The sequence below is a fragment of the Leucopleurus acutus genome (genome assembly GCF_964270905.1).
Source record: "Leucopleurus acutus genome assembly, chromosome: 1".
In the NCBI taxonomy this organism is placed as follows: Eukaryota; Metazoa; Chordata; class Mammalia; order Artiodactyla; family Delphinidae; genus Leucopleurus; species Leucopleurus acutus.
Window position 1 is genome coordinate 27,487,048 of NC_139142.1, and position 119,510 is coordinate 27,606,557.

Sequence of the window (119,510 nt, forward strand, 5' to 3'; positions counted from 1 at the left end):
CAGATCTTCACCTCTCATAGGAGGTGGATGTGAGCGGAAAGTGGGGCAGCTAAGTTTCCTTTGGAAGAAAAAGCTTTTCATTCTCAAATAGGAATTTAGCTGTGTTTCTTTTAGCTTTTATTGAAATATAAAGTATATACATAAAATTAGAAATCATAGTGGACAGCTTAGTGAATTTTCACAAACCAATCACACTTGTGTACAGATCAAGAAACAGAACATTACCCAACTCAGAAATCCCACTTGTAATTTTAATATTTTCAATTGAAATTCTCTTTGAAAATTATAAAAATAAATGTAATTTACTATAGAACAGACAAGGAGAAAATCAGATGATCATCTCATTAGATGCAGAAAAAGAATGTTTTCTTTCATTTCATAAATTTCAATATCCATTTATGATTTTTAAAAAGATTTGCAAGCCAGAAATAAAAGGAAACTTCCTTAATCTTATACAGAGTATTTACTAAGAAAACTACAGCAAACATCACAGTTAATGCTGAAAAGTTGAAAGTTTTCCCACTGAGATCAAGAAGAGATGTCCACTGCTATCATGTCTGTTATGGGTTGAACTGTGTCCCCCACACACCCCGCAAAAAAAGATGTTTAAATCCTAACCCCCCAGCACCTCAGAATGTGACCTTATTTGGAAATAATGTTGTCCCAGGTGTAATTAATTAAGATGAAGTCATACTGGAGTAGGATGGGCCCAAGTGGTCTCCTTATAAGATGGCCATTTGAAGACAGCACACAGAGAGAATGCCATGTGATGGTGAAGGCAGAAATGGAGTTATGCAGCTGCAAGCCAAAGAATGGAATAAATGGAATTCTCATATGCTGCTGGTGGGAGTGTAAATTGGGATGACTACTCTGAAATACTATTTGGCACTATCTACTAAAGCTGAACAGCCCCAGAGCCTATGACCCAGGAATCCCACTCCTAAACATATAACCAACAGAAATGCATATATATGTTCACCAGAAGGCATGTACAAGAATGTTCACAGCAACATTATTTGTAATGGCTGAAAACTGGAAAACAACACAAATGTCTACCTACACTAGAATAGATCATCAAATTGTGGTATATTTGTACAATGGAATACAAAACACCCAAGAGAATGAATGATCTATAACTACATGAAACCACTCAGATGAATCTCACAATGTTGAGCAAAAGAAGCTAGACAGAAAAGAATATATACTATATGTTTTCACATATATAAGTTCAAAAATAGACAGAATTTATATATAGTGTTAGAATTCAAGACAGTGGAGGGATAGTGACTGAAAGGGAGCTGCTAATGCTGTTTCTCGATCTGGGTGCTTGTTACATAGGTATGGTCAGTTTATGAGAAGTTCATCAAGCTGAACCACTTTTGATTTGTGCACTTTTCTGTTTGTATAATTCAATAATAATGTACCTCCAAGAAAATTGTGAAAGATGGAAGTTCAAAAGAATAGTTACTGTAAAATTGACTTTACATATAGTTCAAAAATAGACAAAATTAAATCATAATGTTAAAAGTGAAGGTAAGGACTACCCTGGCTGTCCAGTGGTTAGAGCTCTGCACTCCCATTGTAGGGGGCATGGGTTCAATCCCTGGTTGGGGAACTAAGATCCCACATGCCACACAGTGAGGCCAAAAAAAAAAAAAAAAGGAAGGTAGTGGTTGCCTTTGGGGAGAAGGAAAAGTGTAGTGACCAAGAGGGGTCACAAGTAGGGTTTTAGGTGCTAACAATGTTCTGTTTCTTGAACCAAGTGGTAATTACATAAATATTTGCTTTGTTAAAACTTACTGAGCTGTAAATTTATCCTTTGTGGTTTCCTGTTTGTTTTGTACCTCACAATTTTTTTTAAAGTTTTTAAGAGTGGGAAGGAGAAGAAAAGTGATGGTAGTGGAAGACAAAGAAAGATGAGATTAGGTTGAGGAAGGCAGGAAGCTTTCTCTTTGCCTTTTCCTTTCCTACCTGGCATGGTAGGTTCTAGCTGTCAGGCCCCAGGCCCTGTATCCAGAAACCCTCCCTCAGCAAGGCACCTAATAGGGAAACAGCAACGCTGTTTAAAACAGGCCCTTCCACGTTCCCCTCATTGTTTCAAGATAGATATCAGCATTGTTCTAGATCCTATAGGAAATCCTATCTGCTACGTTCTTTTTTTAAAAAAATAAATTTATTTATTTATTTATTTTATTTTTGGCTGCGTTGGGTCTTTGTTGCCGTGCGGGCTTTCTTTAATTGTGGCAAGCAGGGCCTTCTCATTGCAGTGGCTTCTCTTGTTGTGGAGCACCGGCTCTAGGCGTGCGGGCTTCAGTAGTTGTGGCATGCGGGCTCAGTAGCTGTGGCTCGCGGGCTCTAGAGCACAGGCTCAGTAGTTGTGGCACACGGGCTTAGTTGCTCCGCAGTATGTGGGATCTTCCCAGACCAGAGCTCGAACCTGTGTCCCCTGCATTGGCAGGTGGATTCTTAACCACTGCATCACCAGGGAAGCCTCTATCTGCTACATTCTTACACTTAAGGAACTAACATATAGTTGGCCATTCAAATTTTGTAGCCTGCACAATTAATTTTCAAAAGTCACAGCCATCTTCGTTATACAGAACCCATCTCCAGAAAATTATTTAAAAGAAAACTCATTGTTGTGTAATACTCTCCTCATGACATTTTAGTAACATTAATTTCAAGTTATATGATCAACCCCAAGCCCATTTTTTAGAGACTAATTTTACTAATCTAGAATGTAAAAAGTAAAGTTACAATGAAAACGTAAAGTGCTCTTATTCAAAATGAAATAAGGGATGAATTAAATCACACGGAAGGTTTTGTGTGGGAAACTCTGGGGGGGTCAGCTGTTAATTGTCAATGCTGTCAGAATCAACTCAGCATGAGCCTTCTCTGGGTTAGGTTTATAATCCAGCTGCCCGGGACTTTCCTGGTGGTCCAGTGGATAAGACTCTGTGCTCCCAGTGCAGGGGGGGCCAGGGTTCGACCCATGGTCAGGGAACTAGATTCCACATGCCACAACTTAAAGGGTTCGCATACTGCAACTAAGACCCGGTGCAGCCAAATAAATATATAAATATTAAAAAAAAAAAATCTAGCTGCCCTTCTTTCCTTATGTTTCATTCTTGCTGTTACTAGGGAGACTTGGGTGAGGGCGGGGACAAGGGGGTGACATTTGATTGGTTAGTGGTTTGAAGCCATATTCTGATTGGCTGGTGGCTTGCGTATTATTTTGTGGAATAAAATCCCTGCTACCTCTTGCAGTTTGTACCATTCTAAACAACAGGATCTAGAGGCAGATTATCTGCTATTGGACCCCTTAAGATTTGGGATGGATAGTGTCTAGGCTCAGGGTAACCTGGTCATATATAACCTTGGCAGTGTGAGTACTTCTTTCCCTTCTTATCACCATGGAGTTACGCTTTCATTTTATCCTAAAAATAAACTCCATAGGTGTTAATAAGTAATCTCAATTGAATGTGGTCAGTCCTTCATTCCCAGTGGATCTGCACAGTTTAGGAGAGCCTGTAACTTGAGAGTAGTTGATCCCTTACAGTTCTTTGGATGTTATCCATAGCAGCAGCTAAAACTTTAAAAGAAATATATTTGGAAAGATATTATGGAAGTCACAAAACAGACAAGAAGGCCATATAACTAGGTCTAGGAGCAGGAAAAAGCCAATCCAGGAGCTATTCTACTATCAAAGCTCTGGATGCTGTATGAAACAAAGTTAAACTCTTTTTTTTTTTCCTTTAGCCACTCAATACCTTCTCAGATATAGGGGGTGGTGAGAGTGTTGCAGGAAGGGGAACCTGTTCCAGGGCTAAGAGTGGGCTCTTGTCTAACACTCGGAAATGAATTGTCTGAGGAGACACACGTGCTGACAAAACAAGACTTTATTGGGAAGCGGCACTCAGGTGGAGAGCAGGAGGGTAAGGGAACCTGGGAGGACTCTCTGCCACGTGGCTTGCAGTCTTGGGTTTTATGGGAATGGGGTTAGTTTTCGGGTTGTCTCTGGCCAATCTTTCTGACTCAGGCTCCCTCCTGGTGGCTCTCGCAGTGCCAGGCCAAAATGGGTTCCAGCAAGGATTCTGGGAGGTTGGAAGGACATATGGATTGGCATCTCCTCTCTCCTTTTGACCTTTCCCGAATTCTTCCGGTTGGTGGTTGCTTACCAGGACCTCCTGTTTAAGATAACTCATGCAAGTGGTCACTATGTTGCCTGGCCAGGGCTGGCAGTTTCAGTCAGTGTTTCCCCTAACAAGAGGAAGGATTCTCCAGTTCTCCCCTTCAACATCTATAGTGAAAAGGCTGGGCACTCTGATCTAAATCCTAATACAACTGCATATAATTTGAGTGTAACATGCCAAGAAAAAAGTCTGGGTACGGTTAGAAAGGAGGAGAGGATGTGAGCAAACAAAAGCAACAAATACCCACTCCCCTGGGGGAAGGGCCTCCATTTTCAGGCAAATGCATTCAAAGACCTGGGCATAAAAAGGAGATTAGCATTATCAATCAAATGCAAAAAGAATACCACCACAAAGATTTTGAGAGAGAATAAACAGAGGCTTTCTGAGCAAGGAAAAATTGGGAATGATTTTAAAATCAAAGAATAAATGTATTAATTAGGAAGTAGTCCAAGCTGCTATAGCAATGAGACACAGAAGTACAGTGGATTAAGCAAAACAAAAGTTCATTTTCACTCATAGAACAATTCAGAGGTAAGCAGTCCAAAGTCGTCATCTTCAACCTAAAGCTTCCATCTCTGGGTTCAAGGTGGCTGCTCTGCCTCCTGCCATCAAATCTGTATCTAGTCAGTAGGGAGGCAGAATGGGTTAGGGGAGCATACCTTTAAAAAAATTTTTTTTTTAATTAATTAATTTATTTATTTTTGGCCATGTCAGGTCTTAGTTGCGACGCACAGGATCTTCGTTATGGTGCACAGTCTCTGTAGTTGTGGTGTGCGTGCTCAGCAGTTGCGGCATGCGGACTTAGTTGCCCCCCAGCATGTGCGATCTTAGTTCCCTGTCCAGGGGTCGAAGGCCCCCTGCAGTGCAAGCACGGAGTCTTAACCACTGGAAGGCCAGGGAAGTCCCAAGGAGCATGCCTTTTAAGGTCATAACCCAGAAGAGATACTTATCATTTTCAGTTACACCCTGTTGTCTACAACTTAAATGGTAGGCCATGCCTAACTGCAAGGAAGGCTGGGAAATAAAATTTCTACTTGGGCAACCCAAATAAAACTCATAAGACCTATTATTAAAGGAAGAAGGGAAGAGTGAATGCTGGGACAACTGGCAATATCTGTTACACTGACAATGACAAGTTCTAATATGGCTGTGGAGCAACAGAAACTCCCACACTGTTTATGGGAGTACGAATGTGTACAGTACTTAAAGAATAATTTGAGAATATATTATCTTCAATAATTTGAAGACATACAATGCCTTATGACGCAATTTCACTTCTAAGTATATTATCTTGGATTACAAATACTTTTTTACATATATACAAGGAGGCATGTAAAAGAATAAAGCTCTGTTTCTAATATTAAAAACTGCAAAAACTTAAATGATCATCTATACGAGCATGAATAAACAAATTGTTTAATATTCACACAGTGAAATATCATATGGCAATTAAGGTGAGTGAACTAAAGCTAAAACTAACATGGATGAATCTCACAAACATAACTCAGAAAAAAAGAGAAAGTTGCAAAAAACTATATACTGGATATATACTCCAAAGAATTGAAAGCAGAAACTTGAACAGGTATTTGTACACCCATATTCATAGCAGTATTAGGCACAATGGCCAAAAGGTGGAAGCAACCCAAGTGCCCCATCCACAGATGAATGGATAAACAAAATGTGGCTTATACATACAATGGAATATTATTCAACCTTAAAAGGAAGGAAATTCTGATACATGTTACAACATGAATGAATCTTGAACATTATGCTAAGTGAAATAAGCCAGTCACAAAAGGACAAATACTATATGATTCCAATTATATGAGGTAACTAGAGTAGTCGAATTCATGAAGACAAAAAATAGAATCAGGATTGATAGGGGTTGGGGGAAGGGAAGAATTGGAAGTTTTTGTTTAATGGGTACAGAGTTTCAGTTTTAGAAAACAAAAAAATTTGGAGTTGGACGGTGGTGATGGTTGCACAACAGTGTGAATGTACTTAATGCCACTGAACTGTACACTTGAAAATGGTTAGCATGGTGAATTTTATGTTATGTATATTCTACCACAAAAATTACTATATACAGCATGTTTTCATTTATAGGCAACTCAAAAGCATACACATTACAAACATATTGTTAAGGTATACAAGTAATGGGTAAGTAATACAAGTAAGGTATACAAGTAAGGTATACAAGTAATTGGTATAAAGTAAACCAAAAGGATGACAATTACAAAATCCAGGAGAGTGGTTACCTAAGAGGTGGGGTGGAGGTGAGAGAAGGAGGGAACGTAATCAGAGAGGATTATATAGAAAGTGTCAAAGTTATAGGTAATATTCTTTTTCTTAAATTAGGTTATATATACAAGGGTGTTCATTTTAGTAATATTCTTAATCCCTTAAATATACTCTATGTATGTAATATTTTATAGTATCTATATATGTTATACAGTATTTCATACAAAGGTATACATTTAAATACACATATCATATATACTTAATATAAATGTATGCTTTTGAAGGTATGAAGTATTACATATTTTTACGTGGGAAAATTAAAGGACAATTAAGAAACATTAAAGTGGGTTACTTGAGGAAAACTTCGAAAAACTAATGTTCAGAAACTCTCTCTAGGCTGAAACAGTTCCAACTTGTATAGTTCCACCTCAAACAACAGGTTTGTTTGAGAATGAGGTGTAGTGAATACTATTGTCTGCCTTCAGGACATCCATTTCCTTCTTTCTTCCTTCTTGATAAAATCCTAGTTTTGTTCAGGAGTCCACATCTCCCCTTACATATCCCATGTCACTGAGAAAAAGATGACTATCTTCAGCTCCAAGAGTAGGTCGCTGCAGTTAAAGTCAGTCATGCCCATATCATCCCCTTGCCTTTTATTGGTTCAGAGATTCTGGCTTAACCTAATCAGCCTGTGGCATTTCTTTTTTATTTTGTTTTGTTTTGGCTTGGTTTTTTGGCCCTGCTGCGCAGCTTGTGGGATTTTAGTTCCCCGACCAGGTATTGAACCCTGGGCCCTCAGCTATGAGAGTGCAGAGTCCTAACCACTGGACCGCCAGGGAATTCCTTGCATGTGGCATTTCTTAGGCCATTCAAAGATTGGCATCTGTCCAAAGTTGGCACAATTATGCTGACGAGCAGGATTTTTATTACATGGTTTGGGGAAGAGACCCTATTTCTTTCTAACCCGTACACTAACACTAACCCGTACCCTAACCCTAACCCCAAACCTTACCCTAACCCGTACCCTAAACCTAACCCGTACACTAACACTAACCTGTACCCTAACACGTAACCTAACCCTAACCCGTTGTCGTACCCTAACCTGTACCCTAAACCGTACCGGTTCCCTAACTCTGACCCGAAACCTAACCCTTACACTAACCCGTACCCTAATCCTAACCCGTACACTAACACTAACCTGTACCCTAACACGTACCCTAACCCTAACCCTAACCCGTTGTCGTACCCTAAACGGTACCCGTTCCCTAACCCTAACCCTTACACTAACCCGTACCCTAATCCTAAGCCGTACACTAACACTAACCCATACCCTAACACGTACCCTAACCCTAACCCGTTGTCGTACCCTAACCTGTATATGAACAAGGAACATGTTGTTCCTACTGCTGTTTACAGCCAACTGGGGGGGGGGGGAAGGTCAGAACTGAGAGATACGGAGCTTCAGCCCTGATAGTGCTGTTTATAGAGCTCACTACCTTTGAAGCTCCTGTTATTTGAGATGTATTTCCTTAGTGTTTAAGGTAGACTGAGTTAGGATTCCCGCTACTTGAACTGGAACCACCCTAACTGAAACCTGGAGATACATTTTAAGAATACATAGAGAAACAGGAACCTCAGACACACAGTTGGGCCCCATGGAAGTTCAGGAACCCTACTTGTCACTACAAGAAGGGCTGAATATGTAGCTCTCACAGAGAGTGGAACGTAGCTCAGAAACTGGGTGGCCCTTAGGACCCAGTGTAGACCTGGCTGTCACTCCCTCAGCATTAGTAAGTTTTTGATCAGTTCTTATCCCAGGACTCTGCCATCTTGGTACTCTTGTTTTAGGTGCACCCCTACTTTTCTTTATGTATGATTTCTTTTTTTTTTTTTTTTTTTTTTTTGCGGTACACGGGCCTCTCACTGTTGTGGCCTCTCCCGTTGCGGAGCACAGGCTCCGGACGCGCAGGCTCAGCGGCCGTGGCTCACGGGCCCAGCCGCTCCGCGGCATGTGGGATCTTCCCGGACCGGGGCACGAACCCGTGTCCCTTGCATCGGCAGGCGGACTCTAAACCACTGCGCCACCAGGGAAGCCCGTATGTATGATTTCTAATCTTGCTATAGCTGTTCAACTCTTCATGTCTTGAGATCTAAATTCCCCAAAGAGAGGATCGATTTCCTTAAGACAGTCCATCTCATGAACCCCCTGCCAATCTATAGATAAGATGTTTGTGGGTAAGATGCCCTACCCTTGACTCATTTAACAGTAGTCGAGGGACTTCCCTGGTGGCACAGTGGTTAAGAATCCGCCTGCCAGAACACTCTATGACATAAATCACAGCAGGATCCTTTTTGACCCACCTCCTAGAGAAATGGAAATAAAAACAAAAATAAACAAATGGGGCCTAATGAAACTTCACAGCTTTTGAACAGCAAAGGAAACCATAAACAAGACCAAAAGACAAGCCTCAGAATGGGAGAAAATATTTGCAAATGAAGCAACTGACAAAGGATTAATCTCCAAAATTTATAAGCATCTCAATCAGCTCAATAACAAAATAACAAACAACCCAATCCAAAATTGGGCAGAAGACCTAAACAGACATTTCTCCAAAGAAGATATACAGACTGCCAACAAACACATGAAAGAATGCTCAACATCATTAATCATTAGAGAAATGAAAATCAAAACTACAATGAGATATCATCTCACAGCGGTCAGAATGGCCACCATCAAAAAATCTAGAAACAATAAATGCTGGAGAGGGTGTGGAGAAAAGGGAACACTCTTGCACTGCTGGTGGGAATGTGAATTGGTACAGCCACTATGGAGAACAGTATGGAGGTTCCTTAAAAAACTAAAAATAGAACTACCATATGACCCAGCAATCCCACTCCTGGGCATATACCCTGAGAAAACCATAATTCAGAAAGAGTCATGTACCAAAATGTTCATTGCAGCTCTATTTACAATAGCCCGGAGATGGAAACAACCTAAGTGTCCATCATCGGATGAATGGATAAAGAAGATGTGGCACATATATACAATGGAATATTACTCAGCCATAAAAAGAAACGAAATTGAGCTATTTGTAATGAGGTGGATGGACCCAGAGTCTGTCATACAGAGTGAAGTCAGTCAGAAAGAGAAAGACAAATACCGTATGCTAACACATATATATGAAATTTAAGAAAAAATGTCATGAAGAACCTAGGGGTAAGACAGGAATAATGACACAGACCTACTAGAGAATGGACTTGAGGATATGGGGAGGGGGAAGGGTAAGCTGTGACAAAGCGAGAGAGTGGCATGGACATATATACACTACCAAACGTAAAATAGATAGTTAGTGGGAAGCAGCCGCATAGCACAGGGAGATCAGCTCGGTGCTTTGTGACCACCTAGAGGGGTGGAATAGGGAGGGTGGGGGGGAGGGAGACGCAAGAGGGAAGAGATATGGGAACATGTATATGTATATGTATACGTAAATGTATATGTATAACTGATTCACTTTGTTATAAAGCAGAAACTAACACACCATTCTAAAGCAATTATACTCCAATAAAGATGTAAAAAAGAAAAAGCCACTTGTAAAGGATTATTGAGATAGGCCTTCTCACACCCTGGTGGTAAAAGTATAAATTAATACAATTTATCTAGAATGCAACTTATTAACCTATGTCTGAGTTTTAAAAATATGTATTGTGACTTCAGGAACTTGAGTCTGTAAATATACTGTAAAATATAAACAAACACGAAAATAGATGTATAGTTCACTGTTATTTCTAGAAAAAATAGGAAATAATCTAAAATCTAACAATAGAAGAAATAGAAGAGTCTACAATAATTAAGAGTTTCCATTTATTGAGTTTTCATAACAAGTCCAATTTTGTCAAGGGCTTTGCAGATGTGATCTTATTTTGTCTTTATAATGACACAGGGAAGTAGGGACTCTTCACATTTTATATTTGAGAGATTTCTATCAGAGAGAGTAGGGACATAGTGGACATTACCAAACTCACACGTGGTAAGGTTTGTATTCATGTGATTAAAAAGTGAATGTTCTTCAATATTACGTACTTCTTTCCTCTATAGTAATACTATGCATCCTTTTAAATGAGCTGTTCATTTTGTTGAATCACCACTGAATTGATCTAGAAATAATGCTGGTGAAGCATAAATGTTATTTCATTAAAGTTTGGTCATTGATATCAAAAAAAAAAAAAAAAGTATCCGCCTGCCAATGCAGAGTGCACGGGTTCAATCCCTGGTCAGGGAAACTGCAAGTTGCAGGATGCAGCCAAAAGAAAAATAAGTAAATAAACACCCTATACACTTCATTTAGGCATATCATTTGTTGATGTTTTGCTACATTCTCTCTCTCCCTCCCTCTTCTATCTATCTATCTATCTATCTATCTATCTATCTATCTATCTATCTATCTATCTGTTTTTCCCCAGTCCATTAAACAGTTACTTGAAGCTATTGTGACCCTTCACACCTAAACATTCAGCGGGTATTTCCTAGGAACAAAGCTATCCTTACATGCAAGTACTATATACTAGTCACTCTAAGGAAACTTAACATAAATACAATTACAATCGGCCCATTATTTAAATTTCCTCAATTGTCCCAATAATATCCTTTACAGTTTCTTTTTTTTGGTGTGTGTGTACACATTTAGTTTTATTGTAACAAAGTAACTTGTACACTTTTAACGTTTAAAACTGAACATCATCTTTCCTTTCCAGTGAAACAAAAAGAAAAATTTAAAAATAAACAGGAACAAAATTACAAAAGAGAATGTCAATTGCAAATAAGATCCTACAGGTTCTGCAGATTCTCCCATCGAGTGGTAGGGCTCAAGTCATCATTAGGAGAGAATTGTATTTTAAAAGTGTCATCTTAAATTGCAAAGATGTCCGTTAAACATCACAATTAAACATGCCAGAGGAGAAGCCATGTTGTCAAAATGCCCACTTAACCCACCCAAACATCTCAAACCCACCCTTTGCTGACCTTCTATAACCCCATTTTTTAAAGTTTTTTTTTCTTTTTTTAAACAAGAGAAAGTAGACAGATACATGTTGGAAAACGCTAACTGTCCATACTCACATAGAGACACAGTGTAATCTCTGAGCCCAATATACAGAGAAGGGAGGAAAAAAGCTAGAATTCTATGTATTACTGCACAGGGGCCTAGCACCCTCCAGCTTCCAGCAGAGCTAAGGGAGCAGAAGGTTTTTCTTTTTTCCCACAGAGAATGGTGGTGTTGATTCCATAAAGTTTTTGTTGAGACAGGAAAGGATAAAAATGAATTTGGAACAGAAAGGGGTAGAGATTCTTTTCCCACTGAATTCTGCTCAAGGTATTTTCCCCCAAAATAAGTTGTGAGCCATGGTATAAAGGAGAAAAGAGACCTCAAAAACAGGGCGCCTGAACACAAGAGGAGGAGAAAAGAAAAAGACTGCAACTTGCTCCCAGAGACTGGACAAAATTAAAAAAGGAAGGTTGGAATCCATCAGTGTTCCATTAGTCATCTTCTCCTTCATCTTTCTCTCCTCCCTCCCCCTCATCATCATCTTCATCTTCTTCACCTTCATCCGCATCCCCTTCTTCATCAGTATCTTCCAATCCTTCTTCCTCTTCATCATCATCTTCTTCTCCTTCCCCTTCCTCATCATCCACGTCCAGAACCAAGTAGTACTGTAATGGATTTGGCCAAATATCATCTTTGATGACCTCTCCTAACTCATCTGCACCTGCATCAGAATGATCAGTAAACCAGGTGAAGCAGCTTTCTGGTTCCTCATGCTGTCTCTTCCTGCTGGCTTTATTCTGCGTTTGATTTGAACGTTTTGTCAAATCCTTTCTGGATTTCCATTTGAGTGGACTTTGAAGATGGATCACCACTCTCATTCAGATGAAGTTCTTTGGAGAGAACTTTATTTTCGAAGTCAGGGTTTTCATCAAAATAAAAATCTATTCTGTAACCTGAGTTAGTATCTTCAAATTCTGTCACTTCACTCTTGTCAAATAATGCAGTGCCTCTTCATCCTTCTCCCTAAGCAGTGCAGACACTTGTGGATGGTTAACAAATGTTACCCCAAAATTTGGGATTTTGGCCATCAATTCCGACCTCTTCTGAAAAAATGGTTGGCGGAGTTTGTTATATTTCTGTTCTACTTTCAAAATCTCCTCACTGGCTTGTTCGTTAAGTCTGTCTGTTTCATTTTGTACTTCATCAATATGTTCAATTGCTTCTTGCTGTTCTTTTTCTTCATTGGTCAAGTTCGGAGAAGCAGACGTTTCCTCTGGCCTGGAGGCAGAAGTCAGTCTCGGTTTCTTTGGTTTCTTTGCTTGGGGTGGAAGTGAAGACTGGTGTTTGGGGGCCATGCTGGGAGAAAAGCCAAGAATCCACCCAAGGGAAGACGCTCGTACCAGGAGCTCTGAGAACTCTACAGTTTCTTATTTTTTTAATTCAGGGTACAATCAAGGATCACACATTGCATTTAGTTTTCATGCCTAGTCTCCTTTAATATAAAAACAGGTCTGTAGCCTTTTTTTTTCTTTCATGACTGACATTTTTTAAGACTCCAAACAGACTGTTTTGCAGAATGTCTCTAATCTTTGGATTTCAGTTTCCTCATAATTAGATTTAGGTTTTTTTTTTAATCTGGGGGGACAAAAATACTAGATAATTAATGTATCCTTATATACCCCACACCATGATGTACATTATGTCATTTTGTCCCATCAGTAGTGACATCAAGTTTGATCATTTGGGCAAGGCAGTGTTTGCCAAATTTCTCTATTGTAAACGTATGTATAGTAATCTATGGGATAATACTTTGAGGTTCTGAAAGTATCTTGTTCCCTACAGCTTTTTAGCAATGCTTCTGACATCCACTGATGATTCTTGCCCAAATCAGTTATTACAATGGTGATTGTAAATGATTTTATATTTCTATCCTTCCTTCTACATTTATTAGTTGTAATATTCCTATACAAAAAAGCTCCCCCATCTCTCCCATTTTCTTTGTTTACTCTTAATATCTTATGGACACATGGATTCTTTATTAAAAATGAACATGTTGTACACCTTACATTTATACAATGTTATACATCAAATATATATCAATAAAAATTAAAAATAATCATGTGATAATCCACTACTGTCATTACTAATTTTGGTCCTTAAACTGTGTCAAATTTGACCAACATGAAACTTTTCAAGCTGGTTCCTGTTTCTTTTGGCAAGTCCCCATCAATTTTTGAGCACTTCCTTGCATTTTTCTATAAGTAAAAAATTTCCTTATTATGAAGAGGGACCAAGATGGTGACATAGAAGGCTCATGAACTTCCTTCCTCCCATGGACACACAGAATGTACAGCCACGTACAGAGCAATTCCTCTGGGAGAAACAGAAACTAGCTTAGCGACTTCTACACATCGAGTAGATGAGAAAATACTCACCTCGAAATGGGTAGGAAAGGCTGAGACACACTCTCACCATGAACCTCACCCTCAGTACAGGGCCATACAATTGGGCAGGGAACCCCCAATTCCCACCTTCTCCCTGAGGAGTGAAAGGTTTGGACCCACATCTTGTGCCCCAACTTTTAAGGTTCTCACATCAGGGATGGGTCCCTAAAACACCTAGCTCTGAAAGCCAACAGGGCTTGTGTCCATGAGTCCCACAGGACTACAGCAAACAGAGGAGCAATTCTTAATGGGTCTGTGACTTCCTTTGATCATTAAACTTTCATTTCTCACTGTGCCATCGCTTGGATCTTGTAATATGTTTTTTTAATTGTAGTAAAACACACATCACATTACACTTGCCATCTTTATCATTTTTAAGTGGATATTTGGGTTTCTTCCAACTCTTGGTTATTGTGAATAACGCTGCAATGAACATGGGTGTGCACATCTCTCTTACAGACTCTGCTTTGAATTCTATTGTATATATAACCAGAAGTAAGATTGCCAGATCATATGGTAATTCTATAATTTTTTTGAGGAACCACTTCAAAAACTACTATTTTCCATATCAGCTGTACCATTTTACATTCCTACCTATAGTGCACAAGTGTTCCAATTAATAGGATGTTGGTCACATCCTCACCAACCCTTGTTCATTTACTGTTCTTTTGATAGTGGCTACCCTAACGGGAGAGATGTAATACCTCATTGTGGTTTTGATTTGCCTTTCTCATATTAGTGATGTCGAGCTTTTTCATGTGCTTGTTGGCTATTTGTATATCTTCTTCAGAGAACTGTCTGTTCAAGTCTTTTGCCCGTTTTTAAAATCAGACATTTTTGTTGAGTTGAAGTTCCTTATAAATTTTGGATATTAATCCCTAATCAGATATATGATTTCCAAATATTTTCTCCAATTCCATAGATTGCCTTCCACTCTCTTGATTGTTTCTTTTGCTACACAAAAGGTTTTAAGTTTCATGTAGTCCCATTTGTCTAGTTTTGCTTTTGCTGTCAATGCTTTTGGTGTCACACCCAATAAATCATTGTGAAATCCAAAGTCCTAAAGTTTCCTCCTAGTTTTATAGTTTAGGTCATGTGTGTAGGTCTTTAATCCACCTTGAGTTAACTTTTGTATATGGTGTAAGAGTCTAACTTCATTCTTTTGCATGTGGATATCCAGTTTTCTGAGAACCATTTGTCGAAGAGACTGTCCTTTTCCTATGTGTGGTCTTGTACCCTTGTAGAGAATCATTTGGCAATATGGTCAGCCCAACATATCCGAAGGTATTGCACCGGTGGATTCAAGCAGCTGGGGATAGAAAATATTTGGGGGAAAAAGTTCCAGAAAATTCCAAAAAGCAAAATTTGAATTTGCTGTGCACTGGTAACTATTTACATTGCATTAGGTATTATAAGTAATCTAGAGATGGTTTAAAGTATATGGGAGGATGTGCATAGGTTATACGCAAATACTTCACCATTTTATATAAGGGACTTGAGCATCCACAGATTTTGGCATCTGTGAGGGTCCTGGAACCAAGCCCCTGCTAATATAAAGGAACGGCTGTATGTGTATGGGTTTATTTCTGGGCTCTCTATCGTTGCATTTGGTCTATATATCTGTCTTTATATCAGTACAACACTGTCTTGATTACTACTCTGCTTTGTAGTATGTTTTGAAATCAGGAAGCATGAGGCCTCCAACTTTGTTCTTCCTTTCCAAGATTGTTTTGGCTATTCGGGATCCCTTGAGATTCCATACCAGTATTGGCTTTTTTTCCTTTCCATTTCTACAAACGTTGTTGGTATTTCGATAAGAGATTGTATTGAATCCATAGATCAGTTGGGGTAGCATGGACATTTTATTGCTATTGAGTCTTCCAATCCACGAGCACAGAATGTCTTCCCATTCTCTTGTATCTTCTCTGATTACTTTTAGCAACATTTTGTAATTTAGTGTACAAGTCTTTCACCTCCTTAGTTAGGTTTACTCCTAGGTATTTTATTCTTTTTGATGCTATAGCAAATTGGATTGTTTCCTTAGTTTCTTTTTTGATTGGTCACTGTTAGCGTACTGAAATGCAACTGATTTTTCCATGTTGATTTTGTATCCTGAAACTTTGCTGAAATCATTAATTAGTTGTAACAGATTTTACAAATGGATTCTTTAGGATTTTCTACGTAAGATCATGTCATGTGTGAACAGAGATAATTTCACTTCTTCTTTTCCAATTTGGATACCTTTTCTTTTTCTTGTCCAACTGCTCTAACCCAGACTTTTAAACATGTGCTTTATCAGTCGGTATAGGCTAAGTTATGCTCTTGTAAAAAACAAACAAACAAACAAAAAAACCAACCCAAATCTCAGTGGCTAAAACAACAAATGTCTATTTTTCATTTACCCTAGTGTTGGGATGTTCTGTGGGATCCAGGCAAAGCAAGGTTCCATCTCTATGTTTTCATGATTTGAAAGGCAGGCCAAAGGGAGCATAGTTCATCACATAATGACTTTTAAAACTTCTGCCTAGAAATGATATATGTCATCTTCACTCACATTGCCACACCTCACTTCAAAGGTGGTGGAAAAGAGCCATCCTACCCTGGCTCCATAAACAAGAGAGCCAGAAATATTTGGTAAACAGCACCAACAACTGCTACACTCTACCCTTCTAGTTGCCAAACGTTGACTTCGCTTTCTCTACCACAGGCCACGTATACACTACACAACCCCCTCCTCCACACAGACATTCTCCAAGTCCTGTCCAATCATGACATCATGCTCAAAGTCCAAGAGATCTAGGTGGAGCACAGCTGTCTCTACAGCAAGGGGTATATGTAGTAGTATCAGTATCAGGAGGTGTGGCTTTTTTTGATCTAGAGACCTATGCACCAAGAGGGCAAATTATCTGCCCTTATAACACCAAATATACAATTGGTGGAATAGGAACAGGACAACTACAGTGAACACTCCTATTCAGAAAAGGAAACAAAACAAAACACATAGAAGTGACTAGTCTCTAGCAATTCTGTCTACAAGATGAACTGTGCAAGGGCACCTTACTTTGGGGGTAAGGAATTCAGAAAAGCTAAAAATAAAAGGACAGGCAAAAGTAGATAAGGCAAATGCATTACAGAAAAGAAAAAGAAAGCAAAGATCCTGTTCTTAATATAAGAAAAAGTAGAATTCAGGCTAAAGAGCATTAAATGAGACAAAAAGAATACACTATAATGCTAAAGGCTACAGTTCACCAAAAAAAATATCAGTTATGAGTATCCATGCACAAAACAACACAGTAGCAACTTTCGTCAAGTGGAAACTCTAAGAAATGCAAGGAGAAATAGACAAAATATACTAAGATTAGAAAACTCTATTTCTCTCAGTGTGAGACAGATCAAAGAGTCAAAAATAAATGTAAGGATACAGAATACCTAAACAATCAGGTAGATCTTATGCATAAATATCAAACCTTTTATCCTGATAATACCAGATAATACAGAATGTACCTCCTTTTCAGGTGTACATGGAACTTTCATGAAATTGACCATGTTAGGCTACAAAGAAAACCTCAATATTTTCCATATTGCATATTCAAACAGCATATTATTTCTGCATGCCTTTTCCCATCTTTTAACTTACTGAGGTGTAATTTACAAATAATAAAATGTACCCATCTTGTGCACATTTCAATGCTTTTTGACAAATCAATATATCCAAGTAGCCATCACAGCAATCAAAATACAGAAAATTTCCATCATCCCCCCAAACTCCCTTGTACCTCTACAAGAGCCAATCTTCTCTCTCCACATCAGGCAATCAATTTACTTTCCATCACTATAGATTGGGTTTGTGCTTCCTAGAGTTTCATATGTACGGAATCATACAGTATACATTCTTTTGTGTCTGGCTTCTTTTGCTCAGCTTAACAGTTTTAAGATTCATCTATGTTATTGTATTAGTAGTTCATTCTTTTTTTTTTTTTTTTTGGCGGTACGCGGGCCTCTCACTGTTGTGGCCTCTTCCGTTGCGGAGCAACAGGCTCCAGACGCGCAGGCTCAGCGGCCATGGCTCACAGGCCCAGCCGCTCCGCCGCATGTGGGATCTTCCCGGCCTGGTCACGAACCCGTGTCCCCTGCATCGGCAGGCGGACTCTCAACCACTGCGCCACCAGGGAAGCCCAGTAGTTCATTCTTTTTATTGCCAAATAGTATTCCATTGTATGAATGCACAGTTTGTTTATCCATTTACTTGTTGACGGATACTTTGGTTGTTTCCAGTTCCTATCTATTATGAATAAAGATAATATGAACATTGATGTACAAGTCTCTGTGTAGACATGTTTTCATTTCTCTCGGTTAGACTTCCTAGGAGTGGAGTTACTGGGTTGTGTGGAAAGTGTATTTTCCCATTATTTCCAACAGTTTTGTGTCATCCTGATTTAGGCACATCTTGTAAATACCATATAGCCACAAGATTTTAAAAATAGCCAATCTGAGCATTTGTCTTTTAATAAGGGAACTTAACCTAGTCTCACATTCATTCATCCTGACTACTGTGTTTGGACTTCTCCCTACCCAACTTAGTTTTCTATTTTCCATTATTTCTTCTTCCCTCCCCTCTTCTGCATTTCTTTTTCCTCTTTTCTTTTAGAATTTACATATAGTGAAGTATACGGATCTCCAGTGGTGTATTCTGCTTTTTTATTTTTAATTTTTTTTGTTAATTGAGCTTCCCTTTTCCACTTTATTTCTGTTGGTTTAGGAGACGTACATCTTACATTAGGTAGGATTAGGTTTGGCTATACAATTAAAGTAAAACCCAGGTAGCCTTTTCTAATGTATTGGCACACCTGGTCACTCAATTCCAAAGCCAACACTATCTAACAGTTCTCCCGCAGAAGAAGAACAACTCTCCAGTAAGAGCTCTGATTAAGACTATTTGGCTTGACCCTGATCACCCATGTTTGAAATAATCACAATGGCAAAGGGAATAAGGAGGTTCTAATTGGTCCAGTTTGACTCTAGGTACCTCATATAAGTGGAATTACAGTATTTGTCTTTTCGTGACTGGCTTATTTCACTTAGTATAATGACGTCAAGGTTCAACCATATTGTAGTATGTGTCAGAATAGTATAAACGCATACTATTCCACTGCATGTATATACCACATTTTGGTTATTCATTCATCTGTTTGGACACACTTGTGTTGCTCCCACCTCTTGGCTATTGTGAATAGTGATGCTAATGAACATGGGTGTACAAGTATCTCTTCAAGATCCTGCTTTCAATTCTTTTGTATATATTCCCAGAAGTGGAATTGCTGGATCATATAGTAGTTCTATTTAAAAATTTTTGAGGAACCGTCATACTATTTTCCATAGCAGCTGTACCATTTTACATTTCCACCAGCAGTACACAGCAGTCCCAACTTCTCCACATCCTCGTCAACACTTGTTGTTTATTTATCCTTAACAGCAGCCATCCTAATAGGTATAAGGTGGTATCTCATTGTGATTTCAATTTGCACAATGATTCAATTTCCCTAATGATTAGTGATGTTGAACATCTTTTCATGGGCTTTTTGGCCATCTATATGTCTTCTTCAGAGAACTGTCTGTTCAAGTCCTTTGCCTATTTTTAAGTCTACCTCATTGTTTTTAAATGCTCATGACATTCCATAGTATAGGCATAACATAGTTAAAACTTTCTGATGGATATTTACATTCTTTTCAATTTTTCTCTATTATAAATAGTGGTGCAGTAAACATCCTTCTATATACACTTCCTTGTACACATGTGTGAATTTTTTTTACACATTTATCATGCATTTACATCACACTGATCATGTGATGCAAATGCACTGATCATTTTAAAGGAAATCACCTATATGATACCTGTAAATAACCAAAAAATAGAATTGGGCTCACACAATATCTGTAATTTTTATTTTAGTGGATCCTGCCCAACTGCTGTCTGAAATGGTTATACTTATCTGCATTCTTGTCAGCACTACATGACTATCCATTTCCTCATACCCTTGTTATATATATTGGAAAATCTTCTGGTCAGTCATTTATTTGTCTTAATTTTGGGGGAAGCTGTTTTGCAGAGAAATCTAATTTTAATGTATCCACACTTAGCAATCTTCTCTTTTATGGCTTTTATGTTCCTCATCTTCTTTTAAGAATTCTACTCAGAGCCTATACACATTTTTCTTGTTTTTTTCCTAATACTTTCATAGCTTAAAAAATATTTAGACTTTGATCCAGTTGAAACATTTTCTCGTGAAGGATATGAGGTAGAAATCTAATTTTTTTTCCAAATGGATAGCCAACTTGTCATTATAATACAATAATCACTAACATTTATTGAACAACACTTACTTGTAACAGGTACTGTTCAATTCAACCCCATCTTATTGGGGTTGTTTTGAGGATTAAACAAAACATTTAAAAAGGGAAACAAAGAAGGCATCAAATGGCTATGTGGTTTGCCCAATTCATACAGATATTAACTGGTGAAATCAGGATTCTAACCCCAATGGAATGACTCCACAATATTTGGCTTTTAATGTAATTTCCTTTTCATATAGATTTGAAATACCAGCTTTATAACATACCAAATTGCCATAAATATATAGGTCTACTTATGGACTTTCTAGTCTGTTTCAATGATCTATTTGTCCATTCTTAGCTATGTTGTGATCATGTAAAACATCTAATCTGATTATGTTATCCACCCTAATTAAAGTTTTAATAACTCCCCATTGACCTTAGGATTAAGTCCAAACCCTTTAGCATGTCATATAAAGCCCCCTCCCTCCCACCTCCTACCTCTGGAGTCTCAGATGTGGGTACAGACACCTTCCCTTTCTAGTTCTTTTTAAAGATTAACTCAAACATAACTGCTTCTGGTCTTTCTCCCCTCCCCATTCCAACCAAGCAGAAAGAAATCATTCTTTCCACCTGTATGTCTACTCCCTCATACTTTTATCTTAGCATCATTATTTTACCGTATTTATTCATCTACATGTTTCTCTTTTCCATCATAAATGAGTATCTTGAGGATAAGACCATATCTTATTAAATACCTAGTATCACCTTAATAAATATTTGTTGAGTAAATCAATATAAAATGACCATCAAATTATGTGAGCAATTATCTGATTTATAAAAAGATGCAACAAATTTTAAAATGACACAAAATATAATTTTCAAAACAACATTAAAGGGGCTTCCCTGGTGGCGCAGTGGTTGAGAGTCCGCCTGCCGATGCAGGAGACACGGGTTCGTGCCCCAGTCCGGGAAGATCCCACATGCCGCGGAGCGGCTGGGCCCGTGAGCCATGGCCACTGAGCCTGCGCGTCCGGAGCCTGTGCTCCGCAACGGGAGAGGCCACAACAGTGAGAGGCCCGCGTACCGCAAAAACAAAACAAAACAAAACAAAACAAACCCAATAACAACAACAAAAATATTAAAATGTGAGTGTATTTAACCATACTGAGCTCATTACAGAGCAAATGGGTGAGTGGAATAATAATTCATGCTATAGCATGTTTAATGAACTGGCAAAAGAGAAAGTTGGTTGAAGGAAGGCAGAGGAAATTTGTCTTTTAAGAATTAGAACCGAGGGGCTCCATAATCATCTGGCATCCGCTCAATGTTGTACCTGATCAGAACAAAAAATTAACACTGGTAAGAAATGTGGGTCCAGAACCCACCTTAAAAACCCATCCTTTACTGATTACATCACTCTCACCTCCTGTTGTGAATCCTTTTTGTCAGTGGGAACTAAATTTTAAAGGCCTATCATAATGAATGATTTACAGCAAAATGCTGACTATATTATCTTTATTCTTCAAAGTGAGAAAGTTAAGTTGGGGAGCCAGGCTCTGAGTCCAGGTAAGTCCAAGGCCCTCACCCATATTCTTCCCATTCTGTTGTGTTTGTCCCAGGATAAAAGCTGGCCAATAATATCTGAGGACTGACATAGGAATATCCAAGAAGGATAAAAAGCAGCTTTTGTTTGTTTGTTTGTTTTGGCTTAAAATAGTGGTCATTTATTTATTATTTAGTACAACTGTGAGGGCTGAGTAGGTGGTTTTGTTGCTGGCCTCCCTGGGCTCACAGACCTGCCAACAGCTGGGGGCCCAGCTGGCACTGGGTGTCCACAGCTTTTGTTTTTTTAGTAAACTTTTAGTTTCCCAGATGAGGTGGTAATCACATGCACTAGGTTTCAAAAAAATATTTCTAGCCAAAAAGATTAGCTTGATTTTCATTACTGCTTTGTATTTAAGGCCACACATCTCCCTATTTCTTCTAGTGATCTTACTGTAACAATGTGAATGTCTGCCTTATTCCTAAATCCTAGCTCTATCTTTTGCCTTTGCTCTTGTTACTTTGCCTCATTTCTTCAAATAGAACTATGTAAACATTTGATACATCAATCTCTTTCAAATCCTTCTATAACTTGACCTCATTTTTAATTGATATCAATTATATACTTTTAATCACTTCCCTAAGAGAAAGTTCTCACCTATGGTTAGAAATGTACATGATGGGAACTCCAGGGATCTTCCGGATTCTTCGTTTAAGGTCCCGGTCAACTGTGGCCACAATGTAACACTTGTGCTGGAAGAGACCCATTGGGTGTTCACATAGAGCTCATTCAGTGATACTGGATACAACCACTGGCTAGTCTGAAGAACTATTCATTTTCACAGTAAATAGGAAAGGAAAGGCTAAATCAATTTGTTAAGTAGCTACTATGATCTAGGAGCTCAAATTTATAAGCTGCCTGGGCTGAATGTAGTTCTAAGAATTTTGAGGGGGAGAAGATAGAAAAACTATTTAAAAGCTGCAAATTGGTTTTTGTCTTATAAGTGGAGAGGATTTTCGTATCTGTGACAGACAATTCCTTGGTTTTGGGAAAACGCCCTTAGAGGCTCTACACAAAGGTAGAGTAAGTGCCTTAGATCCGAGGGCACAACTTTTGCGGTCTGTGGCATCTCCGGGGCTGACTTACTCTGAGGCCTCCTAGCAGTGGGGGTTGGCTGCCTCCTTGGCCCTAAAGCCAGAATAGGATGATATCCAGGACAAGTCTGAATCAAACAGCTCTAAAAGCACTAACATTTAGCTACAGTTTGGAACTAATTTGTATTGTACTTTACTTCCATCCTACCCAAATCTCTCACTGAGTTTTATAAAGAGTTGCAGATTGGTGTCAGCCATGCTGTGGGAAATTAAGGGAAATGCTGGCCCCACCCATGGGATGAAGTGGCTAAAAGGACGGCAGTGTGGTCACCAGATGAAGATGATTATCCTCAGCAGAGAGAGGCTCTTTAAGTGCAATCAGTAGCAAAAGTTCTTGTAGTATTTGACAAGGAAGCCAGAACACAAGAATCAAAAACCTACTTATTCTAGGGTATGTGTGAAACAGCATCCTGGGAGACTTAGACATAACAAAATTCCTACACAGGGAGTAAATGGAACCTCACTTTAGATTCACAGGGAGGTGGAATTTGATACATTATTATGTCTATACTCACTCACTTAAACCATCTTACAGAGAAGATTTGTGGAATAAAGAATCAGTAAATGCTCCAAATTACACACCCAATAAATGCAAGTGCTAAGATTTGAAATCCTCCCTCAGCCAGTGATCTTTCCATTATGGTTATAATATACACTTCCAATCCATTTTCTCAAGTAAATGAGGACACCTACACTTCACATGAAGGGATTCTATATAATTTTTTTTTATCATTTATATTCCTAGATACTTTACATGAACATTCAGGAAATAAGTTTATCTTTTTTTTTTTAAATAGCACAAAGTACATATTAAAAATGATGATACCTGAGTTACTCTTTGTACTAAGCAGTCATCTGCATAGGTTCCTTTGTGTGTGCATGGTAATCGTTCAAATCTTGGATCCTTGGCAATCCTATATGGTTATAAAAGTGGATTAATGAAAACATTCAAGCAATTGAATAACTTTATGACTCTCAATCAGTGAAATAAGAGTAATGTGATCTATCTGGAGCTTTTAAGACACCCCTCTCCTCCTGAAGCTTATCTTCTAATTGAAAGACAATTTAGAGAGAAAGGAATTACTGACTGACAGCTGCTGTGCCTTACATCATGTACTTGTCACAAAACTGAATTATTATATTTCCATTTTACAGATAAAGCAGCAGATTCAGAGAGATTGATTAATTTGTTCAAAGCTACACAGCTGGGAAAAGCCAGGATTCAAAACCAAATCAATTTTAACCTAACCATTTTACTTTTAGAAAGTTGTCTTACACACATGTACAAGAATATAGGCACAAGGATGTCACTACTACACAGTTTAGAAGAGTGGAAAATTGGAGATAATCTGATTATCCACCAGCAAGGTAAAAGTTAAATACATTTTGGTACCCCTATCCTATTTTAAAAAATGAGGTAGAGTTGTATGTACCAATGTGGAAGGACAAAAAAAAAAATCATATTCATTAATGCCTTCACTGGTCTCAACAGAAAGGTCTTTAGTATGGGGAATGTGATAAGCTTATGATTTTCCAAAACTCTAGTTTTTCACTTGAAAGCTCAATTTTTATCATTGGTAACTAACAGAGTAAGTTGTTTTCCTTGAAGTGACAGGTTCATTGCATTGATTTTTGAGAAAATACCTGCTAAATACCAAAGTCTGAAAAATCAGTGTTTGCCAGTTGTTCTTCACATAAAAATGATATTTCATGAAAAAGAAGCTGGTTCAGCTCACAACTCAAGCACAAAAATGCTTTTCATAGAGACAACGTTCATCCTTTGGTATGTTTTTCTTCTTCTTCCAGTTTTATTGAGATATAATTGACATACAGCACTGTGTAAGTTTAAAGGTATACAGCGTTATGATTTAACTTACATACATCATGAAATGATTACCACAGAAAGGTTACTGAGCAGCCATCAGGAGAAATGCTTTATGTGTACTTCACATTTCACCACACAGAATACTGATGTGTACTGCAGGGTTGAGATTTAATGAAGTTAATGAATTTTACTGCTCTGTTAAGCATATTCTTAAGTGACTGGCATTTTTTTTCAACTGCCAGTGGGTGGTAGTGAAGAATACAAAAACTACTAGCATTATTTGGACCCACTGCCTTGATTTGTACTAAGGCACTGGCATTTTTTGCATTCAGTGCAAATGTCAGCACAGTGACAAAGGCAACATCTTGGAATTATTATGAAAACAGTTTTGCAAACTCCCTGCAACGGTCTCTAGGACCCCTGGGGTGGGGGAGGGTTCCATGAGCCACACTTTGGGAACCACTGCTGTAAACTCAAGGGCACTTTCCAGATAAACTCAAAACTTCTTTAGGTAAACTCAAAATGCTTTACATGTGAAATTCTGAAGAAGATAACTAGATAACAAACTAACAGAAAAACACTTTCTAATTGAAAATCTAGAGGAACTTAAATGGAGGCCCATGAGACCAATATGACTAAGTAACTTAGTTCAAAAAGCTTCAGCTTGAAAACCTCTAACCTTCCAATGTTTGCTTTCTTCATTATAAATAGTTAACTAATTTTGGATGATTTTTATTTAAACTAATCAGACAAGAAATCTTCGGATAGCAAACAGTTGAAGGAGGGTCAAAACAATCTTCATTACACCAAGCTAGAACAAATCTGGACCAGGTCCTTCCTACCTTAGAGCCACTCGATACTTCTGCCCCAATTTCTCAATTTCAGCCATTACGCAGTCAGTTATACAAGGGATACCTGTTAGGAAAAAAAAATTAGTAACAGAACTTGTAAAGGAACTGATTTAACTCTCTCTGAATTATATCCGGTTGAGAGTATGTACGCATGTATGTATGTATGTATGTATATGTATTTACTGTTTGCCGTGCCACACGGCTTGAGGGATCTTAGTTCCCTGACCAGGGATCAAACCGAGGCCCCCAACAGTGGAAGCACAGAGTCCTAACCATTGGACCACCAGGGAATTCCCCTGTTAAGAGTCTTTGAAATGACAGCAAAATAAGCACAGTACAGTGAACAATAAGAACTAGAGAAGAATAAAATCCTTATCTATAAAGAAACTAGGGAACTGTTCCAACCCCACATCACATTCCGTAAAGTATCTGTCATAAACATAACTGGGGAAAAAAAATGAGCTGGATCCTTGTCATTGTTTATATATTAAAATAAATTCTAGATGGAAAAAAATTTAAATGTGAATCAAAATATTTAAATGTGAACCAAAAGAAACCGTGAAATTAACCAGAGAATATGAATTTGATCACATAAAAATATAAAACTTCTGTTTGACAACTATCAAACAAAAAGTCATACTGAAGTAAAATAAAAATAAACTGGAAAAAACATTTTACACATTTGTCAAAGGGTAAATTTTCTTAATATACAAAGAGCTTTATAATAATAGCTTGGAAGCACTGAAATTAAAGCTGTGATTAAAAAATCTTCCAACGAATAAAAGCCCAGAACCAGATGGCTTCACAGGCGAATTCTATCAAACATTTAGAAAAGACCTAACACTTATCCTTCTCAAACTCTTCCAAAATATAGCAGAGGGAGGAATGCTCCCAAACTCATTCTACGAGGCCACCATCACCCTGACACCAAAACCAGACAAAGATGTCACAAAAAAAGAAAACTACAGGCCAGTATCACTGATGAACATAGATGCAAAAATCCTCAACAAGATACTAGCAAACAGAATCCAACAGCACATTAAAAGGATCATATACTACGATCAAGTGAGGTTTATCCCAGGAATGCAAGGACTCTTCAATATATGTAAATCAATCAATGCGATACACCATATTAACAAATTGAAGAATAAAAACCATACGATAAGCTCATTAGATGCAGAAAAAGCTTTCAACAAAATTCAACACCCATTTATGATAAAATCTCTCCAGAAAGTAGGCATAGAGGGAAACTTCCTCAACATAATAAAGGCCATATTATGACAAACCCACAGCCAACATCGTTCTCAATGGTGAAAAACTGAAACCATTTCCTCTAAGATCAGGAACAAGACAAGGTTGCCCACTCTCACCACTATTATTCAACATAGTTTTGCAAGTTTTAGCCACAGCAATCAAAGAAGAAAACGAAATAAAAGGAATCCAAATTGGAAAATAAGAAGTAAAACTGTTATTGTTTGCAGATGACATGACACTATACATAGAGAATCCTAAAGATGCTACCAGAAAACTACTAGAGCTAATCAATGAATTTGGTGAAGTAGCAGGATACAAAATTAACGCACAGAAATCTCTGGCATTCCTATACACTAATGATGAAAAATCTGAAAGAGAAATTAAGGAAACACTCCCATTTACCATTGCAGCAAAAAGAATAAAATACCTAGGAATAAACCTAAGAGACAAAAGACCTGTATGCAGAAACCTATTAGACACTGAGGAAAGAAATTAAAGATGATACAAAGAGATGGAGAGATATACCATGTTCTTGGATTGGAAGAATCAACATTGTGAAAATGACTCTACTACCCAAAGCAATCTACAGATTCAATGCAATCCCTATCAAACTACCACTGGCATTTTTCACAGAACTAGAACAAAAAATGTCACAATTTGTATGGAAACACAAAAGACTCCGAAGAGCCAAAGCAATCTTGAGAAAGAAAAATGGAGCTGGAGGAATCAGGCTGCCTGACTTCAGAGGGGTGGGATATGGAGGGTGGGAGGGAGCGAGATGCAAGTGGGAAGAGATATGGGAACATATGTATATGTATAACTGATTCACTTTGTTATAAAGCAGAAACTAACACACCATTGTAAAGCAATTATACTCCAATAAAGATGTTAAAAAAAAAAAAGGAAGGTGGGAGGTAGATGTAAGAGGGAGGAGATATGGGGATGTATGTATATGTATAGCTGATTCACCTTGTTATACAGCAGAAACTATCACAACATTTTAAAGCAATTACATTCCAATAAAGATGTTAAAAAAATAATAGCTTGGAATTATGTGTTATTTGCCAGACACTGTGCTAAGCACAAGGATTATCTCGTTTAATCTTAAGAACAATTCCTATCAGGTAGCATTGTTATTATTATTCCCATTTTATAGATGAGGAACCTGAAGTACAATGAAGTAACTAGACAGCAAAAGGTGAAGCCAAGGTTTGAACTGAGACTGTCAGGCTTCAGAGTGGGTTCTTAACCACCAGGCTACATTTCAGTTCATAGCAGAAGACATACAAATGGTCAATCAACATAAAAATGCTCAATTTCACTCCTAGTTAAAGAGATATACATTGAGACAAGACTATACTTTCTACCTATTAGGATGGCAAAAATTAAACAGACGAAAACACCCAATATTTGAAGAAATAGGTATCCTCACATTGTAAGTAGGTGTATAGATTTGTATAACTATTTGAGGGCAATTTTGCAATACCTATTAAAATTAAAAAATATATACTCCCTTGATATTGCAATATGGCTTCTAGAAAATGTATTCAAAAGAAATATTCCACCCTAACACAGAGACACATTCACAAAGATATTCACTACAGCTTTGTTTATAATAGGGTAAAAACTGGAAATAATCCAAATGTCTAGTCTTTAAAAACAACATATTTAAACAACAGAATACTTGTAGTGGGGTGGGGGAGGAATGGACTGGGAGTTTGGGGTTAGTAGATGCAAACTATTACATAGAGAATGGATAAACAACAAGGTTCTTCCCTGTATAGCACAGGGAACTATATTCAATATCCTGGGATAAACCATAATGGAAAAGAATATAAAAAAGAATGTATATATGTGTACAACTGAGTCACTCTGCTGTAGAGCAGAAATCAACACGACGTTGTAAATCAACTATACTTCAACAAAAAAAAATAAAGAATACTATAAGTGAAAAAAAAATAAGCCCCATCTATATATATTGGCACAGAAAAATGTTCAAGATGTATTTGTTCAATGTAAAAAGCAAGGAGAAATAGATAACTAAGACGTGATCTATCCATACAATGCCATACAATGCCATACAATGGAATATTATTTGGTAGCAAAAAGAAACGATATACTGATACATGCTTTAACATGAATGACCCTTGAGAACATTACACTAAAATGAAAGAGGACCAAAAATATGTGACCCCATTTTAACGAAATGTCCAAAATAAGCAAATCTATATATAGAGAAAGCAAATTAATGGTTGCCTATGTGCGGCAGGGTGGGGCGGGGGGTTGGGGGGAATGGGGGGGTTGGGGGATGATGGCTAAGGAGCTCAGTTTCTTTTCACATAATGAAAATGTTCTAAAATTGACTATGAATACACTAAAAGCAACTGAATCATATATTTTATTTATTTTTTTTTTTGTGAGATTTTAGTTCCCCGACCAGGGATTGAACCTGGGCCCTCGGCAGTGAGAGTGCAGAGCCCTAACCACTGGACCACCAGGGAATTCCCTGACTCATATATCTTAAATGAGTGACTTATATGGTATGTGAACTAGATCTTAAAGCTGTTTTTTTTTAAAAAAAAGCATGAAGATAAAAAAGTAAATAATGCATGATCTATTCTCATTAATAAACAAAAGTAACCTCTACCCCACAGAAATTGTATATGAATTTTTAAAAGCTGCCCCTTTCTGAGGAAAAGCTTTATAGGGAACTTTCATTTTCTTTATGCTAGATTTTCTTTTTACAAATACATTAACACTCTTGAAAGCAAACAAAGTTAAAAAATCTTAAACTAAAATACAATGCCCAGAAGAAAAAGCAGTTGTAAAATGGAGGAAAGAAGAAGTCAGGAAGAGCAGACAGTCATGGAATCAGAGGGCAATACATGTCTTAAAAGGATCAATTTCAGAGCCATGTAGCACTGAAGCAAGGGCTTGCATCAGGAGCATGGAAGCAGGCTCAGGAAGATCACTACAAAGAGGACTCATGGGCAGAAAAGAAAGCTCATGGGTAGCTAACCATGCTCCTTTGTTAGAATATCAATGCAAGGGACCAGGAGCTATGAAAAGTACAAGGGGCCTCTCCAAGGCAAGAGGAAGATAAAGGCATTCTTTTATAAATAAAGGCAAGTGAAGAAAAATTAAATAAGCAGAGCTTAAAACAGTTAAGGAATCTCCTACGTAACTGAATTTGTACTGTAGTAGAATGTTTCTTCAGACTTTACTTTGAGGTATTATGTTACACAGAAAGTGGTATTTTCCTTAATAAGCTTGTTTTTGGAAAAGGCACCATGAGAACATTTAGCTGTATGCATTACAGCTATACTCTATGGTATCCATATCTGCAGAAAAACCTAACTATAGGACTAAAGCTATCCTAAACAATCATCTTTTTTTCTTTTTTTTTTTTTTTTGGCCACACTACGCACTTGTGGGATCTTGGTTCCCTGACCAAGGACTGAACCTGCGCCCTCAGCAGTAGAGTGAAAGTGCCGAGTCCTAACCATTGGATGGCCAGAGAATTCCCCTAAACAATAACCATTTAGATAATAGTGGCAGAGCTATACAGTCAGGGAAGCAATTCACCTCCAAGGGGCCATGCTTGAATCCTCCATCTATTTCATTTATAAATAGGTCACAGCATTCCTGGAGAAGCAGGAACGCCATAGGAATACAAGAAGTCTACCAAGATTAGTGTCTTCCCTCATACAGGCCACCCTAGTACACTTTTACAGGCATGGTAGTGCGTCAACTTCAGACTACTCTTTATGATTTCTAAGAGGCTTTTTAAAAAATTAAAGTATTGGATGTGGGCTTCCCTGGTGGCGCAGTGGTTGAGAGTCCGCCTGCCGATGCAGGGGACACGGGTTCATGCCCCGGTCCTGGAAGATCCCACATGCCGCGGAGCGGCTGGGCCCGTGAGCCATGGCCGCTGAGCCTGCGCGTCTGGAGCCTGTGCTCCGCAACAGGAGAGGCCACAACAGTGAGAGGCCCGCGTATGGTTAAAAAAATTAAAAAATAAAATAAAATAAAGTATTAGATGTACATAGCTTTAAAAAAATATGAAAAGGACTATATGAAAAAGTAACCATCCCCTGATCTTTTCCCACCCCACCAATTCTGATCCATAGAGATGACTATTTTAATTCATTGGCTGTTTTTCTCACTTGGTGGTTACCTTTATAACTTGGTTAATAATAAACTTATGCAGTTACTTTTTTTTTAGGAAGATAATCAAAGATATTTATTGCAACATTGGTTATGTTAATGTATATTTTCTAGATTTTTTTCATCTTAGTGCATCCAAGTTTTGAAATGCTTGAAAGCTGTACAAAGGTCTTCGTAGCATGTATTAACATGGAAAGGTGTTCATGATACATTACTCAGTGAAAAAAAAACAGGTGGCCAAAAAGCATGCATAGTATAATTCCAATTATGTTTACATCTATATTTTTATTAATTGTAAAAGGTTGGAAGGTAATACCCAAACTATTAACAGTGATTATTTCTGGGAAGTAAAATCACGGCCTGATGCGGGGGAGAACTTTTGCCTATTCTTTTTATGTTCTGTATTGCTTAGTTTTTCGTTTTTTTGTTTTTTAAATATGTATTTATTTATTTATCTAGTTGCACTGTCTTAGTTGCAACAGGTGGGCTCCTTAGTTGCAGCTCACTGGCTCCTTAATTGTGTCACGTGGGCTTCTTCGTTGCCGCAGGCAGGCTCCTTAGTTGCGGCACATGGGATCCTTAGTTGAGCATGCAAACTCTTAGTTGTGGCATGCATGTTGGATCTAGTTCCCTGACCAGGGATCAAACCCAGGCCCCCTGCATTGTGAGCATGGGGTCTTAACCACTGTGCCACCAGGGAAGTCCCTGTATTGTTTAGTTTTAATGTACATGTTACTATTATAATTTACATAATTTAAACACATGTTAAATGATTTTTGACTCACCACTTCCTGTAAAACAAAGTCTAAACTCCTTAGCTTTTTACTTAAAGCACTCAACAATTTGTCTCCAAATCACTTCTGCCAATCTTTAAGAAATGTTTGTGGACAGAATTGAGTTTCACCTTCACTCTCCCACTTATACTCACTTGAGCCCAACTATTCTCACCAAATTTGCTCTCATGTTTTCAACCTTTGGGAGTGTCCTTTCCTTTGCCTGGAATGCTCTCTCTCTCTCTCTCTCTCTCTATTCATTAAAATCCAACCAAGCTATGAAGCTCAGATCAAGTAGCACTCACCCTCTCTTGAATTCCTATATTATATAATATCTGATACTCAAGAGTGATCATTATCGAATGAAGAAATGAATCTTCAAGTTTCTGTTTAGTTTTCTCATTCGTAAAATGGGGACATACTACTCATCATATTAAGTTATTGTGAGGATTATGATAATTATGAAAAGCACTTAACACAACACCAGAACATAGTAATTCATAGTTCAAAACAGCTGGCATTATGATTGTCTTTTTTTCATCTACTGACATCTCCTCTCTCCATCTAGATGGTCAAATCCTGGATGACAGAAACAGCACACCATATATTCTAGCACCCTTCTTTAAACTCTGTGTAGTAGAGCCACTTCATATTTATTGTTAATGGTGACAATGAAGATTATGAAAGAAATATACCACTAACTTTCAAAGAAATAACAAATCACTTAGTTTGGAAAATACTATGACTTCATGGTACCAAGAATAACATATTAACATGGAATTATAATAGTAAAACATTACTGAGATGAAATATACAAATAAAACAATATGTTCTTTCTTCAGTGAAATCACAGAAAATAGGATAGGTCATTCCTAGAATTCTATTTTCACAAACGTAGTCAATACTTACTAGATCCCAGACAATAGTAGGGAATTATTTACGGAAAACACCAGACGAATTTGGTTTAATATCTTGTTGGCAGATAACACATCATGCTTCTATAGGAGCTCCATGTGTTCCAGAATTTTGATGTAATAGGATTTTACATACTGTCATAAAAATAGAATGCTCTACTGCAAAGACATAGCAGGAGTGACCAAGTCTTGTTATGTTTAATTCCTCACATTGTTCCTGTCCAAAATCACTGCTACATTACAGCCTTCAAATTTCAGTCAATTTACTGGCAGCTTGATTGGATCAGTTTCTGTTCCCACTTAATCCCACCTGACAGATATGATCTGGGTGGCATGGCACAGTGCCACTGAAACAACTGGAGTCCCTGATACAGTACATTACCCTAGAACAATAAAGTCAGATTGTTATTTTATCTTTGGAGGCCTAAAAATTATTTTTCTGAGCATGGCTTCTCGTTTGGTTTGTGTGTCTGCTCGGTACTTTACAGTTAAACCAACTTTGTCCCTCATCAGTGTGTAACTCTGTGTCCAGTATTTCAAGAAGTCAAAGTGTGAATCATTTAAATAAGATACATAGGTGCCTTATTTTTTTTGTTTTGTTTTTGTTTGTTTTGTTTTAGCATTATTTACTTATTTATTTTTGGCTGCGTTGGGTCTTCGTTGCTGTGCATGGACTTTCTCTAGTTGCGGTGAGCGGGGGCTACTATTCATTTTGGTGCACGGGCTTCTCAGTGCAGTGGCTTCTCTTATTATGGCTTCTCTTGCTGTGGAGCATGGGCTCTAGGAGCACAGGCTTCAGTAGTTGTAGCTCGCGGGCTCTAGAGCACAGGCTCAGTAGTTGTGGCGCATGGGCTTAGCTGCTCTGCGGCATGTGGGATCTTCTCGGACCAGGGCTCGAACCTGTGTCCCTGCATTGGCAGGCAGATTCTTAACCACTGCGCCACCAGGGAAGTCCCTTAAATATTTTATTTAAACTTAAAAATTGGGGGGGAGGGATAAATTGGGAGATTGGGATTGACATATACACTCTACTGTATATAAAATAGATAATAAGGACCTACCGTGTAGCACAGGGAACTCAATACTCCATAATGGCCTATATGGGAAAAGAATCTAAATAAGAGTGGATATACATACATGTATAACTGATTCACTCTGCTGTATACCTGAAACCAACACAACACTATAAACCAACCACACCCCAACAAAAATTCTAAAAAAACCTTAAAACTTATACGTGTAACTAGCATCTTTTTTTTTTAACATCTTTATTGGAGTATAATTGCTCTACAATGGTGTGCTAGTTTCTGCTTTATAACAAAGCGAATCAGCTATACATATACACATATCCCCATATCTCCTCCCTCTTGCGTCTCCCTCCCACCCTCCCTATCCCACCCCTCTAGGTGGACACAGAGCACCGAGCTGATCTCCCTGTGCTATGTGGCTGCTTCCCACTAGCTATCTATTTTACATTTGGCAGTGTACATATGTCCAAGCCACTCTCTCACTTAATCCCAGTTTACCCTTCCCCCTCCCCGTGTCCTCAAGTCCATTCTCTACATCTGCGTCTTTATTCCTGTCCTGCCCCTAGGTTCTTCAGAACCATTTAATTTTTTTTAGATTCCATATATATGTGTTAGCATATGGTATTTGTTTTTCTCTTTCTGACTTACTTCACTCTGTATGACAGACTCTAGGTCCATCCACCTCACTACGAATAACTCAATTTCATTTTTTCTTATGGCTGAGTAATATTCCATTGTATATATGTGCCACATCTTCTTTATCTATTCATCTGTTAATGGACACTTAGGTTGCTTCCATGTCCTGGCTATTGTAAATAGTGCTGCAATGAACACTGTGGTACATGACTCTTTTTGAATTATGGTTTTCTCAGGGTATATGCCCAGTAGTGGGATTGCTGGGTCATATGGTAGTTCTATTTTTAGTTTTATAAGGAACCTCCATACTGTTCTCCATAGTGGCTGTATCAATTTACATTCCCACCAACAGTGCAAGAGGGTTCCCTTTTCTCCACACCCTCTCCAGCATTTATTGTTTCTAGATTTTTTGATGATGGCCATTCTGACTGGTGTGAGGTTTTACCTCATTGTAGTTTGGATTTGCGTTTCTCTAGTGATTAGTGATGTTGAGCATCCTTTCATGTGTTTGTTGGCAATCTGTATATCTTCTTTGGAGAAATGTCTATTTAGGTCTACTGCCCATTTTTGGACTGGGTTGTTTGTTTTTTTGATATTGAGCTGCATGAGCTGCTTGTATATTTTGGAGATTAATCTTTTGTCAGTTGCTTCATTTGCAAATATTTTCTCCCATTCTGAGGGCTGTCTTTTCGTCTTGTCTATGTTTTCCTTTGCTGTGCAAAAGCTTTTAAGTTTCATTAGGTCCCATTTGTTTATTTTTATTTCCATTTCTCTAGGAGGTGGGTCAAAAAGGATCTTGCTGTGATTTATGTCGTAGTGTGCTCTGCCTATGTTTTCCTCTAAGAGTTTTATAGTGTGCAGTTACTTTTTATATTTATTAATTTTAGGCATTTAAATTATTTACCTCTCTTACTCATCACACATGCCTTATCCCATCTTCCCAATTTTATTTTTTTAAATATTTAAATATTTATTTATTTATGGCTGCATTGGGTCTTTGTTGCTGCACCCGGGCTTTCTCTAGTTGTGGCGAGCGGGGGCTACTCTCTGTTGCAGTGCACAGGTTTCTCATTGTGGTGGCTTCTCTTGCTGTGGAACGCTGGCTCTAGGCGCATAGGCTTCAGTATCTGTGGTACTCAGGCTCAGTAGTTGTGGCTCGCGGGCTCTAGAGTGCAGGCTCAGTAGTTGTGGCACATGGGCTTAGTTGCTCTGCGGCATGTGGGATCCTTCCGGACCAGGGCTCAAACCCATGTCCCCTGCATTGGCAGGCGGATTCTCAGCCACTGCACCACCAAGGAAGGCCCCCCGATCTTGCTAATTTTAATAAATCAATAAACAACATTCAAATTACTTTCATTCTGTAAATGTTCATTATATAGTACCTTTTAAATATTAAAGATGAAGGTGCGCATTTTTTCCTTTGATTCCAATAATTTATTCTTTACGGACAAGTTAAAGTCTAATTTTCATTTGTACCTTCAACTAGATGACTGGCAAATATATGAATATAAAGTCACCACAATACGCAACAGATCTATTAGGAAGTTATTCCCTTGTCCTTGGCCTAAATTTTTTTTTCCTTCTCATGGTAGGAAGAGAAGATCATTTGAAGGAAGAGATACCCAAACACACAAGGGAAATCTATTAATGGTAAATTGCATACCTACGTGTAAATAAACTACCTTAGATCCTTTGTGGTACAAATAAACATCACACTGAATAAACTTAAGAATAGTTGACCATCATCATTTCTGGTTCTCTGATTGTAAATGGCAAAATGTCTTATTTAGCTTTTCCACATTGGAGTGGAATGGAGGATGTTTCCTACTTAATGTAAATAAATAAATAAATAAATAAATAGTGAGAAGTGAAATAAATTTTCATTTATCCAGAATTTTAAAATCTGTTTTAAAATCCTAAAACAGAAAATTCCCCACCTATTTTTTTTCTAAATTGATGTCTATAATGATGATCAAAGCATGCTAAGTGTTTTATGAATTGTGAAAGTTTAATTATTCCCAGTCAAGTTTGCATCATATTTCTGTGGGTTTTTTTGTTTTTGCGGTATGCAGGCCTCTCACTGCTGTGGCCGTGCAGGCTCAGTGGCCATGGCTCATGGGCCCAGCCGCTCCGCGGCACATGGGATCTTCCCAGACTGGGGCACGAACCCGTGTCCCCTGCATCGGCAGGTAGACGCTCAACCACTGCACCACTAGGGAAGCCCGTATATTTCTGTTTTTTCATAAATGTCTTTTTTCTTTTAACATTTTTTGGCATATTTCTTTTCAGTCCTTTTTTTCTTAAAATTTATTTATTTATTTGGCTGCATTGGGTCTTAGTTACAGCACGTGGGGTCTTCGTTGTGGCCTGTGGGATCTTTAGTTGAGGCATGTGGTATCTTTTAGTTGCGGCATGTGGACTCTTTAGTTGCGGCACACAGGCTCTTAGTTGCAGCATGCGAGAACTAGTTTCCTGACCAGGGATCGAACCTAGGCCCCCTGCATTGGGAGGGTGCAGAGTCTTAACCACTGGACCACCAGGGAAGTCCCAGCATTATATTTCAATTCACTGAAAATGGTCATTGCTATGGTGAGCAAATTAAATAGCCAGCAATTCAGTTAAACTAGAACCCCATTCCCCTCTTTTCATGTAGTTGGATAAGTATGATTATTCTGTACAAATGTCACAGAAATGGAAAGGTCTGATACTCACACTTGGCATACAGACAGTCCATCATTGACTGCACTAAGTCCAGTTTGGCTTTAATGGAAAAGTTGATAAAGTTGGTATCGACCAGGATGTGGTAAGGTGGGCCCAGCTGTGTGTTATATTGGAAGAATAAGCAGGAAGGGTGTTGGGGGCTGAAGGAAAAAGAAACAAAACACAAAGTAATGTCTACACTGATATTTGGTAAAAACAAAAAGAAGTCTCTGCTTGCAACAGTTTGTTCCTTTTTCCTTTCTTTGGAAATAAATCCTAATAAATCCTGTGATGATATATCCATCACCAATCTAGAGCAAATAAGAAAAATAAGAAAAATGTGATGAGGTTTCATAAAGTTAAGTGTATTTATTTAAAAGGAATGACCTTTATCCTGAAAATATGCCCTTACTACTTTTTGGTGACACATTCTCTCTTTTATGAAATGCTGGTATGTTAAAACAATGGCAATTACTTCTTTTGAAAGATTCTTGGCAAAGAAAAACAAATGATCCTAGATTTAATTCCCAGGATTTTAGGGAAAATTTTACTGCTCTATGAAGTCCAAAAACCTTCAAACCATTAGAATTGGTATATACTCATCAATAACACTTTCATTTGCATAGCTTCATTTGTATAGTTGTGCCAGACAGACAAATGACTGAGCAAATCAGTTCAGGGAAAGCCTGAATTTCTATGAGGTCTACAGTTTTAGAATCTTTCTTCTAGTTTTAAAGGAAAACTTGAAATTTTTGATTACTCACACTTCTCTTTCCTTGAGTGCACTGGGATCTTTCTTTTCTTTCTTTTTCGGTTTTAATCTATCCTTTTCTTTACTAGGGAAAAAAAACAAGTAAATTCAATGTAGGGGAGAAGAAAAAACCATAGCAGTTATAACCTCGTGAAAATTAAAAGTTTCTTTTTTTTTTTGTCTAGAAAGGAAATTCTACTTTGTGACTTCATTATATTAATATCAGTATACACTTTTTGAGCACGAATAACTATGTGGGAAATAGCCTGGAATTAATCAGTAAAACATAATTAAATTTTAAAACCATTAGCTAATAATCCATAAAAATTGTTAATGGATAAATAAATGTTGGTTAGATTATTATTTCGTTCTTAGTCAGAAGCTCTCATATCAAGGATCAAAATCCACTTCCAAGCAGTGGGTAAACAGGCTGACATTTATCTTCTAAAGACTGAGATGCTTCAACAGCAGGAGGAAAAGGGTTCCCCTACATGTCTCTTAAAAAGCACTAAAATGTGACAATATATATACAAAATTTAACTTTAACTAGAAACAGAATATTATTAGTGGGGCAAATTTCCTTAAAATTACATAATAAATACATACAAAAGGCCAAGAATACAATTTAATAACAAATGAAGGCTCTAACAACCACTCACTCCTTTGTTCTAAGGCTCAGAAACAGTGAAGTCTAGTCCTTACTTATTTAATAACTCAGTCCATTGTTCACTGAAGCAGGCAAGCTGTTTAGTTCCTCCTTATAATAGGGAATATCATTCTACTCTCTTCTTCCAGAGTCATAAATCTTCTTATAAGATTTATAAAGTGGAGACATCTATGTATTTTCCCATTTTTTCTTTCAAAAATACTTGATTTGTCAGGTGCTGGTACAGCCATGGTCTCTGACCTCACTGCCTTTCAAAAATTATAACAAACGTTTTTTTCCCGGGGAATGTGCAGTGTAATGGCAAGAACATAGAGATAATCCTACCTACCTCACAGAACTGTTAGGAGGCTTAAATGTGATATGGCACATACAGTATATAAAAACGGTGGTACAAATTGAACACTTAAGCGACGATGAATTCCCATCCCATTCACCAGTGTACTTGCTCATCAGCTAAGTAACTGTTATACTTTATTACCCTATGCTATATAAATCCAAGACACAATAATATCAAAACTAAACACAAAACAACAACAAAAACTTTTACTACTTATCCCCTCGTGACTTCTATATCTCCGGGCAGTCTATGAACCCAGTTGATTCCAGACACTCACAGCCTCTGATCTCTGAGACTAAGCATTCGCTTCATGGTCGCATACTTCCGTGTTTTCTTTTGTTTCCCCTTAAAACAAAAATTTTAGAGTTAAAAGAGTTGAAAGTACATGGCATCTTCTTGAGTTCCTTTTCTTTTGTCCACACCCCTCTTCCCTCAAATACCCAACTCTTCTTATTCTAGCTGCCTCAACCCAGCGCTCTCCCCACTCGCTAGAGCATAACAGGCACCACTCCAAGCAGCTTAAAAGCTAAGATCAGAATGAAAATAAGCAAGGGGAATATTGTGGGAATTTGGCCAATGGCTACTCCCTCAATCTCTGTCCCAAACGTGGTCTGACAATGCCCCTTCTCGAACCCTCGTCTCTCACCATGTTCACGCCGCACTGTTGTTTCTTCCGGAATCACCAGCAACACGACACTTTTGCGTCAGCCGTATAGCGCTTCCGGCAAAGGCTAGCCCGGAAGCGGAAGCCGTTTTGGGCAACGGAAAAGCCCAAGCCGGTTCCCGACCCAGGGAGTGTTCTGTGCTGGGTTTTCTTGGGGAGGGTCGAGGGACGGTTTTCTGCTGGTGCTGCAGCTGCCTCCCAGGGTAGCAGAGCTGGGACTTCGCCGTGCTGCATCCCCTGCTCGGGTAATGTTTCTCTGTTGCATCTCTCCAGCACGGGGCAGAGCCCAGAAGACCTGACTGCACTAGAGTTCCAGAGAGAGGTAGCGCAAGGGTAGGGGGGACGAAATTCTGGGTTGCCCAGTAGCTTGGGGAAACACATTCTCCTCATCCTTCAGCGCTGGGGCATCAGGTCTTTATCGTGCTACTCGGAGGCTCTGGTTCCTACTTGGTTCTCCCAGCCGGCATTGTGCCTGGTGTAGCCAGGTGGACGATCCTCATGATTCTCCCCCGATCCTCATGATTCTCCCCCGAGTGATTACCGTGTATTCATCTCGGTGAAGCGAGGGATGGAGCAGCGTTTGAGGGCCTTCTTTAGATTGTCTATAGAAAATTGAGGCATAAGCTTGCATATGTTACTAGTTACCAAGCCAGGAAAATGTTGGGAAATAATTAACATGTATTGTGAAGGCTTGGTGTGTCATCTATAATGGAAAAGGTAGAGTTTTTGAGAACAAAAAGGGAAAGATAGCTTCCATTTTTTGAGTACCTCCTAGGTACTCTGGTGGTTCTTAACCTTTCGGAGATCCACGGACTATTCTTTAACAAATGGGTACACATACAACATTTGCCATACAATTATGAGACTCTTGGACTCTGAAGCCCATCCGTGAACCCTCTAGGTGTCTGCGCTTTAAGTTAAGAACCCCGATCTTACATACTGTATTTGGCACTTTAATTATATTACCTTCTTTGACCTTCACAATAACTTCAGTACCCTCTTTTTACATATGGGGAAGCTGAGGCTCAGACTTTGTTCAGGGGTTTGTTTGGGTCTGTTTGATTCCAAAGTCTGTACTTAACTTACTGCACAAAGCTGTCCTAGTGTTTGAAATCCAAAAAGGTTATGAGGTTAAAAAAAAAAAAAAAGCTGACCATTGCAGCATAAGCCTTACTATGAAATATAGTATATTAACATGAAATTTGGAGCCTAACTGGTGGAACTAAAAATCCCTGTTCTGCCTCTTACTAGTTGTTTGTAATTGGGTGATTTTATTTGAGCTTCAGATTCTTTACCTGTAAAATGAATAGTATCTGTCTTACAGGGATGTAATCAAGACTAAATTAGTTGAAGTTCCTAGCACGACTAAACCCTATTAAAGTGTTTTCTGTTATTGTTGTGTGTCTTCTGTCAGAGTATGCCAATTGTGTATTTTAATATAGTTGCTCAATTTGGAACTTGAATGTGTTGATAACCTCAGAAACTTTATTACATTTTCAGTTCTTGAAAAGCTCAATTGCAGGGTGATTTCTTGTGTTGATTTGAGTAGACAGTTTTCTTCCTACTTCTACTTCCTCTTTTAGGCACGCGTGCATTTAGATAGCTTTGTAGGGCACATATCTGACTTTGTAGGCTCTGAATTTTTGATATGGAAATAATTTTATTATGGGAGCATCTACAGATACTGTATGTGCCTCTTGCTTTACCCCATTTGTGGTTACTAGAAGTTCCTAATCTTTCGGGAACAGCCTTTCTGCCAAGCTGTCATGGTGATATGATAGCCACCACTTTTTCGATGCATTAGAACCTCTTGGTGATTAGGCAATTAGCTTCTTAAGTAAACATGATTGGTGTGTTTGTTTTAAACATTTGGAGACTGATTAGTGTTATATATAGGTTCAGAGGGAAAATTGCATATAATTAAATAGTCATTTGCATTTAAATTCAGGCATTGACAGAAAAACACTCCTTTGGTAATGTGTACCCTGAATTTTGGAATCCACGAACAATAATACATTAAAAAAAAAGCAGTTTGTAATATCTATTCTGAGACTTTTCTGATTTCCTTGATTCTTAAAACTTGATAGGGAGCTAAATTAATGTAGGAACACCATGGGGGATGAGACCATACTTAGAAAAATATGTTTTGTTGCATTGTAATCTTGTTGCAATCTGAGATTCTTATGGTCTAAGATTAAAGTACTCAGATATTCTATAGCATATTTTGATGGTGATGGGAGGGGGAGATGGTGTTTTGTGTTGGGTGGGAGCAGAAAGTAATTGCTTTTGATTACATACTTGTGAGAAAAAGAAATAATTTTAGTCCTTCTCAGCAGTCAAGAGGTTGTTTTGTACTTTTCTGCAGTCTTGAAGCGAAAGAATTGTTCAAGGCAGTCGACCCACAGTTTGAACATATAATTGGGCTTGGACTTCATTCCATTCACCAATTGGTCTAACTTACTAATGTTAAGTTGTTAACAAATTTCTATATAAAATTTTGGATGATGAAAGATTCCAACATCTTGTATTTCAATGTTAGAAAGTTAGAGGTAGATTCACTTTTGTGGCCATTAAGAGAAAAAAAAATTCACAGGTATTTTCTTCCTTTTCAAGTTACAGTTTTTACACTTATTTTTATGTCTCATGTGATACGAGTTTTTCTCCCAACAAACGTTAGTTGCTGTTAGTTATTTTTCAGTTAGCTTGACTGCCTCTAAATATGGTAGCATGTGTGTATAGCATTCCCTACTCCTAAGGTATCGATATTGAATTGGTTCGTAAGTATACCTCAGAAGTACATTACCGCTGCATGTTCATTCATTCAGAAGGCATTTATTGGGGGCCCATTCTGCTCCAGGCAATGTGCTGGTTACTCTTAAAAAGTTCAGGCCTGTATTGGAGAAAGACTTGTGTACAGATAAATTATGGTAGGTGGTTGAACAGATATGCAAATTGAAATATTTTAGAGGAATTATTCTACTTTTTCATCTTTCTGGTAGTGGTTCAGGTCAGAGTAGTGTTGTGTAATATTTATTTAACACTGTAACATACCATATAACAGATCAAATTTTATAACCTTAATGGATCAGTTTACCTTTTAAATGACTTTAGTCATTAAATAGCTTAAGTGTAGATTTTAGTTATCTTTCTTTGGTTTCTTTGCCTTTTGAAGGGTTTATGAATGCTTAGCCTTCACTAACATTCTTTTGTATAGCAGTTTCCAAAGTTTTGAGGTTGTTTAACCTTATTGTGGGTATGTGTGAGCATGCCTGAGACTTGATATGGTGTTATGTCACCATGACATTTTCCTGAAGGGACTCTTGAAGCCTGTACTACAAATTATGGTTTAGTAGAAAGAGGTGATATCGTTTAGATATTAGAAACCAAACAGTTATGGTAGCTATATGTCTTTTCATTTATCCTGAATTGGAAACAGCACCATATGATTTTAATATGAATTTTTGTTACTTTGAATAGTTGAGGAATTGGTTATCATGTTTCTCAGGGCTTTTACCTGAAGCATTCATTTCAGTGCAGTTTGCCTGTTGGTGTTGAGATGCTAATTATTAACATCTGTTCATTGTATTTTTAAAAATTAATTAATTTATTTTTGGCTGCGTTGGGTCTTCGTTGCTGCACGTGGACTTTCTCTAGTTGCCGCGAGTGGAGGCTGCTCTTCATTGCGGTGCGTGGGCTTCTCATTGCGGTGGCTTCTCTTGTTGCGGAGCACGGGCTGTAGGCACGCGGGCTTCAGTAGTTGTGGCACATGGACTCAGTAGTTGTGGCTCACAGGCTGTAAAGCACAGGCTCAGTAGTTGTGGCACATGGGCTTAGTTGCTCTGCGATATGTGGGATCTTCCTGCACCAGGGCTTGAACCTGTGTCCTCTGCATTGGCAGGCGAATTCTTAACCACTGTGCCACCAGGGAAGTCCTGTTTATTGTATTTTTAAAAATACTAACACAATAAATTTTTTTTAATTATTTGTTTGCTTATTTATTTATTTATTTGGCTGTGCTGGGTCTTTAGTTGCGGCACACAGGATCTTTTGATTGTGGCATGCGAACTCAGTTGCGGCATGTGGGATCTAGTTCCCTGACCAGAGATCTAACCCGGGTCCCCACATTGGGAGCATGGAGTCTTAGCCACTGGACCACCAGGGAAGTCCCACAATAAATTTTATTAAAAGATTGAATGGTTTAGTAATGATTTTGAGATCCCTTCCTGCTTAGGTACTCTAAGATCTTATACAATATCCCTGTGTAGTTTCTACTTTCTCTTCCCAAGGCATATCCCTCTTTTTTTTTTTTTTTTTTTTGCTGTACGCGGGCCTCCCACTGTTGTGGCCTCTCCCGTTGCGGAGCACAGGCTCCGGATGCGCAGGCTCAGCGGCCATGGCTCACGGGCCCAGCTGCTCCACGGCATGTGGGATCTTCCCGGACCGGGGCACAAACCCGTGTCCCCTGCATTGGCAGGCAGACTCTCAACCACTGCACCACCAGGGGAGCCCATATCAATCTATTTTTATCCTTTAACAAATGCTAGTTCCTTTTGGACTAGCCTTAAAGACAAAGTGAAATAAAACACTTTAAAAAGCATTTAAAATACATTTCTGTTTTGAAAAATTGGGATTGGCTTAAGTAGATGACCTGTCTTTATGCTTCTGTATGTCTGCAAGGCCATCTGATTCCACTAGAACCATACAAGGAACATGAATTTGGTACCCCCACATAACCCACCCAACAGACACTAAGCCCACTACTCATAGAAACCTACTAGCCATACTTAATTCTCTGTCTTTTTTTGGCACTTGTATAAGCTCCCATGTCCACCCCAAGAACTTTGACAAAGCAAGAGAAAACACAAGTGCTAGTAAAAGTAATTACATAGTAAAAGTTGCTTTTACATTTTAAAGTTCCTTAAATGCTGGCATACTGTGGATATAAAAGTGCAGAGGATTCTTTTGGTTGATCTCCACACCTCCCTACCCCTAGCATCCATTTCCTCCTTCCTCCTAACAGACTTTTTTCCATGTATTCTCTTTCCTCCCTTGCAGCCACGTGCTTCAGGGAAAGCCAACCACCTCTTCACGCCAAAGGATGGGGCTGGTTGGCTAAGAATAATTCCATCCGTCTTTACCAGTCTCTAATTTAGGAAAGAAAATGTAATTCAATCTTGGTCAATGACGTGAGAGATTAAGTTTGCTGTAGGCTTCTGGAAAAGTCCTTCCTGTGCTTTCATTGTGTTTTCTATTCATTATTCTTTTTGATCAGAGATCAGGTAAAGATATTCTAAGAATATACAAAATACATTTCTGTTGTGTCCCTTTGTTTTTATCCATAGATCCAGCCCAGGTTATTTTAAACCCCTGTCTTGTCCACTTAGGGAAGTTTAACTCCAAGGATACCCCTTGGTGTATGTGGTGAAACTGTTAGGAAAACAGTTAAAACCTCCCCAGTGTGATCTAGTTTTTCATATCTTGGTGAAGAAGGAAACCCAACTGGGCTGCATAAATGGTTTATATCCATAGAAAAGGATCGAAAATGTTTTGAAACAACGTTTTAACCAAGCATTACCTAAACTGGGGCAGTGACTAGGGAGGCATGATCAGAATCCTAAGGGGGAGTGAGAATGTAAAGTGTGGAACCATATGTACTTTTTTTAAAACCAGATTTTACGTTGGAAAAATTTTAAGTTCATAGAAAAGATGCAAAATAGTACAGCAAGTTCCTGTATACCTTTCACTCAGATCTCTCCCTGATGTTAACGTCTTACATAATCGCGGTACATTTTGTCACATCTAAGAAATTAACATTGGTATGACATTGGACTACAGACTTTATTTAGATTTCATAAAATTTTCCACTAATACCCTTTTTCTGTTCCAGGATACCACACTGCATTTAGATCATGTGTAATTTTGATAAATTAGGGTTTCCAGTGAGCTTTTTCTGTGCCATGTATGTGGTCCAATAATCCCCTCTGACCAGTGCTGAGGAGAGAAAGTCATTGACCATGAGAATAAACAATACCACATAGGTAGTGTTTTGTAGCCTTTGATTCCCAGAGCACTGTTAATTCAGTGGGAGAGTTGGCTTTGCTCCCAGGAGAGTGGTGTGAAGTTTCCTGAGAAGCTTAAGAGCTGATCCTGATTGAGGGTCCCTTCCCAGCCTCCACTAACACTGTGTGTTCACCTCATAGATTTTTTTTTAATAGTGTTTATTTATTTTTACTTGTTGACAGTTTGCTTTATTTATTTATTTATGGCTGTGTCGGGTCTTCATTTCTGTGCGAGGGCTTTCTCTAGTTGTGGCAAGAGGGGGCCACTCTTCATCGTGGTGCACGGGCCTCTCACTATCGCGGCCTCTCTTGTTGCGGAGCACAGGCTCCAGACGCACAGGCTCGGTAGTTGTGGCTCACGGGCCCAGTTGCTCTGCGGCATGTGGGATCCTCCCAGACCAGGGCTCGAACCCGTGTCCCTTGCATTGTCAGGCAGACTCTCAACTACTGCGCCACCAGGGAAGCCCCACCTCATAGATTTTACTATATGGAACTATCACCAATTATTTACTTGTCTGTCTTCTTTACTAGATTGTTTCTAAGGGGTCAGGGACTATCTTATTTTGGAATCCTAAGCATCCAACATATTGCTTGGCATGTAATAGGTTCTTTTTTTAAAAATTTATTTATTTTTGGCTGTGTTGGGTCTTCGTTGCTGTGTGCAGGCTTTCTCTAGTCGCGGTGAGCGGGGGCTACTCTTTGTTGCGGTGCATGGGCTTCTCATTGCTGTGGTTTCTCTTGTTGCAGAGCATGGGCTCTAGGCGCATGGGCTTCAGTGGTTGTGGCTCACGGGCTCTAGATTGCAGACTCAGTCAGTAGTTGTAGCGCATGGGCTTAGTTGCTCCGTGGCATGTGGGATCTTCCCGCACCAGGGCTCGAACCCGTATCCCCTGCATTGGCAGGGGGATTCTTAACCACTGTGCCACCAGGGAGGCCCCATGTAATAGGTTCTTAATACACATTTGAAGAAATTAATAAACCCTTGTTTGGTAACATTGATTATTAGGTCAACAGAAGTTTTGTTTTGAATACCATAAGTGTTGAGTTTCTCCTTCAGTTTGAGCCATCTTAAGTTGTCATTTCTGTGGCTAGTTGAGTTTTTCTTCCCAGAATTTTAAACAAGGAACTATAAAGTATTCATTTAAGGTTCCTCTTTCTTCTGATTATATAAATAATTTATATTCCTTAAAAAATAAGAGTAGAACTGAAAGTAATAGATGGTAGTAGAGTTAGAAATTGTGTTAGCTTTTGAGTATATGTGTGACAATTCCAGTTTCACCCCACTGGGCTGTAGATCTGGCTGTTTGCCTGCCACTTCATGCACAGTTAATGAAATAAAAACTTCCTAGACTTATTGAGGGAGACGGCTTGTCAGATTCAGAGAATTAGTTTAAAATTTTTCCCATTACAGCCAAGATTCGGTGGCCCAGGGTCACCTAAGCGTAAAAGCTGCCATGGTATGGGAACACAGGGGCCTGTTCTAAATCTGTGGATTGGGCACAGTAGAGTCAGCTTGGTAAATAGAAAAAACATCAGGGTAGGAGGGAGTTGTAAATAATGCTGCTATTTTCTTGATTTAGAGTAAAGACTGTGATAGGGACAGAGATGAGCCGGTCTTCTACTTTGTTTTTCTCCAGACATCCCATGAAGTTACAAAATGAGCAATGATAATTTCTTGTTTCATTTCTCCCTGTTTTACTAACATTAGCTTTATATACCTTTCTCCTACTTTGAACTATTCTCTATTCCAGGGGGCATAGAATAGTTTTATATATACTATTCATTTAATTTTGAATCTGAAGAACTCTGGATTATTTGAAAGAGACTGATGTAATGGAATCCACATTGAATTAAGAAATGTAGAATTACTTTTAAAAACAAGCATCAGGGGTCCAGAAATTTTATGTCATTTGAGGAGAACTGAGGGACTAAGATCTTGCCTACATTTAGAAATGCCATTTATTAGATTGAAGAAGTGGAACATCTGTTAAAAGATAAAAGTCTTTCCAATTCTGAAATAGACTATAACTTAAATAGTGGTTCTTAATGTGGGAAGTTGATTTTGAAAGAAACAAAGGGATAATAAAACTGTGTGACTAATGATGAGATAAATGGAATGCAGGTGTTTCTTTAAAAACCTTGCTAAAAACTTTGACAGTGGATTTCCCTGGTGGCACAGTGGTTAAGAATCCGCCTGCCAATCCAGGGGACACGGGCTCGAGCCCTGGTCTGGGAAGATCCCACATGTCGCGGAGCACCTAAGCCCGTGTGCCACAACTACTGAGCCTGTGCTCTAGAGCCCGCGTGCCGCAACTACTGAAGCCCGCGCGCCTAGAGCCTGTGCTCCGCAACAAAGAGTAGCCCCTGCTTGCCCCAGCTACAGAAAACCTGCGTGCAGCAGCAAAGACCCAATGCATCCATAAATAAACAAACAAATAAATAAAAATTTAAAGAAAACTTTGACAAGAGATTTTCTTATGCAAAACTTTTAGGTAAAACTTACAGAAGAAAATCTTTGTGACGTTGAGTTAGGCAAAGATTTTTTTAAAGAAATAAGACATGAAAAAGCACAAACTATAAAAGGAAGAAAAAGATTAATAAGTTGGATTTCATCAAGGTAGGAAAATTAGAAACTGTTACTCTTTAAACAACACTTAAGAAAATGAAAAAGCAAGCCACAGAAAATATTTGCCGAATGTATATCTAATAAAGGACTTGTATTCAGAATTTATAAAGAACTCTTACAACTCAGTAGTAAGAAGACAGCTCAGTTTTTTAAAATGGCAGAAGATTTGGATACCAGAGAAGCTTTATAAATAGCCAACAGGCCCATGAAAAGATATTCAATATTGTTAGTCCTTAGGGAAATTAAAACCACAGTGAGATACCACTTCACACCTATTAGAATGGGTAAAATTTAAAAGATTAATACCAAGCATAAGTGGGTATAGTAACGGGACCTCCCATACATTGCCGGTGGAAGTGCAAGGTGGTACAGCCGCTTTGGAAAACAGTTTGGCGGTTTCTTGTAGATTAAATATATACTAACCACACGACCTGGCAATCCCACTCTTAGCTGTTTACCCAAGAGAAATGAAAACGTGTGTCCACATTACACTTGTACTTGAATGTATACCCATAATAGCCCCAGCCTGGATAGAATGTCCTGTACTGGTGAATGGATAAACAAATTGTTGTACGTCCACATAATGGACGACTACTACCAGCAGTAAAGGGGAATGTACAACTGATACAAGTAATGGCATGTATGGAGCTCAAAAGTGTTATGTCACACACAAAAGACTACATTTTCTATGTGATGTCATTTCTGTGGCATTCTGTAAAAGGCAAAATTATAGCAAAAGAAAGTACATCAGTGGTTGTGCAGGAGGGTGGAGGAGGGGGCTGACTGCAAAGGATCATGAGGGAACTTTTGGGGATGATGAAATGTTCTGTATCATGATTGTATTTTATATCATAACCTTATACAGTTGTCAAAACTCTTAATTGTATGCTCTAAATTGGTGACTTACTAGATATAAATTATACTTCAGTGAAACTGATTTTGACAAGAGATTTGACAAGAGATTTTTTTTAACCAGTCATTTATATAGGATTAGAGAATGGATTTAAATTAGTTTGGATCTGAATTTGTTATAGGCATTAAAATAATTTTGAAATAATAATATCACTGAACTGAGTTGCAAAGAGCTTACTAGTTATCAGTGTTGGGTCAAGTTGAGGTTAATATTATTAATGAAAACAGATGGAAATAAAATACAAATTTTATTTGAAGAAGTTGCTAGATCAGAGAATGAGAGTTCTAAATAACTAAGGAAAAAAAACTTGAGGGCTGATTTTGAATTCCCCCTCTGGCCTAAATCTTTACTCGGTCTAATACAGTTGACCATCAATTTCTAGAAATAGTCACTTCCTTTTGCCTCCAATAAATTACTTTTATTGGGTGGACCAAAAAGTACCTTCAGTTTTTTAAGTAGAAATAAAAGACACAGTTTTCATTCTCACCACGAACTTTATTGAACAACATTTTCACCCTTTTGTTCCACTACCTTCTGCCATTTTTCAGGCCATTTCATAATTCCATCTTCCCAAAACTTTTTATCTTTTTTGAGCAAAGAACTGTTCCAGGTACCTTTTACAGTCTTTCAGGGAATTGAAATTTTTTCCATTAAGAGAATTTTGTAAAGACCGAAATAAATGGAAATCGGAAGGTGCAATGTCTGGTGAATACAGCGGATGAATCAGAACTTCCCAGCCAAGCTCTAACAGTTTTTGCCTGGTCATCAAAGAGACATGTGGTCTTGCGTTATCCTGATGGAAGATTATGCATTTTCTGTTGACTAATTCTGTATGCTTTTTGTCGAGTGCTACTTTCAGTTGGTCTAGTTGTGAGCAGTACTTGTTGGAATTAATCATTTGGTTTTCCGGAAGGAGCTTATAATAGAGGACTCCCTTCTAGTCCCACCATGTACACAATGTCACTTTCTTTGGATGAACTGGCCTTTCGTATGGTTGGTGGTGGTTCATTTCGCTTGCCCCACCATCTCTTCCATTCCACTTTGTTGTACAGTATCCACTTTTCATCGCCTATCACAATTCGTTTTAAAAACGGAACGTTTTCATTACGTTTCAGTAGAGAATTGCATGCAGAAATATGATCAAGAAGCTTTTTTTCTCTTAACTTACGTGGAACCCAAACATCAAAGTGATTCACATAACCAAACTGGTGCAAATGATTTTCAATTCTTGATTTGGATATTTTGAGTATGTCGGTTATCTCCCGCGTGATATAACATTGATTGTTCTCAATTATTGTTTCAGTTTGATTGCTATCAACTTAAATTGGTCTACCCAACAGTGGAGCATTGTCCAGCAATAAATCTCCAGCACGAAACTTTGCAAACTACTTTTGACACATTTGATTAGTCACAGCACCTTCTCCATACACTGCACAAATCTTTTTGTGCATTTCAGTTGCATTTTTATCTTTCTTGAAATAATAAAGCGTAATATGCCGAAAATGTTCCTTTTTTTCTTCTGTCTTCAATGTTAAAATGGCTACACAAAAAAATCACCAATTTTGATAAGTCTTTTTTTAAATGCACACTGATATGACAGCTGTCACATACAATCTAACAAAATTGTTTCAAATGAAGTTAAAGACAGCTAAGTGCTGCTAGAGCCATCTTATGGAAAAAAACAAATGAACCTTTTGGACAACCCAATACAATTTTTCTCCTCTGAGTTTCTTCTCATTTTGATTTGCTAGCTCTTTTTGGGGGGCAAGGGCAGGGTATATTTAACGTTGATCCCCTCAGGCTTCTATGATTAGTCTTTTTCTTGGTCTGCCTCCTTTCTCTGGCAGTCTTTTCCCATTCTCCATGTCTTTTAACTGCCCTCAGGATCCTGGTATCTATAGCTTCAGATGCTGATTTCCACTCATCTTGTGGATATACTCAACTGGATATCCTATAGACACTTTAAACTTAACATGTTCAGTTCTGCACTCATTACTTTCCTTACATATTTGCTCTGCCTCCTTAATTCTCTACCATTATCCATCCAGGCTCCCAAGCATAGAAAATCCTGATTTGTCCTTGGCTTCTTGCTCTCTCTGATCTTGTCAGCCTTGCAGGTCACCAATCTGTCGCTTCTAACAGAAATAAAGCATATGCTAGTCTTCCCTCTCTACATCACAGCCAGTGCCTAGTAGCTCCCTTGGACCAGTATCCTCTTGTCTCTCAGCCATTGATCTGTCTTTCTCTTCAGAGTCTCTTTCACATTGCCCCCAGAGTTACTTCTTTTTAAATGTGTGATCCTCTTACTCCCTTAGTTAAAAAACATCTCTTGGGGCTTCCCTGGTGCCGCAGTGGTTGAGAGTCCGCCTGCCGATGCAGGGGACACGGGTTCGTGCCCCGGTCCTGGAGGATCCCACATGCCGCGGAGAGGCTGGGCCCGTGAGCCATGGCCGCTGAGCCTGCGCGTCCGGAGCCTGTGCCCCACAAGGGGAGAGGCCACGACAGTGAGAGGCCCGCGTACCGCAAAAAAAAAAAAAAAAAAAAAATCTCTTGTAGTTTTGTTGTCATTGTTGCTTAGAGTCTAATAAAAAGAAGTCATATTCCTTTAAAATTACAAGTTAAATATTTCTGAGCTCTCATTCTTCCTATCCCAAGAATGTCTTTCCCTCCCGCCCCTTTTTGGAGGTTCTTCTTGATGCATCAGTATTCCTGGGTAAGAGGGTAGGCTCTGGAATCACACTGCCTGGTTCCTTCAGTTGTCAGCTTAGTGACTACAGACAAGTTGTTTGAGCTGTCTGTACCTCTGTTTCCTAATCTCTAAAATATGCATAATAATGTGGTTACCTTATATGGTTGCTGTGAGAGTTAAATGAGATAATATATGAAACACTTCAAACAGTGCTGGCATATAGTAAGTTCTCAGTGCAGGTGGATTCTTCTTTTTATCATTATACTTGAAAAAGGAATCCAGAAAGCTTATTATTTTGGATTGTTGCTGTGGTTGTTTCCAAATGAGATTTCTCTGGATCTCTCATCTTTCCTGATGAGGAATGAATATAAATGAAAACTGTATAACTTGGCTGAACCAAGTTCCCTCAGGTACACTCTGTGCCATCTTCCTCATTTATTTGGGTTGGGCTGCTTGGGCATAAATCACCATCATAACCTGGCAACCCCACAGCTTGGTTTGCACATAAAGCCGTATCCCCCAGGGCTCTCGTGTGGTCCCAAGTCACCTGGGTCTAGTTACCAGTCTCAGCTGGTCCTCCCTTCCCTTATATTCCAAGTCTTGCTTCCCAAGCGCAGCTGAATTCCTTTCTTTTCTCGGTGCATCTCCATTTTATATCTGAGGCAACTGAAGATAAGCTAAGTAGCTTGTCCAGGATTGCTTCGTTGTGAGATTCATGCTCTTGACCACTGCACTGTACTGTACTTAGAATCAGTCACCCTGTATGGCCCAGGTGGTTTTCTAAACACTTTGCTTTTGTAATGCTTAACTTTTTATCACTCTCTCTCGACTCAGTACTTTTACTTATGTTGTTGCTTCTACCTAGGATAGTGGTACTTTTTTTTTTTCTTTCTGCCTGGCACATGCTTACTCATTCTTAAGTAATAGCCCCTTTGCCACTCATGTGAACACTTCCCCACTCAGGCAAAGTTACTTCTCTCCTTCCTTTGCCCTCCACATATTGTTTTTTCCTCTTTTGTGGTACTTGCTACGTTGTATTGTCCAGCTCCCACATTGGACAGGGTTCGTGGAGGTTAAGAAAAGACCCCGTCTTATTTATTCTTGTGACCTTAGCTTTTAGCACAGTCTGGCATGCCACAGATGCTCAACAAGTATGAAATGAATGAAGAATGAATGATACAGAAGAACCTAAACATGTTGGTGGTGAACTACAGTGAATTTGCTAAAACACAAAGTTTTAGCAAATAATTTTTTTTTATAATTGTATGCAGTGTTTCACAGAACTAACCCCTGAGGGTTTTGTTTTTGTTTTTTTTAATAATTCTACAGCATTTCTATTGACTGATTGATTGGCTGTGTTGGGTCTTCGTTTCTGTGCGAGGGCTTTCTCCAGTTGCGGCGAGCGGGGGCCACTCTTCATCGCGGTGCGCGGGCCTCTCACTATCGCGGCCTCTCTTGTTGCGGAGCACAGGCTCCAGACGCGCAGGCTCAGTAGTTGTGGCTCACGGGCCCAGTTGCTCCGCGGCATGTGGGATCTTCCCAGACCAGGGCTCGAACCCGTGCCCCCTGCATCTGCAGGCAGACTCTCAACCACTGCGCCACCAGGGAAGCCCAGCAAATAATTTTAAGCTAAGAGAAAATATAGATATCTAGGGATGGAGGAACATAGCAGAAAAAATAAAATGTGAGTATATGAAATGGGTGGTAACGGGGTAGTATATCAGCAGTTGAGGGGGGGTTGCAGTGCTTTTCCAAATTTTCGGCTCAGGTACCTCTAATGGTAGAGGATAGCGGGCACGTAACCCTTTGGGGGCTGGGAACAGAGCCCCAAGGAGCCTTTCTGTCTCAACTACAAAATATATATGAACGTTTTGAACCTACTCATGTTTTATCTTTAGGAATTCTTGCATATTTTGCATTCTATTTTATTATCTATGAGTTTGTTTTAACATGAGAATATTTTTTCTCCCCACTACCTCATCCTCTAATAACTAGACGCAGTGGGAATGTGTCCGTTTATCCTCTGTCTTCTAGCACATTCTGGCATGCCCCAATGCCCACATCTGGGGAGCATGGAATGGGGTTATAGTCTAATACAGCAGCATTCTAGCTTTCTGTTTTGGGGGATAGTCTAGTCAGGAGTATTATGTCACGGAACCGAGGAGGGTGAGCTCATCTTGTTCTGACTAACGAGGCTGTTCCTGGAAGGCTGCAGTCAGTTGGAGGCACCTCATTACCAGATCGCTGGGGACCAGCTGGAGAGAGTTCACAGAAGACCCACAGGAATGATTAAGAGACTGGAGGGGCTGACGGATGAGGAACGGATAGAAATGAAAATTGCATAACTTGGCTGAACCAAGGTAGCAGGAATACACAACTGTATAAATATCTCAAGAGTATAAACTTGATGGGGGAAGGCAATCTTTTATGGTGGGATTTTGGGGTGGGGAGAATAAACCAAGGGTGAAATTAAGCAAAGGAAAATATAAACTAATAATCTAAAGTGTCTGTTGGTACACTTTGTTTCTTGGAACCTCCTTAGTTGGACCACTCTAACTTGTGGGCCTTTTTTTAATTGAATGATTTGATTTTTTTAGTTTGACTTCCGTGGACTTGCGGCTGGTGCTTCTCTGTGTAGAGAACGCTGGAGACTACATCTTAACAAAGCGAATGTCTTTCTTTTGTCCTGTCTTGTTTTGTGGGACTCAGTGGTTGATATTTGGAACTCCTATGTGCTGCCACTATCTCTTTATGCACCAGAATTCTGAAGTGGACTTTCACATAGTTTTCTTTTTTTAATTAATTTTTTATTGGAGTATAGTTGATTTACAATGTTGTTAGTTTCTACTGTACAGCAAAGTGAATCAGTTATACATATACATATATCCACTCTTTTTTAGATTCTTTTCCCATAGAGGTCATTACAGAGTACTGAGTAGAGTTCCCTGTGCTATACAGTAGGTCACAGTTTTTTAGAATAGCACTGTAAAAGTAGAAACTCAGTATGTATTGTAGTAATTTTAGAAACCCAGATACAGTATTTGGTCCCTGAGGTACTGGTTGGTTTCAGGAAATTATAGCCTTGATGAAATCCAAGCATGATTATATGAAACACGTACTTGGGAAATGATTGTATGAAATTCCTATTTGGAGTATGGAAGGCATAAAACTTTTAAATAACAGTTGAAATTAGCCAGTAGAAACATTTGCATAATGTTGCCAGTTTTATAGCCCTTTTCCTAAGAAGGGGTAGTAGAACTGGAAGAAAGTGATTTTTATGCTTTTTTGATATATAAAAATGAGTTCATTTATACAACACATTTATGTACTTTTAAGACTAAGTCATCTATACCAGAGATTGGTAAACGTTTTTTTGTAGACGGTCAGATAGGAAAGCTTTGTAGGCCATACATCTCTGCTGCAACTGCTCAACTCTGTGTTGTAGTTCAAAGGCAGTCAAAGGCAAAATGTAAACGAATAAACTTGGCTGTGTTTATTCTTCTTTTACAAAACTTTTTTTTTTTTTAAACAAAAACCAGTAGCTGTCTGGGTTTGGCCTGCAGGCTGTAGTTTGCCAACTCCTCCTGCAATAGACCCTTGCTCCTGAAAGCATGGTCTGCAGACCAGCAGCATCAACATTACCTATGAACCTGTTAGAGATGCAGAATATTGGGTCCCTTCTCAGCTGACTGCTCTAGAGTCTAGACCATGTTTCCTGAACTTTAACATGCATAGGAATCACCTGGGGAGCTTGTAAAAGTATGGACTCTGAGGACTTCCCTGGTGGCGCAGTAGTTAAGAATCCGCCTGCCAATGCAGGGACACAGGTTCAATCCCTGGTCTGGAAGATCCCACATGCCACAGAGCAACTAAGCCCGTGCGCCACAACTACTGAGCCTGCACTCTAGAGCCGAGAGCCACAACTACTGAGCCCGCACTCTAGAGCCGAGAGCCACAACTACTGAGCCCGCACTCTAGAGCCGAGAGCCACAACTACTGAGCCCATGTGACACAACTACTGAAGCCCTCGTGCCTGGGCCTGTGCTCCGCAGCAAGAGAAGCCACCGCAATGAGAAGCCTGCGCACCACAACGAAGAGTAGCCCCCGCTCGCCTCAACTAGAGAAAGCCCGCGCGTAGCAACGAAGACCCAGCGCAGCCTAAGTAAATAAATAAACAAACAAACAAAAATAGTGTTTCCTTATTTGAAAAAAAGGGTAACTTGCCTTTTTAGGCAGAAAAAAAGAGTATTTAGAAACTTTTTATGTGTTCCCGCATCATTAAGAATTTGGGGGACTTCCCTGGCCATCCAGTGGTTAAGACTCTGTGCTTCGGGCTTCCCTGGTGGCACAGTGGTTAAGAATCCGCCTGCCAATGCAGGAGACACAGGTTCGAGCCCTGGTCCAGGAAGATCCCACGTGCTGTGGAGCAACTAAGCCCATCCGCCACAGCTACTGAGCCTGCGCGCCTAGAGCTTGTGCTCCGCGAAGCCACCGCAATGAGAAGCCTGTGCTCCGCAACGAAGAGTAGGCCCCGCTCTCTGCAACTAGAGAAAGCCCATGTTCACAGCAACAAAGACCCAACACAGCCAAAAATAAATAAATAAGTTGATTAATTAAAAAAAAAAAAGACTCTGTGCTTCCACTGCAGGGGGCACAGGTTTGATCCATCCTGTATGCCGTGTGGCACAGCCAGAAAAAAGAATTTGGAAAATACTAAAAGGTACAGGTAGAAAATAAAAACATCTATAATTCAAAACACCTAGAGATGACCACATTTTTATGTTGCTCCTTCCAGTCTTCTGTATGTAATATAATATTTTAAAAATTGGGCTCATGATATGTAAATAAGTTTGTGCTTGCTTTTTCATTTAACATTTTATTTGTGAGTGATTCACTGTGATATTCCTTTAAAGTGTAATTTTTTTAATGCTTATATAGCATTCTAATGGATCTCTTATAGTTTATGCAGTTCTTCTCTTGTTTGTGGCTCCTTTAAACTGGTTCCAATTGCTAGTTGACCCAGGTTTTGGCTGATGTACTTGGCAAGTCTATCACCATATTTTAAAATAATTACACATACTTATTTATTTTTAATTATAAAAGTTTGACAACTTGTTTGATCTGGTGGCTTTCACCCATTCTGTTCTTCTGGTCTTGTTAGCATTTTGTGTTTTCTTTTTTGGTCTCCCATGATAGAGAAGCAGTAGAGTGGTCTTCAGAAGCATGGAGTCTGAGTCCAGGTTGTCTGGGTTTGACTCAACTCTACTATGTACTGTGCGTAATCTTGAGAAAGTACCTTGAGAAAATGCCTCAGTTTCCTCATCTGTAGAATAGGGATAACTGTATCTGTGTCTTAGGGTTGTGAGTTAATACACATGAAGCACTGAGAACAGTTCCTGCCACGTGGAAAGGGACTGTCTCTTTTCATTTACTGATCAGTAGTTTCTTCTCATGTGTTCTCTGGCGGCTATTCTTGCCAGAAACCCCTTTCTGCTACATTTAGTTCATGAATATCTTTGAGTTACAGACTGACTTTACTGCACTTTGTTACTCAGTGACTTTATCTTGAATGTTCACAAAAATTTTCCCCTTACTCACAGTAGCAAATTTTACTGTTTTAAAGATAAAGTCAGTATTGTTTAACCGTGTCTTGGAAATGCATACATGGGTACAAAGGGAGCAGACTGCATAGGCTGATTGATTGGGTTTTAAAGCTCTTTGGTGGTTTCCTCTTTCCAGCTGAGTATTACCTCGATTCCTTATCAGGGCATACAAGGCCCTCTGCAGCCAAGCCCTGCCTGTGCTCTCCTTTCATTTCTCTTCACCTTGTTCCCAGCCCCATTAAAGTGAAACTGGGTGTGTGGTTGTGACGAGGCTCACTCTAAATCTGTGCTCTACTCTGCACCTACTGAAGGGTTGGAATCCACTGAAGTGCTGGAGCTCTCTTCTGGGGAGTGACACAGCTAAGCCCGTGAGATCGCCCCTTGGCTTTTCTTGCGGACTTTTAATTGGGAAAACTTGGTCAGAGATTACCTGCCCTTGGTTATTTTTAGTGCCACAGGGTTTCCACTGTCTATTCTATACCTCCTCTTTGTTGTTTTCTGGGGGTTCTCTTTGAGAGATAAAAATCTATTCCACTGACTCTTTTTTTCTTTGTAGCGTAGGATCCCGAGACAGCAGAACAGATGCACCCTTTGGCAGCCAATTGCACCCTGCACTAGAGAGAAGTCCAGGGATGTTATATTTTGGGATTATATTTCTCCACCGTGGAATTCATGCAGTTCATTCCAGAAACATTGACCCTCTGCTTCTGTGACACACCCTCGCTGAAGGTCTGATGGACAGACACTTTCTCTTGACCTTGCAGCTGTTTTCTTTCATGTGGAAGTTGGAAGACAAGGTGAAAGTGGCCAAAAGTTACCTGCTTTGGTGGATAGGTGTGCTCCCCTTGGTTCTCAGAACATGGGCCCTCGTTTAAAGGTAAGGTGACAGACCAGTTAAGACTTACTTATTATTGGGATGTAGAACATGGACTCAGTGACCAGTTTCTAAGCCCTCTCAGCAGGGGATAGCATTGACGTGCACAGCTGCAGTTGGAATTGACTTTGCTCCCAGCAGAGCCAATTTGAGTATGAAGAAATCAATTCTCCATTTCTGGGAATAGACTTTTTCACAACCAATCTTCAATGTTAGGGCTAAAATTTATTTGATATTGTAATTATAAATCTTTTACTAAAAAAAAAAAGGCAAAGAGTTTTAGAATATGTATATCAATCAACTTTCTAACATTCCCTTGAGACATTTCCCCTTTCCCTTTTTTGTAGGTAATTGTGAGCCAAAGTTCTGTAGTATTGAGCAACTTGCCCAGGATCTTTTAGTAAGCAAGTGATATTTTTGCATTAGATAATTGGTACTGCATTCCATTTTCCTTTGTAACGTTTTATTTTTATTTCAAAAGATTTAAAAAGGGGCCGTAAGCATTTGTCTTTCTAATTTTATCCTCGGTAAGATTGGGTAATGCTTTTCACACTTTCTTTTACCAGTTTCTTAAATCTTTTCTCTTCCCAAATACTTCACTATCCCTATGACTCCACTCTTTTTCATGATTCAGTTATATGAGGTTAAGAACACTGGGCTTCAGAGTTAGACAGGCTTGAGTCACTTAACCTGCTGGAAGATGTTCAGCAAGTCAACTTTTCTAAGCCTAGGGTTTTTTTTTTTTCAAGTCTCTAAACTAAGAAGAATAATGCTTATTTACCAAGTTGTATTGGTGACAATTACTTGGGCTAACATGTAAAACACCTAGTACATTGTTTGGCCTGTGGTAGGTGGCTCAGTAAGGGGGTTGTAAGTTATGGTGGGGTGGGAGCAGAGACAGGGCAGAGAGGGCACGACAGGTACAGTAAGAGGACAGAAAATGCCTACAGAAGAGGTGAATCTGGAATAAAAGTGATTTGAGGGGTCACCCTAAAAGGAAACCCTGTACTCAAAGACAAAGGCATGGAAGCTTTGTGATAGCATCCAGAAAGGAGGAAAATGCAGAAGGAAGGCAAGTTTAGAATGTGACCATGGGTAAAATTGAGAGATGAGTAAGTATTGTTGGGGAGTTTTTTTGAGAGGTATTGTAGAGAAGTGGGACAGTTTATAAAGATCACATCAATGAGTGATGAATTGACAGAGCTAACTCCCTGATCACAAGGAGGCTTCACAGAGAAGAGAGGAGAGTTTGGAAAAAAGTAATAATTGGTATGCTGAGTTTTAAATAATAAAGGGAATTGGAGTAGAAATGTAGAATTGACCTTTTGGAAAAAGTCTAGGTGATCTAGATCAGTGGTGAAGATTTGGTTGAGTGACAAGTGAATGGGGAAAAAATGGACAAGGACTTAACAAGGTCAAGTTCATTATTATCAGCCACGAGGACCAAGAAAGACTATGGCTGTTCCACACTGTTCCCCCAGTATCTGGCATATTAAGTAGGTCCTCAGTATTTGTTGGATGAGTTATTTTAGTATTAATTTTTTAAATCTTCATTATAAAAATTTTCAGACATAAAATTAGAAAAGTTTAAAGAACTCCCACATAGGCAGAGATTTTAAGTATGGTAAGAGAAGCCTTGCCTTTTGTAGTTCTGATGCATTTCTCATTGAATGAAGTGTGGACCAATAGAGAGGTTCCCTCAGTTTCTTACTGGCTCTGACACAAAGGAGTAGTGATGCTGCTACTACTATTGATAATAATTATAATAATAATTAAAACTGAGAACTCACTGTGTGCCAGGCACCATTCTAGGCTGTTTACATGTGTTAACTCTTTTCATCCTTACAACACCCCAGTGAGGTACACACAGATATTAGCCCCATTTGATGGATAGAGAAACTGGCAGATTATAGAGAGATTAAATAAGTTGTCCGTGGTTACCCTGTGAGTGGCAGAGAACGGATTTGAACCCAGGTGGTCTAGCTGTAGTCTAGTCATGCCCTCATCCTCTATATTATTCTCTTTGCTCTACTGTTTGATTTGACAGTCTTGATGGCTGTGGAGAGTTATAGTGAAGTCCTGTCACACTAAAGGAGATGGTGTCATAGAAATTATTAAACTTCATCTCTTTTTACGGCAATGAGAATTCTGAAGCTTAGGTCACACAGTTGCAGCCCTGGAACTGGTCTCCAGGCTCTGACTTACTGCTTGTCAGCTGCCTCTCACAGAAAAGGTTGTTGTGGTTGTCAGAGACAGTACATAGGAATTTTCCCAGCCCTCATGATGTGTGCCATAAATTTAGCATTGCTCTATCCCTCTAAGGAGTAAGAGACTTAAGACCACAAGTCTGTAACATCACCTACATATACTTCATTTTCTACTGAGTGCTGTAACTTTACTGAGGGCTAAATGTTCATGTCCAGGATCAGATTGAATGACGTCCAACTGAGGGAGTATTTAAGACAATTAAACTGCTGGTTTCGGTTCCACCAAGTCACCTAGTATGTCCTATAAGGCACAGAGAGTTGCTTTTTGAGAGATGATAGCAGCTTTTCAGCATAAGGTCCCAGGAGATGAGATTCTTGTTTGGGAAGGAGGCTCACTAGTTGTGATCTCAAATATTGAGTTAGTATATTGTCCTCTGGAGAGCAACTTAATTCATGTGTATTGACAGTGCAAATGTTCCCTGTGTGGCTTTCTTTTCTGGTAGGACTTTGGACACCAGTCTAAATAGGGATTTCTATGAAACTTGACATGGTCATTCCTCAAATTACCTACTCCCTATGGATTCCATTGGATATATTGTTATCAAAGGATCTAATGGCCATTTTTGGTCACTCTTTCTCTTAAATTTTCCCAGCATAATCAGACATAAAAGCACACTTGGTTGGAAAAAAAAAAAGAAAAGTTGTTTTGGTCCCTCCCAAATGTGAGCATAGAAATTTTCAGCTGTCTTGTCTCTAAGTTATATATTAGTGCTGATAAAAGGTGCTGGGTTGAGATAACATTAATAACCTTAATATATATTGACTTGAAAAGAAAGAATGAATTTAGTGCATTGTGGATTGGAGAGCATGTACAGTCTATGCTAAGGTCAAAACTCAGTGATAAGATAGGAATGTCAGTGGGCATTGCATTTTTCCTTGGCAGTACCGTGGGTGGTTCAAATGAGTAATAAGATTGAAGTCTTATTCTGGAGATAAGTCTAAAAACAGTGTAAGTTTCCCCTCAGACTCTGGCCCCTATTTGAATTGTTCTGACTTTGGCAGGCATCACTTAGGATGAGAAGTACAGTCTCCTCCTTTGCTTCCTTCCTCTCCTTGGCCTCTCTGCTGAGCTCATCTTCCACAGGCCCTGTTAGTTTGTCTGATTGGTAACAGCAAAAGAAAATGGTTTCTCTTACATGCCCATTGCTTATTATTGGGATGACCCAGAGTTCATTTTAATTACATAATGCCAACATGATGATAATAATCCTTTTAAACATTTTATATAACTATTTCTACTTAGATGAATTACTTCCAGAAGGCAAACATAAGGGGAAAGTGACTCCATTATCTTCCTTGCCTGTGTTAATTAGTACCACTTTGCATGGGGGAGGTAAACTGTCTTGGGGCCCTGGATCCAAGAAGATGAAAGCCATGCTATTACATTTTGTAACTAGAAGTGGCTGTTTGTGGTATTCCTAGGGTGGTCGGTAGATTGGAAGTCTTTAGGAGGGGGAATGATGGTCTCTCTTTCTCTGAAATGTTGTAGGGCACCTGTCAAGCTAGAGAGAGAGCAGGGATAGTAAGGCTGGAGATGGTAGGCTCAAGCCACATGCTCTGCTTTGTCTCTCTCTGAGACTGCTGTAAGGAAGAGTTAGAGGAAAAACTAAACAAGTTTTCTCCTGCAGCTGCAGCTGTGATCCTCGGCTCTCTGTTGGCATTGAAGGGACCTGATGTTTTACGTCATTGGTACGTTACAGAAAGAGCTCTCTATTATTTCTTTGTTAGGGTTGCTTATATCATTTTTTGCCTCCTTACCTCCTCCTTTCTCCTTGAAAATAGACTTAGAAATATTTCCAGGCATGCCAGAATGTACCTTCACAGAGTTGGCAGTGTTATTCATTCATTTGGGAAATATTTATTGAGTAATTATGGCCAGTGCCAGATGCTATTTCCTGTTGAGTCAAAGTCGAATAAGGCAAAAATCTGCCTCCATGGAGTTCATAACATGAAGGGGGAGAAAAGTTATAATAGATGAATGCATGCACGGGAGTTTGAGGGAGCCCAGAAGAAGGAACCCCTAACTGTGGCAGGGACTGGGGAGGGCTTTTGCCAAGTGACCAAGGAAGGGGAAGGCTTCCAAATGGATAGAGTAGAGTGCACATTCTTTTTACTACGGTAGGACCCAGTACATGACGGGAGGTTGGGGGTAGGCATCGTATGTGGACCATGGTGTAGAACAAGTGTTGGTAATCTTTTTTTGTAAAGGGCCAAAGAGTAAATATTTTCAGCTTCCCAGGCCATACAGTCTCTGTCACAACTACTGAACTCTGCGGCTTTAGGGCAAAGGCAGCCCTAGACAACAGTAAATAAGTGGGTGGGGCTGTGTTTCAGTAGAATTTTATTTACAAAAACAGGCAATGGGTGGGATTTGGTGCGAGGACCCCGGCATGGAAGCCCCTCTCTTCACCCACAGAGGTGGTGACCCAGTGGAGGGTGTCTGTGGAATTCTTGCTTGCCCCACAGTGAGAAGCTGTAATGTGTAACTGGCGGGTGGTGTGTGTGTTCTCTCTTTTACATAGGTGGCATCACAGTGTCTGTGGTTGCATTCTTCTTCACAATTAAGTTCCTCTTCGAGCTTGCCGCACGTGTAGTCAGCTTCCTCCAGAATGAGGACCGAGAACGCCGAGGGGACCGGACTATATATGACTACGTGCGGGGAAATTACCTGGATCCCCGGTCATGCAAAGTCTCCTGGGATTGGAAGGACCCCTATGAGGTGGGCCACAGCATGGCCTTCCGAGTGCATGTAAGGGAATGTTTCTGTCTCCGTACCCACTGGGGTTTCTGAGTCAGTTGCCTTCCAGAATCCAGTTCAGTCTGTTGGTGGTGCTGGCCTGAAACGTTCATGTTCTCCAACACCTCCCCACCCCCACCCCCCAGGAACTTGGGAATTGTTGACATCTGAAGAGTCATACATTTCTCTATCATTTTGGTTTAATAGGTGCTTAGCTTGGAAGAAGTATAAAGCTTAATGTTACATTTTCAAAGTGAGAAAAATATTACTGAAAAGAGTAGGTGCTACAGATTAGGGGTTGGCAGACCATGGCCCAAGGGCCAAATCAGGCCCACTTCCTGCTTCTATAAATACAGACTTACTGGAACACTGCCACACCCATTCATCTTCCTGTACTGCCTATGTATGCTTTCACGTTTGAGGAGTTCACCACAGTTGAGTAACTAACTGTGTATGACCCGCAAACCAACAGCATTACTCTCTGGCCCTCTGCAGAAAGTTTGCTGCCCCCTGCAATGACTTCTCCACTGAAGCCTTGTGCTTAGCTCCATAGTCTGAACCCCACTAGCCCTGCCTAGTGCTTTTGTTCACTCAGTGCCAGTGGTACCCACTGACTTACCTTTACGTTTGGGTTAGCAGTGATAATATAAGAAAAAAGGGCAAGTAAGACAGGGTAGGCAGCATCTGTGGTTCAGAAGTGTCAAGTTGAAATGGACTCAATGGTGTATTTTATCCCTCTCCTCAGAATACATTAAGAATTTGTTTGTGACTTCATGGTTTTCTTTGAAGCATTGAGAGAATTTGTTCCCTCATGTGTGAGCAGGACTGTAGGAGTGGGTGGAGACAGAGATTTACCAGTCACCTCCTCCCTCCTCACACTCTCTCTAGTAACACAGGAAATGATTTTCTCCCCCTGCTCAATAATGGGTGTCCCTCTTCTCCCCACCGCAGTTATTCTATAAGAACGGGCAGCCCTTTCCTGCACATCGGCCTGTAGGACTAAGAGTTCACATCTCTCATGTTGAGCTAGCAGTGGAAATTCCAGTGACCCAGGAAGTCCTCCAGGAGCCCAGTTCCAACGTGGTCAAGGTGGCCTTCACTGTGCGCAGGGCTGGGCGGTACGAAATCTCAGTGAAGCTTGGTGGATTAAACGTGGCCTATAGTCCCTACTACAAGATTTTTCAGCCTGGTAGGTTGTTTTTTCTTTCTTTCTCTCCCTCCATTCCTTCCTTCCTTCCTTTTTCTTTTCCTTTCTTCTTCTTCTTTTCTTAACCAGTGCCTTTGTTGAGATTTAATTCACATGCTATATAATTCATGCATTTAAAATACACAATTTAGTGGTTTTAAAACTTTGTAGACTTGTATAACCATCACCACAGTCAATTTTGGAGCATTTTCATCACCCCTTCACCCTGTACCCAGGTCACTCCATATTTTCCCCGAATCCCTTAGCCCTAGGTAACCGCTGATCTGCCTCTGTGGATTTGCATACTCTGGGTACTACTCTGCCATTTACATTGCATAAAAGCGTGATCATAACATATGTGGCCGTTTGTGACTGGCTTGTTGCACTTAGCGTAATGCTTTTGAGGTTTGTCCATGCTATAGCATGAATCAGTACCTCATTTCTTTTATTGCTAAATAATATTACATTATATAGATATACCACATTTTATTTATCCATTCATCAGTTGATGGACATTTGGGTCGTTTTCGCTTTTGACTACCATGAATAATGCTGATGTGAACATTTGTGTACAGTTTTTGTGTGCACATATCTTTTCATTTCTCTAGGAGTGGAATTGCTGTGTCATCAGCCAGGTAAGTTCTTAAGGGGTGAGGGTGCCAGAATAGACCAAAGGTAAAGTCTTCTGATTTTTGAAACCTTTTCAAGTAAAATCACCCTAATCCTACCCTTGCTGCCAGTATGTGTTTTACTTCTTACTGAAGAGTGTCTGCCCAAGCTTCTAGCATCTTAAGAATTGAGGCCTCTATCTCAACTTTTTTTACCCCCTTGTGTCCTTTGTGCCAGATAATAGATGTTCATGTGCTTTAAAGCCTAAAAGTATAATCTCTAACTCCTGGTTCTGCAACATACCGTTTAGTGTGCTGAGACCCTGGCTGCCCTGTTTGCCCTGCCTTGGCTTCCTTTTGACGGTGTCATTAGATACTAGCCAGGTTGGTGTCCACTTTGGGAGTCAAACCATAACAAGAGGGGTCTTGAGAAGATTTGCATATGTTTGCATGAAAGGTCCTCAGTTTTCTTTCTCTTATAACAGAGGAAGCCTCTGGACAAGGTGGCTCCCAAGCCTTCTCCCTCTCCAGGTATTTCCTCCTTTGCTTCAGTGACTCACTCACAGACTCCTTTCCACACGAAAAGGAGTTGCCTCACCTTGCCGCCAGTGGAGAACAGTTCATATCCTTATAATGTGTACCAGCCCTTTTCTTTTTAAACTAAAACTGAACTATTTATTTTGACATGATTTTAGATTTTCCTACAGTTGTAAGAGATAATACAGAGAGATGCTGTGTACCTTGACCCACTTTTCCCAGTGGTGACATCTTACAGACCTAAAGTACAGTATCACAGCCAGGTTATTGACATGGATACAGTCAAGACACAGAACATTTCCATCACCACAGAGATCCTTCATGTTGCCTTTTGACAGCCACACCCATTTTCCCTCCCTCACCCACCTGTTTTTTAACTCCTGGCAGCCCACTAATCTGTTCTCCACTTCTGTAATTTTGCCATTTCAAGAATATTATATAAATGGGATCATAACAGTATGTAACCTTTTGGTTAACGTACCTTTTTTGCACTCAGCATATTTCTCTGGAGATTCATCCAGGTTGAGTATATCAGTAGTTGGTTCCTTTTTATAGCTGGGTAGTATTGCTTGGTGTGAATATACCATACTTTGTTTAACCATTCACCAGTTGAAGAACATCTGGGTTGTTTTCAGTTTGGGGCCATTATAAATGGTGGTTTTAATTTGCATATCCCTAGTGGTTAACAATGTTGAACATCTTTTTATATGCTTATTTGCCTTCTGTGTGCCCTTTTTTGATGAAATGTCTTTTCATGTATTTCATCCATTTTCTAAATGTATTTTTTGTTTTTTACTATTGAGTTTTGAGAGTTCTTTAAGTCCTTTGTTAGAAATGTGGTTTGCAAATATTTTCTCTCAAGCTTTAACTTTCCTTTTCATCCCCTTAACAGGGTCTTTCACAGAGCAAGACTTTTTAATTTTGCTGAAGACAATTTATTGTTTTCCTTTTATGGATCATGCTTTTGGTATCTGAGAACTCTTTGACTAGTCCTAGATTCCAAGGATATTCTCCTATGTTTTTTTTCCTAAAAGTTTCCTAGTTTTACATTTAATATTTAAGGTCATGATCCATTTTTAGTTAACTTTTGTATATTAGGCCAAGATTTTTTTTTTCTTATAGATGTCCAGTTGCTCCAGCATCTTTTGTTGAAAAGGCTAGCTTTCCCCTGTTACATTGCTTCTGCACCTTTGTCAGGGATCAGTTGGGCATATTTGTGGGGATCTATTTGTGGGTTCTTTGTTCTATACCATTGATCTGTGTGTCTGTCCCTCCACCAATACCGGAATCTTAATTACACAGCTATGTAATAAGTCTTGAAATTGAATAAACTGACTCTTTCCACTTTACTCTTCTTTTTTATAATTGTTTTAGCTATTCTAGATCCTTTGCCCTTCCATATAAATTTTAGAATAATACTGTCTAAATCTACCAAAAAATCTTGCTGAGATTTTGATAAGAATTGTGTTAAAATTATATATCATTAGGGAAGAATTGACATCTTTGCTATGTTGAGTCTTCGAATTCATAAACATGGTATGCCTCTGAATTTCTTTTTTTTTTTAATTAATTTTATTTATTTATTTTTGGCTGCATAGGGTCTTCGTTGCCGCACGAGGGCTTTCTCAAGCTGTGGCGAGCGAGGGCTACTCTTCATTGCAGTGCGTGGGCTTCTCAGTGACGTGGCTTCTCTTGTTGTGGAGCACGGGCTCTAGGCATACGAGCTTCAGTAGTTGTGGCACGTGGGCTTAGTAGTTGTGGCGAACAGACTTAGTTGCTCCACGGCATGTGGAATCTTCCCGGACCAGGGCTTGAACCCATATTCCCTGTATTGGCAGGCGAGTTCTTAACCACTGCGCCACCAGGGAAGTCCTGAATTTATTTCTTTAATCAGCGTTTTGTAGTTTTCAACATACAAATCTTATACGTGTTTTGCTAGATTTGCACCTAAATATTTCGAGTTTGTTTGTTTATTTTGCAATTATTCACTTATTTTTAAGGCCTGCTTCACTTGTAGGTTCCCAGGGGGGTTCTTGGTACTATATCTATAACTCTCAGTTCTGTTTTCTCCAAGTTTTTCTGTCATTTTGTTTAGTGCTTGCAGTGGTTAGGAATTTGTAAAAATGAGTTCCCAGAAGTTCATTTGAATTAATCTCTTTGTTTTCTTTCTCTTTCTCTGCCTCATAATGGTATTGTTTATCCCTAGGAACTGGGCTGGCACCCAGCTTTCCAGGACTCACTGACTGAGTAGATCTTTGTGCCCTAAAAATCACCTCTCTGACGTTATGTTCCATTGTCTTTGTTCCAGGAATGGTGGTTCCTTCCAAGACCAAAATTGTGTGCCATTTTTCTACTCTCGTGTTGACCTGTGGGCAGCCACACACTCTTCAAATAGTGCCCCGAGATGAGTATGACAACCCTACCAACAATTCCACGTCCTTGAGAGATGAACACAATTACAGTCTGTCCATTCATGAGGTAAGAGGCTCCCATCTTGCCCTGCGTGCTCCCACCTGTCACTGTCACCCTCTCTAGTTCACTTCCATCCATCTCCTTCTCCCTGACTGTTGTGCCTGCCTTCCTTCATCTGACAATACCTATCTCATTAGTAACTGTGAGACTTCGATTAGCTCGTAGATAGGAAAATTCTTTGTAGGAGTAAATTACTGTGCAAACAGGGAAAATTATGTATGGTTCATGTTGCTTTGTTTTCCTCCTGTAGCTCGGTCCTCCGGAAGAAGAGAGCACTGGTGTCTCATTTGAGAAGTCAGTGACATCCAACCGGCAGACCTGCCAGGTGTTCTTGCGGCTCACCCTGCATTCTCGAGGCTGCTTCCATGCCTGCATTTCATACCAAAACCAGCCAATCAATAATGGCGAATTTGACATTATTGTCCTAAGTGGTGAGTTGAGAGAAGAGCTGTGATTTAGTCCTCTTCTCAGGCCACTTGTTCTTTGCACGTCTGCATTCTTCTGACCAACCCCACAAATATTAGATATTTGAGCCAAACTTGGTTTAGAGCTCTGTGGACTAAAGGTCTAGTGATAGGTAACTTTCTCCCCTGTCTTGCACTTTAAACCTTATTCCTTGTTATACTTCAGAGAATGAGAGGAATATTGTCGAACGCAATGTGTCCACCTCAGGAGTGAGCATTTACTTTGAAGCTTATCTGTATAATGCTGCCAACTGCACCAGCACGCCGTGGCACCTCCCGCCCATGCACACAAGCTCTGCCCAGCGCCGGCCCTCCACGGCTCTGGAGGAGGAAGATGAAGACTCACCCTCTGAGTGTCACACCCCTGAGAAGGTGAAGAAACCTAAGAAGGTGTACTGCTACGTGTCACCAAAGGTTGGAACTCTCATTCTTGCCCCCCCCCCCCCCCCCGAGCCTGCTTGTAATTGGTATTTGGTTACAAAATCCACAAAGCAACAGTCTGAGAATCAGAGCGAGATCATTGCCGTTTTGGGGTTCAGGGATACTGAGGAGGCTGCTTCAAGTTGAGCAGAAGGCCGTGCCTCCTCTTCTGTTGCCCATGTCTGGTTTGGCTGGATTACATCTCTGTCTAGAGAGTCTGTGCCTTGGGACTTTAGAGCACCTGTAACTTTCTGCTGTTTGATTGCTTCTGGGAAGACTTTTCAAGGCATGGCTCTCAGAGTTTTAAAGAAAGCTACTTTTAACCATTAACAATTTCTCACTAGTGTAAAAATTACTGTTGGACCCTTGTACTATTTCAGAATAATTTGATCTTTCATTCAGTGATTTGTGAAACCACAACAGATGTCATGATCCATGTACAGGATTGGAATAGAGAAATTTTGGCAGAGACAAGGAGGTGAACTTCCCAAGGACCCTGAGCTAAGAGGCGCTTTGTCTTAGGGGTTTTCTTTTTTAGTGTTTGTATTTTGCTTATTCATACAGACCTCAGAAAAATGAGACTCTTGAAACATCCCATTACATTCCTTTAATTGCATAACCAAACCTGAGTTCTAATTCTGTTCTACTTGAGAACACTTTGCTATGCACTATTCATCATTTAAAAATCTAGCCTTAATTTGGCCTGGGGGAATGGCAAAGAGGGAAATGGTCAGGTAGAGATAAAACAAGATTGGCTGTGACCTGATAATTGTTGAAGCTGGTGATGACTTCATTGTACTGTTTTCTCTTCTTTAGTATGTGTTTGAAATTTTCTTTAATGAAGAGTTCTTTAAAAATCAAGAAAAAATATCTGACCTACTACATGTTCAGATAACAGGGTTTTAAAATTTTTATTTATTTATTTTTCAATATTTATTTTATTTATTTATTTTTGGCTGTTTTGGGTCTTCGTTGCCGCACAGGGGCTTTCTCTAGTTGTGGCGAGCGGGGGCTACTCTCTTTGTTGCGGAGCACAGGCTCTAGGCGTACAGGCTTCAGTAGTGTGGCACGCGGGCTTAGTAGTTGTGGCTTGCAGGCTCTATAGCACAGGCTCAGTAGTTGTGGCACACGGGCTTAGTTGCTCCGCAGCATGTGGGATCTTCCCGGACCAGGGCTTGAACCCGCGTCCCCTGCGTTGGCAGGCAGATTGTTAACCACTGCCCCACCAGGGAAGCCCCACAGGATTTTTTAAATTTTTATTTACTTATTTATTTATTTTTTGTGGTACGCGGGCCTCTCACTGTTGTGGCCTCTCCCACTGCAGAGCACAGGCTCCGGACGCGCAGGCCCAGCGGCCATGGCTCACAGGCCCAGCCGCTCTGCAGCATGTGGGATCCTCCCGGACCGGGGCACGAACCCGTGTCCCCTGCATCGGCAGGTGGACTCTCAACCACTGCGCCACCAGGGAAGCCCAAAGGGTTTTTTTTTAGATTAAAAAGTTGTTGCATTGTCTTTTCTTTTATTGTAAATGGCAACAGACCTCTTTTTATTCTGACATAAAGGATTTTTATGAACTTTTTTGTATGAGACTCCTCCCATCCCCAACCCCCTCTTCCCCAGCAAATCCTTGGTGCCATTCAAATAGAGATAAAGCAGTGGGCGTGGGCCACTGGTGTTCCCTGTCCACTGACTTGGAAGAAGTCTCTCTGAGCAGCATCTGGCTAAGCAGAAGGAGATTTTGATTGTTTCTAGGTGAAATGTTATCTACTTATAAAGTGAAAACCTGATCTCAGATATTTGGAAATGGTAGTAAGACTTGAGTATTAAGATTATGAAATATCTGTGTGAAATTGCATGGTGAGCGTAATACTTTAAATTTGCCTGTTTTAAGATAGAGTTGATGTTTTCTATTTGATTTCAGTCCTAAATTATCTTCTTTGTTCAGAGAGGAAAAGGGTTATCATGAGAAATGTAGATGGGGACTGATATTTGAATTACTATACTCAAATAGAACCTCTTTATTTATCATTCACTTCATTTTCTATATGTTGGTCCTCCAGCAATTCTCAGTGAAGGAGTTCTACCTGAAAATCATTCCCTGGCGCCTTTATACCTTCCGAGTGTGCCCAGGAACAAAAGTAAGTTGAACCTTGCATCCGGTTCATGTAGAGCAGGCTTCAGCCTCCAACATCTCGACCTTTTCTTTTTTCCTTGAAGGACTTTTGTTGTTTCTGGAAGTTCTCATTGTGCACACAGGATTTATTGCCAAATAAAGAAAGGGTTGTTACCTCCTCGTGAAGGATGTAGTTCTAGGAGGACACGTGCCTACAGAAACAGCAATTGGTAGCAAGTCAGAATACTTCAACAGTTATCTTTTGTCCCTAAGACTAAGTTAATGGAAAGCGTGCTGGTAACTCTGACCTGAGTTTGGCTTCCCAGCGTGCCAGAGGTAGCTCTTTTAGCACCAGTAGTCTCATCTATTAAAAAAGTTTTAAAAAAATTTAAAAAGTGGGTTTTTTTTTTTTTAAACTCTTCTGAGCTTTTGGAATCTAAAGGCAAATCATTTTCCTCCAGCCAGTTTGCCCAACCTATTCAGGTGCTCATTTGCTATTTCACATATCCTTCCTGCTTTTACCCTTCTTATATTTTATGTTGGAAAGTCTGTAGTGTTGCCTGTGATCCTTACTAAAGGTGGTCTCTGTGACTCGAGTAATTTAAAATAAAATCTGAATCATAGAGCCCTGAGGTGAAAAACAAGGAGATGTACTCCTGGTAGGTACTTACTTGGGGAAAACAGGCTTAACTTGTTTCTGTTGGTTGGTCAGAAGGGTAGGGATGTGAAGGTTTTTTGCTGGATTTGAGGGCTTTTCTTTTTTTTGTTTTCCTTTTGTTAGTTTTCATACCTTGGCCCTGACCCTGTCCATAAGCTGCTCACACTGGTGGTGGATGATGGCATTCAGCCTCCTGTGGAGCTCAGCTGTAAGGAGAGGAACATCCTAGCGGCCACGTTCATCCGCTCACTCCATAAAAACCTAGGTGAGTTTGGACAGGGATTCTGCTGGGGTAGGCATTGACCCCAGATATCTGGGTGCCTGAGGGTGTAGCGGTGCCTGCACAGGTGTCTTTTAATGAGGCTGTAATCATGATGGATCTTGCTGCTCCTTAGGAGGCTCTGAGACCTTTCAGGACAAGGTGAACTTTTTCCAGAGAGAGCTTCGGCAGGTACACATGAAAAGACCACATTCCAAAGTCACCCTGAAGGTCAGCAGACATGCCTTGTTGGAATCGGTGCGTAAAGTTTCATCCCTGTCAAAAGTTTCCAACTAGAAACCTCTGTGATATTTGGTTATATTCTGCAGGTTATCTTTTTTATGAAACCCACATCTCTCTCTTCTTTAAACGTATTAAAGATGGTGTTCTATGCATTTGATTGTACTGCATTTGGGGCAGATTAGTTGGAGGTATGTTATCGAAAGGAGAGACTAGTTGACACATTGGCTTTAAGATCAGACTGAACTAGCTCCTGAACAATTTCATGGGACTCTTACTAGTCTGAACTAATCAGATTGCTTCCCTCCTCTTTGCCTTCATTATGTCATCTGTAAAATAAGAAAAGATGCAGACAGATGACTATTTAACTTAAAAGCATTAAGGGCAGGTGTTGAGTTGTTGTTATAGAAGAAAGTTCCTGTTATTGAATCCCAGGAATAGAAGAGCTCTTGTGGGATTAAAAGGAAATGATTTTTGTTGTCACTCTGGCCTGATGGAAAAGGAACGCCTGATGTGTGTCTGACTCCACTACATTGACACTGGCATAGTTCTTACGTTCCTTGAGAATGAGAAGGCCTTGGTCCCTGTCCAGAAAGTGTTTGTGATATTTAGCTCTGGTAGGTGCTGCTGGAAACCCCTTTTCTCAGCCACATTCTCCTTGTGGCATGGCTTCCTGTTCTGAACCTAGCCTTGTGGCTAAAAATGTCTAGTGGATAGACTGTACTTTACTGAAAACCAAGACTCCTTGGTTCTCTTGCTGACAGCTTACTGATCTGAGCCATTGTTACTTCTTTATTTAAGAGTTTTCTCATTAATAAAATGAGGATTATTAAAAAAAAGAAGTTTCAACTTTCCAGTAAGGCAATGGTATAAATATGAATTAGATTATTTTTTTAATTTTAGATTTCTTCTGGAGATATTTACATTTTAAATATAAGATGGTGGGCTTCCCTGGTGGCGCAGTGGTCAAGAGTGCCTGCCAACGCAGGGGACATGGGTTCGTGCCCCAGTCCGGGAAGATCCCACATGCTGCGGAGCGCTGGGTCCGTGAGCCATGGCCGCTGAGCCTGCGCATCCGGAGCCTGTGCTCCGCAACAGGAGAGGCCACAACTGAGAGGCCCACGTACTGCAAAAAATAAAAAATAAAAAAATAAATATAAGATGGTAGTATTAAAGCTTATTTATGAGTAATATATTGCCTCCAGGTACTTGTGGTTATTACATGGACAATGGCAATGTTCTTGTGTTTTTGTCTTTAACACCCAAGAGAGACTGGCCAGTGTTCTGACAGTTTCCTTTCTTTTTCTTTCACTGCTTTTCAGTCTCTGAAAGCCACTCGGAATTTCTCCATCTCAGATTGGAGCAAGAACTTTGAAGTGGTTTTTCAGGATGAAGAAGGTCAGTTTTGAAATTTCATATTCATCTTTTTTAACTCTCCTTCCCACTCCTCCTTGTCTCCTTACCCCACATCCACAAAAACAAAAACAACCCCCCTACACATAGTCGCCACCCCTGCCCCAGCTTCTTTTTCCCTGGGAAAAAGAAGTCATGAGTCAAGACAAAAAGGGTGGCGTTTAATGGCTAATAGCGTGGTAGACCTTGTAAAGCACATACATTCAGGGACTTGGAGGGAGAGTTTGAAGCAGAAGGGTAAAGTAACCTTTGTAGAGCAATGTCAGTTTCCTAGGCTCTCTGATCTGTATCCCCACACTAGGAGGCATTAGCTTAGTGATCAGAATCCCTTTAATCCTACAGAAAGAGGGGATTTCAATAAAAGTCCATAGCTCAGGTAGGATGGAATGGGGGACACCAGGGTGGTGGAATGCAGGAAGTAAGGATCGGAGAGTATAAAATGATGAATAAATGAACAAAAGTGATAAGAGGTGGTAGGCCAGAGTCACTTTTTATTTTTATTATACTTTCAGCTCTGGACTGGGGAGGGCCTCGCCGGGAATGGTTTGAGCTAATCTGCAAAGCACTATTTGACACCACCAATCAGCTCTTCACCCGATTCAGTGACACCAACCAAGCATTAGTGAGTCTGTGACTTCCGCGTGGGTGGGAGGAACATGTGGATTGTGTTATAATGAAGAGACTAATAAGAGTTTGAACTAATCAGATTGCCTCCCTCCTCTTTGCCTTCATTATTTCATCTGAAAAATAAGAGAAAATGCAGACAGATGAATATATAACTTAAAAGCATTATAATACAGTGGCTATTCTACTCCTTAGTGTTTTAATAATTAAGCCACTTTTCTCAAAACATACCTGAGGGCTTCCCTGGTGGCGCAGTGGTTGAGAGTCCGCCTGCTGATGCAGGGGACACGGGTTCACGCCCCGGTCTGGGAAGATCCCACATGCCGTGGAGTGGCTGGGCCTGTGAGCCATGGCTGCTGAGCCTGCATGTCCGGAGCCTGTGCTCCGCAACGGGAGAGGCCACAACAGTGAGAGGCCCGTGTACCACAGGAAAAAAAAAAAAAAAAACACATACCTGAAGCAATTGAACTCTGTACAAGATCTCTCTCTTTTTTTTTAATTAATTAATTAATTTATTTTTGGCTGTGTTGGGTCTTCGTTGCTGTGCACGGGCTTTTCTGTAGTTGTGGAGAGCGGGGGTACTCTTCGTTGCGGTGCACGGGCTTCTCATTGCGGTGGCTTCTCTTGTTGCGGAGCACAGGCTCTAGGAGTGCGGGCTTCAGTAGTTGTGGCTCACAGGCTCTACAATCGTTGTGGTGCATGGGCTTAGTTGCTTCACGGCATGTGGGATCTTCCTGGACCAGGTCTTGAGCCATGTCTCCTGCATTGGCAGGTGGATTCTTAACCACTGTGCCACCAGGGAAGCCCCTGTACGAGATCTTTGACTAGGTGGAGTAGAGAAGTAGACTTTGGCTGAAAGAATTTCTGGTTCAGGGAAAAGGCATTATATCATCCAGTGATTAACTTCCGTTTGCAGCCAGGGACCATGAAATAAATATAAGATTCTTCAATTTAACGTAAGTCTATCTTTGCCCTTTATCCTCCAATCACTTTTTTTTTTTTAATTAATTTATTTATTTATTTTTGGCTGTGCTGGGTCTTCATTGCTGCGCGTGGGCTTTCTCTAGTTGCGGTGAGTGGGGGCTACTCTTTGTTGCGGTGCGCGAGCTTCTCATTGCAGTGGCTTCTCTTGTTGTGGAGCATGGGCTCTAGGCATGTGGGCTTCAGTAGTTGTGGCACACATGCTCAGTAGTTGTGGCTCGCAGGCTCTAGAGTGCAGACTCAGTAGTTGTGACGCACGGGCTCAGGTGCTCCGCGGCATGTGGGATCTTCCCAGACTAGGGCTCGAACCCATGTCCCCCGCATTGGCAGGCGGATTCCCAACCACTGTGCCACCAGGGAAGCCCCATCCAATCACTTTGAATTACTCAATGGTGGCTACCAAACAACTAATGCCATTTGGATGGGCTCTTTGATCTTAACACTGAAAATTTTGCTCCCTTGGGATAGAGTTGGGGAGGGAGGATCTTCACAGAACTAGGCTTGAAGAAAAATGGCCCAGGGCCTTTTAATCTTTCTCTTTGACAGGTGCATCCCAACCCTAATCGCCCCGCTCATCTGCGCCTAAAGATGTATGAGTTTGCAGGGCGCCTGGTGGGCAAGTGTCTCTATGAGTCCTCTCTAGGAGGAGCCTACAAGCAGTTGGTCCGAGCTCGCTTCACCCGTTCTTTCTTGGCCCAAATCATAGGACTGCGTATGCATTACAAGGTAACTCTTAGGTGTGCATTTTCTACTAAGGCCCCTGGCCATTAACTCTGGAATCTCTCCACCCTCAGCTTATTATTCTTAAGTTTGAATGGGTAAGTGGTTCCAGGCAGTTACAAATTTCATTTCTGGGTAAGAGTAGTCATGTTCTGTTCTGTGTCTTTCTGTCTCCTCAGTACTTTGAAACAGATGACCCAGAATTCTACAAATCTAAAGTTTGTTTCATCCTCAACAATGACATGAGCGAGATGGAGCTGGTCTTTGCAGAAGAGAAATATAACAAATCAGGCCAGTTGGATAAGGTGAGAGAGCTGAAGCCTGTGGGTCCCATTTCCCACCCTTCTGTAGAGCAGGGCTCTCTAGTATAACTTTCTGCAATGATGGAAATGTTCTCTGTTTGTGCTTTTGAGCACCCAGAAGGTGGCTGGTATGACCAAATAACTGAATTTCTAAATAACCACATGTGACTAGTGACAACCATATTGGAGAGCATAGCTTTGGGGCACTGCATCCCACACTATGGTCTTGGCCTATTTAAGTGGAGCCAAAGGCACGTATACCCATCCATCCCACCCATTCCTACTTTCCAGTAGAGAAAGAACTAAGTGATAGTAAAGTGTCACTGCACAAGCAGCTTTGGAAGGGATGACAGTGTCTTTCTTAACATTAGGGACAGGGAGGTAGATGACTCCTTTTTTTTTTTTTTTAGATGACTCCTATTTTAACACTGTGCGTATATATTTTTAAACTTTTTACTAGAAAATTAATGGCCGAAAGTATTTGTGATGAAAGTGTGGTTTTGTTTACATCCTGGGGTTAAATAATATCAAATGGTAACGATGAAGCTAAAGTTGCAGTTATAAATAGTTGAAAGCAAAATAGCGATGACTGAAAATTTGTGATCACTGGTAGCACTGAACTGATAATCAGATACCTTTGGGAGCATTGTGGGGCTCCCAGCTGACGGCCTTTGCACGTGTGTGGGCGGAGCCTGTCTTCCTGACCCAGCACTGCAAGATGTCTAGAGTCATTGGAGTACTGAATTAGGGTCCACAGGCCTAGGGGAGTACTGATTTTAAATGGATTTAATATGAATACTAAATCTTAGTAATTTACTACTTAGGCTACTAGTTAGAAATGCTTACACACATAAAATAAAAATATCCAGAATTGTGCACAGTAACAGAAAAAAAGTCTTACACGTTTAGATCCATTGAGAATCCTTGCTCTGGAGCAAAGTTCCGTCCCTACCGTGCTGTCGTCAGGACCTTAAAATCTGATCTTGTAACTGAATGGAGGCCTTTACTGCTCACCTATGAAGACAACCATGGTCATTGTACACAGGTTGTGGCATTAAACTGTGTTTAATGGGGTTGTGGCATTAAACTGTGTTTCAGGGCTCCCTCAAAGCTCCCTTAAGAGTTATTTATTGGAAGGAGTGTGCCAATTCTATTTGAGAATCATGCAGTTCAGCTTTTTCTTTGCAGATAGAAAAATCGGGAGCCCAAATATCTAAGTGACTGAAATCCTGTAGCAAGTTAGTCTCCAAGTATCAAGCCATGGCTTTTTCCATTGACTCACGTTGGAAGTAGAAGAATGTAGGGAACATCTATGCCCATCTTAGAATTTTTGAGACCTGAGAAGACTTCTTCACTACTTACATAGTTTTATTTATTCTCAATTGGCTCAGGGGTTTAAGAGAAGAGGTCAGTAATGGTTCAGTTTTGGATCATAGAAATGTTAAAGTGTTGCTAACAAGGAACCATAATATCTTCCTGTTGCATCACCACTGTTTGACCAGGTCAGAGGAGACTTACTGAGAGACCCACTTCAGAAACAGTAGCGAGGAGAATATATAGCAAAGCGGTAGGAAACCTTAAGCTTAGTAACTAAATAAAACCAAGTGTGTTGAAAACCTGAACGCACAGTAGGAACTTGTGACCATGGTGGAGTTCAATAATGCTGTGTTTGTGGGACATACTGGGCAGATGTCATCTTATAAACTCCAATCTACATCCTCTCCCTGTCTTTTGCCTCTTCTTTCAGGTCATAGAACTTATGACAGGTGGAGCTCAAACCCCAGTCACCAACGCGAATAAAATCTTCTATTTAAATTTGCTGGCCCAGTATCGGCTGGCCAGTCAAGTGAAAGAGGAAGTGGAACATTTCCTAAAAGGTGGGATCCTGTCTACTCTTGGCTTTGAGGTGAAAATACTTGTATCCATGGTGTGGATATGGCTTTAACTTGGCTACTTTGTTTCAGGCCTGAATGAGTTGGTCCCTGAGAACCTTTTGGCTATTTTTGATGAGAATGAGCTTGAGGTAAGTGCTTACAATTGACACCCCCTATTCTTGGCTTGCTTTTTATTATGCCCACAGGAACTGCATTACTGCACCTTCTGTTATGAGATGCAGTAGGAAAGCCCTTTAAGTGTTGGTTTTACTTTTGTCACTCTTGCATGCATGGACCCTTTCTCCAGCTTTAAAAAAATCTGAATGTGAAAATTAGGAATCAGCAAATTACTAATTATGAATAGTAATAGTTAATATTTATTCATCAAATATTATAGATACTGGTCAAGTAGTAAAGAATGTTGGTATCCTGTACAGTCTTTGTAAATTCTGTGACCTTTAAAGTTGATTTAAGGGAATAATAGAATTTATTTGTTCAGACTGTTTATTGAATGTCTTCTATATGCCATGTGCTTTTGAAGAACTGGGGAGCTAGGAATGAATAAGACCAAGTCCCTGTCCTCATAGAGCTACGTTCTAGTAAAGGAAACAAACCAAAAGATGTGATGCATTTCACAGCTTTGTGTTACAACACTATATAGTTAATGTATTCTTATTTTAGATCCTGTAACACCCAAAATGTGGCTATAAGGTGGTGAATGCCGTGCTATAATCAGCAAAACTGAAGTTCCGTGGACTTCAGCTACAGACAAAACATAACACCAGTTTGCTTTTACCTGGTGCTCACAGATGATACACACAATGCAGGCTACTAGCTTTCGCCTTAACTTCCCGTAGCCTTTATGAGGGGCATGTTTCTGTAAACCATTTCCTGTAGGGAAGAAGTTCTTCTTTAAAAATGGGGAAACGAAAAGTAGTTTCAAGTAGTCTTGCACAGTTTTTATCCTTATTAATTGAACTGGCTTCGAAACAAGAATCAAAGTCTCATGCAATTTTCAACATGTTTTGTACCTTTAGATATGAAATCTGAATAATGAACTCTCCATCTCTCAGCCTGAAGTTTCTGACAGACCTGTCCCCTCTTGCTGTCATTTTCTGGGCTGAGGAACAGCTTCTGGTGTAACTTGTTTTATCCTGAAGCAAAGCATTTGTAACAGTTCATAAAGTGCATAGGAGGGAGGACACAGTCTCTTAACGGTTGTTGCCCATCCTGCTCTTAGTTACTCATTAGCTTAGCAAGTTCTTTTTGAAGGAGCCAAGCTTCTCAGGCTTAATTTGGGCTTTTCTTTTCTTTGATTAGGTTGTTTCATTCTTTATAGCTATTGGATGAATACTTAGAGTCTGCTAAGTAACTTGCTGGATCTTGAACCAAATTAGAACATCAACAAGATGTTTAGGGTTCTGATGTCATTAATGTTCTCATTTTTTGGCATTCTTTTTCATTTATCTGACCAAGTAGAGGCAGGGCTGAAGGGACGGTAGTAGAAGTTCAATCCAGAAAAGAAGGATGGATCCTGGGAAAAAGGAAAGGCCATCTAACAAATTCATAAATGTGGCTGGGGGTCTTCATGAAAGGAAGGGCCTGCTTTTTCCCCTGGTATTCCCAGGCCACATGCAGAGCGGACAGTCAGTAAATACTTGGTTCCCTTTCTGTCCTCTGTTTCAATTCAAAATAATATATAGCAGCAGTTCTTAATTAGGGGTGCGCATCAGAAGCCCTTGGGAAACTTTTTCAAAATACACAAGCTTGTAACCTGTCCCTAGAGATTCTGATTCAGTAGGTCTGGGGGAAGGCCATAGGCATCTGTCTATCCATCTTTTTTTTTTTTTTTTTTAAGCTGTGTGATTTTTACCACACTGGTTAGGAACCATTGGCCTATTATAATGGATTTTCCTGAAGCATTCTGGCATTCTGACCTCACCTTATGTCTCTTTCTCTTGGTGTTTTCCGTATTCCACATTTTGCATGTTAACATACTTTGACCTTATGGTGGGACTTTGCCCCTCTGACTATCCTAGTAACAGCTGACTATTCTGCAGCTGCTGATGTGTGGGACTGGGGACATCAGTGTGTCCGACTTCAAAGCCCATGCGGTGGTCGTTGGTGGCTCATGGCATTTCAGAGAAAAGGTAAGTGGGCCAAATTTCTTTTAGTCGAATTTGTGCTGTCTTGTAAGGAAATAGTTTCAGAAGGAAAAAGTCGAGTAGTCGGAGAAGCAGACATATCAACTGGGATATATGTGGGAAAGTGATATATGTGGGAAAGGCAGGTGGTCATCCAGGCAGACGGGAACCCTGGTCCCTAAGGGCTGTCACGCTGCTGCCACAGAGGCAGTACGTTGGAAAGGCAGAGAAATAGAGCCAAGTAATCAGCGACTACCCTCCTGACCGTGTAACAATATCAATTCCTTTAAAAGAGGTTGTCGACTCTAGCCGTTCCTACCTGCATGCAGTAACTGGGGCCCACCCCCACTTCAGGATATCCTGTTCCTTCCCCAGGGGTCAAATCCTAAGCTGCACATAGGTGTGACCCCAGCCCTGTGCTCTCCCTGCCAGGTCATGAGGTGGTTTTGGACCGTGGTTTCCAGTTTGACGCAGGAGGAGTTGGCTCGGCTGCTTCAGTTCACAACAGGCTCGTCTCAGCTACCACCTGGAGGCTTTGCCGCCCTCTGTCCCTCATTCCAGATTATTGCCACTCCGACCCATAGCACGCTACCAACTGCACACACGTGGTGGGTATCTGACTGCCTGGTGCGTGCTGTCACGGGGGATTATCTTTCCAGCCCTTGCCAGTGTTTCTGGTGGTGTGAGTTAATCACTTCTCTCCCCTTGGCCTTCCAGTTTCAACCAGCTGTGCCTCCCTACGTATGACTCATATGAAGAGGTGCACAGGATGCTGCAGCTGGCCATCAGTGAGGGCTGCGAGGGCTTCGGCATGCTCTGACCACTCTCTTGCCATCCACTTGGCTCCCGTGCTTTCTGGAGCATCCGGGTGCACATAACAGACACAACCACTGACCCTAACGTACACAAAACCATCAGCCAGAAGCTGCTGCGTGCCCTCCGTGTCTGGAGTATTCAGTCACCTGCAAGCCTTGTCCTTCCCTCGCCCCTCCTTTCCCATCCCCCGCCGCAAGCCACTTTGGCAGGTACATAATCTGAGCAACTCACTCAGTCACGTGAGGAGGGCCATGCTGCTAGGCTTGCACTTGGTTCTTAGAAAGCTCTCAGTAGCCGGAGTGGCACTGGACTACCTCTCATGGTGACTGATAGCACAAGAGGATCTTTTCTGTGGTGTCAGAACTGGAAAAGGAGCTTTCCTTGCAAGCGTTTCTGGAAATGATCATTAATCCACAAAGAAGAATTCCCTAATAAGCTTTTTCTTGAGTATAAGCATGTGAGATAGACAGACCTAAGAATGTGAAAGATAGCTGGGCTGTTGCCTCCAGTGCTGAATGTGATTCTCCTTTAGGGTTATGGGGCATGTCTAGGCACGTGGCTGGCTTGAAGACTACTGATGCTTGTCCCTGAGTTTGTTCTTTACACTGAGGTGTGGCTGGGCTCGGCCACTCACCTCCAGCTCATGCGGTCTGCTAAGAGCTGGGGGTTCTTTAGATTTCTATTGAAGAAACTTTTGGAGCAAGAGATTGGGACAGTATGATAGCATGCCACCGATCCCTGGTTCTCTCTTTGCTTGGTGTTCCCTGGCAGCACTAAGGCAAGGGAAAAGGAATCAGTAATTTAATTGCTCCTCAAAGGTCCTTAGGGTCAGGACACAGGGAACACACATAGAGGAGATACATCAGATGATAAAGAAACACCTAGCTGTCCCAGTTACTTCCTGTCACTCCATCAGTTACCAACAAGGGCAGCTAAAGAGGGAGGAAGATAAATTAGGTTCACTGTATTGTGATGATTGAAGAGAACCTGCAGCTGTTTCTTGGAAGATGACAACCACCTTTTTCATTACGATTTGAATGAAGACGTTTTCAAGACTCAAAATCTCATTGAATTCCCAAATTTCTGTTTCTAAGAAGGCTTTGCTGCGAGCTACCATTCCCAGTGGGGCATTCGACTCTGAAAATATTTACAAGCCATCTTTATTGCCAAAACCAGCAAGTACAAAGAGTCCAGAGATGAGGCGGGACTTGCAGCAATGCCTTGGCCTCCTGGAAGCACGCCTGAGCCCTCCTGTTCCCAGAGATCACGAGGAACAAGCCTTCCTGAGCTGCTACAATTCCTGCCTGACCTCACTCCTTCGCAGTTGTCATTTGTCCTTCTTGGCATGGGTGCTGACCTCACTCATCCTTGGGGTCTAGGATCAAGCATCAGGGCCTCTGTACCCGAGGGTCCTCCATGCCACACGGTCACTGCTGTCCTCAGGGACCAGGACAAGGTGCTGCTGCCTGCCCCGGTGTTTTCCTATGGGATATGTACAGGCAAGTTTCATCATCCCCCGGGAAACCTGATGCTGCCCCTCGGGCCCGGAGAGGGTTTCCAGCTGGGGGGCGCGTGGGTCGGTTCTGCTGTCTTTGGCTGTTGTTTCTCTTCTGGATTCTGCATTCTCCTCTCCAGAGACTCAATGCTGGAGCTCAAGTTGATTTTCTTGGTTAGATCTGTGCTTTCAAGCTCTAGTCATAGCACTTTTCGGAGCATCCTGGGTACCATTGCAGCCCAGCTGCATCCTGCAGTGGTCCTTAGCCCCAAGCTCTTTGTTTAACAAAACCCTTTGGTACTGTTGTGGTTTTCTGTTCTTCCCATTTACCCTCTCTCTCCTAACTATTCAAAAGTATCTTTGCTCTTTAGGCCTTTCCTTTGACCTTTTTTTCTAATCCTGCTTTGGGACTAGCCAGTGTGGGGAGAGGTACACCATGTCAGAGAGAAGGAAGAGTGTCTGTTACTTCTTGAGCAGTTTTCTATTCACGTTGCTTATTTTGGCCAGCTTGTTTTATTTATGCCCTTGTGACCCAGATGCTTGGGGAGCCAGCTAACCTCCTGGCCTTTAGTCTCTTCAAAGGAGACCAGGCACCAAGTGAACACCAAGGAAGATGTCGGCATGTTTCTAGAACTTCAGCAGAAACCAAGCCCTGCTGCTGCAAATTTGTCAGGCCAGACAAAAGGGCCAGACAGTTGCAGCAATAGTGTAAATATTTTGTACAGTAAATAAATGAATGTTTAAAAGGACTAAGGAGCAAGTGACTGCTTTACGTGATGATTCAGGGCTTAAATTGGAGGTGGGGAAGGAACAGAAAAATTTAGAAATGTTTTTGCATTTCCCCAGTAATGCCTCAGAAGCAGCCAGCTTGGGGTTGAATGTACTCCCAGAGCCCTGGCCTGGCCCAGACTTTCTTGCCCTTTCACCCTTCCCTGATTGCTGTCCATGGTGCCAGGCAGGGCCACAGTGCTTGCTTGCACAGAGAGCCAATGACCGGGACAAGCAAGTGCTTGTGCTCAGCTCCAGAAGGGGAAACCAGTTTGGCAAAAGTAGAGGATGTCTGTTCTCATCAGTCTTTTAAACATTAATTAGTTGTTGTTTTACAACATAAGAAACTCAGTGTAGAAAATTTGGAAGTTAAAAAAAAGTACAAGAAAAAAAGTTACTTGCCATCCAGAGGGAATAACACTTTGGGGATGGCCTTCTTATTTGCGTATAATCACACATGTATTTCTCAATGTGCCCTTGACCCTCCCACAAAAGTTTGCATATGGCAAACAAAAACCCTGTTCAAAAACAAAAACAAAAGTTTTTGGGTGGTAGGCGGGACCAGTTCTTTTCTAACCACAGATAAGCTTGGCAGAAAGACAAGATCAGACCTCTGATTTGAGCCTTGTAGGAAAAGTGTTAGGGACCCTGACTTTCTTGGGGAAGTAATCATGGTGTCTTTGTGCATTGGTTCCCATTCTGGAAAATCAAAACAAAATCCCCTTTATAATTGTTTTCCTTTTTGTTTTGTTTTTTGTCATTTTTTGGTTTTGTTTGTTTTGTTTGGCCATGGTGTATGCCTTGCGGGATCTTAGTTCCCTGAGCGGGGATTGAACCCTGGCCTGGCAGTGAAAGCGCCGAGTCTTAACCACTGGACCGTCAGGGAATTTCTCTGTAATAGTTTTTAAAATACAGATTATTTTTTCTCCCCACCCCCACCTCCCAGACCCAGTGGATTGGAATCTTAACTTGAAAATTACTCCTTTAGAGTGCATTCAAGGTACTCCCACCTCATCAAGCCCCCTTGAATGGTATGAGATGTCTTAAACACACAAAACAAAATTCTGTCCCTCCGACTTTACACTTATAGGTTATTTAACAGTCCTACATCATTTACACATGCTGCTCTTGTGGCTTTGAACGGGTCACTATGAACATTTGTCACTGAGTGATTTCATCCCATCATGCAGTTATTCATAAGACTCAAGAGGCTGGTAGAATTGTTCTTAAGTTAACACAGTAAAATACTGCCTTCAGCTTCTCATTCACTGTTACCTTCCAGCCACTGCAGCTCAAGCTCTGAGACCTCTGCCCAGCTACACTTCTCTTAGGACACAGTAGAGGTTCTCCAGCAGGTGGCTTGACCAGAGAGCTCCTTACCTCTGCTTTGGCTTCGCTTAGGCCCTCAAGCATAATAGCCCAGCTCCAGGTATCCTGTTATTCTTTCTTTTAAAAATGAATAATTCCTTTTTTCTTTTATTTTGAGATGAACATATTAAAAAAAAAAGGCATACAAGCATGTACATTTTAACAAATAATTATAAGGGAAGAGGACATGTAACCACTATCCAGGAAAGAAAGAAAACATTACAGCACTGCAGAGCAAGTCTCCTCCCACCCTTCTAGAGGTAACTTTTCCTGACTTTTAGAATAATTGTTTTACCAGTTCCCTGTTCAAACAGCCTGCCCTAAAAAATCACAGTGGGGAGGGGGAAAAAAGAGCCCATGTGATCTTTTATTTATTTATTTATTTATGGCCGTGTTGGGTCTTGGTTGCTGTGCACAGGCTTTCTCTAGTTGCGGTGAGCAGGGGCTACTGTTGCAGTGTGCGGGCTTCTCATTGCAGTGGCTTCTCTTGTTGCGGAGCACAGGCTCTAGGTGTGTGGGCTTCAGTAGTTGTGGTATGCAGGCTCAGTAGTTGTGGCGCACGGGCTTAGTTGCTCTGCGGCATGTGGGATCTTCCCGGACCAGGGCTCAAACCCGTGTCACCTGCATTGGCAGGCGGATTCTTATCCACTGCACCACCAGGGAAGTCCCCCCATGTGATCTCTTGATAAGATGCTAACCAAAGTCAATTTCTCCATAGTAATTCCTATACCTCACAATTAGTTTTAAAAGTCTTCTGAAACCATTGTTGCCCCGTGAGAATCTAGTTCCCGTTCCTGATGCTGAATCTGAGGAATCATATTCAAAGACCACCAGGTCTCTCTGCAGAGGTTTTTCCCCAGATATCCTAACTTGGATACTCCTTTGCTTTTATACCCTGAAGAGGTTTTATGGATTGATCTAATGTGATCATGAGTCTCTTTGGTGGTCAGCAGCAGGTTCTTGAGTGTAGTAGTATTGAAAATGACTTGGTACTAAATTGTCCCCCAAATTGTGGGATGGGCTAGTATTTCTGATTCAGAGTACTGAATCTGTGCACCTTCTAACAGAAAGCCATCCCAAAGTTCTTGGCGAGCTTAGGCTTTTGCTTGGAGTACAAAGGGAGGGGATTTAGAAATCTGCAGAGGCTATGGTGATGATCTTGGTCTGTATGTGATAGAGGGGTGCTGCTAGTTGGGATATGCCTTGCTACAAATACCTTCCTTACCAGATCAGTTCACTTTAACGTTGCTTGTATATGAATACTTTGTGGTAGCCACAGCAGGGACCTGGTTCGCTGTGGTGAACTCAGGTGTGGTCTCTGCAAGATGCTCAGTGAATTCCTGGTGAGGAGATGTAGAGGACACAGTCTCTTTCGAGAAGTTAGAGGAGTGTTAGCTATAGTTCTTTTTTTTTTTTCGGTACGTGGGCCTCTCACTGTTGTGGCCTCTCCCGTTGCGGAGCACAGGCTCCGGACGCGCAGGCTCAGCGGCCATGGCTCACGGGCCCAACCGCTCCGCGGCATGTGGGAACTTCCCGGACTGGGGCACGAACCCGTGTCCCCTGCATCGGCAGGCGGACTCTCAACCACTGTGCTGCCAGGGAAGCCCACTATAGTTCTTTTGATATGGCATCAGAGGTGGCTTTAGCAAAGTTGTCCAGGTTGTCAGTAGGGTCCTGGCTTGTTAATACCAGCCAGCAGCCACAGCTTCTTAAACACAAGGTGGAAATAATGTTGATACGTCTAGGGGCAGGGATCAAACACACTAGCACAGAACCAGAGCATCTAGTCACCTTGTAAGAACAGTAAGAGACTCCCCTTGTAGTCTCCCTTCAGGGAGATGATGGATAATTTATCCAGGATGAAGCCTGTGGATATGGTTGCTACTTCCTTGCAGTCCCCAGTTAGCAGGCCAGCAGGGCCTTTTTAGTCTTTGATGGCCATGAATGCCTTAAACCATGCTTGGCCAGCCAGCCAGGCAACTTTCCGAGTGAGCAAGGTCTTAGGACTTCATCTCTTAGGGGTGACTCTAGGAAGAAGTCAGTCGAGCTAGGTGAGGATATTTCTTTTACAAACTTCATTGTGTCCTAGACCAGGTGGCTCCTCCTGATGACAGGAACCTACCTGTATCCTGTGTTTCTGACTCCAGAGGCCCTGGGCCTCCAGCCTCCCCTGTGGGACGGTCATCTCCTGTCATTTGGCCTTTTCTAAAAGAAGATGCCCCTGAATGCTTTTGCATCCAGTGTGCAGAATGGAACCCTCAAAGGGTAGAGAGCCATGAATTGATGAGCTTGAACATTCATATTTTATTTTTAACTCCCATGGTTCAACCTTGGGCAAGACAATCTTTTAGTATTAGTTTTCTGACCTGCAAAATGATGTTGTTAACTAAAGAAAATTGACTAATAACTTGGAGCCCTTGGAAAAGTTTTCCTGTATATAATATGTGTGACACCATATTGATTATGGCTTAGGGCCCTGGTAACTTCCACAGCAGGAGACTGTATGGGTCTGGGGGCAGTAGGGGATGCTAGAGTGGATGACTGGTATGCGGTGGGGCTCTGGCTCCACCTTGCCATGTCCAGGCAGGCCAGAGAGAATGGGTATTCAGGACACCTAGTCCAAACACCTGTGAAGAAGAGCCCAGGTCAGAAGAGACCACCTCTCTCTTCTTCATGTGACCCTCCAAAGGCCAGAGGAAGGATTTGAAGGGACTGCATCTCAAGCCATGTCATGTGGTAGGCAACCTAATACCCTTGACTTGCCTTAACTCACCTGATTACTGAATCATCATAATAGCTACCGATTTTTGAGCTCTTCCCTTATGCTAGGAGCTTTAATATATATTGTCTCATGTTGACAATGACCCTGCAAGGTAAGTCTTGTTTTCTCCATTCTGCACGACACAGTTGAGACTCAGAAAGGATAAGTAGCTCCAAGGTTCCTTAGCTAGTAAGTGGCAGAGCATTATTTGAACATGGGTCTGTTTTATGTCAAAGCCCAAACTCTTTCCACATTGCTGGTTTGTCTCTAGCAGGTTAGCGTAGACTAAGAAACAACCCAGGCACTGGGCCACCTGTGTTCACTGACTCTGTCTCACATTCACTTGGTGACACTGTGTGACAGATGAATACTTTACCTTTGTTTACCTGTCAGTCATTTGAGGCTTTGGGACTTATGAGGAGAGGGCCCTATTGATTCAGCATAGAGAGCTTCTAAGAGATAGAGCTATTGGCAGTAGCTCTAAAATTTTTTTGTGTAGAAAGTTCCAAAGAAAACCAGCTAATGACTTGAGTGAAGTGACTTCCAAGTTTAAATGAATCCTGCATAAAGTGTACAAGACACCGTTGAGGATATAACTGAGGAAGAATATCCTGAAATTTTAATATCCCAACTTTGGTGGAAAATCCATAGGTTGCAAGCAAATGAAATACTAGAATGAGGTCCGACATGCTACCCAATACCCTGATGTTTATCTCTGGTAACTAAGTCTGCAGAAAAAGCCTCATTTAGATAAATCTTTTGTCTCTAAACTCTCCTGACATGAAATGCAGCACCGTTTGGCATAGGCCAAATCCCTGGTGGTTATCTTGCTGAGGAAGTAAACATTTTCAAGAATGCCAGAGTTAAAGGGAGACACACACCTCAACAACAAGACTGACTCTATTGGAACTATAAACATAGTGTCTTCTGCAGGGTGAGGGGTCCTGTGCCTCTCTAGGGTGAGGTCACTGTTTCTATGGATTTGCACATGGAGGAGTCTTTCTGAATCTTCCCACCTTTTGATGGGCCAACAGTGTTCCCTCTCTACGCAGAACTCCCACTCGAAGGAGTTGCCAAGACAGTCTTCTGTTTGCCCATTAGCAGGGTCAGGGATATCAGTATTTGCAAGCCAGCTGGAGAGCCTTTGATGGTGTTTATGTTATGTTGAAAACAAAATGTTGTGTTATTATGTAAGAGGAAGATTATGTGTGTGTCATCATTTTGTGCTAGTTCTCATAAATCCTGGGTCTAATCCTACTCTCAAGTTGTCATGTCATTTCCTATAAGTGTACCCCTTGCCCCCACTACCAAAAAAAAAATCTCATGTTTCTGTTCCATCACTGGGTTGATGGCCTCCCTTTTCCCTTTAGTTCTTTGCATCTCTGCATTTCAGCAAACATCTGTGGATCAGGCACTATGCAGGGAGCTGCGGACACAAGATAGAATGTGATCCCTGCTTCTGAACAGCTCACAGTCTCATGGGGGGAGACAGACACATAAACAATGCATTTTCCTTAGAGTTTCCTTCCCCCAAGGCTTGAGCACCCAAAGCCATCACCACCTACCCCCACAGTTTCTCTCAGTCCTGTTTAATCTGGTGGGGGAGGGGCATTTCTGTTTATGCATTTAGAGATTTTCCAAAGGACAGAGTAACAGCTGCAAGTGAAATTTGTTGAGCTCCTTACACATATACAAAGGGAGAGAAGTTAGTCTCCCTGTTGATCTTCAGAGAAGCAAGAACCTTGCAAGGATGGATTCCAAACCAAGACCCCAAGGAGCAAGCCCCTAACTGTGCCATAAGTGCCATCACGCCTGAGCCGTTCCCAGGAAAGGGAAGTCCGTCATCTTAGGACCCCACTCCCCCTTTAACCTTCTCTCCCAGACAAAGCAGACCTGAGGTGTTGACTTCGGCAGCAGGGGACTGGCAAGTAGCCTGCAGATCAGTGAATGAAAGTAAAATCTTGAGTGAATGGGGAGAGGGACGTATCTCCAACACTAACAGCAATCAAAGGGTTCCTACTATGGTCAGAATAACTAGGGGGTGGCAGAGGAAAGACAATGTTATTTCCCAGGAACCAAGAGGCATCAAGAGGCAAATCAATTTCATGAGTAGCCATGCAGTTGGTTGTGGCCACTATAGGTGGAAACACAGCTTCGCTCCAGTGTCCCCTGACGTTTCTCAAACCCAGGAAACTGGAGTCCTTGGTCATGTCTTTGTAGTGTGCTGCAGCTGATGCTTAGTCCTCTGTGGTTTGGGCAGATCTTAAAGGTGATCCCCCTAGCTTCTGGGCTGGATCGCAGCTGCATGGGCCATTGCCTTGAGGATAACTTTCAGGCTTCTTTTCCCAGAGTGATTTCTCTGATACCTTGTCATGGTCATGCCAGGCTGCATCTCCTCAACAAGTCAGAGCAGCGGAATTACACTTGGGTGTTCTCCCATAATCTGACATTTGCTATCCCAGTAGGGGTAGACAGACGTGTTGTCGGATCCTGGCAGGCTCACGTGTGCCGCTCTGGAGAGGTCTGGAGGTGGGTGTGGGTACCACAGCGATGCATCTGCCTGCTCCATAAGGGTCTGGTTTCAACAATTCTGACTGAGATCCCGCTACACCTTGAAAGTTCTATTGTTTTGGCATCCAAGCTGTGTATTCCAGACAGCCTCTCATACTCGGAAGCAGCACGAAACTCTTTTGTCAGATCATATCTTGAGTTTTGGCTCCAAAAATATCATTGGGGATTAACGATGGGAGGATTAAAAAAATAAAAAAAGCAAAACTCCAGTCCTGACTTTTGGGGGTCAGGCTGGGCTTAGGGGCTTGGCATGGTGGGGAAAGGGGGCCAAGACAGTGGTTGGCACAAGGATATGGAGAACTTCGGAAGCAGAGCCAGGGACTCTGAGGACTGAGGCCCAGGAAAGCCTGCCACGAGTAAACGCTGGGTATTTAACCAGGAACAGTCGCTGTTTTTCTCAGCCTTGGCAGTAAGTCAGGGCAACAAGCAGTTCTAGCAGGGTCCACATCCTTCCTGTTGTCTCCACCCCAGCCTCACTCCTCATCCCAAACATCTGCTTCAGATTTGGGCCCTTTCCTTCTCCCCGATTCCTGTACCAAACCACGGGTGGCAAGGGTGAGGGGTCTGCAGGTGTGGGACAAGGAAGAAGAGGAGGAAAACTCTGGGAAAAGCTTCTGAAACAGAAAGGTTCTGTTTCAGGTGCTGCAGAAGGGTCTGACCTTTTCTTTTAATGTGCCTATATATCACCAGAATCTTACCAGTAAGTTGTCTCCCTCTCGGGGTAGAGGGAGCAACCAAGGGAGGGAATTGGGACCAGCTGGGGAAATCTCCGGGCACCACATGGCCTGCTTTTCAAAGGCAGCTCAGGGTCACTGCAGAGGGAGCAATAGATTAGTTCCCACCACGAGCAGTCGAGTGGCGGGGAGGTGCTAACGAGCTATTAAACACCTCTTCTCTGGCGAGCAGCTGCGATGACAGCCTGAGAGCCAGAGCAGCAGAACTAGCCTAGGACTGGAGGCGGCAGGAGAGAAGAAACAAGCCAGTGCTAGCCGTCAGTCACAGAAGCCTCAGAAGTCTCACTAGAAGGGATCTAAGTTTCTCTGGTACTTGTCCTGAAATCCCAATCCATTTTAAGTGACAGGGACACCCCAAGAGAGAACGCTGAGACATCTAAGGGAGTAATCTCAAAATTCTTGTAAAAATAACAATAGCCAGGGCTTCCCTGGTGGCGCAGTGGTTGAGAGTCCGCCTGCCGATGCAGGGGACACGGGTTCGTGCCCCGGTCCGGGAAGATCCCACATGCCGCGGAGCGGCTGGGCCCGTGAGCCATGGCCGCTGAGCCTGCGCGTCCGGAGCCTGTGCTCCGCAACAGGAGAGGCCACAACAGTGAGAGGCCCACGTACCGCAAAAAAAAAAAAAATTAATTAATAAAAATAACAATAGCCAGCATCTGACACTGTGCCTTGCCCTGTTCTAAGCACCACCTATATTAACTCATTTCATCTTCACACTGGTCTACAAGGTAAAGACAATTACTATTCCCATTTTACAGAAGAGGAAAATGAGGCACAGAGAAGCAGCTCGCCAAGGTTACATGTCCAGTGATGTGTCTAGGTGTCAAGCGGGCCCTAACACCTTGTATCACACAAGGTCAAGGGAAGTGGAGTTTGGGGGCAGGACAGTCAAATCCAGAGTGTGTTCATCCTCCAAACCAGAGACAGATTGTGTGGGCTCTGATTTCTGGGACCACAGGGAGCCCGTCTGGCAGGCACTCCTCCATCCAGTCCCACTGTTCTGTGCCTCCTCAGCCTTCTGCTGCCCTTTGAGCCTTTGCTTTCTACCTCCGCCTGCAGGGCAGGTGGCACCCCTCCATCTCCAGACCGAAATCAGCTGGAGGAGGTTCCTCAGGAAGTTGCCTGGGCTCCTGGCCCCTAGCGGGGAGTGGAAGAGGCGCTAAAGTGCAGGAGCTGGCCAAGGTCCGCAGACCAGGAGTCCCATTAAACTTCAAAGCTGTGGGGTAGGAGCCAAGGCCATCATTTGGCCTCACTGACATCCAGCTCACCCTGGCAGGCCTCTGTCTTGTATAGTGACAGGCTGCAGGCCTCTTCCAGCTACTGCTGCCAGGACTATGCCAGAGCCCACTTTCCACTTTATGTGGTTGCAGCCCCTTTCCACCAAGAGGGAAGAGTGCGCTGGTCCTAGGAGGCCCACCTGACTGGCCGGGGGCCCGAGGACAGCGGTTCTGCAGTCATGGTGAATGTGGTCTGACCAGGCCCAGCTCATCCTGCCTTCCAGCCTTTGCTTATATTGTGGCTCCATGAGGACTGCTGCCCTTCTCATTCCATCCAGTGTCCCCGTCCTTCAAACCTAGCTCGTGTCAGAGAATGTGAGGATTCATGAAAATGCGTGAAAGCGCTAGCAGAGCCTGACACATATCAAGCCTTAAAAATAAACAGAGATGCATCATCATCATCATTAACAATGGTAAACCGATATCCATAGCTATCTTTGGCTTTATTGTGGATTTGAAGTTGGAAGATCTGGGTTCAAATCCTGACCTTGCCACTTCTTGGTTGAATACTCTTTGGATAAATTGCTCAATCTCTCTTAACTAGAAAAGATGGATTCTAACACCCACACAGTGTACCCCACAGAGGAAGTAGGAAGCTCAGATAAGATAAAAGATGTGAACAATATTTTGTAAATCACAGAACCTGCTGCAAATGCTGGCATTGCCTTTCTTACCTCCACTGGCTCACAGGGACCTCTGGCGCTTGTGAACCTCCTGCCCGCACCATGCCTGTCCCTTGGGATGATCTCATCCCTGCTACTGCCCTAGCCTGTGGGTGGCTAAATCCATTTGTCCTTCTAGCCAACAAAAACAAGCGTGGAATTTTTTCAGAAGAAACTTTGGTTTCAAAATTAAGGAGGTAGGGACTTCCCTGGTGGTGCAGTGGTTAAGAATCCGCCTGCCAATGCAGGGGACACAGGTTCGAGCCCTAGCCCAGGAAGATACCACATGCCGCGGAGCAACTAAGCCTGTGCGCCACAACTACTGAGCCTGCGCTCTAGAGCCCGTGAGCCACAACTACTGAGCCCGTGTGCCTAGAGCCCGTGCTCCACAACAAGAGAAACCACTGCAATGAGAAGCCCGCGCACCGCAATGAAGAGTAGCCCCCGCTCGCTGCAACTAGAGAAAGCCCGCACGCAGCAACGAAGGCCCAACACAACCAAAAATAAATAAATAAATAAATAATTTTTTGTTTTAATTAAGAAGGTAAATGAAACCAAGAAAATGCAAAAGAAGAGGAGCAAGTGGACTTACAAATACTGATGTCTCCTGCTATGAAGTCCAACCTCAGGGGCCAAATTCATTGTGAGCCCTGACCACAGGCCTCAGCCTTGCCTGGTGGATTTGGGGTTGAAAAGCACCAAAGGAAAAGAGAGCCCAGAACAACAGCGAACCACGCTACACACACACACACACACACACACACACACACACACACGCACACACACACACACACACACACACACACACGGTGGGGATAAAACACACAGACCTTACAACATTCAGACCTTACAACATTATGTGTCTGAGCCTCAAGTGAGTCTGGCCACCAAAGGCAGATGTCCTGAGAAGCTAATGAGGTACACAAGCCCTTTCCAAGTTTATGTATTTTTTCAAGTCATAGATTTTATAATACTTGCTAAAGTTAAGATTTTTTAACTGTAGTAGGTTTAGAACACTGTCTCCACCCCAGTTTCTCCTCTGTCACGCCTCCCTTTGTGTCAGTGAGGGGAGGTGGCTGTAGCATTTGGAGGTGTGACTAAGGGAATTTGAGTTGGCGATATATTCAGTTGGGTTTACTGTCATATATTCATTGGTTATTTTGGGAAAACATCCATTTGGGTCATGTGTGATACATTTATGTCTTGTAATATATTTACTGCTAGCCAACCTGGTTAGAAATGGCTTTCTGGAATATTCCCACCGCACATTCTGGGGGTATTCTTACCTGATGCTGTGACAGGTGCAGAGCCAGAGCCTTATCACATCTGGCACCAGAAGTCTGCAGGCGAGAGAAGAGAAACAAGGGTTGAGATGGATGGAGCAGAAGCCAGTCTGTGAGAAATTCTTCCACTCCTCAGATGGTCAAAGCACATTGAGGTTTTCTGTTTCCTGAAGCTTATAAAATTTGGGGCGCCTGCTTTAAGAAAAAATACAAAATTAGGTATGAATGAGAATATTTACTTAGAATAAGAAAAAGAATCACAAGTTACAAAATTTTTAAAAGCTAGTAAATACCACAAACATCACGAAGTCCAGAAAAATAATCCAGACCAGCGTCTGGATCTGCCCCTGCCAGTGCTGTGTGTAGATCTGCCATTTCTCCTCTGATGGGATGTGGGCAGAGGGACAATAAAGACAACTTCAGCTTACCCATTTAGGGTTCCCAGGAACGGAGAAAGGTGGCAATAATTAAATATGAATTTTATGCCATCTTTTGGCACCCTGTGCAGGCCCCTGGAGGGAGGACACAAACACTCCTGAAGCCAGTGGCTCAGACAGTTTCCCGAATTGAGGGCTGAGAGTTACAGGCCAGCTTCCCACATCACTGGCCTTTGCCATGTTCAGATGCAGGGAGCAGAGATTTCCTCCGAGTTAGAAGGCTACTGTGACTGATTCCTTAGGAACTTGGGAGGACCTGCCTAGGCCAGAGGGTGACTCTGCAGGAAGACTGGGTCGCACAGCTTAGGGGACAACTCCTAATGTTTACTGGGCACTTCCCCGTGTCTTAAATCGTGTCCCTCAAAAGCAGACCCTGCAACAAGGATTTGTGTGAAAGTGAAATTCTTAGGAGTCTTCCCAGGAGTGGGGGAGGGAGACTGAGAAGAGAGAGAGGCCAAGCGAGGATGTGATGTCAAGCAAGAGGTCACAGGGGTGGGGAGGGGGGGAGTGGTTCAGTGTGCAGGGAGCTTGGGAGATGGAGGTGTTTATACCCCTCACTCAGAGCCGTTGTCGGGTAAGGGCTGCCTGGGGCCCGAGGGAAGCAACTTCCCACGCACTTCCCTGACCTCCATGCAGGCAGCCAAAGCAGGTTCCAGCAGCTGCGGGCAGGTGCTGGCAGCGGGGGATGGGGGTGGGGCGGGTCCTGAAGTGACACAGGGACCTGAGCACACGTGGGCAGAGCACCGACAGCATATGCTATGCCCATGCCCTGTCTGCTGCTACTAACCACTTTAGCTGCCTGGTCCTTATCTGTGGTTTGTTACCACTACCAGTTACCATACATTGATCTCAGTGACTCCTCAGCACAGCCCCATTATCGACCCCACTTCATGGGTGAAGCAACTGAAGTCAGAGACAGCAGCTGTGACCTGCTCCAGGCCCTTCCTGGCTGCCAGCCCAGGTCTTACCACCCCGTTTGCTTACTTCAGGAGCTAAGGCACCCTGTCTGGTTTGTGCACCACTCCTACGCACTGCCTAGTGTAGCATCGGCATGAAATAGGTGCTCAATGCATAAAGGATTCCAGAACAAAGGGCTCAGCCGGGGACCGTGTCTCATGATACAGCACTGTGGTGATGCTCCCTTGGTGCCAGCCCTGTGCCAGGGACTACAGGGTGCCCCTGGGGCCTGGAGCAAATGCCTCAGGGCAAAGGCAGCCCTGAGCACAGGCTTGGAGAGTGCCAGGCTGACGGGCCCCAGCTGTATTCTGATAGCACCCTCATTCGCATCTGCAGCAGCATTTGTGAAATTGCCCTCTAAACGATTCCAGTCTCCTGGGAACGACAGCAGCCTATTTGGGGATGGTTTTCAGTGTGTCCCTCGAGTTTCCCCAAAAACTTGTGTCACATTCTCAGCCTGTACATGAGTTTAATGTTAGCGTGTGGGACCATTAGTGGTCTCTGGAACGTGCCACAAGTGGTCCCAAGATCCTGCCTGAGAGCTCAGAGGGCTGTGGACAGCCTCATAAGGGAAAATAAGGCAACTGGAGGTAGAGCCCATATCAACTGGATAAAGTATTTAGACTGTACACAAGCCAACGAAAAAGCACATTTGCCTTTGGAGGCTGTCTGAGGCCCTGCAGGGGTTGAAAGGGAAGAGCAGTGAGGAATATAAAATACCCCATTCTGTCCTGCTTGCAGTGACCATGGTGCCCGGCTGTGCTGCCTCTCCCTGCTGCTGGAGTGGGTAGGGTCTGGGCCAGGAGGGAGAGAGAAATGTTACACTGAAGGGAACCTCAGGCTGGGGAGGGGCTGCAGCCGAGCTGCTCTTGCAGGCTCGGGAGCTCCAGGCTGGTTGCCACCTGCCCTCCCCAACTCAGACTAAATATCCAGCCCTGTGGGTAAGTGAGAAATTCTTGGCCTCGGCCTGCCCGGGCCTCCCTGGCTTAAAATCGCTTTCCTTCATGGAACAGGGGCTGCTGTCTGCCCTTGGCCTGTTCTTCCTATTCCTCACTCTGCGGGCTCAAGCTGATTGGCAGACTTATCCAAGCATGGAGGGTAGGGGCACTGCTCTTGGGAAGCAGCCAGGAAGAGTGAGGGAGTGAGATCCAGAGACCAAGCACAGACATGGGGTCAGAGACTGAGACAAGAGACAGGGTAAGACAGGCAGTGACATGAAGACAAAGAGATGGAGTGAGAGAAACAGAGAGAGACTGCAAGACAGAAAGAGAGACAGAAGCAGAGAGGGGCAGAGGAGAGGTGGGGAAATAGACATATCGCATAGGACTGCCAGAGAAAGAGAAATGCAAGTGAAGAAGAAAAGAGGGGGCAACAGCTGAGCAGACTAACTGGGCCCTGAGCTGGGGCTCCCACATCTGAGCGCAGCCTTGCCCATCAGCCTTCCGCAGGGACAGGAATGAGTTCTCCAAGGTGGGCCTTAGTGGATGGAGCGGGGACTTCCCACATCCCCACATCTGCTTCCCATCTGCATCCCACTCATGGTGGATTTGCATCCCCAGGTTTTTTCTCCAGAGCCACAATCCATTCAAAACAAACCTCGGCTTTTCATTTGTAGCTGCAAATCCATGCAGAAGTCTGTGGCTCTCTTGAGTTGTAGGGGGTCCCGCAGGCTCTGGCAGTGCCAGTGCAGAACCAGGGAAGGAGAGGAGAGGCTGGAGGAGTGGAAGGGAGAGAGATACTGGCCCCCTGGCTCTGACCTGGAGAGGACTTGGAGTCCACGCTGAAAGGCTTTTGGGAGGCGCCCAAGACCACCAGACCTCCCAGGCCCCTCCCCAGAGGCTGTACCTGCTGTGCTGGTGACATGGCCAGCTGTCCTTTCCACATCTAGGGGTGAGATACACCAGAGCAGAGCCCTCAGACATCAAGACTGGCCATGTCAAAGCAAGATGCACGAAGTTCTTGATGAATGACACTTATATTAAAAAAAAAAAAAAGTTTTAAAAGCTAATAAATGGGCTCTGTAAAGGAGCCCGGGCCCAAGCCCCAGCATCTGTCTCCTTCATGTCATTCTGCCGTGGTAGCTACCTATCCTCTCCTGTCTCCTTTCTCTGCTCCTCCCTTCTCTGGGCCCACCCCCTCTAGGGCTTTTTGATCCTTCTCTCATGTCACTCCAGTCCTACTACTGCCTCTCCTCATTAGTCCATTCATTTAGTCATTCACTCACTCATGTCAACCATTCATTCAATAATTCACATATTCAACCACTGATTTCTTCATTCAGTTTTCCCTGGGCACAGCCCTAGGCTTACAGTCCCGTTGCTGTGATTGAATGTTTGTGTCCCTCAAGAATTCATATGTTGGAGCCCTAATCCCCAGTGTGATGGTACTTGGAGGTGGGTTTGAGAGGTAGTTAGGTTTAGAAAAGGTCACAAAAGTAGAGGTCCCATGATGGAATTAGTGTCCTTATAAGAAGAAGAAGAGACCAGAGCTGACTCACCCTCTCTCTGCCGTGTGAGGACACAGCAAGAAGACGGCCATCTGCAAACCAGGAAGAGGGCTCTCACCAGACCCTGAACCTGCTGGCTCTTTGATCTTGGACTTCCCAACCTCCAGACTGTGAGAAATCAATTTTCATCGTTTGAGCCAGCCAGTCTGTGGTATTTTGTTAACGCAGCCCGAGCTGACCAAGACACCAGTCAGTCAAAGAGGCAAATCATATACTGAGTGAAAGTTAAGAGGAGAGGGGTTAGAGGACAGCACAAGAAATGTCATAAGTCAAGGTATGATGATGAAGTAGTTTAGACAGCAAGTTCTCTAGAATTTTGGAGAAGGGAGATGAAAATTTTGTCCAAGGAAGTGGAAGTTTCGGTTCCCCTGGTCTCCCTTAGGATATGGCTTCTACCAGGACATGGAGGGGGAGAGCTCTGACATCCTCAAGTCAGCCCTGAAGCTGCCCAGGCCTAGAGTTACAGGAAGACCCCAGGGACAGATTAGGTAATGAAGTGGGGCCTCCTAAGGTGTGAGTCTCAGTGTGACTCCTGCGGTTGCCCGCGGCACTCTCCCGCTGACCATCGGGGACTGCGCAGGGCTCCCTCAGTCCTGCCGGAGAGGCGGGGCAGGGCCACAAGAGGCAAGACTGAAGGCTGGGAATTCAGCCAGACTTGCCTCCAAGGAGCGGCTTGGGCAGAAGAGTTTGGGGGGTGGGAGGGTCTAGGTGAGCAGGGGGGAGAGACTCCAGCTCTGGAGGATGGGGGAGGGGAGGCTGATTACTGTCCTGGGGCAGGGCTTTCCTGGGGAGGAAGCAGGGGTGGGTGGGCCAGGGGTGGGAAGCGGGATGGAGTGGAGATGTGGGGGGGGGGGGGTAGGGGGTGGTGGTTTACACTTGGGGACAAGGCAGGAGATGAAGAAGTGCTCGGATTGGGAGAAGGAGCTCAGAACAGCGCCCAGCTTCCTGCTTAGGCATCAGCTTTCTTGGGCATTGAAGTAAGCTCAGGACTTCCTCAGTAATGAGTAGTAAAAGAGAATGTATTGGGCTTCCCTGGTGGCGCAGTGGTTGAGAGTCCGCCTGCCGATGTAGGGGACACGGGTTCGTGCCCCGGTCCGGGAAGATCCCACATGCCGCGGAGCGGCTGGGCCCGTGAGCCATGGCGGCTGAGCCTGCGCGTCCGGAGCCTGTGCCCCACAAGGGGAGAGGCCACAACAGTGAGAGGCCCACGTACCGCAAAAAAAAAAAAGGGAATGTATTTGCTGTGTACCTGAAAAGTGCAGATTAGGACAGACTTCAAGCCCATTCTCGACATCATCAGGACTTGGTTTCCCTCCACTCTTGGCTCCACCCTATGGCAGTGGCTTATTCTCAGGCCAAGTACCCTGCCCGCCGGCTCTTTGCTCACAGGTTCTAACCGTTAGCAGCCCCAGTGCAAAAGTCTCTCTGGTGCTGACTGGGTGTGTCCTTGCCTCAACCGATCCCTGTGGCTAAGACAATACAATGCTTTGATTGGTTAAGACCTCCATCCCATGATACCTTGGGGAAAATTACTTTCACCAGAAAAGTGTGAATGGTTTTGAAACACAATTGTCCCCATCCCCTCACTACTGTCTTAAAAAAGTATTGCAATCTCTTGTAGTGTTGGATTATTTTTATTCCAGGAGAATGTAAGCTCCATAAGAACAGACTTTGTCACTTTTGTTCAGTGTTGGAAACCCAGCACAACAGTGCATGCTACAATGCTCAATAAATAACTGCTGAATGAATTCACAAGGCTGAGTTAATTGCTGTAAACACCAGACTCCTGGCTAGTGATTATTCAATGTTTAGTGTACCATAGACTGTTCTAAGCAGTTTAAACATTTAAACTTATTTAGCTATTACACAATTCCATGACAAGTACTGTTATTATCACCTGCATGTTACTGATGGGGAAATAGAGGCACAGGGAAGTTATACAGCAAGTGGCAGACCTAGACTTCAGACCCAGGCATATGGTTCCAGCACATGTGTTCGTAAGCACTACCTCATCTGCTCAGTAGATGTGGCAAGTCCACGAGTTGGATTTTTAGGGCAGACAAATCTCCCAGACTATAATTTCTACAGATACTGTTTCTTTTCTCTTCAGGTTAAAAGTTCCTTCAGCTTTCCTTGACCCTCATAGGGCAGTGGAAGTGAGTGAGTCAGTGGGACTTGGGAACAGTACCTGTTCCTCCTCCCAGCTGAAAACTGAGTTGGATACAGCTTCCTAGTTGGGGAATCACAGAGGGGCTGAGTTTCTATACATGCACCTTCTTTTTCATTCTATCATTCAGTCATTCAAAAAGATTTACTGAATCAAATGAGACTGGAACATCTTGTGGTGCTAGAAAATAAGGAAGTGTTTGGAAAAGGATGGGGCATGGCAGAAGGACAAGAAACCAACTTGTGGGAGTTTCCAGTGGGCGGAGCAATTTGAACAACACAATAACATAATAGTAAGACTGGATTATAACCCATAGAATAAAATAAATAGCCATGAATCCCTACTGAAGTTAAAAAAAATATTGAAAAAAAATGAGGAAGAAGGAACAGCTCTTCTTTATAAAAGAATTCCAATTAATAAATATAGAAGTAATGAGGGAAATACAAAATCACCATTAGGCAAACACAATAGTAATAATCATAGGCAAGATTCGCCAGTGATGGGTGCTAACATCAGTGGGGAAATGTTTGAGGAGAATCAGGATATTTGCATAGCTTCAAAAAATCTCCCCCTACCGAGATACTTACTAATTACAAAGGGAAGGAGAGTAGTGATTTTTACAGTAGAGAAAGAGTTGAGAAACCCGGCAGACACAAGCTTAACCAAGTGATCAAGTTTAACATCATCAGTAATAGACATGTCCTCATGTCCTCATATCCTGATGAGGAGGGTCCAGCATCACTTCCGTGGTATTCTTACCCAAAATGAATAACCTCAATATAATCACAAGAAAACATCAGATATACTCAAGCTGAGAGACAGACTTAAAAAATAACTGAGGAGCACTCATTAGAAGAGTTAAGGTTGGGACTTCCCTGGTGGCACAGTGATTAAGAATCCACCTGACAATGCAGGGAACACGGGTTCAAGCCCTGGTCCGGGAAGATCCCACATACCACGGAGCAACTAAGCCCATGCGCCACAACTACTGAGCCTGCGCTCTACAGCCTGCAAGCCACAACTACTGAGCCCGTGTGCCACAACTACTGAAGCCCACACACCTAGAACCCATGGTCCGCAACAAGAGAAGCCTGTGTGTCACAACTACTGAGCCTGCGCTCTAGAGCCCGCAAGCCACAACTACTGAGCCCACATGCCACAACTACTAAAGCCCATGCGCCTAGAGCCCATGATCCACAAGAGAAGCCAACGCAATGAGAAGCCCGCACACTGCAACAGAGTGGCCCCTGCTCGCCGCAACTAGAGAAAGCCCGTGTGCAGCAACGAAGACCCAATGCGGCCAAAAATAAATTAATTAAATAAATAAAATAAAAGAGTTAATTTCATGAAAAACAAGAACAGACTAAAAAACTGTCACAGATTAGAGGAGACTGAAGAGACTCAACAACTAAATGCCACAAAGGGTTCTGGAACAGAAAAAGGACATTAGGGGACAAATAGATGAATTCGAAAAGGGTCTGTGGTTCTGTTAATAGTCTCATAACTCTGTTAGTTTACCCATGTTAATTTGGTCGTTGTGCTATGGCTACATAAACTGTGACCATTAGGGGAAGCTGGTGAGGGTATGTGTGAACACTGTACTATTTTTGCAACTTTTCTCTAAGTCTAAAATCGTTTCAAAGTAAAAAGCTAAAACATATATTTATCAAGCACCTACTTACTGCCAAGCACCTGGGATACAAAAGCTTACTTGTACAAAGATAACTCTGCAGGGGACAACTCCTGCTTCCACGTAGCAGTGTTTCTCAAACTTCAGTGTGCATTCAAATCCCTGGGGATCTTGTTAATAAACAGATTCTGATCCGATGTGTCTGTGATGAGATGCTACATTTCTAACGAGCTCTCAGGTGATGCTGTTGCCGCTGGTCCATGGACCACACTCTGAGTGACAATGACTTGAAGTATAATAGGAGAGCAAAACGTGCACACACATGGCCACGATGAAAGCTGGAGAGTACACTGTGTGATGATGGCTGGAGGGCACTTGGGACAAGAGCCACAGGCTTCTCACATGGGTTCCTGCACAGAGAAGGATCCTCCAGGCTATTCGCTCCTTCTGACCTCAGCCTGCTTCTCAGAAGTATTGGCCACTTCTTTCCAGGCTGCCTCTGGCTGCAGCCTTTCTGGGCCAGGCCAGGCTGGAGCTAAGTGAGAAGGGACAGGTGCAGAGCTACTGACTCACTCAGAAATTCCGTCAACGCCATGAGAGCCGGGCCTGGGCCTGCGGTTGCACACACGTTCCCAGTTCATCTGCTAGCCAGCACGAGCGTCCCTTTCCCAGGAGCTGTCCCTCTGGTCAGCCCCTAGGCAAGGAAGTGCTGTGTGACACATTGGATTAAACTCCACCCCAGCCCCATCATTTTTATAGCTTAAGTGAAGTTCGAGCTTCTCCCTAAAATTTCTGTGAACTCCTACAGACTTGCAGACGCATAGGTCCTTCTGCATTCATACTTGCTGGGGCAACCCTACCACAGTCATAGCAAAACAAAAGAGCTTCCTCAAAGCAAACCAGTGCGTGTGGAGATGACGGAGCAGGGGTTGGTCAATCTGACTCTGGCCAACCCTCTGCCAGGGCCTCCCAAGGGGCCTGTTGCCATCATTTCTCTCCATTCAGATGCTGGACTCTCTAAGCAGACCTCACAAGTTCTGGTTCATGCTCTGAATCCTTTCTTGGACAGCCAAGTTGGCCAAATGACACTACATCAGAGGGGAAGCAATCCCTTGTGTTCTAAGGATGGGGGACATCCTGAGGTTGCATTTTTGAGTCCTATGAGACTTCAGGGATCGTCATTCAGCTTAAAACATCTCTCTCTTTTTTTAAAATTGAAGTATAGTTAATTAACAATGTTGTGTTAGTTTCTGGTGTACAGCAAAGTGATTCAGTTATATATATATATATAATATATAAATATATTCTTTTTCATACTATTTTCTATTATAGTTTATCACAGGATATTGAATATAGTTCCCTGTGCTATACAGTAGGACCTGTTGTTTATCTATTTTATATGTAGTAGTGTGTACCTGCTAACCCCAAACTCCTAATTTATCCCCCACCCCTTTCCCCTTTGGTAACCATAAGTTTGTTTTCTAAAACATGTCTCTCTTTTGCTTTACCCATTTGGTCCTTCCTTCAGGATCCTGTAGGGCCCACGGCCTCCAGAAAGCTTGTTTTGACTACCCCAGCACACAACATCTTCCTTCTGTCCCCTGTAATGTAATTGTATTGTCAGATGCATCACCAGAGGTGTAGAGTGTAGAGCTTTCTAGGACACGTTCTGGATTGAGCTGTCTGCGTTCAGATCTCAGCCCTGCCATTTGGGAGTTGTGTGACCTTGTTACTTAATATTTCCAGGCCTTGGTTTCATCATCTGTAAAAGGGAAACAAAAACAATTCCTATCTCATCGAATTGTTATGAAGATTAAAAGAGGTAATGTATGTAAGCTACTCAGACTAAAACCTGGCATGCAGTAACTGCTCAGTAAATATTACTCATTAATAGCTATTGGTATCAACTATTCAATCAGTACCTAATTTTATATTGTTTTGTATCAAGGAAATCAGGGGTAACTTGGTGATGTGATCACAAGAAGAGTTCTCTTAATAATAATAATCACTGGACTTCCCTGGAGGCACAGTGGTTAAGAATCCGCCTGCCAATGCAGGGGACACGGGTTCGAACCCTGGTCCAGGAAGATCCCACATGCCACAGCGCAGCTAAGCCCGTGCACCACAACTACTGAGCCTGCGCTGTAGAGCCCACAAGCCACAACTACTGAGCCCATATACCACAACTACTGAAGCCTGCACGCCTAGAGCCCACGCTCTGCAACAAGAGGAGCCACCGCAATGAGAAGCCCGTGCACCGCAATGAAGAGTAGCCCCACTCCTGCAACTAGAGAAAGCCTGTGTGCAGCAAAAAAGACCCAACACAACCATAAATAAATTAATTAATTAATTAATTTAAAAAAATAAAGCTTCACTCACATTATCTCCCAACCTCAGGAACCATTGGTCCAATGATTAACCAATGAAATACTGTGGAAAACATAACGTGTCATGAGGGTAATTTGAAATAAAGGACAAGTGCAAATACAAAGGTTTTAATGTTTTGGCTTGTTTTTGGTTCTGCTTTGTTTTGTTTTGGTCAGCATAAGTTGGAACAGAGAACTGAAAGGTACGGATTTGCCAAAGTTTTTCCATCCTTCTCCAGGAGGAAAAGTGTTATGATTCTTTCCTGAGGAAGAGCTGCAAATCTATCAGATGGTGCAGAGGGGCCAACCTGAAACCCTTCAGTGTAGATTCTGGGTAGCTTCATCAAATCCCTCCATCAGACCTAAATGAGGCCCGGAAGACAGAGGCCCGTCAGCTGGGAGAGTTGTGCTTACCATGCACATTCTCTACGATTAGGTGGTTAAAAGCAAAGGCTAGTTTGGCTCCCAGCTCCACTGCTTATAAGCTGTGTGACATGGACAAGTTGCTTAACCTCTCTGAGCATCTGTTTCCTTATTTGTGAAATGAGGCTAATAATTGTCTCATCGGTTACCCTTGAGGATAAAACGAAATACCATATATCAAGAGTATAGTGTCTGATACTTGGCATAACCAAAAGCTATCCTTACTTTCCTTATCTTAGAACATGAAAACTGCTTTATAAACTCCTCTCTTCCCAGATTCTTGGCTTTTTATATTTTAATTTTGTTCTGTTTTCTTCTAAGTTTTCTAGATAAGCTCCTTTTGAAAAATTCTGACCATGCCTTGGCTGGCCTTTGGGAAAATGAACATGTCTACCCCTAGAACCGTGAAGGCTGCCCTTTGAGCGGTCACCATGGTGGCAGCTGGAAACCTGTGGAAACTGAGGCAGGTGGTGATGGGAAACTAAGAAGTGGGCTACTTGGGATGGCAGGGAATATTTCAGATTCTGTTCTCTTCTCTCATGGGGATATGAACCTGTAGTCTTGCCTCCCCAACAGATGATAAGCCCCTTGGTTAAAATTCTTACTTACCCCGTGCCTCAGTTTCTCCATCTGTAAAATAGGAATAATAATGATGTCAACTACGTAGGGTTGTTATGGGGATTAAATGAGATAATACACATAAGTGCTTAGAGCCTGGCAAATAGAGTGTGCTCAAAAATATTCACTTTTCCTCTTTTACGGCATGGCGATGCTGAGCAGTGCTGGGCATACAGCGAGGTCCCTGAGTCCTGGCTTCCACTCCCAGGGGTCGGTGCTGTCTGCCCTAAGTTCAGTCCCACCTTGTTGATCCAACTGGGAAACGATGTTGAAAGCAGGTGATGCTCTCTGTTTGAGGACTCTGAATTGTTTCTGGACCTTGTGTCAGCAGTGTTAAAGGGAGCCAGGTTACAGCCATACTTAACGAGGAAAACAGAAGCTGAGTGCCTGCCAGAGGGCAATGGAGCGTAGAACACCAGCCCTTCCTCCAGAGGAGATGCTGTCTGCCTGGGCTCTTGGCTGAGGTGTGTTGTGAGGTCTGACTTCCCTCTTTCTGTTTTCTTTTTAAAACAGAATAACTTTCCCTAACCTCAGGCCCTCACCACCCACTCTCCAGCCCAGCCTCTAGCTTGGAAATGGGGTTTAAAACCATGGCTGGGGCTTCCCTGGTGGTGCAGTGGTTGAGAGTCCGCCTGCCGATGCAGGGGACACGGGTTCGTGCCCCGGTCTGGGAAGATCCCACGTGCCGTGGAGCGGCTGGGCCCGTGAGCCATGGCCGCTGAGCCTCCGCGTCCGGAGCCTGTGCTTCTCAACGGGAGAGGCCACAACAGTGAGAGGCCCGCGTACTGCAAAAAAAAAAAAAAAACATGGCTATCTAAATGATAGCTAACTAAGGTCGTTCTTTCATTTCATCATTCAATCCTTTCTATGGTTCTACGAGGTAGGTCTTATTATTATTATTTTAAACTCTGCCTACTGGACACCACCTCTTGGATGTGCCCTTAGCATGTCATAGTCTAGAAGTATTCATCCCATTTTTACAGAAGAGGAAGTGGAGTCTCAGAGAAGTAAGTTGTGATCTTCACTGAAGAGCACACAGCTACAGCGGGGAGCAGCTAGGGCTTGAAGTCAGGCCTCTGACCCCTGCACCCTCGCTCCCCCGTACCTGCCTTCCTCTGGAGGACGATGGCAGGTGCCCGATGCTCACAGAGCAGGAGGGAAAAGTGGGAAGGAAGGAGGCTGATGTGGCACAGTTCTGCCTCAGGCCAGCCTTGGCTGATGTAACCGCCTTCAGGCCCCAAGGGACTTTTTGCCCTACGGCGCCTCCTTGTCTGGCCTGGGTGTGACTGCCTCTGCCTCCTCCTCCATCTACGCAGCCTTCTCACAGGCCTGACTTGCTTGGGCTTTGGGCCCTTGCAGGGCTGCAGAGGGCTCGGCCATGCCTGTGCTGCCTGGTCCTGCTGGGGGGGCTCTTGGTCCAGCTGCCGTCTCCAGACTGGCGGCCGCCTTTGGCTTCTGCCCCAGGAGCTGCGGAGGCCAGCAAGGGTCACCAGAGAGGCCAGACTCCGGGGTTAATTAGATGAGAACTGGCTGGCTTGGGGCAGGAAAATCCCCACCTCAGCTCAGATCCCTGCCATGCGCCCCTTTTCCCATCACCAGCTTCTACTTCTACTTCCTTTCAGGCCCCTCCTCCCCGAAGCCCTCCCCGAACCCCTCTTGGTGCAGCTCTGCAGCAAGAGCCAGCTGAATGCTCCCCTATCCAGCCTGTCTTCCCTGGTAGATGCCCTTCTAGGCCGGGGCAGTAGCTGTACATGTCAGGAGGCGCCTCTGTTCTCCAGGGCGTGGGAAAATACCCCACATCTGACCCTGACCCCCGGGTGGAGAGGAATGTTGAGGCCAGAGCTTGAGTGGGATGTGCTGTCCTGGCAGGCGGCCTTTCCCTGCCTCGGGTTGAGTGATGGGGAAGGGCCCAGGGGGTCAGGGACTCTGGCAGCACGGGGGGATAGTTTGAGAGCCCCAGGGGCAGGCAAGGGACAAAATCCCATCCTTGGGGCCCATCCCCCATGCCAGACGCCGGACTGGCTCTTGAGGCTCCTTCTTGAAACATTAAGATGTGCAGTGTTCTTGGAGCCTGTCCCTAGATCACACCGGCCAGTCTTCTCTCCAGGGAGGCTGGGATAGGTGCCCAGAGTTAACAGAGAGGACCCTGGGGGTGGATGACCATTAAGTCTCACTCTTAGCATCTGAAAATGGCAAGTAGGGCTGGATTAGCGGTTTCCAAGCCATGTTCTGATAAGCTGTGTGGTTCGTCTGAGATGCCTCAGAGGCCACAAGTCAAGGGCATGAGTGTGTGTTGGGGGGTGAGGAGGCAGGGCTGGGCCCCTTTTCAGCCAGAGCAGCTCCCCAGTTTCATTTTCATCCTTGAGCCGGCCCATGAGGCCCTGTGGTCCGGTCCCTGCATCCCTCTGTCTTCATCCGAGCTACCCTGCCTGCCTGGCTTCACCACAGCCATCTGCAGTTTCCTCCAATACAAGGGCTTTCTTGCCTCTGGAATTTCTCTTGTAATATGTCTTGTCTGGACCACCTTTCCTCTACCTCTTTGCTTATTTCCTATGCACCCTTCAGATCTCAACTCAAAAGTCACTTCTTTGGGGATGCCTTCTCCAACGTCTCTCAAGGCTATGTTAGGCCCCCTAGCTGCATACATCTTTTTCATAGATCTACTCCAATTGTAGCTCATTATTGAGTTACAATTATTTGTTCAACGTCTGCCTCTCCCACCAGACTGTAAACTCACGAGGCCAGGAATCAGGTCTGTGCTGCTGCTGCTGTGCCCCCTAGCGCAGCGCCTGGTACACAGTAGCCACTCAGTAAATATTTGTTGAATGCTGAAATACTGCACAAATGTTCTTGCTAATCTTTGAAAAAGTTTGGGAAGCGCTGACCTACAGTCTCCTTAGCCTTGTCCAGTTTTGCATTTACATCTTGAAAACTTGGATGCAGTGACTTTCACCACCAAAATATTTAATGGGCCCCCCCCCATTAAAACCTTATCTGGCCTTTTCTTAACTTCCAGGGCGCCCAGAAGAGAGTGATGTGGACTGTAACAGAAAGAAAAATAAAGGAATCCCAAGAAAGGCAGGGCAAGAGCCCCTCCCCGCGTCAACACTGGAGAAGCAGGTTGGGGTGGGGAGGACAGCCATGCGCAGGACCCAGGATTGAGTCCCAGGGCACACCTGTCCCATATGCATCAAGCTGCCTTGTGGGGGAGGGGTGGACAGCCCCTCAGGCCACAGTGACCACAGCTCTCAGGCCAGCTGTTTGCTTGCCTTTGAATCAGTGGCTGACCCCATGCTGTCCCCAGCCTGTTCCAAGCAGCTGGGGAGACTTCCAAGCATGTCTTTTGCAAGCCAGATGTGTGTCCACTGGCTGTGAATTCTTGCATGGAGAACAGGTGGGTGGTTATTATTCTAGCAGGAGCCTAGCGTGACTGGAAGCTAAGTAGACAATTCTGCCGAGCTCTGAAGAACAGAAAAACAGCATTCTTTCTCTGAGCTTGCTTTTATAGGGAGAGAGGAAGATGGAATCTAGGGCTGGAGCAAGAGCCTTGGTCCCCATGGCAGATTCTGGAGTGTCCTGCAATTTCCTATACCCCACCCCTTTCATCTCCCTCCTCTGTAAATAGACATGCCGTGTGTAGTGAACATCTGTTGTGTGCATATGCCCAGCACTCCTTCTCCTTCCTTAGATAACGGAAACTCAACTTTCCTTTGGGGAGCTCTGCCTTGCCAATTCCAGGCATTCCTGGTGGGGCTGTCAGCCATGGGGACCCTCCCACCCATCCACCCCAAAGGGTGGGCACAGGACCCCAGGTACGTCCATCAAACTCTCTCCTAGGGAATTTGAATCTGGGATGGAGTCGCTACTGATTACAGAAGGCAGTTGGCTTAGAATCATCCAAAGCCCTCCAGCCCATGGGTTCCTGCCACACGGGCTCCCATAGCTGCCCTGGTCTCTGGCCTCCCAGGCCTGGCTGTTGATCACCTCCTTCAGGACCCTGTATCTTTCCAATAAATTCGTTTTCCCCAGTTAAGTTTACTAGAGTCGGCTTCTAGAACTTGCAGTCAAAGCTGATGTGTAGCCCATATTCTTGTACCTCCCTGCTTTTCTAGCCCCTCCTCTTCCTCTCAACCCACCTGCAGACCCGTTTTCACTTTCCACGCCCTGAAAAACCTGATGCTCCCAACCATTTTCTCTTATCCAGGTCTGCTCTCAGGAAATGGTCCACACCCATCATTACACTTCAGAGTGAATGAAAATTTTGTCTTGCTCTTCTAAGAGAAGATGGATTTCCAGCCCTGTGTCTAAGTGTTCACTGAGTGCCTTTGTCTCTTGTTTCAGGAATGAGAGGTATTCATGAAGAGGTGGAAGAGATATTTTGGGGACAGAGTGGGCCTTCCCCCAAACACCCTGAAATGGGTCCTGACCACTTCTCGCTGGCACTCAGCACTTGCATGCAGTGGGAACTGCCTTCTCCAGTAACTGCTTATATCTGCCCTCCACAAGTATCATGTTATGTTTTGTCCCCACTGGAGTTACCTGTTTCACGCGGTAAGATCTCGATTCAGTGCAAATGAGCACCTACGGTGTGCAAGACCCTCAACCATTTGTATCCAGGATACAAATGTGCTTAGTTGTTGATGGTAGTCTTGTTGAGCAAACAGACTCCACCCCACCATGTCTCCTACATGAGTGGAATGTTGTTGGAGAGCTGAGCTAATGGCCCTGGGACCACAAAGGAGGGAGGACGGTAGAGAGGAGGGGCCCACCATCTAAGCCACGCGGCTTCTCTCTCTTGGTTTGTGTATAAATTAGGATTCTTCACTTGCAAGCAACAAAAAGCACTCTGACTAATTTGTACATTAAAAAAAAAAAAAGAAGAATGGGGTTACCAGAAGGATTTTAGGAGCAAACAGAATAGATCTAAGAACTGAACAGATAAGCATCAAGAAGATCAGGAATCTAGGCAGGGTTCTCAGGCCCAGAAACTCCTTGGAGTATGTCTGTTTTGGGACCTGCCATTGGGTATTCCAATTATAAACCGTGTGTCTCTGGGTCAAATCATGAGAGAAAATCTGATTGGCCAGTTTGGGTCATGTGCCCCCTGGCAGGTATTGTAATTGGCTGCCCCATCAGAATGATCTAGAAAATGGAAGCACAGTTACCATTTAAATGAAAAGGAATGTTGATAGCAGAATAAGAGAGAGGAGGAATGCTGGGCAGATGAAATGACAAAGCTCTCCTTAGTCATAGGCTGGAGGATGATACCCCTGTCTGCTGGATCCACCTTTGACTTGGGCTGTATCCACGGCAACCACAGCTGAGCAAAAGGCTGTAAGCAATGAAAATCATGTTGTATAGAGCAGACTCAGTCTGCTCATGTTGCAGGTGGATAAACTAGAGACAGGAGGTGACTTGTCACAGCCTCGGTTCTAACGGGCAGCCAGTGCTGAATGAGGAGCACACAGAAAGTTAGGCTGGACCCACAGGCTTCTGCCTCTGGTGGAAATTTTCCACGCCAGCGATGGAGTAGGGGTGAGGGTCCCTGTAGACACCATTGGGAGGGGGTCCTAGGACCCTGCACGGGAAAGGTTAACGTGGGTGCTCCATAAATATTTGTCCAGCTGCCCTGGTCCCACCCTGGTGCTGGAGGGCAAAGTGGGCTCCCCCACCCCCACTTCTAGTGCCATGCCCAGGATCCAAACAGACACGCCAGCACCGAGTCCCCACATCCTGGGCCCCTGCAGGAGTGACTGTGTCTGGGGATGTGTCCAGACCCTGACTCTGGTGGGGCTTTCTGAGCTGGCCTTGGGGCTCCCAAAGCGACCCTTCGTCCAGGGCCTCGGGACGGTCCACTGCAGAGAATGCCAGGCTCAGGCCTCTGTCTTGGCTCTGCCCCTCCCTGCTCAGCCTCGCCAGGTCCCTGCAGACCCAGACAAGGCCCGTCCCTCTTGGTGTTTACAGTCTGTGAATGCTTGTGGCCATTTCTGCCGCCCCGGCAGGGCTGGGAGGACTCATCCATCCTGCCTGCCCTTATTAAGTCAGTCAACCGTCAGATTTGCCTCTTTTTGGCTACAGCTGACGACCGCCCTGGGGCCTTTTCCCTCCCCAGCGTTGGCAGGGTGCCTCAGCAGCCCCTTGGCTCTCTCTCCCCCTATGCCACCGACGCTTGGCATCTTTCTAATCCCCTTTCCCCTAGGAGGTCTCATTTCAGCCTTAGCCGATCTGCCCTTACCTCCCAAGTCCCCTCTCTCGGAAGTTCCAGCCTCCAGCTTGAGAAGTCAGGGTGTGGAGAGGGGATGGGCCCTGTTCCCACCCGTTTGGTCCTCTCCCGTCCAGCTGGCATGGGGAGGCCCTTCCCTTTGCTGGCCTTCACATGCTGGGCCATTTCCGCCTGCTTCTAGCTCATTAGCGCAGGTACGCTGGGAGCCAGACCTGTCTCCTGCCTAACACTGAGCTCACAGCCCTGCTCCTTCCTGGACGGCCCCTCCCTGCTTCCCTGTCCCTGTACCCTGCGTTTCCCACCCAGTCTGGAGCGCTTGGCACGTGGTGTGCCACCTCCTCCCCTCCCCCACCCCCACAGGTCCTCTCTCTCTCTCTCTCTCTCTCTGGTTTTCCCTGGCCTGGCTCTCTTTCCAGCGTCTGGAAATGGGGAAGCCTTTCTGCTTGGGGATCCAATGGATCTAGCCCAGCCTTCCTCAGCCAGTATGGAACCAGTGCAAAAGTCCACGGGCAGGTTTTGTGGGGTGAACTTAAGAGGTCATGACTCCTAGCACTGGATGGGACCGCCTCAAGCCATCTAGCCCTTTCCCTGTCTTCTGGAAAAAACGTTAAAACCATCCTGCTTCCTTGGCACTTTGGGGCAGTTCCCCAAAGTGAACAGACTGCGGGCTCTATGAGGGGGCCTGGCACGTAGAAGATGCCCCACAAATATTTTCTGGACGAATGAATTGTAAGTGTCTGTTTTGGTGAACAGGCAGCACCACAGCTTGTCAGATCCACTCTAGGGGCTGTTAAGAAGGAGCCCTTCCCCTTCACAATGGAATCAGAGTTCATGCTGGAGCAATGCCAGCAGCTACAGTCATGACCATAGGCGACCGGGGCCACGCAGAAGCTCCACACAGCTTTCCAAGTCCTTGAAAATAAGACTCTTCCAACTTCTAGATGCTGGTTTTTATTTCTACACCATGGTGGCCATTCCTGGTGGGTGACAAAGACAGGGCATCAAATAAACGAAGCCCCTATTAAGAAATCTGCATTCAATTCTTCTTGAACTCACACATGATGGGTCCCCAGCTCCCTTTTGCCCCTCAGGAGATGTGCAGATACATTTGTGTTTCACCTCCTCCTCTCCTTCCTCCCTCAGGAACCCTCCACGCGTTTACCATGAACTTCATCTTGCATCCTCTCCCTCGCATATCTTACCTCTGGGGGGTGTTGGATGAGTGTGCATCAGAGACACAAAGGCAGCACCGGTCCTCTCATAGCATCTCTCGGGCAGTTCAGCCTACTTCCTCCGGTCCCCCAGGATTACTCAGCTCTCTGCACTGACTTTGGTGAAACCTGCTGTTGTCTGACCACTGACCCGAAGCTAGCTCATGGCTCAAGGGAACTCTCAGTGGCTGAAGGACTCCTGGACCACAGCAGTGGGGTCCCTGGGAGTTCAGGAGGCAGAGCCACTCTGCCTTCCCAAAGGTCAACTCTCAATGTCTGAGATGAGGAGCCCAAGGCCAAGAGTGGAGAGGAGGCCTTGGGCAAAGAGAGGTAATGAAATCTTAGGAAAACCCTGGGCCTTTCATATACTGAGATGCTCCTTAGAGGTCTTCCTCCCGTGTAGAAATCCTTTCTAAACGCCCATCCAGCCTCTCTCTGAGCACTTCGGAGAGTGCATCGCTCAGCAGTGGAATCTGTCCTGTGGTTGGCCAGCTCTAAAAGTTGCATTTACTGTAAGTGGGAATCTGTGTTCACAGGTTTCTTCTTGTTCCTCACTCTGGATCTGGAACCGCACTGTGAACCCTACTGTGACAGAGACAAGAAAATTAACATTCCATTTTATGTGACATGTCAGTAGCTTTGACTACAGCTGGCCATGCTTTCCTTCTTTACATCTTCTCTTTCCTTGGATTCTGTGCCACTTCCTCCTTCCACTTTACTATATCCCTTGTAGGATTATTCTGTTTCCCCCAACCTCAAAATACGAAACCCTTAACTCTTGAAAAATAACATTATTGACGCATATATATATATATATATATATATATTTTTTTTTTTTTTTTTTTTTTTTTTTTGCGGTACGCGGGCCTCTCACTGTTGTGGCCTCTCCCGTTGCGAAGCACAAGCTCCGGATGCGCAGGCTCAATGGCCATGGCTCACGGGCCCAGCCGCTCCACGGCATGTGGGATCTTCCCGGACCGAGGCACGAACCCGTGTCCCCTGCATCGGCAGGCGGACTCTCAACCACTGCGCCACCAGGGAAGCCCATTGACGCATATTTTGTAATCATGTAATGCACCATGTTCAAATTTACAATTCAATTTTTTTTTAGTAAATTTACCAAGTTGTGCAACCATTACTAGAAATCAGGTTTAGAATATTTTTATCACCCCAATAAGACCTCTTGTGCTCATTTACTGTTAATACCCCTCCCCCTACTCCCACCCCTGTCCGTTGGATCTATTTTCTGTCTCCATAGCCTTGCCCTTTTTGGATATTTCATATAAACGCCATCATACAATATATGGTGTTATGACTGGCTTCTTTCACTGAGCGTAATGTGGTTGAAGTTCATCAATGTGGTAGTTGAAGTTCATCCATATACTGGTAATTTACTCCTTTTTATTGCTGAATAGTATTTCTTTGTGTGGATATACCAGATTTTGTCTGTCCATTTACCAGTCTATGGGCGTTTAGACAATAGCTAACCTTTGGTTTTTATGAATAATGCTGTTAAGTCTGTATTATTCGTGTGTAAGTCTTTACATAGATATACTCTAACCCTTAACTGTTCTTACTCCTAAGGCAGTCTCTTCCAAATCCACAATTCTAAAGCCCACACTCACAGCCTTTTTCCTCCTGGGCCCACAGTTAGAATACATTTTCCAGCCTTCCTTGTTGTAAGGTATGGCCATGTGACTGAGTTCTAGTCAATGAAATGTGGGCAGAGTGATGTTTGTCTCTTCCAGACGTTGCCCTTAGAAAACCTGTGTAATTCTCCACATTTTTTTCTCTCCCTTCATTTATTGGCTGGATGACAAGGAGGAAGAATCTCTATATTGGCACTCTATGATGGAAGGATCCTAGGGCCCTGCATGACCGTGTGGATCAGAGCTCCACTTGACGTGAACAAAAATAAACTTACTTTTTTGGGATTATTTGTCACTGCAGTTAACCTGTTATGACTAATGCAAACATAGGACAACTCAATCCCTCTCTTACCTGATAATCCTGCAATGGTTGAAGATTGCCAGACTCTCCTCTAACAGGATCTCTCTCCTCCAGTATCTCAACTATTCCTCCTGGGTTATTTTTTATCTTCATTCAGGTGGCCTTCTCCTAGACATACTTCAGGGTTGTGATAAGCCGTTTAAGACATGGCAGCAGAATTAAGCACAAAACTGTTATTGTGTTATAACAGCTTGGAGTATGCTGTTACCCTCCCTGTACTGAGCCCTGGATTCTACCCAAGATGGCACTAGACCTTTTAGAAGTTTACATTGTTGGTTTATTTCAAACCAATGGTTAACTAGGATCTTCCTTTTCAACAGTCTCTTCCCACCCCCACCCCCACCCCCAAAATACAGTCATTTCACTGAACCGCTATGGAAGCAAGTGTCTCTCATTCTTTAATTATTGCCTTTTTTGGACTAAGATGCAAGACTTTTTCACTTATCTCTATTAAATCTCAACTTATCTGTATCAGTATAAATCTTGCTTCTATCCTCCAGTTTCTCATTTATCCCTCCAGTTCTATGTCATGTGATAATTTGATAAAAATGCTTTTTCTGACTTCATCCAAATTGTGAGAAGTCTTGCACAGGCCCCAGCCCTATCTCATGTGCTACTATAGATCTCAGTGACCTCCATCCATCCTTCAATGTGGGGAATAATTGTTTCCCCACATAATTGCCTTACTGTAGGCTCTGTATTTTTCCCAGCCTATCCACATTAAATATCACTTGAATTTCATTCAACTATCATTCAAAAATCTGACAAAATTTCTCTGATCAGGGACCCCATCCAAAAAAGGAAATGGAGTAGACCGTGGTGTGATTTAATTTTTGCAAACTTGGCTCTAGTAGTCATCACTGTGCCTCTTCCTCACCATCTTTTCCACCTTCTCTGAGCTGAGACTTGCCCTGCCTTCCAGACCCCACTCAGATAGAATCCTCTCTAGGATCTTCCCTGACCAACTGTCCCAGATCCCCAGCCTGGAGTGCTCTGCCCTTGTATTCACATTGCTCCCCGAGATTATCTCAGTCACAGCACTTACCATGATAGGTGTTGCTGCCTTTCCTACTACACTGGACACTCCTTGAGGGCAGGGAATAAGCCTTATTCTTCTTGGCAATGCTGATGCCTGACAAAAAGATGTTCAGTGAACGATGGCTGAAATGCACAGGGCACTCCCCAGAATATCTGTTTGACATCAAGCCCATATGGCTTACCTCTCTATGGGGCAGAGCTATGAGGGAAGCTGCAGAGTGCGTGGGCTTGGATATGTATATTATGATACTCAGGCATGATGTAACTTCAGCAACATGAGCTTGTGGGATTACAGAGGGACCTGAGGCCCAGGACGAGTGAGACTGGGGGACAGGAGCCTGACTGGGGGGCTGAGTCTCCAAGGATCCAGAGAGAGGGGGGAATTCAGACAATAGAGGTACCTGGGGAAAGGGTTGGCGAAGAAGGGACATAGTTGGGTTGGTGGGTCATGGCATCAGGACAGGGGCCGGGCAAGACTTGCTCTATTAGCAGTTCCACAATTTCTATAATAGAGGAGCCATGTTGGGGGACAGACTGGTTGGAGGGGATTGTTTCTAAGCATGGCAAGTTCACTGGCTTCGTGTCGATGGGTGTTCATTTGGAATGACTTTGGGTGGGTTGATGGAGATTAAGAGCATGCCACTTCCTCCTCACACAAATGACTCCTTGCAATTGACCAGAGGACATCAGTCTCAGAATTCCAGATAAATAGTCTGTCCCCTCCAGGGCCAGCTGGTGGCTTAGATGTGGGGAACGGGTCCTTCTTTCTGAGAAAAGGAGCTGACTAGAGCTAAGCACGCCATTAATTGACCCCAGCCTACCCCTCCAGCCTCATCTCCTTCCATAACCCCATTCCTATCCAAACTCCAACCACATAAGTTACTTGTCATTCCCCCTAACAGCCCAGGCTTCATCTTACATCCCTGCCTTTCCCTATGCACTGCTTCTCCTTGGCATGTCCCCCCTCCTACATAGTGAACTCTCCCTTAGCCTTCAAGATTCAAGTCAAAGTCAGGGCTCTCTGAGAAATGCTCCCTAGCCAACCCCACTTGCATGGTTAGTGGTTTTTCTTCAGTGAGCCCACCAGATGGTTAATTCCCATCCCACAGGCAGTGACGATGTCCTACCCACCCCCAGTGCCTAACAGTGTTTGGCACAAACCAGGTGCTCAAAAACTGTTTGTGGAATGGGAAGGTCTCCTGATGCCAGCCAAGCAGGTTAAGCATTAGAAGGTAGGCAGGAGCTCAGAGGCAGCTCAGGCAGCGAAAGGAACTCCAAGCCCCACCAAATAGTACACCTGAGAATGTCAGTACCCATCTTGAGACTGAAACTGCAGGTGGCAGAACACAGCAGCTAAATAGAGTGTGTGTGTGTGTGTGTGTGTGTGTGTGTGTGTGTGTGTGTGTGTGTGAAAGAGAGAAAGAGAGAGAGAAAGAGGAGAGGGAGGCAGAGAGGGAGGCCAGTCCTCTGTGGAGCAATGGCTCAATCAGAAAAGGGGACTGTTTCCCCTCAATCATCATGGACCCTTCTATGTTTCTTCTTGCCATCTGGAAGAAGGGAGATGCTGACAGCTTATCTCCAGTACACCCTCCCTGGCTCCCAGCCCGCTCCCTCCCCACCAGCGGCTTTGCCACTTGCACCTACGCTGTCAGAGATGTTCTCAGGCTCTGAGGCCCCGCTGCTGACATGCACAGCCACTCTTGGCTTCCCTGGCCCAGAGAGCCAAATAGCTCCCAGCTTCTTGAGGGAGTTGAAGGAGAAAGAGTTGAGAGGCCTGGGAGTCAGGAGACCCTGGTTCAAGTGCTGGGGCTGCCAGTAGCCAGTCATGTGACCTTGGACAAGCATCTCTCCAGCTTCGGGCCTCAGTTTCCTCAACCGTGAATTGAAGGAACGGGCTGGCTGCTCTCTCAGGGGGGTCCTCTCCAGGGTTCACATTCTTGGATCCACGCCCATCCCTTGTCTGTCTGCTCCTCAGATCAAAATCTTAGTGTTGACAGGGAATTTGAGTTCATCCAGTAAAACCCTCTCTTTTATACGTGAGGAAACTGAAGTCCGGGGAGGGCCAGGGGCACAACAGGGAGACACTGGGGGCATATGCAGGACCAGAACCAGGGTCTGTGCCCGCTGCTGTGATCTGACCTTGTCCTTGAAGGACTGCCTTGTTCCCAAGCTGCCCAGAACAGGTTGATGCAGGGCCTGGTGGAGCCTTGTTCTTCTTCAGGCAATCAGCTCAGGGCCACTGCCTTTTGAGCCCGTCAGAGAAGCCCACTACCCTGGACCAAATTCAGGTCCAGAGACCTGAGCTTCAGCCCTCTCTGTGTTACTGTCCAGCTGCGTGACCCCAGGCAAGTCATTATACCTCTTCGGCTTTATTGTTCTCTGGTTATATGGACCCCCTTCGACTGTGAGCTCTCAGGAATGAGAACTTACCTGTTGTTTTAATCCCAGGGCTTGGCTCTCAAAATCAAGTGGCTTAGTTCAAATTTTCAAGAGAGGATCTTATTTGGCCAGTAACCAATGATGTATGCATTCAAATCAGACCACAGAAGTCTTAGGTACAGAAGTCTTGGCTCACTGACCAGCCAATGTAAAGGCTGCCCCGGGTCATGTGTTCATCCCTGGTCCAGTCGGCTGTGGTCCGGAGTGTTGTGTTGGTAAATACAGTTGTATCTAGGCGCTGTGCTTTAAAGGACTACTATGACAGTCTCTTGCTGGTGAGGAAACTGGCTCAAAGAGGTTAAGTCACTTTAGCCAAAGACACACAGCTGGTGAATGATGGTGCCGAGTGGCACTCCAAAGCCCCATGGATTTCCCACTTCTCCGGGACCTGCAGTGGTGGACTAGTCACGCGGGGCAGAGGGCGGTACAGGAGTTCAGTGGAGGGAGCGAGCTTTCTGGACTTGGCGGTGGGGTTCTAGGAAGTCTTCTTGGAAGAAGTGGGAGTTTTCAGATGGGAATTAAAGGACAGGCAGGCAGGGGTGGGAAGAACATCCCAGGTGACGAAAATGGTGTGAGCCGAGGAATCTGGGTCAGGGGACGTGGGTGGGGAAACTGGGGGGAATTCTGGGTGAGTGGGACTGTGTTGAGTACCTGCAAACAGGAGGGGAAGGGTATGAGACCCGCTTGGGTGCGGGGCCAGTAAGAAGTCTGGGCTTGATTTGTGAGGTAGTGGGGAGCCATTGAAGACTGTTGAGCAGGTTTTGGCCTCATCAAACCTGTGCAACCAGAAAAATGTATGATTCGTTGTTTACAAGTCTGTTTCTCCCTCACTGCTGTCTTCGGGCAGAGGTGGGGAGGGGAGGAGTGCTGCTGAGGAGGTGCTGGTGGCACCAGCATCTTCACGCCAGGGCCTGAGCAGGAGTGAGAAGAAAGTGCGTGGCGGCCAGGGCTTCAGGACTGGAGATGGAGGGTGAGGAGGAGGGGAGGGACCAGAGATGCCTTTCCTCCCTCCCTTGGCCATCAGCCTCCTCCGGCCTGAGGTCTGGTCTGGTGAGGCAGAGCACAGAGCATGCCTCTGCTGTCTGTGTGAGTTCCTGAGGAGTGAGATCTTTAATTTTTGTCTGCTGAGTCCCGATGGGCGAGGGGCCAGCCTGTGTTACAACCTCCCCGAGGCCCCTGGGCCAAGGCACTCAGACCAGAGTGGACGGAAACAAGGAATGAGTCATGTAGACTGGCTGGGGCCCACTGGGATCTGTACCTCCTCCTACCCGCCTCCCACCCCACCGAAGCCTGGTGTCTGTACCCTGTCCTGGGGAGTCTGGGGGTTTGGGCCTGTCCCTAAGGGCTTGGGGTCCTAGAGAGAGGGGCACCAGGGAAAACCTCACTGAGTATCCCGATTCTCAGCGTATAATTAGGGGAAAATGGACATCAGAAGGTGGTGGCAGAAGGT

At 42.8% G+C, this 119,510-nt stretch overlaps 2 protein-coding genes and 1 pseudogene across 6 annotated transcripts; 1 reads left to right on the plus strand and 2 right to left on the minus strand.

Annotated features, from left to right (window-relative positions):
* Window positions 1-11,283: 11,283 nt before the first annotated feature.
* LOC309963404 (protein SET-like) lies at window positions 11,284-13,362 on the minus strand (annotated as a pseudogene). Its single transcript has one exon. The product of its transcript is annotated as a protein SET-like (transcript).
* Window positions 13,363-21,131: 7,769 nt separating this feature from the next.
* Window positions 21,132-39,541, minus strand: FCF1 (FCF1 rRNA-processing protein). Its single transcript, XM_082837900.1, has 8 exons — window positions 39,500-39,541; window positions 39,131-39,198; window positions 37,863-37,934; window positions 37,111-37,259; window positions 25,618-25,690; window positions 23,777-23,864; window positions 22,454-22,548; window positions 21,132-21,586 (listed from the first exon to the last, which is right to left on the minus strand). Exons 1-8 carry the CDS (start codon window positions 39,500-39,502, stop codon window positions 21,538-21,540), a joined length of 597 nt encoding a protein of 198 aa, XP_082694026.1. The 5' UTR covers window positions 39,503-39,541; the 3' UTR covers window positions 21,132-21,537.
* A 90-nt stretch (window positions 39,542-39,631) lies between these two features.
* AREL1 (apoptosis resistant E3 ubiquitin protein ligase 1) lies at window positions 39,632-83,354 on the plus strand. 4 transcript variants are annotated; one of them, XM_082844088.1, is made up of 20 exons: window positions 39,632-39,762; window positions 57,964-58,284; window positions 62,177-62,237; window positions 63,071-63,297; window positions 64,237-64,474; window positions 67,925-68,094; window positions 68,339-68,519; window positions 68,719-68,966; window positions 71,033-71,110; window positions 71,867-72,008; window positions 72,139-72,260; window positions 73,565-73,640; window positions 74,168-74,277; window positions 75,807-75,986; window positions 76,160-76,285; window positions 78,030-78,159; window positions 78,247-78,305; window positions 80,217-80,306; window positions 80,733-80,908; window positions 81,018-83,354. In XM_082844088.1, the coding sequence occupies exons 3-20, from the start codon at window positions 62,222-62,224 to the stop codon at window positions 81,118-81,120; spliced, it is 2,472 nt and encodes an 823-aa protein (XP_082700214.1). In that variant the 5' UTR covers window positions 39,632-39,762; window positions 57,964-58,284; window positions 62,177-62,221; the 3' UTR covers window positions 81,121-83,354. The 4 variants fall into 4 exon arrangements, with proteins under 4 accessions (XP_082700214.1, XP_082700217.1, XP_082700216.1 ...); XM_082844091.1 differs by having other exon boundaries at window positions 68,719-68,924; XM_082844090.1 differs by having other exon boundaries at window positions 57,969-58,284.
* The last annotated feature ends 36,156 nt before the right edge of the window (window positions 83,355-119,510 follow it).

Coding starts and splice junctions, on each gene's coding strand:
- FCF1 (XM_082837900.1), bottom strand. Junction 23,865..25,617: donor AAGTATCGAGTGGCTCTAAG/GTAGGAAGGACC, acceptor ATAACCATATAG/GATTGCCAAGGATCCAAGAT. Junction 22,549..23,776: donor TAGTACAAAGAGTAACTCAG/GTATCATCATTT, acceptor GGTCTCTTCCAG/CACAAGTGTTACATTGTGGC.
- AREL1 (XM_082844088.1), top strand. Junction 75,987..76,159: donor GACTGCGTATGCATTACAAG/GTAACTCTTAGG, acceptor CTGTCTCCTCAG/TACTTTGAAACAGATGACCC. Junction 76,286..78,029: donor AATCAGGCCAGTTGGATAAG/GTGAGAGAGCTG, acceptor CTCTTCTTTCAG/GTCATAGAACTTATGACAGG.